The sequence below is a fragment of the Myotis nattereri genome, assembly GCF_964212035.1.
Source record: "Myotis nattereri genome assembly, chromosome: 17".
Taxonomy (NCBI): Eukaryota; Metazoa; Chordata; class Mammalia; order Chiroptera; family Vespertilionidae; genus Myotis; species Myotis nattereri.
Genome location: NC_138092.1, coordinates 45,784,053 through 45,928,231, shown reverse-complemented (window position 1 = coordinate 45,928,231; position 144,179 = coordinate 45,784,053). Strand labels below are relative to the sequence as shown.

General features: G+C 40.5%; 1 protein-coding gene, 1 long non-coding RNA gene and 1 pseudogene across 5 annotated transcripts; 1 reads left to right on the top strand and 2 right to left on the bottom strand.

The window, feature by feature from the left end:
• Positions 1-51,250: 51,250 nt before the first annotated feature.
• On the bottom strand, positions 51,251-66,437 carry CLXN (calaxin). Of its 2 annotated transcripts, XM_081111438.1 has the most exons (6): positions 66,289-66,437; positions 60,983-61,141; positions 60,020-60,124; positions 58,736-58,887; positions 58,357-58,461; positions 51,251-55,121 (listed from the first exon to the last, which is right to left on the bottom strand). In XM_081111438.1, the coding sequence occupies exons 1-6, from the start codon at positions 66,344-66,346 to the stop codon at positions 55,062-55,064; spliced, it is 639 nt and encodes a 212-aa protein (XP_080967564.1). In that variant the 5' UTR covers positions 66,347-66,437; the 3' UTR covers positions 51,251-55,061. The 2 variants fall into 2 exon arrangements, with proteins under 2 accessions (XP_080967564.1, XP_080967565.1); XM_081111439.1 differs by lacking the exon at positions 60,983-61,141.
• Positions 66,438-66,638: 201 nt separating this feature from the next.
• Positions 66,639-94,247, top strand: LOC308533175. Of its 2 annotated transcripts, none has more exons than XR_013997043.1 (3): positions 66,639-66,861; positions 70,213-70,339; positions 93,829-94,247. It is a non-coding gene; the product is annotated as an uncharacterized lncRNA (long non-coding RNA). The 2 variants fall into 2 exon arrangements; XR_013997044.1 differs by lacking the exon at positions 93,829-94,247 and adding an exon at positions 88,564-88,661.
• On the bottom strand, positions 76,652-76,911 carry LOC308533530 (cytochrome c oxidase subunit 6B1-like; annotated as a pseudogene). The gene has a single exon. The product of its transcript is annotated as a cytochrome c oxidase subunit 6B1-like (transcript).
• Positions 94,248-144,179: the final 49,932 nt, after the last annotated feature.

Here is a 144,179-nt window from a genome sequence, read left to right as displayed (position 1 = left end):
AGGACAATAAGTTGTGAAATTAGTATTTTTTCCCAGTGATATATAGTTCTAGAGCCTGACATATTTTTGACTATTTTAGAGATGCTTCTAGATTAACTTCAGTATGAACATTTGTTTATAAAATGTTTTTTCTTAAATATATATATTCCAGAGAGGAAAGGAGAGGGAGAGATGGGGGTAGAAACATCAATGATGAGAGAGAATCATTGATTGACTGCCTCCTGCATGCCTCTACACTGGGAATCGAGCCCACAACCCGGGCATATGCCCTGACCGGGAATCGAACCTTGACCTCTTTCCTGGTTCATAAGTCAACAATCAATTACTGAGCCACACCAGCCGGGCTGTTTATAAAATGTTTTAATGTTATTATTAAAATTTGGGAAGAAGTAATCTTGGTTTCCAAAATTCCCACTGCCTTGCTAAAAATTATATAATATTGCTATATCTGATAGTGCTTTAATGAAGTGGCTATAGCACACACAGGCCATTAGCCCTTCCTAATGTGTAACTATATGATGTTTGACTCATTGTACTTCAAGTTCCAAACAGAGACTTTAGGCAGAATCTTATAACTGGGTGAATATGGGGAGAAATGATCTGATAACACAGTTGAAAAACAAAAAACCTCCTATATTATATACTGAGAAAACATAACAAAAAAGTCATTCTTTTTTGCCAGATAGATATGACTGGCAAAATGGTCACCAGCACCTTTCTCCAAAGAGGATATAGAGATGGCCAATAAGACATGTGAAAAGATGCTAAATATCACTAATAAAGAGGAAAATGCAAATCAAAACCACAGTGAGATACATTATCTTACACCTTTCAAAATGCCTGTTATCAATAAATCAACAAACACGCGTTGGCACGGATGTGGAGAAAAGGCACTGTGCACTGTTGGTAGGATTGTAAATTGGTGCAGGCACTATGGGAAACTGTGTGGAGGTTTCTCAGAGGAAAAAAAAATAGAACTACCATATGACCCAACAATTCTACTTCGGGGTATTTATCCAAAGAAATCCAAAACACTAATTTGAAGATATATGCACCCCTATATTTATTGCAGCATTATTTGCAATAGCCAAGATATAGAAGCAGCCAACATATCCTTCAATAGATGAGTGGTACATATGTAAAATGGAATATTACTCAGTCTTTAAAAAATTAATGAAAACCTGGCCATTTTCAACAACAAGGATGGACCTAGATCAGTGATGGCGAACCTTTTGAGCTCGGCTTGCCAGCATTTTGAAAAACCCTAACTTAACTCTGGTGCTGTGTCACATATAGAAATTTTTTTGATATTTGCAACCATAGTAAAACAAAGATTTATATTTTTGACATTTATTTTATATATTTAAATGCCATTTAACAAAGAAAAATCAACCAAAAAAATGAGTTCGCGTGTCACCTCTGACACGCATGTCATAGGTTTGCCATCACTGGTCTAGACGGTATGCTAACTGAAACAAGTCAGACAGAGAAAGACAAATGCTGTATGAGTTCACTGATCACTGATATGTGGAATCTAAAAAAAAGGTTGAACAAACAAAAAACTCATAAATACATAGAGCAAAGTGATGGTCACCAGATGGAGGAGATGGGTAAAAACATGAAAGGGATTTAGAAGTTCAAATTGGCAGTTATAAACAGTCATGAGGATATAAATTGCAGTCTAGGGAATATCTACACTAATAAAAGAGAAACATGCAAATTGGTGTCACTCCGCTACGCCCACCAGCCAATCGGATGAGTTTATGCAAATTAACCTAATAAAGATGGTGGCTATTTTGCACACACGGGCGTGGAACGAAGACTGAAGGCTGAAGAGGCTTGGCTTCTCCACTCTGGCCAGACTGAAGGCCTGGGTCCCGGGTGCCGGAGGAAAACCAATGCCGGAGGAAAACCAATGCCGGCAGCCAGGGGAAGGGAAGGCCTATTGCATGAATCTCTTTGTGCAATGGGCCCCTAGTAGTCAATAATATGGTAACACTATGTTTGGTGCCAGATAGATACTAGACTTAACAGCATGATTAATTCATGAGGTATATCAGTGTCTAATCACTATGTTGTATAGCTGAAACTAATATAATACTGTATGTCCACTATAATAGAAAAATGCATTTTAAAAAATGTTGAATTTTGAACCTCTGACATCCAGACAGCAATGTCTAGCCCTGGCTGGGTAGCCCAGTTGCTTAAATGCCATCTCATTATGCCAAGATTGCGGGTTTGATTCCTGGTCAGGGCACATACAGACTGTGATCTCTAAATATTATTTCCTAATAAAAGAGACCAGAGCTTCATAGAGAATTGGCTAATTCCAGGTCTGGAGCAGGAAGTGCACAAGATAAGGCCAGAGTATCTTATCATTCAGGAAATCAAGAACACTCTCAAAGTCTACTGCGATTGTGACAAGAGGACTCAGGAATCCAACTTAAAGAGGTCACAGATGGAATCATTTGTGGATATGTATTGAAACATATCAATTATTGCTCAGTCACCTTCCCTGATACCCTTGACTTTCTATAAGTCCTAACTGCTTACATAGCAATTTGAATTTCTTTCACAGTGTCTCTTGCCACCTGCATCTCCAAATTAACCCAAAGAACCTAGAAGGCAGGGAATCCATCTGGCTTATCTGTCATTGGATCCTACATAGTCACTCAGTAAATATTAGTGAATAATAAATGAATAAATGTGAGACAGGCCGATGCATAGGAATGTCCTTCAGTTGCTTCTTGAGCCTCTCCCAGATAGGATGAGGTTTCCCTTTGGGTGTCTCTCAAACCTTGCACCAATTAGTGTGAGTCAATGCCAACCCACAGCAGGAACCTGAAGAGCAAAGAAACTCACTCTGTGCCTGCACTAAGAAGCCCAGCTCTGCACAAGCCAGCCCCAGCAGCAGTCAAGGAGCCAGAAGCGCTGTCAATGTGGGCTCCCTGATGCACCACCCTCCCTCCCTCTCCCTTTGCCTCTTACTGTTTTTACTAAACCTCTTCTCTTCTGAATCTGTTTCACCTCCTCTCTTGACTTCTATCCTGGGTGTGTGTGTGTGGGGGGGGGCGGAGGGGTTGCGAGAATCCCTTTGCCAGTGACAAATGGACAGAATAAAAATACATACTGAAATCGCTATACTGAAAGGAAAGAGTTGAAGGGCTCTTACTATTTTTAAAAGGTCAGGTAACCATTGGAGAGTGTAAAGGAGAATTTTTCTCTGTAGAAAAATTCACATGGGCACATTTAAGACACAAACACAGTTTTCTCTAAAATCACAGAAGATTCAGGCTTACTATTATCTGTCTAGATCATGGTTCCACAAACTCCATTTTCATAAAATATGACTTAATGTGTGTCAGGAACATTCATATCTAATCAGGCTAACAGTGTTGTGATTTTTTAATTGCAGAATGAGAAAGTATGTTTGGAGCTGAATAATTTATGGTATGATTAGATAGCATATCATAGACTGTTATACTTTACCTTATATAGTCCATAAAGTTTATTATACTTTACTTCGATAGATGGTTTAAAACTTGGACTCTATTTTGGGAACCAAAAAACCCAATTATCTAATGTCTTAATTTTTTCAATAAGATTTACTGTAATTAAGCCTAAATTTAAAATCTGAATGATTGTCCAGAAAGTTTTAGCAATTTTTTTTAATCCTCACCCAAGGATATGTGTTTTTTTATTTTTTTGTTTTACATTTATCCAGAGAGAGAGAGAAAGAGAGAAAGAGAGAGAGAGAGAGAGAGAGAGAGAGAGAGACATTGATTAGTTGCTTCCCTTATGTGCCCTGACCTGGAATTGAACCCACAACCCTTTTGGTGTATGGATGATGCTCCAGACAAATGAGCCACCCTGCCATGGCAGTTTTAGCAATCTTTACAGAAATTTTTTTTTAAACCACAAAATGATCATATCTTATGTATATTTGTAGCCAACTTATCAATAAACACTTATAAAAAAGGTGTAGTATGATCCAATAAGCAAAACATATTCATTCAGTCAAAATACACCCCATTCCTATTCTCCCCCCCTACATCTTGCTCAGCTTATTTTTTTCTTTTCTTTTGCATCCTATGTTTATTGCTTAATTTTGATCTTGGAATTTTATCTATATCTGATAGCTGATTCTTTCCATGTACAAAACTGAGTGTATCTCATTGCCAGTTTTGTACTCACATAACTTTATCTACATACTGGTGGCTGTTAACTGCTATGAAAATGACATAGAGAGAATGCACTTTAATTCACATCCCACAGACCCAAAGCTGGATGACCCGTTAGGTGTCTATACAATACCCAGCAGCTGGCGCTCCTTGGGTTTACATTTCATTTACATCAAAGGAACATCAAAACACATAATGATGTTCTCTGCAGTAGACAGTTGTCCTTTGATAAGTGCATGTGTGATGTGTCCTGGTGCTCCCTGGCCTCATGTCCTTGGCTGTTATACATATAACTTAGGATTACAATGTGGTTTTCTGTGAGGAAAATGATATTGGAACATTAAAGAAAGCATTTGGAAATTACATTAGGATATAATAATTTTTGTTTCATTAAAACTGGTAAATGCTTCGGAGTGACCCCTACTCCAAGCAGAAGTGCTGTTTCCATAGCTCTGATTTATTATGTAACAGCATACCTTGATCTACTTATTGTTCAGTTCACTTTTGCTTCTCTATTACAGTGTCAACTTACAATGATTCCCAGGAACATATACACTTAAGACGTCCAATGTGTTGAAGGATAAAATTTAGCAGTGAGCTGTACCAGGATAATGACATTATATTCCCTCTTCTTTTTTCCTTGGGGAAGGGACTATTAAATTAGTAAAGCACACAACCAATTTCTAAGGTTGTTTGGCGGTTACAGATAAGGCAGAAAGCCTATATGTCCTAAGCAATAGGACATTTATTTAAATGACAATTTTTGTTCCCTTGTCCAACAATGGGTCAGATTCTGGGATGGGTTTGAGCTGGCAGAGGTATCTTTGATTAAGCTAACAATACCCAGGAGTTGGAGATGAACCCTTGGTCTGTGATAGCCCCAGCATGCAGATCTTATTGCCTCATCAAATGCATGCTGACCCAGCTGGCTTTCATCACTTGCATAGTGCTCCTTGACAATCAGCAAGACAGTTTCCAGCCAGAAAGCAATCAGTGGTTTTTCTAACAACAGCAAAAGGCAAAGGAGAACCTTCTATTGTTTCACTAATTGCTGTAAATCAGGAACATTCCTGTGTCGAAGCAGGACATACAAAAAAAAATACACAATGATGCCCAGCCTTGCTCCCTACGGGATGGTCTCTCATCACTGCATTTTGTCGCATGGCCCGAGGCAGTCCAGTGACCTCACACTTACTCAGACTCCTTTGGAACAGAGCAACTCTTCTGTCTATGTGAGAATGATGATGGAGTTATTTATGATCTGGAGTTTTGAAAATGGTTACAAATAGCAGATAAGAAGCTAAAGAATTGTTGTTGACTTTTTGCTCTGTTTCCAGGGGTAGGAGGTGGCCCTATAATGTTGCTCCTATCCATATCTGAGTTCGGTGAGATATGAGAATCAATGTGAGGCTGGAACCGGGGACGTTAGATGGCTTCTGCTCTCTATGTCTCCTCCTCTTTTCCTCATTCTTACATCCGTGAAAGCTTTATTCACATCTATTTATGCTATGGCCTTGGCCCCACTATATTTTTTATTCTAGTTTTTTTTTAACTTGTTCTTAAACAAAAGACATAAATACAAGGATGAAGTACTTTCCGACTCCATTATGGGTTTCCTACTGAAATCCAGATGAAGCATATTTTCAGAACGCTGAAATAATAATCAGTGTTAGGCTCCTGAGTTGTTTCCTAAATCATAGTTGGATTTCCATTGTGGCTGGCCCATGATATCCACGTTGCCCACCTCTAATAAGTTTCCTGAAATCCTTTTTGGCAGAGGAGGTGAGTTCCCATCTTCAATGCCTCACAAATCTAACTGGATTTAGGAGTTTATTTTCTTTCCTTTCCTTCCACCTCCCACTGGTTCACTCAGGCTCTTAAAGACAAACGCTGAATGTGATTAATGATGGCAGAGATTAGGAACATAAAGTTCATGTGCCGAATTGTTTATTTGTTTAAGAGAGTTGTTTTCTGGCTGTTTCTTTATGCAGCCACATGCTCGCTTAAGAGCTTTATTCCATTGCAGGGGCTGGAAGAGTAATGCCTAAGAGAGTGCTTCATCCAAAGAGAGGCAGGGGAGAAGTTCACGTTTCTCAGTGAGCCCTTCCCATCTTTGAGATCATTCTTCTTTCATCCTTTAGAGGCAGGAGATGCATCTTTTTTGAATTTTATATTAATTTCGGCAAATCTCCTAGAGTCTGAAATCTGATTGCTGGATTGAAACATAGAATTGGATCAGCAGGGCTTCTGAATGAAGTTAAAAGTAAACGAATGCTTATCGTATCCCAAGATGTATTTGGAAAGGGAAGGCTTAGAGCACTCAGGGTTTACATTCAAGTTGTGTCTTAGTGGGCACCTCATTCCCTGGATTGGAATTATGTGGTCCCCACAAAAGACTTAATGCAATTCTCCAGAAAGAGATTTCAGGTTAGTAGGTCAAAGCTATTCTTTTTCTCACAGAAGAAAAAAAAGTATTTTCTCCATGGATGACTCACCAAATGCCACCTGCCTTCTGACAGAGGCCATTCAGCCGCACTTCCAAGGATCAACTCAGAATTGGAAGAGACTGCACAATGGGAAAGGGAAAACAGGTATCCCCACCTTTCTTTCTGTGTGAGGGATCTCTGTGCCAGGGTAGCATACAGTTCATTGTGGGCCTGGAAGGCAGAGAAGTTCAGCTGTTTCAGCTAGATTTCCACAAGCTTGAGTGGGGTCAGGTCACCCCCGACATTGTTTACTTGGCTCTAGTAAAAACGGGCTTTAGATAATATGTGTTGGGATTGAATATATCCAAAGCTGAAATGAACAGAATTTCATTTGAAGTTTATTTTCAGTTCACTGCTGTCATTTGCCTCATTCTGAGCTTCTGTCTTGGTTGAGATTGTTGAACGGAGTTGGCCCCTACAGAGTAAAGTGCCTGCCCCGGGGAACGGGCAGGCATTCCTGCCTAATTCAGAAGTCTCCTTCATTAGGAGGGCTGAGTCCTTGTAAATAGCACCTCTGTTCTTCATTAGTTCCCTGCCATGTTATGGCAGCATTCTCAGGGGAAAGGAAATAATGTGCTCTACATTATTTTAATTTTTTTCATGTTCAACATGAAAAAACTATATTAGCTTTAGGTTTGCCTTTGAAAGTGACTCTTTCTGTTTTACTTCATTGAAAATGTGTTCCAATTGAATATAAAGTCATTGGTCATGTCACCTTTCTCTTGAGAAGAGGGACTGTGGGATTTTTCATTTATTAATTTTCTTAGGCAACTTTAAATCTTTCCTTTTATCCTTATGTCTTCCACAGTGAATGCTGACAATCTGCAGGAGGAAAAAAATATCTTAAACTTTTAACATTAATTTCTCCGTATTTTCCCTACACTTAAACGTTTTAGGATTTCTATTTCTCACCGGTTGATTGCCAAATAGTTATCTAAAATTACAGCATTTGCTTCCTGTTTTCAAGGGTTATCTGAAACCAGCTACAAAAAACAGGGGTGCTTAATTAGACTGCATGGGGTCACGGTGACAATTCTGCACAGGGAAGGTGTCCTGGCTCATTCATGCAAATGCGGCGACCCTGACCACAGCAGGAGCCAAGGTTGCACAAACATCCATGCCCACTTCCACAGATCCAAGCTTCACCTCCACTTTGTGTCACTGCTGCATGGCTCTGAAATCTCCAGGCGGCCTCCACCTGGTGAGGTCTGGTGTGTTCCTGGAAGGTGGGTGATCTCCCCACTTCTTTTATACTGTTGTCTTGTCCTGGGGCAAAGAAAGAAAAAAAATGATGTTTCCTCTATGTTTCTTTTGATTTAATCTTTGTTTGGGCTGGAGGTATTTATAAACATTCCCTGAATGCTGCATTTTCTGTAGGAGCCACCCAATTGTATGGCTGCATCACTTCTCTTTGCACTGGCAAGGGCAGATTTTGTTTTCATTAAGAGTGGCCTCACTTAGCAGTTTTGGCAATTGCTCCAAATATAATAGCAGAATGAGTTTGTTGGGCTGACAATGCCAGAGATTTGGGGTAAAAAGAAGCAGCAATTCAAAGTGGATACTTGAGTGGATTGTTCTGTGAATAAGAATGAAATTGTTGTGTATTAATCTCTCTTAATAGCTAAACGTTGAAATGCCAGCCAGGTAACTTTCCTTTAGTCAACAATGAAAACATTAATGTGATAGTGATGTTGATGGTGTGCTCATAGCTACGGCCAGTTTCCTTTCGTTTGTTCACAGAGCTGTGGGTCGTGTTGCTCGTCAGCAGTGTCAGCATACAGACGTCACTGATGAGGGACCAGCATTGTGATAGTGTCTGAGCAGATGGAACTTCACCCACTGTGGCGACTTTGGCTGCTTCTTGTTGACTCGTTCCCAAAGCTCTGATGCTGGACTTCAGAGGAGGACCAAGTGAGCCCAGACGGCGCATGCCTCAGACTCTTCACACAAGATGCCACACTCCTTCCTATCAGTACCGTTAGGTGCTCAGGAGGCTGAAGTGCTTGCTGAGGCCTCTTGTGTTTTATATGAGTTAGCTGCGTATCATCTGCTTGGAAACCTTACCCTAGAGCAGAGGTTCTCAACTTGTGGGTCGCGACCCCTTTGGGGGTCGAACGACCCTTTCACAGGGGTCGCCGAAGACCATCGGAAAACACATATATAATTACATATTGTTTTTGTGATGAATCACTATGCTTTCATTATGTTCAATTTGTAACCATGAAATTGGGGGTCACCACAACATGAGGAACTGTGTTAAAGGGTCGCAGCATTAGGAAGGTTGAGAACCACTGCCTTAGAGGAATGTTTGTTGAATGAGTTAGTCTGTATTCCTACACATTCCACAGGGCCATGTAGCCTCATGATGAGCCATCAAAGTGGGGGTCCTCCTCTGACTTTGAGAAGTGACATTTGCCTGGAGAATGTTAGTGTGGTCATGCCTGATAGCCCACCAATCATGTCCCTAAGGGGCCTGATAAGTCAGCTCAATGGCACAACTTCCACTTATTTTCATGACCTAGCAATAGCATTATTGTATAAAAATTTTTGATTCATAGTCCTGATTTATTTCTGGCTAAAAATCTTAGGTCATGAGGCCACCACCAATAAACTCACACCTATATTCTGAGGGCTGGGCCCCAAGGCTGGTGCAGACTTTGTGAGTTATGGATGCACTGGTCTGTATTCCAGCTTGTAGATGTGGCTGTCCGGTGACCTGAGCCACGATGAGCAGCTGTCTTCCACCATATGCCCATCCAAAAGGAAAATGCACTTCCTTTTGTCTGTCTTCTCACCTGCAGGCCATACATGCTATCACACAGATCAATAGTTCAGCGTGACTCTGTGCCCAGACATACAATTACTGGGAGGTTTGCACAGAAGAGTTAGGAAATCCTTGTCATTCCTCATCACTATTAAGCAATCAATTTCCCAGGAAACCTACTTATGTTGGAACAGATAAGCTGTCAGCACTCTGAGTGGCTTTTCAATGATGTGCACTGTCTAGGCCCTTGTTTACTTAGGACTTGCCTAATGGTCAGAATCTGTCAGACCCAGTGGGTCCACAAGTTGTCTCCAACACACCAGTTAGTTCTCCCCCAGGTACATCATTGAAAAAATAATTATAAGAAAAAAACTAATGTGCAGACTAACTAACGCCAACAGCCAAAAGTGAGAGGGGCAGCGCGTGTATTGTAGACACTGTAGTTGTGTGAAGCGCAGTGGGAGAGGTTTGTGGCTTGGCCCTGGGGCTGGCTTTCTTCTCACGGATAGAGATGGAGAGCAATTAGAGTCGAAAAGTATAAGCAAGCCAATCTATGTGTTTATACAGCGAGGTTCCCCTGAAGTGAGGCAAAAGCAGAGACACAGTAATGAATACATGTGTTTGGAAAAAGTAGAAGTTACTTATAAATATTATAGCGGCATCGCTATAGTTAAAGGTCTGGCAGCATTTCCATTATAAACTCTCATTGTCAGGGGTTTAAAACTCTGCCGTAAAAATTCCAGTCTGCAGCTTAGCATCCCACAATATGCTTGGGAACAAAGCTTGTATCCTTGACCTCCTGCAGGTTTGTCATGGTCTTCCCATGCAGCCCTGCTCATGTCTCCGCCCCTGTGGTCCTGTTTGCATCTACAAGGGGGGCCAAGGGGCAGGACGAGAACTCACCTGGCAGGGAAAGGTCTCTGGGCGGTGAGCAAGGGGACATCCGATGAGAAGCTCTCACACAATTTCATTGACTCTTTCTTTGGCATGAAGTTTGGTCTGTACCTCATGCTTTCTCAGTTGCTGAAGTGGCTCCTGTGACCACAATCACGAAGCACCAGGTGGCACTGGATATGCAAATCAGGTTGGGAAAACACAATTAAGGTAAAAATTCTAATATCTGAGAGCTAAGCATTTTGCATAGGCAACTTCTTTAGGGGCCATCAGGGATTTGCAAGGAAATCTCAGTGAGGCTGCGGTCCCAGGAGACTTTGCTCACCAAGAAAGCAGTATGCTTTCTCCAAATGGTTTAGCAAATGTGGCACAAGGTTACATGAACACAACTAAAGCACTATTAGAGAGTTTCCAGAATTAATCTGCAAACACTCTTAGGCTAACAAGACAACTTTTGAGAGAAAACATTTTCTTCTCCCTCATTTAATGGTATCAGCATGTGGGGAATTTACCCAACAAATGCTCTGTCTTAGATAAGCATTAGCTTAAACTGAAGACAAGTCTGACAAGGAGCATATTTGTGGGTCTCCAGTGACCAGCCACGCTCTGGAAGGGGTGGTGCTTGCCTCGCTCTACAGGTGATCTGTGTGGGCTCCTACAGTCACGTGCAGTGCGTTTGAACCTTGCCAATAGTAAGCTAATCCTAACAACTTCTGCTCTTTTATCCTTAAATCATTCCCGTTTGTTACATTCCTGTAGAGCTACAAATAAACTTTTCCTTTAGTGTCAGACTGACATGAGCTATGTCACCAGAGATACCATGAATGGTTAGGAAGAAAAAAGGGTTCTTAAGACAATGCATCAGGAAACTTAACCTAACCCGTGCCAAGAAGCTTGTCAAGCTGAGAACTTTGAAATTTTAAAAAACCCACGATGAGCTGAAGGCCCTGCCAAGCCTGGGTAGATTGGGGAGCTGGGACTTCCTTCCATGAATTTATTGGCCATCAAAGGTGGTCAAAAGCAAGTATGAATCTTAAGAAAAATAGCTTTTTTCAGTTCTCAGTCACAAAATTGTATTTGATTTAAACAAATGCCACTCTCAGAGTCACCATATCGTTTTCACATTGGCAGGATTCATCTTTACCAAAGGGAACATTACTATCAATTGCCATTTGCCATTTATTCAATTTTGTCAAAACCCAGGCTCACCTGATGTACGGGAGACTTACTTAACTCCGTCAGAAAGAAATTCACATCGATCTTTTTGAGCCCCTGGTATAAAAAAGTAAGAAACAAAAGTACAACTACTTGAGCTGCAGTGGCAGAGCTTGGATTTTCAGGCTTACTCTCAAGTGCCTTAGCTTTAGGTTAGATCCTAGGAAATATCGAGTGAGAATTTGGATTCTATTTTCATTTCGGATTTGCCTTTCTTTGAGTGTCCTGGGTAGGGGCTTATACATCAGGCTGAATTCTAAACGTCAGTAGTAAAAATCAAAGCTCCCTCTGGACTAGGCTATAATAGTTATGTACATTAGAATACTTTAAAAGAAAATTATTGCATGCTTCTTATCTAATCAGGCACAATGCTTTTTTGAGCTATGAGTCACTGATTAACTGTATATTTTGTTTTGTTTGGAAGACAAAGTGAACAATCAATGGAGGTCTCAGGTGGCCTGCTGAGCCCTTCCTCCTCCTCAGCAGTGAGAACAAGCCCATAGGGAGATGACAGCACCTTGCCAGGCTGCCTGCAGGGTTCTGTTGGGGTCTTGACAGTTTGCACATTGTGTTCTCCCACAAGCTTGTAGACCTGGGACTTGAATAAACCAAACCACGTCCAAAACCCGGACTACCTGCATTGATTTGAAGCACACACATGGAAATATATGGTTACTATAATTATTTTGTAATTAATCATTGGTTGAGACGTTGTTACCCATTCTTAATGACTTTTCTTCAAGAGGGACATTTGAAATCTATTACTTAATCTTTAAGCCTTGCATATTTATATTAGCTCCTTTGTTACAGCCAATCATAATTTTTCTTCCACATTAAACACAACACACATACACATTAATCTGCAGAGCAGCCATAGAACATAGTTCCTTTTATGAACCTAAATATGAACAGAACTTTCAAATAATACCTGCACTGGCTTTTTCTTTTGTGGAAGTTGCTGCTTAAAAATGGTTTATTTCTGTCGCTATTTGTTTCTTTTTTTAAATTGTTGACACACGTAATAATGACCCTCATTTCCCTCTCCACTTTGCCCACCTCCACCCAGTCCCTGCCTCCCCATCCCTGGCCTTCACCACACCCTTGTCTGTGTCCATGTGCCATGCATATATGTTTTTTGACTATTTGTTTCTTTTTGTAGCCGGCCTCTATCCTGAAGTGCCCCAGGACCTCAGGCCATCAAAAGTGGGAAAGATCCACATAGGGATAATTTCAATATTTTTAATACCTTGTTTTCCATGGTAAATAGCCAACTGGGGATAGGTCAGGGAGTTTTATCACTGGGTAAAGTTTTAGCAGTTACATATGTGTGGATAGTCATGAGTGATAATTTCACTCTAGCTGGCATTATATCTGTGGAAGCAAAAAGCCCACTCTCAAGTGGATCTGACCACCTTTGGGACTGGACAAGATCCCATACTTTTCACATAACAGCAGGGAGGTAGGAAGGAGAGGATGGGCAGGACTTCCCGTGCTTGACCGGAGTGGGTTAGCTAGTATCACATTCCCATATTGTTTTACGTTTCAATAATTCTTAATAAATCAACATTTTACTTTAATAGAAAATTGACCTATAATTCTGTTATAAAGTAGAATTCTTGTTTCCGGAAAGTATGCCTTACTTATTCTGAGCCCTCACAAAGTGCCCAAGGGGCGCCTCACCTGTGTGAGACCCCCATGCTTGTAAGATGGAGGCCCACTACCTGGCTTGCTAGGCGCAGCTCTAGCATAGTTCCTAGCTCCTTTTCATGAAACTGTGCTTCTCTGCTTCAGTGCAGTGCAGCCTGCCAGTGACCCACCAGTACCAACTGTAGTGTGCAAGCCATTATGCTTGGGAGCAGGACCTGAGAGAGCCAAGGTGGTGGTTCCCAAGCCTGTCCTAGCACTTATCATGTCCTGGAGGTAACTGTCTATGTGGCTCTTCACCTAACTTGGGCATTCCTAGGTACACACCTCTCCTCTGTCCTAGCGGCTATGCATGTCCTGTTATTAACTGTACACCTGTATCTCCATCTGCCACATACTGGACCATGCCTCCAGTAATTATGCATTCACTTGAGTTAATTTTTTCACTATTTGTCTCCATCATTGCAACAAATAGTTCTTATTGGCAGCGATCTTATTGCCCTTAAAACTTGCATTCACTATCATTTACATGATGCAATGCATATTTGTCCTGCAGGTGAAGAAAGGAACTTCTGGGCAGGATGGACATGAAGAGTGGCAGGTGCTGTCAGTGTTTGGGGGTAGAGTGCAGACCTAAGAGCTGGGGTTCAGGCATTCATGCCCTGAGGAGTCCCCAGTTCTCTGGTTTCAGGCCTTTGCCACCAATCTGAGCACACCCTGCAAGGAATGAAGAGGGATCCGGCCTGTGTGGTATGGATATTGCTCGATAGCTGTAAGAATTAGTAGTGGATCATTTTAAACCATTCCCATTTTAAGCTCCCAAATTTTAAGGCCTACCAGGTAAAGTAAATATAGGCTCCTTGCAAAACTTTAACATGCATGTGTCTATGTGTATAACAGATCAGAAAGTTACTATTATCTTGATCAATACAACATTTCTAGGATTGAGACAACTGGGTTGGGATTCATGGTTTCTAAAATCACTAGTTCTTCTAGTTAATAGGATAAATGTGGTGTAAAAAGCGATGCCCTTCAATTGAATCCTGCGACCCTATTCGTGTTATTTGATGCAATCAGGTTATTCTGGGCCTGCTTCCATATGTATGTGTTGATTACTTTCCCATGGTAATTTCACATTATTTCTTCAGATACCTGAAAACATTTCCTTGATCTCATGCTCTTATAGTTATGATTTGGTAACATTTTAATTTTAGCTAGAAGATGGATATTTCACTAATTTAAAATGGGTTATTGTGAGCCCAGATCCCAATCAGATCCAAAATTTTAAGTGCTCATAAAAACCTGAAACTCTGCAACACCACCAGATCCCCACATGCAGAGAAAAACAATTTACATTTTTTTTGGCACTTGAAGTGAACTTTCACAGGCGTTTCTGCCTGTATTGTTTGTTAAGCCTTCTACCATATTAATGTAGCTTTGGAAGAAAAGGGCTAAGTTAGGTTGAAATGTCACATTCAAAACACTGTGAGTATAAGGAATATATCCCCAGGGCCAAAAATCACCAATAAAAACAAATTATACGAGTTATGTAAACATTGGCCCTTGGGCAAGGAGGTGATGGGTTTTGGTGCAAAGGAAAATCTATCCCATTAAGTTAGAGACATGCAGTCTCTTACACAAGAGGAAGAGAAGCAGTTGGTAACATGTTAGGAATAGATGATTGGTCTAATAGTTAAGGCTTTTCTCCTACTATTTGAAGAGGTATTAAGTCTTTATTTAGAACTAGAAGCCCGATGTATGAAATTCGTGCAAGAGTAGGCCTTCGCAGCGAGGCGGCTGCCTGGGTCTCTCCCTCGCAGCCGTGGCAGCTGCAGCCCTGGCTTTGTCCCGGAAGGATGTCAGGGAGGACATCCGGTCTAATTAGCATAGTATGCTTTTATTATTATAGATTACGCATAAGGAACATTCTAGAGATGTCATTAACTCTCCAAGCTCATCTTTTACTGTTCTTTGGTACTACTCTTCAGAATTATTGGAATACTGAGCTACTGGCAATGCTTGGGGCCAGTTTTCTTATATATCAGCCTTTATATATGCTGCTGCTTTTCTCTCCAGAGAAAACTTTCCCTCCAGTCTCTCTCCTGCAGACTTGCCAGCCCATCGCATTTAAACCTGAAAGCTATTTCCTTTGGGCCTTTTCGGGACCCTTCAATTCTGGGTCAGTTTTCCTTTTCATGAGCTCCCATATACCTTATACTTAGTCCTAAAACACAATACCAGTTACAAGGCCATAAACCAGCTACAAAGAAAATCTCCCGTTTTGCTATGCCAGCTTTTGTGACTGCCTGGCTCATCTCCATCCAGGATTAATTGTTCCATTATGTTGGCCTTAGGGACATTCTTAAGCACATTTTCAGTATTCCTAGGAAAACTTTCCTGCCACCTGTTTACAAAACTGTTGACAGCAATGAACTGATAATCTATTCAGGGAATGTACAGTTTATTACAATTATGAGTGTATAAATAGCTTAGAATTTAGAATTAATATTTAAATGTGCTAAAAATTGTTGAGGAAAAATGCAGTGTTCTCATTTGGGGTGGTTTCTGTAAGGTAGTAATAGAATGAAACTTTCTTAATAGGCCTGGCAGTGGCCTCTGGTATCAAGCCACTAGGCAGAGGAATTCCCCAATTCTAAGACATGAAAAAATGTAGGTGACTTTTATGCAAGGTCAGTAGGTTACATCCACTGACTCCCCTGTATTTTCTGGTTCTAGAAGATTCTAGAGAGAAACATAAGTGGAGACCAGGGAATGCAGAAACAGGGCAATGATCCATCCAGAGATACTGGGTTTTATCTCTGATGCTCCATTGACTGTCGCTGCTCCTTCCCAGCCTTCTTAAGCTTGTAGTGCAACCAATTCTTCAACTATAGCAGGTGCCTCACAGGCATTACGTAGGAGTCAGTGCGGTAACATAATGTGAATAAACTTTGGGTCTTCAGAGGATAAAAAGCTACAAAAATTCAAGGTATTTCTATAATTACATGGCCTAATGCTAAATTGAGACTCTACAGCTGTCTCTCTGTATTTATTCTTGGGGAATTAATATGTTGTGTTAAACTAAAGAAAGAGGGAAAAGCTAGAGCACTCAGCACATGTTCCTGAGGAGTGACTTATAAAGCATGTAATGCATTTAGAGAAAAACTCACTGTTTAATACAAATATTTTTTTTTATTTAGGCTCAATTAGTTTACAAAATTACCTTTTTGTGGAGGTCTTTGAATAATCCCGTTATGTTTCCTTATTAATTAGTGACCTGAAGTTAAAATGACTGCATAGTTTTTAGGGACAAGTCTATTTTATTATGCTTCCTCCACTTCATTCTTTTCTAAAAGCCAAACTCCTTGAACAGATGTTACTCAGATTTCTCCAAAATCTAAATAAGTGACCCCTGGAGAAAGAGAAAATTATAGCATGGAAAGTTTTCAGGGGAAAAAATACTTTGTTTTCAGAAATTTATACATGAAGAAAAATGAGATAAATGGGAGTTATGATGAAAATATTTATGCAACTTGAACTATAATATTCTCTTCCTAGTAATACTACAGTCATTCTGCTTTATCCATTTGGAAATTTTACTTTTGTAATTTTGGCCATCAGAAACTACAATATGTGCTCATTTGTTTATGACATGAAACTCTGCTTTACTTTGTATTTTAAAAAATTTAAATCTTTCTTCACACTTTATTCCTGTATCCATGACTACATGAGATGATTTTTAAAAAGCACCAGTATTTCTGAAAGCTGTAAAGTGTTTTAAATTACCCACCTAGGGAGAAATTATAATTATTGTTTCAATATGATTTGAAGCTTAAACTACTTAATATTTGGAAGTAGATTTTTAAATCTATCAATTCCTTAAAAGATTTAGGCTTTATTTCCTCAATCCCGAACATTTAATTTTAAACTTTAGTCAAAACCGTATACTCTATAATCTGTGAAAGATAACAGCTTGTAAAAATTTCTAAGGAAAACAGGAATACAGAAGACAAGTAAGTGCTGAGGAAACCTTTGACTAATTTGCACTGAAATGCTTCAGATGATTTGAATTAACATGCTTCTGTCCTGCCTATTATCATTGAATATCAACTCATAAAGAAACAAAGATAGTGGGTGTAATTAAGAAACAGGAGCTCAGAAAAAATATAGCTCCTGAAAACAGGGGTTGGACATTCTATTTCCCTCTGTTTTTCAACATTTGTTCTGGGGCAATTATAAAATATTTGCTGGGATGTAAAGTTGGAGGGACGGTAGGGAAATAAAAGAAAGGGGTATGTATGTATGCAAGAAGGGAGGAACTAGCACACATAAGAAAAATGAGCAAGACAGTTTTAGATCAAGCTGCGTGTTCTGGGTCTCACTGACCTTGGCAATTCTCAAAGGGTCATATTTTATATAGATGAACTGTCTTCAATTTATTCTGCATCTTAGGAACATGCAAATATTTTTTTCTCATGCTTTATCACTACATTCCTTATATCCTCAAAGTTTTATTATATTAAAAATGTTTTTTTGGCGTATTTATTTGAATCCATCTTGACATGGTATTTTTTTTTCTTTTTGCTTAAAGTATTACAAAGGGTATTACATATGTGTCCTTTTTTTACCCCCCACCCTTGACAATCCCCTGGCCTCGCCTACCCCCCAGTGTCTTATGTCCATTGGTTATGCTTATATGCATGCATACAAGTCCTCCGGTTGACATGGTATTTTTCATTCTTAAAAATAATACATTTTGTTGTTTTGCTTGAACTTTTGAACCTCTAGTCTCTAACATGATACTGAAATTTTCCTGACATATTCCCCAACCACACTATATTTTAGAGGTAGAATAACATAATTAATTGAGTTTATGAGACATATGAAGTCATCCTCTTTAAATATCACTATTAACCACGATAGAGCACCCTCAATGCCATTTTATTGGTGAATTCTAATTTGAGGTCATCCTGGTAGATTACTCCACATCTGTACCAGGCAAACATTGCAAGTGATGTCATTTTCTTGACTTCATTTTCCCATTCTTTTAGAGTTTTATTAGTTTAGAAAAATACCTTCAGATGTAGTTAAAGATAAAGCAGGAAGATGGAAACACATCCTGCTTAGAACTTTTCTCAAGTAATTACAGATGAGAGATTGGGCAGCTCTTTAGCAAGTTCAAATGTCCGTAGGCACGCTGATCACTAGCTATATTGCCCCTGGAGCTGTAGGTGATGTGATTTTTCAATGTGTGGGAAATCCTACTTAATTTTCATGCTGCATATGATGGTAACACTTTGTCTCACAGTGAATTCCTCAAGATGTAATATATGTTTTTAGATGAGCTCGGACCACTGCTTTAATATCTTTAAGATCTTTGGCAGTAAGACAAAAATTAGTAAAGACTAATTGAGCTGCAAATACGAGAAAACACCTACAATAAAGAAATTTATGATTTCACAAAAAACAAGTTCAGAAGTAAGGCATGTTTCAGATTGGTTGCTTTAACAGCTTCTGGTGTCTTAAGAACCAGGTGTCCTTTCCTTCTACCTTCTATGTTGGCCTTACCCTCAGGCTCTGAGACCAAGATGGTTGCAGATCTTCCAGGTATTACTTTCAGACCAAGAATGTCCAAAGTGGGAAATGGCCATATATTTCCAGCCTCTTTTCAAGAAGTCTAAAAAACTTTTCTTAGAAGCTTCCCATTATATATTATACTAGTGAGCCAGTGCACAGATTTATACACATCAAAAGGAAATTAATTAGAAGGTGGCTGGAGGGGCAGGACTGGGTGAGACGTGCCGGACATGCCCTGGAGCCAACCTCCTGCAGTCCCTCCCCAGCATCTGCGGAGTGAGCGGGATCCCTCTGGCAGGTGGGGTCCCTCGGCCTGGTCTGTGGGGATCAGGCCGAAACTGGCTCTCCGACATCCCTTGAGGAGTCCCAGAGTGCAAGAGGGCACTCTGCAAAATTGCTGTCGTACAGGGTGTGGAACGTAAATGCAAGTGTGCAGCAAACCAGATTCGGGTCGACAGTGCCCCAGCAACAACATAACTCACGCCAGAAGGTGGAATTGTGCTGCCCCGTGAGGATTGGGCTCCCTCCTCTCTGGTTTCGGGGTGCATCACCTGAGAACCACCGCTGCCAAGTCACTACAGCTCAGCAGCTCCTGCATTGAATGTCTACTGCCTGGTGGTCAGTGCGCATCATAGTGACCAGTCGGATGGTTGGACACTTAGCATATTAGCCATATATATATATATATATAGCTTGGTCAAAAATGGATCACTTGCCTTGCTGAACCACTGGTATGATAAATATGACTGTTATTACTGACTTAAACTGGTCACCATTTATACCTAGATTTGGGTAGAGGGTGAGTAAACATACTCATATTGGTTGACATTTGAACTAAATATGGATGTTGCCTTCTGAGAATAAATGAAAAGGTAGGCAACCAGGAGTGTCTGCTAAACCCTCACACCATTTTGAGGAACATTTCAAAGAGAAATTAGTTTTCTAAATCCCCAAATTAAAACCACAGAAGGACTATCATATTGAAAAATAATAATTATGTCTTGCTTTTTTCTTTCCTTGCTTATATATGATGACTGTTTTTTATAGGTATCCATTGAGATGTCAGCATTTTCATATACAAAATAACTCATCATTAGTTAATAATGACTTATCTGAATAGAAAAGAAGCTACATGCCTCTCATTTACAAAACCATATTTATTTCTCATAAATTTCTCTGACATAGATACTAAGCCATTTTCCATGTAGACAAATCAAAACCTAAAGAGAATAAAGTCTTAAAGAAAGTCAAATGACCAGTCAGTAGGAATTCAAATTCAGTTTCTGGGTATTTTGAAGGCCTTAAATGAAATGAGTTAATGAGATCTTGGGTTTAAGTTTTTCATATAATATACTGCTCTCAAATTGAATTCCAGGAGAAATATTAATCTGCTTTACCAATCAGTTAAGATAGGATATAGTTCTAATTCTATCTTCTTATGGAGCAGTAACTTTTTTCCTTAGAGCTTATGAAGTTGGGCATTAAGCTTTTTCCTGCACATAATGATATGTGTCTATCCTTTTAAATGTGAGCATTTTAGAGTAGCTCTAGAGTAATCCAGAATTTGCTTCAATAATTAGATTAACGAGTGATTTCAGATTTTACTAGTGAAAAAATACTGGTACAAACTAGGCTGGACACTCAACAGATACCTCTGAGGGGTCAAATGGAAGTCATAGCTTTTTTTAGCAATGTAATTAAGACATGTAAAAACAAGAATATGTATAAGAGTTGTCATGCTATGTGCTGAATGCCTAAGTAATAATAGCAAAAACTTACAATGGCATAGAACTTTAGAATTTAAGGTACCTCAATAAACTTCGTTCATCCTCATGGATGTTCTAGGACAGCTGTTATTACTCATTTTCCAGATGAGAGAACTCAGGTTCCAAGAGTGAGTGATTTACATGGCTGCAGAGTTATTTGAAACTGGGACATGAGCCACATCTTCCAGCACCTAGTCCAGAGGTTTTTCCATTCCATCATGCTGCTGAGCCTAGAGTGGGCACAGCTTATAGTTTCAGTGATTCCTGGAGCCACTTGCTGCAGCTCTACAGAACTTAGCTGGAGATCTCTCCCCATTGAATGCTCAGGGACTTCAGCCCCTGTGAGAGTGTTTACACAACAGAAATGGACAGAAATGTGTAGATGCTCCAAACCAGAGACTCACCATTCCTTTGTTCCTCAAAAAATTCTTGTTTTCCTGGCCGGTGTGGCTCAGCTGGCTGGGTGGCATCCCATGCACCGAAAAGTTGCCAATTTGGTTCCGGTGTCGGGGCACATTCGAGGGTTGTAGGCTCGGTCCCCAGTGGGGGGTGTGCAGGAGGCAGGCGATTGGTGTTGCTCTCTCGTGTTGGTGTTTCTCTCTTCTCCCTTTCTCTCTCTCTAAAAATCAATAAACTATTTTTTAAAAACCTTATTGTTAAACATTTACCAGAATACCACTGGTTAAAACTATGTCTGCATATATTTGCTAATTCAACTGGACATAAGTAATCCATTTCCTCTTTACTGATCAATATTATTTTGCAGGGTGAGCTTTGTATGTGTATAGAAGATAAAATTCCCAGTGTTTCCAATTTACCTCTCTTGGCGGTTGTGTTTGCAATTTGCACAAGTGGGCACATAAGCTGTGCACAAAGCATTCATCTTCATTTTAAAAGTAGGTAGTATAAGCATGTTTTATTTAAAGAGCATGTTTCCTCTGAGCAGATCCAAACAATCTCTGGATTTTATTCTTGTGAATATTTTTATAAGTATTACCCTCTTTTCCTTTTTAAAAAAATAAAAAACAAACTTGAAACAACACAACTGCATTGAATTCTTCAGTATTTAACATTCTAGGCCAGTAAACGAAAGGAAAACATAGGCAGCAGAACTGCAGGTGGGATTCTCATGGAGCAAGATGCTAGTGTGGTTGGAATAAGTGGAACTCCTCTGGATTTACTATCTTGAGTCTTTATCACAGTCGAGGCTTCCTCTGTCCAGTTGGGATGGCTACACGATGTAGGTGACACCAAACTTGCCCTCTGTGCCCCTACCACCTGACTGCCTTATTGCAAATCCACACGCTTGCTCGTTAAGGCTCAATAATCTCTTCAAACATGTGCTTTGGAGGGAGTAACCAGTTCAGCCAGTGCCACCACTAGAGCATCTGTGCAAATTCTCAAGACAGGTGCATTTTGGTCGGGAGAACTGGTGCGGATGCCTGGTGCGGAGCTGTAGGTGGCAGCAGAGGAGGCACTGCAGCCCCAGAAACACGGGCCAGGAGAATTGGGCAAGAACTGTGATAAGCATTACTACCCTTTCCTTTTAATAAATGGTAGACAAACAGAAGCAACACACATGTGTTGCGTTCTTGGATATTTCACGTTTTGTAGGCAGCTGAACTGAAGGAGGGATTCTGCTGCCTGTACATCTCTTCTGCTACCTGTTACCCTGTCAACCGCCACGAAATCCCTGTGGACAGAGGCTGGACCTTATTCACTTGTGTGTCTTGATTGTTTAGCATAGAACCTGACCCACTGCAATACCAGTAATAATAATATTATCAATCCTAATAACATTAGAGACAGGAAAAACAACATTCTTGATAGACGCCAAGAACCATGCTAAGCTGTTTTACAACATGACCTCATTTTACTCATCACAGTCACCCTGGGAATTAGGCCTTATTATCCCTGTTGTGTAAATTAGGAAACAGAGGTTCTCAGAGGATATGACACTTGTTCAAGGCTGAGAAATTACTAATGGATGGAGTCTAGCTTAGCACCCAGGCCCTCCTAGTTAGGGACTAGGAGGTCTAAATAAATGCATAGTTTTGCCATGGAAATAATGCTCGTTGAATATCTTTGAGTAACTCTTCCCTTCTCAGTTATTATCTGAACACACAGACTTTATTTATGCAGGCTGTGCATTTTATGCTTCTTCTTTCCTATAAGGTTGATCTTGACACAAAGAATAAAATAAACAAGAGTCCAATATGCCTACTCTCCAAACCCCCTATTGAAGGCAGCATCAAGGGCAAATACCAGACAGAAAGTAAGGGTGTTCTCCCACACTGAAAGCCGCTGGTAATGCCAAACTGGTGACATCCAGGGTCTGTTGAGCTACATTGCTGCCTTTCTGCTACATTTGACTGTATCCACCAGCCCTTCCTTCCTCAGGCTTCAGACTTCTGCAGAAGGCCCGACAGCTTGGCTTTGAAGTCATACGGACTCTTTCCCCACTCCATAACCTGTTACTGGGTATGCAGGGTACCTTTCCCACTCTGAGCCTCGGTCTCCCTACTCAGTGTGAGAAAGCAGTGGGACCTGCTGCCTGGGCTTGCTGCCAGTTCCATGAAGAGATGCTCCCGAGTGTTTAGTACAGTGCAGCGTCAGGTACCACTCACCCATTTCCCATACCAGGGTCACTTGTCAAATAAGAAGCAGGGCATGTTGTAGTCTGAGCTGGCCCTCTAAGGTCTCCTACTGCAGAGGCCCACTAGGGCCATCCTTAGCCTCTCACCTCTGTTCCGAAGCAGCGGGACCCACGTTGTAGTAAAAAAGCAGAAACGTTGGTGGCAGTTGTTGCCTTTGTGAAACCTGAGACTCCGACTGTAGTATCTTGGGAGTAAGCATCTTCTTCAAATTTATTACTAAGTCCCAAGTCTAATATTGAGCATCTACCTTTCTGTCTTTCCAACTAAGACTCCCAGCCAGCCAGGGGTGGGAGGATATCTTATTCATTTCCAATGGCATACAGTAGGCAGTCAGTAAATGTTAGCTGAGCAAATAAGTTATCATGTAATCACTCTTTAGTTCTGTAGAACCATATGAAATGTAGAAACCTCGGAAGAATGCTACCATTGCATTACTTCCTCTGAGACAGGAATCACCAAACTTTTTTTTTAAGGGACAGATAGTACATTTTTAGGATTTGCAGATTATACTCCATTACAAATACTCAACTCTGCCATTGAAGTGCAAAAGCAGCCATGGATACACATAAATGCATAAGCATGGCTGTGTTCCAATAAAACTCAATTTGCAAAAACAGGTGGTGGGTCAGATTGGGTGCAGTAGTTGTAGTTTCCTACTCCTGCTTTAAGGGTTGGCAAAGATCTCACATTCTTTAAATTCAGAGCCATAGCAAATTTGCATAACAAATGTTTTTCAAACATAAAGGCTTCAAGCAACTATGCCTATCCTGGTTGGCAGGCTCAGCATATCATTCATTCATTCATTCATTCATTCATCTCATTATATTGGATTCTACTATGGTGAAGCACTTTTCTAGTTTCAAAAAAGAAACAATTCCAGAAATACAACTTTATTTTCATAATTAGTCCTGAGATACTTGGCCCCAGAAGTATGTTACTCATTTTCCCACTTTGTCTCCTCTGGCTTTGGGAAATTTCTTGAATGGCTTTTGCGCTATTCCTTATCCACCCGGCATCATCTATATCTCATTCTCAATTTAGCATGACTTCAATAATTCTGCTCACTGCAACTTTGTTTCTTTGCTTTGGGAACATGTTATGAGCTTTCTTGGACAAATCTCCTCTAAGATTGGAGCTAGAGCCAGGGATAGGAGCTTGTATTCTTTCACTGCCCCTTTGGGTTGATCTTCAGCTGAGCTCATGAGAAGAAGCTGACCACTAAGGTTGGTGGTGGTCTCTTCTGAAAAAGCAAAGTGTGTGTGTGTGTGTGTGTGTGTGTGATTTTTAAAAATATATGATTAAAGTATTGTAAAAATATTTAAACAATAATTGGAATTATGAGGTATGTATCATCTATATATATAAAAGCCCAGCCATGGGAATGGCGGAACAGCCAGTCGTTATGATACACACTGCGGCAGCTAACTGGCCTGATCCAGCCCCGATTGCCCCCGCCCCTCAACCTCCCTTAGCCCCTCCCCCTGGCCGGCCCCCCTGACCGATGGCCAACCTACGGTCCCTGCCTCCTGATGGCTGGCCCCCCAATAGGCCTTGATTACTGGTTAGCCTGAGGGACCCCACCCAGGCACGAATTCAAGCACTGGGCCTCTAGTCATTATATATTTAGACGAGAATATAATTTAAAATGGATAAACTTGGACTATATTTTTTGATGCACAATGATACTGGAATGGAAGCATATAAATCATTTTTAAGCACTAGCATTTTGGTAAATCATCTTTTGGTAATTATCGCCAAAGAAATTTATTTCTTAATTGGAGTTATTTCTGTAAACAAACCAAAAAAATCCCTTGCCACCTCCTTAGGAAAAATGTTTTGGCAAATATAAGTCTTAAGATTGCCTAGAATTTTCATACACACAGAGGAAAACTAATAAAGACACTTAGTCAATGGTGTAATGGTAAATGTTTAGCAATTAGCTTTCTAGAAAAAATGTTTGCATATATATATTATATATATAATATATATATATATAATTTTATTATCATCCATCCTGTTATATATATGCACACAATTTATAAATAATAAATATGCATTACTCTTTATCATAAATTCCATTTAATTCTCAAGTAATGCTTTTGTTGAGTTTTGCTGAAATCTTATTTCTATAGCCAACCTAGCATTGCAGCAGATGTACAAATGCGATTCTGACATGCCTATGGGTTGATATTTTCATAATGAGGGTAGCAAGTAAGGTGAAAGTGAAACAATGAAAATGGATTCTGGAATTGCACTTGTTCGATGATGGCAGTGACTTCTTTTGCTAAATTGATAATAGAATTTGAGAACTGGAAGAATATTTTCTTTTGTTGTGCTATTTTATAATGTAACAGCTATATATACAACACACTTTTAAATGTAATTTGTATTCTAAATATTTGCTTCATCATTTTCTTCAGCCTGGTCAATCAATAAAACAATAAATCAAGGCCTGGTTTACTGCTGACTTCTGTGGCATAAATACTCCCATTGTGGCCCATTTCATGCTACCAATGATATATGATTAAGCACAGAGTTAGGACTAGATGCACCTTACTTTGCTATTATATAGTACTTCCACCATAAAGATATGATTGATGGAAAAATTCTCAAGAATATAGGACACAATAAAATGAAATAAAATATATAGAAAGTGATGGTATTTGAGTTCTTATTACTTTTGCATTTAGTATAATTTATTAAGTTGTAAGTTTACATAATGTAATATTTCATAATGATAAAGTTTAACAATTCCTAAAAATTTGACAAGTGTTTTTTGTAAGCTAGTATAAATTTTCTGAAAATTTAATATGTTTCTATAGTGAGTCACTATAAGCTTGTTCCAGCTCTTGGCAAAACATATATTTTCCACTGATATTGTTAATTACCCAGTTGAGTTTGGCAAATGACTCAACAATTAAAATTAAATATAAATACAGTTTTTAAAAAGCCCTTTAAGAAGTTATAATGTTTTATTTGTAAAACATTGACAGTGACTCCTAACAAGATCAGTTTCTTACATTCTTTTCATGGAATTACCTTTGAACTCATAATGTATGTGGTGACTTTTATTGAAATATATCAAAATAGGTATACATATTGTAATAGTGAGCCAATTAATTGACCTAATTATTAATAGTAGATATTGTGAAATGAATATTGACATAAAACGCAGATTATAAATTTCATGGGTGTGGGCTGTGCCTAAATTCTTATACAATAACATGAATTATTCTTGGCAATTTGTATCTAAGATCATTATAGTCTATCATTATGATAATGTGTCATCAAGATTTAAACCACTTAATACAGGTAAAGTAATCATGAGATTAATATATTAAGAACTTGGACTCAAGTAGCAATTATTGAGTAAATACCAAAGTCAATGGATAAACATAGATATGAATACAATAAAGAAAATATTATCTTAATGTGAAATCTTTAGGTCCATTGGTTGCTTTCAAATTTTTCTAAGGGATTCTCTAATTATTCAGGTTAAATTAACACAATATATTTCTTTAAATATTCATTTCTTTTTGTGTTACATTCCTATAAGAGATTTGCTACTTAATTAGGATGACTGTGTCTGTATGCAAAAGGCCCAGTTCATGTCACTGCTGGTTTGCACAGGTGTGACTTTCCAGAAATAGGAAGTAATGAGAGAATAAATAGTGTATGAAGGAGATGAACCCCAATAACTATTGAGGGGGGATAGACAAAGGGGAACCCCAACTCTGGGCAGAGACTTCCCCACAAATTGGACAGGCTTTTCACAAAATTCTTCTGGGACCAGGCCAGGTGTGGCGGCCATGGGCGCCACCAGCACGCTGGGGAGCAGTTGAGCAGCTCCTCAGCTTGTGCCTAGAGCAGGGATGGGGGCGTAACTGCTCACAAACTGGCCACATCAGGCAATCTGTACAAGTGTCCTCGGTAGTCATATTTAAATATTTATCTTATGTTTTAAAAAACAAGGATAAATATTCTCTCCCTAATTTAAATCTCATTTTCCATAGGTGACCTATTGGATTTAACCTCACCAGTAGGGTAGAATGCACTGCTTAAGTTTCTCTGGGCTGGTTGGCCTGTCAGGAGGAACTGGGAGCCCAGTAGTTGGGTTCTAACAGAATTCTTCCTGAACCTGAATGAGCAGGAACAACAACTCTGTAGTTGAGGTGCTGTCATTCACACTTTACGATCCCAGGCCTCAAAGACACAGGTAGACTCTATGGACAATAAACATAATTAATGAATTCATAGGGGACCAGGCCCATCCCTTCTTGGCATTGTTAAACCTGCAGCTTCAATCACTGTGAAAAGCTCGATCGCTCAGTTCCCAGGCCATAAGAGCAGTTCCCAGATTTAGTCTACCACAGTGAATCCTGCAGTTTCCTTTAATTGGTCTGTATATATGAATAATACGTATTCCAGTTATTATCATAGGAGGTGTGACGCTTGGAACCTTTTTGTAGGAAGAGGGTCCAATTTCAGAACCAGTGACTGTTGGAAAATGATCCTGATTGCTAACCTCTTTACAACCCCTTCCCCACCAGCGTGAAACAAAACACACCATAAAAACAAAATTATCACACGTAAATGTTGGCCCTGGGGATGCAAGCAGGGTTACTGCAATCTTGGAGTATCCATTTCACAGGGCACTTGCCACATTTCAACAAATTTCATTCAATGACTGACATTATTACTGTTACATGGCTATAATACAAATAATAGCCAATACTAGATACTCTTTTAAGTACTTTTACTCATTTACTCCTCAAAACAACCCTCGCAAGTCAGCACTACCTTCCCAAGTCAGAGATCTGGCTGTCTGTAACCACAGGAAGGGCGAGCTCTGTGCTGTGCTCCAGGGCGTTGTGACACAGAGTTTGGAGATGCAGCATCTCACAGCCTCCGTGGCCGTCTACATGTAACAGAGTAATGAGTGCCAATGCACCTTTCACACGTCGGAAGAGGAGCGAGGAGGAAAGCGCCTTCCAGAGAAAGCAGTGTGAGCAGAGGCCTCAAGTTCTGCAAGACTGCAAAGGAACGCTAGCAGTTGTCACTCCATAGGTTTATCTTTTTCATTATTGTGGTGAGAACAAATAACATGAGATCTACCCTCTTCAACTTTTAGCTGTACCGTACAGTATTGTTAACTATGAGCATAATGCTGTAGGATCTATTCATTTTGCATAACTAAAATTTTATACCCAATAAAAAACTCCCTATTCCCCCTCCCACAACCCAGGGCAACGACCATTCCACTTTCTGTTTCTAAGAGTTTGACTACTTTAGACATCTCATAGAAGTGGACTCAGGCAATATTTTTCATGTTGTGACTGGCTTATTTCACTTAGCATAATGTGCTCAAGAGTCATCCATGTGGTTGCCTAGGGCAGAATCTTCTTTTTTAAGGGTGAATAATATTCCACTGTATACACAACTTCTCTATTTTTTAAAAATATATTTTATTGATTTTTTACAGAGAAGAAGGGAGAGGGATAGAAAGTCAGAAACATCGATGAGAGAGATCGATCAGCTGCCTCCTGCACGCCCCACAGTGGGGATGTGCCTGCAACCAAGGTACATGCCCTTGACCAGAATCGAACCCGGGACCCTTGAATCCGCAGGCCGACGCTCTATCCACTGAGCCAAACTGGTTTGGCTTCTCTATTGATGAATATTTGGTTTGTTTTCACAATTAAAAATAGAATTGCGATGTGATGTAGCAATTCCACTCCTGGTTATTTATTCAGAAGAACTGATATCAGGATCTTGAAAAGATAATGCATCCCTATGTTCACTGCAACTTTTGCACATGCATTTTGGGAAGGTAGATTGGCCTCTTCAGTGTCTTGCAAAGTGCTCAGCCACAAGAGCTGCCACAAATACTTTGGAGGGTGTGTCATTTCAAAGCATCATGCTAGAACTTTGACACACACACACACCAATGTTTGAAAGCCAAGTGGATTTTGCCAAGGTTTTAGAGCTGGGATTTTAGGGAAGGATTATCTACTACATTATTCAAAGGCATCTCTGGTGTCTGGGCCTCACCTGAGGCCATGAGCCTTGCAGGACAGTGTCAGGAGCCAAGGTTACATGTGAATTCCAGCTCTCACGTAGGGCTGCCTCTAACAAATTCTCCTGCATTGTAAACATTAGGAATAGGAACATGAGACATCAACATTCTCTGTAGGGCTCTTCTGAAGAGATGCATGACATGATTGCATTTTGCAGAGGAAAGAAATGCATACGGCAAAACATCTCCCTGAGCTTACCTGGCCTTATATTCCTTTCTTTTGTTATTCTTTTTCTTGGTAAACTGATTTTCATAGAAATGAGAAATTTATCCTCTTGACTTTGAATTTGTCAAATGGGATGTTACATTCATTTGACAGTCCCAAAGGAAAAGAAGTGACATATTTGGTATTGAAACATTGCTTAAACTTCATTATCTGGAGATTTTTCTTCCAGCACCTTTTCCTCAGTTTTTGGGTATATGAAATCCCGATGCTTTGACTGGGAACTGGAACAGATCTTACAAAGGGTTTGCTAGGGTGTAGAAATATTTTGGACTCATGAGAGGAGCAGACTAAACTTCCTGCTATGATCTCCCCCAGAGCAGAAGCCACATCTCTGAGAAGCCACCATTAGGAGCAAACTGGGCTCCCGCCTGCTCTGACAATGTGACAGTGTAATTTGGGCCAGCAGTGGGGAGCGGGGTGGGTGTGCTCCAGGGCCACAAAGGAGGCTCAGGTGGCTGTGGGTCTTCCCTAGTGCCATGAGGAAGTGAGTTCACTCTGTGATTTCTTCTCGGACCTCAGGCTTCCTGGCGATCAGAGCTGCCGGTTAACCTGGGAGAGCTGACTGAATATGAAAATGAGAAACATCACCGCACACCAACCACACTGCTCAAGGCTCCTGTTACAGAGCTGCCGGCGGGAAGTCACCGTATGAGATGGCAGCCTCCTGCTTCCCACAGTGGGTCTGAGGCTTCTCCACAGCCCCCATTTCTTATCTTTCTATATTGGGGGAGGGGTGGGATGGTAGAAGGGTGTGTGTTCCATAGAGTGCGGGGAGTGAAGGCCAGGGCTGGCACTGGGACTAGACCCTATGGCCCAGGGAGAGGGTGGTCGTGGGTGGGGTGGGGTGGGGTGGGCCAGGACATGCCTAGGTCCTGATGGTGGTCATGGGGGCTGAGTGTGGGTGGCAGCTGCCTCCTGGCTCTTCCAGAGAGTCATGTGTCTGGGTCTCTGACTACTGAAAGCAACTAGCAACACGCCCAGACTCGCTTGTGTACTTGCCTCTGAGGATAATGACAGCATTGCTGAAGGTGCCGAGCCCTGCTCTGAACTCAGAGCTCCGCAGGGGCAGGTGAGCAGGTGCACGGGGCTGGGGAAGGTGCGTCTTTGTGACCCTGAGGGTCCAGGAGGCATGTGGCTGCTCTCAGGTTCCATTCAAACTTCTAACTAGCAGCCAGCATGGGCCATTAGACAGCCCTCTGAGGATGTATAAAATAAAATTAAACTTGAGTCCTGAATAGTCTATATCTGTCTGGCTCTGAGAGAATATCCTTGGATTTATTTATTATTTGAGTACCTCATAAGAAAAATGGTATAAAATATAAGCAAATAAAGTGTGAATGTCCTCTAAAACATATGTATCCAATACAATTTATTAAAAATATGATTCTACACAAATATCTTTGTATTTGGAAATCACATGTTAGTTCTTAGCCTGTTCTCTGGCGTTTCAGTATAATGTAGAGTCCAAGGGGTTCACAGCAAACACCCAAGGCCTTTGGTAGTTTGAAATGGACGATCTAGCCCCCAAATCCGACGGGAGCCAGGTGTCCTTCATCCGATCGGCAGACCGAATGGCCTGTGAGAGTCTGCGACTACAAAACCAAATGGCAGAGTACAGGGCCTTTCTTTCCCCATGTACTTTTCATGCCAAAATTCAGATCACTCAAGCTCTGTAATGAGTTTTTAGCCAAAGGGTGTACAGATGCAACATACTTTAATATAATGGCTTTTAAAAATCTTATTTATTTTATTTTGTGTATTTATAACATTTTTATGAGAAGGCAGTTTATAGGCCTCACAGAAGTCAAAGGGTTCACCCACAAAGACAGGCTAAGAGCCCCCAGTCAGGGGGCTGACCAGAACAGACACCAGTCACCACCATTCCTTAGGTCACTACCTCCTCTCAGCCTTCGCCTCCTCCCCCAACCCAGGGAGCCTCAGCCTGGACACCTGGCCCCTCAGAGGACATGCTCTCCCACTTCAGCTCACCCTGCGATTGACAGTGGGAACTGTCCCTTTCTGTTATGGGAATCTGTGTGCATGCAGGAGTGCGGATTGGTCTTTGGTCCTAATGATCACTTGTCTGACTATGTGGGTCACACTTCTCGGAGGCTGAGCAGCCTTTAAAAACAGCACCCGCTGGGCTCACACAGCCAGCCTGGTGGGCTGGGTCTGATGGTGCCGCGTCTTCTTCAGTCCTTCTGTATTGAGGTCCTCAGAAACCTGCAGCCCAGCCTCACCCACTGTGATAGTGCTGCCTGCGGAAGCCTAAGCTGCCCCGTTTCTGTTTTAGTATTTTTTGGGTGTGGAAAGTGCAAAGACGAATGTAAAATACAGTATTTGTTCAAAAAAAATGTGTCAGGAAAATCAAGTATTAATTAACTTTGTGGGGTAGAATCAGGGATTCGAGCTTTTCTTTGCACATGGGGCATCAACCCCCCACCCCCCAAATATAGTGGCCTTTCCCACCCACAGCCCTGCACCTGGGCTCTCAGCTATGCTGTAGGGAACACACCTTGACCGGGATGAGAGAGGAAGGCCGCTTTGCTAGGAGGTGCTTGCAAATGTAGATTCAAGACTCATATAGTTCCATTTGTCCTTCCATTTGTGCATTCAGACCCGAGGCCACTGTTTTACGGAGAAGTTGGAGCAGCAGGTCTGCAGACAGCAAGCTGTGAGTCAGAGATCTTCCGTGCTCTTTATTTGCTGGATTACCCTAGACCCGTTATTGGCCCCCGTTTCTTTATCTATAAAGTGGGGTAATAACAGACATTTCCCTGCAGTCCCTTTTGCATCAGCTGGCTGCGAGGCCTGAGGGTCATCGGGGTCTGGCTTTCCCGTTGACAGGATGAGACTTTAATCTACATGGTCTCCACTCGTCCTGACCTTACAGGATGGCACTTAGTGAGTTCTTGGTGTTTCAGTATTAAAATAGAGATTTAAATGCCGTTTCACGATCCTTTTCAGATGTGTGACATTCTGTTCTTAGTAAAGGGCTATGATGGGCCGTCCTCTGCTTTGGCTGGGACCAAGTCAGTCATGGCAGTTTGCTCACTGCTACATCTCACTGTTAATATTTTGACTGTTATTTAACATGTTAAACTGTTAGCTTATTTTTAATTGGCATTATTCCAGAGCCCTTAAGTTGTGGAGGTCTTTCTGAAATTCATGCTCTTCCTCCTCAGCTAAGAAGCCAGTTCTTTGACTTCATTCTTGTCTGGGTTATCTTCCCCATCTCCACGTGGAAGGAGGAGCAATGTATTGATTCTGGGAAGTCCCTCACCAATCAACATTTTTAACATGTTGCCTTGGAGGGGGCATCCCATAGGAACTTAGCACATGCTCTCTCCCCCTCCCACTCCCTCTGAAGTCTCCTCCTGATGGCAGTTCGTGGCTTTGTTCAAACAGAGTCTGTGCCAGCAGAAGCAAGTGTGGTTTTCCTCATTATTATGGGAGTTTTTTCACTTACTCTTTTTTCAAACGGAGAGCCCTTCAAACTGCAAATATGATGGGTGATAGTCTTTCCGTGGTTTGGTGGAAGTGCAATGAAAAGACAAAGGAAAATGTGATTTAAGAACAAAATAGTGAAAATCTTTGTCACGAGGAGTATTTCCTTACTTCTGTTTTCTTTCCAGGTCTCTTTCCAGGCAGGCTGCTTATGAAAGACGCAGGTGTGTGTGTGTGTGTGTGTGTGTGTGTGTATGTGTGTGTATGTGTGTGTGTATGTGTGTATATGTGTGTGTATGTGTGTGTATGTGTGTGTGTATGTGTGTGTATGTGTGTGTATGTGTGTATGTGTGTGTGTATGTGTGTGTATGTGTGTGTGTATGTGTGTGTGTATGTGTGTGTGTGTGTATGTGTGTGTGTGTATGTGTGTGTGTGTGCATTCACACATGTGCACACATATGCATAGAAAACACAGCAACTGACACTTTGAGGGACTCGGCTTCGAGGAAATCTCTTTGCTACGGTTGATGCAGAGAAAAAAGAACCCCCAGTCGTCTCTCAGCTTAAGTGTGTGTGTTTTTCTTCGTTTACAGAAGTCTAAATATTCAGCAGTTTGTTGGTGATAATGATGCAGTCACTTTTTTAAAAAAAATTCTTTGAACTTTTTAAAGCCCTTTTGTGTTTTCCTGACTGTTACTCATAAGGCTGGGATAGGAAAAATGCAGGCAGGCTGGTGCCTGCTTCTGGGTGCTCAAGTTTGAGCAATAGTATACCACACAAATCCAGCTCGTTTTTTACACCTATGTTTTCCTGGTAGTGGTGGCAAGAAGTGGAACAGGTTTTCTGGGTACATCTTGTTCTCCAGTCAAGTAAATGATGTCCTCGCAGCCTTGTAAGTTGGAATTGAGTTCCTGACACAGGCTCTGTGTCCGGATGGGAGCTTCTTGTCTGTGTGAAAACAGTCAGCAGGACACTGGGCTCCAGGCGGCCCAGATCACCGTTCTAAACGGGCCCAGTCGCTGCCGCATCTACCCGAGAGCTGTGAGAAAGGGCTGCTGCCGCCACAGTGACTCTCTCGCTCCAGACGTCAAATCGACTCTGGGCTCTGATGTCTCACTTAGAACATGTGGTGGGATGCTCCTGGTAGAAGCTGCTGCTGCTTTTGAAGTGTCCTTGTGGCCAGGCCTGGCGGGCAAATGGCCAAGAGATGCTATCTGTCTAACATCTGCTATCATCTCTGCTGTGTGGGAGCTAATTAATGGCTGCGTTGGAATAATTAGGACTTTGCGCCATGGCACAACAGAAGCACACTTCGCTCCATTAAAACAAACATAATTACCGCACTGCACATATTAAAAGCCCCTTTTATCACTTCAGAACCTGCAGCATTTGGGAAGGTTTCCACGCAAAGTGTTTTCTCGGGTTCCACGGAATCAGCCCTCTCCTGGATGAGGGTCCCTCCTGGGGTGGGGACGGCATGCCAGGGAGGCTGGACTTCATATCTTCCTCTGTGCTCCCTGACACTTCCGTCAGACCTCTGTTGTAGCATTCGTTCACTCTTCTACTTGGTCGCACATGGATTCTGTTTATCCTAAGCTGCTGGGTTTCTCGGGGCCAGAATTGTAACCTTGTCCATAGGCATTTCTCTCATGCAGACTCTGGAACCAAAGTCTCCTGACCTCTTTGAGCCTCAGTTTATTTATCCATTAGTTTCCACATCTGCCCCCATCCACTTCCAGGATGGTTGTAAAAGGCAAATGAAGCCATAGATATAAAGTGATTGTAAAATATTAAAATGACACACGAATCATAAAAAGCCTTCAGTGAGCTGGTTAAGGCACGGATACTCTTTAACCAGATCTGCAAATCATTTGGTTCAGTATGTGGCTCCTCATCAAGAAGTGACTGCATCATCACCACCACCAAACTGCTGAATATGTAGACTTCTGTAAACTAAAGATACTTTTGAGAAATACATTTTGTTTTCATGGTAGCCAAGATAGCTCTAAAGAATGACAGGCCTGTTTACTAGAAACTCTAGCCTTCAGCGTCCTGAGAGATTGTTCCTTTAGATCAGTGATCAGTGTGGTCTTTTTATCAATCAAATAGTCAATATTTATAGAACACCTATAACATGCCAGTTGATGCCAAAATATGAATGTGTAAGGGGGGAGTGATGAATACAAGGCTTTCAGGTCTCTTAAATCTACAAAACTGACAAATTGATGTCAAAGACAAAAAAATATTGAGGGTTCAAAAGATGAGGAGATAATTCTTGCATACCTCTCTTATTTTCAATTTTTGGATTTTCTTGAAGAATATAGGGTTGGGGATGTGCCATAAAAGTACAACCTTCAAGAACAGATAAACTCTTAGCTGACAGAGGAAAGATGCATGAACTCATAAGCCAATTCATTGAGAGCACTGATGTGAATCATATTTTGGTATTTGCCTAAATATACCCAACCAGCTATTTCTTTCCCATGTGGCTGTGCACCCCATAGTATGTGTGAAGAGTATTCATGTTAACTGTCATTTGTAGGAATACCCAAGATTAACCATAGATAAAAGTCTTCAAGGAACTGCATTGCACTGTGAGTAAAAGGGGAAATGGGAGATAAATTCTTCACAAATATCATCAGCTCCTCAATGAAGCAGTGTTTTGTTTTCCCATTTAGAATTTTAAAATTGTAGAGAAGGGCCCAGATAGATTTGGTTTTCCTTAGATCTTAGCGGCACTCCTGGTGTGCTCTAACTTCCCAAGGATCCAGGTAACTTTCTTCTTCTTTTATTTTTTTTATTTGGGAGAGAGAAAGATCAATCAGCTGCCTCCTGCTGGGGAATGGATCCTGCAGTCCAGGCGTGTGCCCTGATGGGGAATTAAACTGGACCTTTTAGTGCACAGGACGACGCTCAACCAACTGAGCTGTATCAGCCAGGGCCAGTCAACTTTCTATCCTCTGCAAATTGGATTTACAGACCTTTCCCAGGCTGCCAATAGAATCTTTGCACAAGGGGAGAGGTTAACAGTTATTTATTGACATCGGTTGCTGATGAATAAGGTGTATTTTGTCCCTTAAAGAGCTCATCTTTTGAAGAATGTAGAGATACACTAATAGGAAGTTGTACTATCAAGGACTGTATATAGCAATGGAATGACAGGAGGGTATGCTAACCTCTCACCAATGACCACCAGAGAGAGTTTCTTGAAAGAGATAAGGCCAGAACTAAGTTTGGTGTGTATGAGAGTTACCCATAGGAAAAAAATAAAACAGAGAATGCTAGGAAGAGGGAATAAGGTACTGTCAATTCAAGTTGATAATTTGGGAGAAAAATGTAGGGATTATGGTAGTAGAAGTGTTTATGACATGAAAGATAAAGTGAAACGAGACTGGGGTTTGAGAGGTAGAAATTTACAAGATGGTGTTAAAAGTTTAAAATAATAAAGATGAAGATTTTGGAGGAAAATATGTTCCTGTAATGGCTAGGTCTGTGGTGTGGCATGCTTCTTGAGAGGGTAAGTTACCATGAAACTAGTAAAGGATGGATAGTCTACACAAGCATTTGTTATTCATGAGGGTAGAAGATCTTAATTCTGAGAATGTTTGGGAAAATTTTAGAGTCCATGAGTTTGGTTTGAAAACTACATGTATCTGTCACTTTAATGGGGAATTATTATATGCCAGACAAGGCAATGAAATGAATTATGGTCCCCGGACTCAGTGAAATCAACATTGATAAATGAGTGCAATGCCATATGATGCTATGAGAAGTCTGGACAATGGGCTCTGGGCCAGACTTCTTGGCAGAGAATGGAAAAATTCAGAGTGGAGGTGAATTTGATGTGAAGGGAGAGTAGGAATTTGTCAGGCAGGAAAACGTGAAAGGAAGGCTGAAAGAGGTGTGGAGGTGTGAGAGGCCTTGGGCCAGTCAGGTATGTGAGCGTAATGGCAAAAGTGACTGGAAGAAACTCCAGAAGTCCTTTATCATATTAAGATGTTCTAGTCTGTGCTATGAATCTAGGCAACCTTTCAGAAACACCAAAAGTGCTATAACTTCTAACTGGCATGGACATTGTCCATTTCTAGGAATGTAACAGATACCTGTGGGGAAAGAAAGACTTTTCTCAGTCAGCATAATTTACCAGATAATATTTTATCCTATTGACCTGCACATTCACAGCTTTTAAAAGTTAAAATTTTGTGGCTAGCCATGTGCTAAATACTTATGAGTTTTGAAATCCTCAATATTATTACTTTACCTACAAGCATTATCCTAGTGTAATTCATCAGTTGTCTACTCTTGCAGGGGATCATCTTAGAAAACAGAATATATATAATAAGTTAATTTTTAAGCTTCACAACGTTATTTATTTAACAGATTGTCATAACTTGTTCTAGCATTACCAATATAATAATCTCTCTTTGAATGAAACCAAACTTACTGTACATGTCAATTGGAGTCTACTTTTGTTCCCATTTAGAAGGTGTATTCCATGTAATATACTCACATATATAGAATTCATGTAAAGGCATTGCATCAGCTCTTACTCTTCTGTAAGCAAAGAAATACTTATCACAGTAACTATTCCAGGGTGGAGGTGTCCATGGTTAACTCCTTTTTGTTCTCCAAGAGGCCATTTTCAATTTTGTTTGGTGATCAATGAACAGAATGCTATTGAAGCCCATGAAATGATGGGTAGAATAAAAACATTGACATCTGCACTTGATTTCATATTATATGCCATAGGCCAGTGGTCGGCAAACTCATTAGTCAGCAGAGCCAAATATCAATTGTACAACGATTGAAATTTCTTTTGAGAGCCAAATTTTTTAAACTTCAACTATATAGGTAGGTACATTGTTATTAACTTAATTAGGATACTCCTAAATTGGCCTTTGATAAAAACGTCCTCAATCTGTTTGAGGTATGTTCGCTGAGGTCGACCCCTTCCAACTCTCCCATCCACACTCGTCTTGTATACTTGTTTCAGATAGACGAGTGTGGATGGGAGAGTTGGAAGGGGTCGACCTCAGCGAACATACCTCAAAACAATGTACCTCCCCTGTGCTGCATATCTGGCTGCCCGCCTGAGCCGTGTCTCCCCTCGCCTAACCGACCGACCGACCGACCGACCGACCGACACCCCCCACTTCTTCTAACGCCACTTCTTCAAAATAGACTAGCCCAGGCTGAAAACCGACTTCTGCGCATGGGCCACGAAGTTTCAATCGCACTGTATGTGAGCACCCACACATGGTATTTTGTGGAAGAGCCACACTCAAGGGGCCAAAGAGCTGCATGTGGCTCACGAGCTGAGGTTTGCCGACCACTGCCATAGGCCATTAGGGCTGCATTAGACATTGGAGAATTAACTCAGCCCCTCACTTTATGTTGTTGAGTACTAATGAAGTCACAATAACTTTCTAAAAACATTACCCTGAGTACACAACTCTTTTCAGATCCAACACAAAAAAAGTTTTTCCAATAATACCTTGGGATTCATTCATTTAGAAACTATTTATTAAATGTCTATATGTACAAGGCCAGGGAAGACATTAGGGAGGTCTTATGCATTCATGGATTTGCATTCTGGTAGAAGAAAATAAAAAGCATTAAACGCGTGGGAATTATTTTTAAAAGCATCATGTGGGAGCCAGGGCCAACCCTCCCCCTATGGATAAACATAAAAAAAAAAAACACCCTATCTTCCCTCATTAGCACTGAGATGGTTTAATAGAATAAATTGCAATGATAGTGCTGTTGCATATATCTGCTATAGTTTTGATAGGTTAACTGAGAGCTATGGCTCCCATTTTCTCACAGGAACACTGATAGAAATATTAAATATTCTCTGAGGATTGACACCTTTTGGAGGAAGCAGAGGGTTAGATTAAAGTGTGTGTTAGAGCTCAGCCAGTGTGACTCAGTGGTTGAGTGTCCACTTACGAGCCAGGAGGTCACGGCTGGGTTTGATTCCTGGTCAGGGCACATGCCTGGGTAGCCGGCTAGGTGTGTAGGAGGCAGCCGATCAAAGCAATGATTCTCTCTCATCATTGCTGTTTCTATCTCTCTCTACCTCTTCCTTCCTCTCTGAAATCAAATAGCTACACTAATAAAAGAGAAACATGGTAATTGGCGTACGGCCACTACCCTTCCCATTGGCTAATCCCCCTGTCACTCACAGAGTAGGGCCGAGATATGCAAATTAACTGGCAGCCAAGATGGCGGCCGGCAGCCAGGCAGCTGATGCGAACAGGGAGGCTTGCCTGCTTCAGTGACGGAGGACTCCAACGTTCCCCGCCTGACTTGCCGGCCTCTCAGCTACAACTCTAAGCAACTATGTTGCGAATAAAGAAGCTAAAAAACCCCCAGGAACCTGCTTTACTCAGCGGAGCTTCAGCCAGCCGGACCGCAACATTGTATCAGATACAGACGGTAAACAAAGGCCAGAAACCTGTTTTCAGCAGCCGAGGCCTCAGAGCTAAAGCTGGCCCAGAATAAAAATAGAAAAAAAGAAAAAAAGGAGCGGTTGGGAGCTTCAGTCCCAGCCTGAAAACAGCCCTCAGCCCCTCAGCCAGACTGGCCAGGCACCCCAGTGGGGACCCCCACCCTGATCCAGGACACCCTTCAGGGCAAACCAGCCAGCCCCACCCATGCACCAGGCCTCCACCCTATATAGTAAAAGGGTAATATGCCTCCCAGCACCGGGATCAGCGTGACAGGGGGCAGCGCCCAAACCCCCTGATTGCCCTGCAGCTCTGTGTGTGACAGGGAGCGGGGCCCCAACCCCCCCGCCCCCCACGGGCCCTGCTCTGTGTGTGACGGGGTAGAGCCATAACCTCCCCATTGGCCCTGCCCTGAGTATGAGAGTGGCGGCGCCCCAACCCCCTGATCGGCCCTGCTCAGTGGGTGTTAGAGGGCAGCGCTCTAAGCCTCCCTCCCGCCCCCGGGCCCTGCTCTGTGTGTGATGGGGTAGAGCCATAACCTCCCCATCTGCCCTGCCCTGAGTGTGACAGTGGCGGCGCCCCAACCCCCTGATTGGCCCTGCTCTGTGGGTGATAGAGGGCAGCGCCCCAACTCCCTGATCCACCCTGCCCTGAGTGTGACAGGGGGCGGTGCCCCAACTCCCCTATCGGCCCTACTCTGTGAGTGACAGGGGGGAGCTCCCCAACACCCTGTTTGACCCTGCTCTGTGCATGACAGGGTATGGAGCCCCAACCCCCTGATTGGCCCTGCTCTGTGCGTGACTGGCGGTGGCACCACAACCTCCCCATCAACCCTGCCTTGAGTGTGACAGGGGACGGTGCCCCAACCCCCCAATCGGCCCTACCCTGAGCGTGACTGAGGGTAGCATCACAACCTCCCAATCTGCCCTGCTCTGTGCATGACAGGGGAAGGCGCCTCAACTCCCCAATCGGCCCTGCTCTGAGCCCAACCAGGGGCTGCACCTAGGGATTGGGCCTGCCCTCTGCCACCCGGGAGCAGGCCTAAGCCAGCAGGTCGTTATCTCCCGAGGGGTCCCAGACTGCGAGAGGGCACAGGCCGGTCTGAGGGACCCCCCTTCCCCCGAGTGCACAAATTTTTGTGCACTGGGCCTCTAGTCTATATAATAAAGAGCCAGGGTCATAAGGACCAAAGGCTCGACCAGACCAGAAGTCAGTGCTGGTAGAAGACACTGACTGGGGTGTCTGCAGGCACCCTGACCCAGCACTGACTGCCTAGGGGGCTGCAGATCAGGTCCACAGAGAGGCCTGCAGAGAGAGAGGCAGGGTCTGATCCGTAGCCTCTGTGGCAGAAGTTTATCAGAACTTGCTTCTCTTTCTCTCCCTGTGCCTCCATTTCTCTCCAGGCCTCCACTGGGGCTGTAGCCCTGCCTTTCTGATCAGGCCCCGTTGATAGGCCCAGAGATGCTGACTGACAGAGAAACTGACCAATCAGAACCAAATTGGCCAGCAGAGGAGGGCAGTTGGGGGTGAGATCAGGCCTGCAGGGGAGGGCAGTTGGCAACCAGGCTGGCAGGGGAGGGAAGTTGGGGGTGAGGTTAGGCTGGCAAGGGAGAGCAGTTAGGAGTGATCAGGCAGGTAGAGAGGTTAGGGGCGATCAGGCAGGCAGGAAGAGGGGTTAGGGGAAACCAGGCAGGCAGGCAGGCAGGTGAGTGGTTAGAAGCCAGCAGTCCCAGATTGGCAGTAGGACACCCCCTGAGGGGCCCCTGATTGGAGTGGGTGCAGGCTGGACTGAGGGAACTCCCACTCCATGCATGAATTTTGTGCACTGGGCCTCTAGTATATATTATACTTGTGTGTGTTATAAGTATGGGTCCCAGTCTAACTTTCTGATTTCATGTAAAAATCAGAAGAGAAGAGACACCTCCCAGTGAAGCTGGAAGGTCTTTCAACAAAGAACCTCTGAGCACTGACAGTGTGTATGAAACTGTGGATACTTAAAATTTGCCAAGAGAACTCAAACAGCATTTGGAATGCTGGGGCTTTGAGCACGGAGGTGGAATGCTTACATAATCATTCTGCCCAAGGATGGCTGAAGTAGAAGGAAGCAGATGGCCAGAGTGGGGGACAGGAGGGCAGAGCTGAGTTGGAACCAGCAAACTCCCCGTGTCCACCATGGCCTCTGGAGACAGGAGCGCCCTCCCAGGGGTCCGGGGCCTGCATGGGTGGGGCCGGTGGGGCAAGTCCCACCATCACCACTGCCCTGGCACAGTCTCACCTCCTCTGACTGCACCTCACTTCTGGAGTCAGAGCAGCTCGCATGTGTCATCAAAGCCCCAGAATGGGAGACTCCACCAAACCACGCCCTCTCTCATCCCCTCCTGCTGAAAACTGTAATCTTGCAGGCAGACAATGAAGATAGGACAACTATTCAGAAAAGCTCGTGGCTTTGGAGACTCAGGACATGTCCCAACTGCACCTGCAGGTTTTCTTTTCCTGGGCCGATGGGCACTGGCTGCGCTGCACCTGCCGCAGGCCAGCGCCTTGCCTTTCAGTCACATACCTGGAGCTGGGCGTGCAGGCCCTGGCCTGCTCCACATCCTGCTCTGCCCGTGATGATATCTTCTGCACCCCACTAGCTTCTCAGCAGGCCTGCACAGCCAAGCGGCTGCTCTTACCTCTGCCATTTGATTTTCTGTAATTATGTGGCTATAAAAAGAGAGAGAAGCCCCAGCTTTGCTTCCTCTCGCTCCCTGCTATAGTCCATGATAAGACCTGGCTTTCCTTTATCCAATCTGATGCCTGTCAATTTCTTTCCTTATTTTCCTTACGGTTTTTAAAGAAGCACACAGATCTGGTATATATGGGCTCAAGTTGTGTGACATCTTGGATGAAAATGAAACCAATAATTTATGGAAATAGTGGCTAGTTCTTTTCTACCAAAAGCAACATGAACTTTTCGTAAAAACCAGTGCTATTGACTGTTTTACCTTGAACATTTTAATGATATTTTCCAAGCTCTAAATGACATTTACAGGGATGTTCGCTCCGAAAGACAAGAGAGATACACTAAGAAAGAAGTAGCAGTACAAAACTCATAAGCAGTGAGCACAGATGACAGGAGCAGGGGGTGTCTTCTCATGGTCTGCCTCCTTTGAGCTCTGTCAACAAGGGTTTCATATTGCTACTGTGATCTGTTGTTCAGTGTTGTAACAATGAGAAGATATTGCTATTAATGATGAAGCACTTTAATACCACTAACTTATCTGACCAAAACAGTGATTGAAATACTCAGAGATGAAGTTTAACATCTTACTTCCTGCTTTTTCACTGGAACTTTTTACTTAGGCATTTGTGCTTCAAACTCTGTTTTGTGCAGGCCTGAAGGAAAGCTGTCCCCGCAGGGATGCTTGGCAGTTGGTGACTGTCAGTGGAGGTTGGTGGTGCAGGGAGGGAGTGCACTTCAGGTGAAGGGGGAGGGAGCAGAGCCCATAAGAGCCTGTTTATTCAAATGCCCTTTCTCCTGACAACCTCTCACCCAGGGATCTGTGTGTGTGTGTGTGTGTGTGTGTGTGTGTGTGTGGCTGGGCCACATAACAGGGGCACTGTAGGCTCACCAGGCAAGAAGAGGTGAAAATAAACAAGAAAATGTGTATCTTAGGGGAAGAGATATTTTCTTTAGAGATTAAATCAAGGCATGGGTACACAGCAAGCCACCAATTACTGAGGATGAGGGCCATACTGTTCAGCACCCAAAGGATGCCAGTGATTGTGTGGGTATAATGACATGCCACTGGGGTTTCTGGCATGGCTTCGGTACTCGCCGTGTTGCTCCTGAAGTTTCTGTGACTGTGCCCAAGTATGTGAATGCATGTGTGAATGAGAGGCTGCTAGGAACACTTCATTTTCATGTGAATATTGGGGTAAAATCTCTTTTAAATATTCGATTTACTGTCAGGCCCTTATAACATTATCAGTTCCATTCCTCCCCAGTGTGTAAGCTCATGGTCTCCTCAGCCATGCAGGTCTGCTGCTTCCTTCGGCCATCTTCACATATTCTAATGAGGAAAATGAGGCATCCTATTGGTGGACTTCCAGTCTAGCAAGACCTTTCCTTATTAGGTTTTCCCGATTATTTCACCAAATTATTTCTGGCTGCAATAAAGACCATTTCCAATTTTCAAATTTGTTTTTCCTTTGGGTGTGGCTACATTAGGTTAACGTTTAAATGAAAACAGCTCCCCATTTGTTGTTGTTGATTATTGTTCTTTTAGGACTGAGGCCAATTAAATCAAACCCGAGTTTTCATTTCTTCAGACCAATTAAGCGATTTCTTTAGCAATGTGTGATGTATGTAAAGTTTGTGCTGCTCTCGGAGAGTCCGGGCTGGTTGGTCTGCAGAACGTCTCAAGTCGAATTTCTCACAAACACGTGTCACTGTAGGATCCAGTGAAATGGGGGCTCTGACCCAGCAGGGCTGGTGGGGCTCGAGACTCCGCATTCTAAGCAGCACCCCCTGGGCTGGTACTGCTCTCCAGGCAGGGCAGGGCTGCAGCTGCTCCGCGGCCATCAGTCCGTCTGGGTTTGCCTTCCAGAGAAGGGAACTAATTCTCTGTTGAAGCATGGAGCCTCCACACAGTGTCCCCCTATCCTGAAGATGAGGTGGACACTGTGCTCTCCTATCACGCCTGACCTCCTCCACCAGCTACTTGTCATTGATGTCACAACCCGAAGGAAAGGATGAGCCCCAATCAGGTAAACCCACTCCCGACAGCTTTCTTATCCTCCCCACCCCCAGGTTCATCCAGCTGGGCCATGTGCCATTGGAATGGGATGCCCTGGGACACCACTGTGATTAAAGTGGCCCCTTCCTGCTCCCTACAGAGCCCTAAGCCTGCTTTGTTTATTATTATTCCTGGAGCCTGTGCTTAGCTGTTTCCCACCCCTGTCCATCAGGACTGGTGTTTTCCTAAAATGCATCGCATTGTTGTTTTGCTGTCCTATGCACCTGGCAATTCCTAGGTAAGGGTGAGGCTCATGCTGTTCTGCCTCTTTTCGCACCATTTCATCCTCATCCCTCTTGCTTCTCCTCTTCTTTCCTCTCTTGACCAATTTCCCTCTTTATTTCCCTCACATTCATCCAGCTTGAGGTTGTCCAGGAAAGGACAGCTGTGGGTGCTTCTCTATGGGCTCCTAGAGTGATTACAGTTGTAGTCCCTATCGTAGCAGGACTTTCATTGTTTATTTTTCAAGGTTATGGTTTCTTCTAGAGAAAAAATTAAGGAATCAACCTAGGAGGACCAGGTGGAGTCTGCGTGGCCTAGTCGTCTCAGCTGTTGGCTTGAGCCAGGCAGTTTGCTCACTGCACCTGCAGCCTTCATTATGGGAGAGTTACTTCACCAATGGACCTTAAGGACCCTGTCAGTGTTCAGGAGCAGCCTTTGGCCTGAAAGATGTAGGCAAAGTCCCCAGAGTCATATATCTATTGCCTGTGATCCCCAGACTGTGTCCAGCTCACCTTTATTATCTGAGCCCTAATTGGGGTCTATAGCTTCTGTGAAGTGATTAGAAATGATCAACAAAGCAAGAGATCCTCTCCTTCAGGCAGGAGTAGAAGCTGAAACTATGTGCACGTGTCTAGAGACTCATCTGCAAAACTGCAAGTAAGTGCAAAACAGGTGGGACTGAGGAGTTAAGACAAGAGTGTCAGAGCGGGAAAGTCCCACTGGGTGTAAATTTGAGTTCATGTGGGGACACACACACACACACACACACACACACACACACACACACGCACACACACACTTAAATTAAGACCAGACCAAAAAATGCTTTAAAACTCATGGAGCAATAGATCACCATTGAGTGGATAGGGATAGATCTAGGAAAGGATTCCTTCAAAGTAGCCTGTGCTCTTCCATCACACTTTTTGTAAGGTGAAGGCCCTAGATGCTCAACCAATTGGGATTTCCCTCTGATCAAGAGTCAGCATCCTGTGAAAGTAAAGCATTTCATTCCTAGCTATTCCTCGCTGAGCATTTTTGCAGGGAAGGTGTTTTGCCTGGTCTAATGAGGACTCTGAGTCATCTCCTCCCGGCAGCTGAACTGCACCTGTCTTGGCTCCTTCCAGGCATACCCGCGTAGGACGCTGATCCTTGGAGGCATTCCAGCTCTGCTCAGGAATGGCAGCAGACCGGCCGCCAGTGGCACGGAGTGCTGTCTGAATGCTGCAAGGGAGCACGATATCCCAGCTCCTCTTGAGAAGGCGACACTGAATAAGAAAACAGGTCCAAAATCCAGAAAGGTAGCCAAAACACACAGACCTTTACAGAGTTAATCAGCTGCCTGTCATAATTATAAGAGCTCAGATCCCATTCTATGTGCTTACGATATCTATTCGCTTAAGTCTTCACAACCTTGTGCGGTAGATTTGCTGATGACCCCCACCGTGCAGAGGCACAGAGTGGTCAAGGCACCTGTCTGGCGCCACACAGGCAGGTGGTGAGACCAGAGCACCAGTCCCACCTGGCTGCAGAGCCCACCTTTCACCCTGGCCATGCTGCCTCTCCAGTGCAAAGGCTTATGGGGGTACTGTGTGCGCATGGCTTCTGAGGAAGGGCATCCCTTTCCCGGCATGGTGCTAAGGAGTTCTTGCTCAATAAACTTTCCAGAATATGCATGCACTTGACAGTGATGGGTGTAGCTCTGAGGGCTGGGGTTGGGCAAAGCAAAAGTCTTGGGGGCCCTCCAGCTCAGAAAGGCAGTGGTAGCCTTGCTGAGGCACAGGGGCAAGGGGGACTGGGGGTCAAGGGCTGCCCCTACCCACCTGGAGCTGGGAGACAAAAGAATTTCACCACCACTGGTTTCTTCTGTTCAAGGAACAAAAAGACTCAACACCCCCCTCTCTCTCTGGGTTCTGGGGTCCCGCCTTAAATTGTTCTATATTATGATTTTATACTATAACTTTTGAAACCCCAAACCCCAGCACCCCACAACACAGGGCCCTCCCCTTTCAGTATTTGAAGGGATTTAATATCCTTGCATTCTTCTCCATGAATCAACAGGTCCTGACAGGGCATGTGGTTGGAGCAGCCGCCTGCGTGCCTCGGGCAGACTGAAGCAGGCCAAGAATGAAAGGGGGGGGGGGGGGGCACAGGGCGGCCAGCATCCAGTCACCTGAGAAAGAAGGAATTCAACCTGGAATAATCCCTCACACTCTTCACATGGGTGCATCTGTCGCCACCCCACCCAGATGCTCTCTGCCCTCCAGGAGCTTCCAAGGCCTGAAGGTCAGAGGAAAGATCCAAGCAAACATGTAGAGCCACCCCCAGCAAGTGGCTTCACGGGACATCTGGACCTGGTGATAAGCTTGGACAGCCACCTCTTCTCTCGTCCTGGTAGCTTCCTCTGTCTAGTCCTCAGCTATCCCTCCACACATCCTTTTCCTTTGGCTTCTCACCAGATGTAGTTGTCTGGGCTGTGCCATCACCTCATTGCCTTGGGTTACTGTTTTGAAGGGGTCAGATTATTCTTGCTGTCTTCTTTAATGTTTGTTTTGGACCCTTCTTCATGACCTAGTACTTCCTTTTCTGCCTCACTAGATCTTTTCCTCGTGTCACCATCAGTCATAGCACAGTCCCTCACCCTCAGGTCCCTTCTTCCCTTGACCACAGCCATTGCCCTAGCAACTACTATAACCCTGAGTTAAATTTATAAAATAGAAAATTTCATCGTTCCCATATCCTGATCCCTCCATTCTCTAATAGTCTTTTTCTGAATGAGGGGGTGAGGGAAGGCAGGAAGTCCCCTTGGCCAAGTATTGGGAGCTTGGAAAAGACACATGGGTCTCTTTCTCCTGTTTCTAGCTGAACATGATAGTTGTTTAGTTAAAAACTTCTTCTGATTACAGGTCATGAAAGGGACTAAGAGGCCCTTTATCAAAGAACCTCTGAGCACTGACAGTGTGTATGAAACTGTGGGTACCTAGGATGTGCCAAGAGAACTCAAACAGCATTTGGAATGCTGGGGCTTTGAGCACGGAGGTGGAATGCTTACATAATTATTCTGCCCAAGGATGGCTGAAGTAGAAGGAAGCAGATGGCCAGAATGGGGGGCAGGAGGGCAGAGCTGAGTTGGAACCAGCAAACTCCCCGTGTCCACCATGGCCTCTGGAGACAGGAGCGCCCTCCCAGGGGTCCGGGGCCTGCATGGGTGGGGCCGGTGGGGCAAGTCCCACCATCACCACTGCCCTGGCACAGTCTCACCTCCTCTGACTGCACCTCACTTCTGGAGTCAGAGCAGCTCGCATGTGTCATCAAAGCCCCAGAATGGGAGACTCCACCAAACCACGCCCTCTCTCATCCCCTCCTGCTGAAAACTGTAATCTTGCAGGCAGACAATGAAGATAGGACAACTATTCAGAAAAGCTCGTGGCTTTGGAGACTCAGGACATGTCCCAACTGCACCTGCAGGTTTTCTTTTCCTGGGCCGATGGGCACTGGCTGCGCTGCACCTGCCGCAGGCCAGCGCCTTGCCTTTCAGTCACATACCTGGAGCTGGGCGTGCAGGCCCTGGCCTGCTCCACATCCTGCTCTGCCCGTGATGATATCTTCTGCACCCCACTAGCTTCTCAGCAGGCCTGCACAGCCGGGTGGCTGCTCTTAAATCCGCCATTTGGTTTTCTGTGATTATGTGTAAAGGGAGAGAAAAGCACCCCACCCTTATCTCACCTACTTAGCTGCTTTCTTTTCTTCTTCTTCTTCGTTTTTTTAAGTGTTTTTGCTGATTTTAGAGAGAGAGAGAGAGAGAGAGAGAGAGAGGAAACATAGATGAGAGAGAAATATCAATCCATTGCCTGTTGCCTGCCCCCTACTGGGGATGAAGCCTGAAACCTGGGCATGTGTCCTGACTCGGATTTGAACTGGTGACCTCTAAGGGCATGGGAAGATGCTCAGCTAACTGAGCCACACTGGACAAGGCTTAGCTGTTTTCTTTTTAAAAATTCATGCCATAAAACTTTGCCCCTACTCAGTTAATCTTTTTCTTTATTTCACATCCTCTTGACCTCCTTTTCTCTCCTGGTTCTCCTTTTCCTCCTCTTCTACCCACTTTCCTCCTCCTCCTCCTCCTCCTCCTCCTCCTCCTCCTCCTCCTCCTCCTCCTCCTCTTCCTCCTCCTCCTCTTCCTCCTCCTTCTCTCCTTCCTCCTCCCCACTCAAGACAACAGCACATCTGATATCTTAGATTGTGTGCTCCTTGCATGGAGAGATTATGTCTTCTTTTGCATATTGCTCTTGTCATTTACTGTACAGCCTGCAGATGTTGGATGTATTGGCATGTGCACAACATACATAAATCCACACATGATGATTTTTAGGGTTCTTAGAAATGAAAAGTGTGAGCCCACTTCCTAATGACTGACTAATTCTCAGGGCTGCTGTATTCTTTTCTCCACTTATATGAATCAGAATAGAGTACTGAGTAGTATTTAGAAATCCCAAGAGGCAAGCAGCCTGTTTTGTACTTGGTCAAATTTACACTATCCAATTTAAGAACATAGCAAGTAAACCAAGGTATGAATTTGGTCAGATGGATCTCACATGACTTGGATTCAAGTTAGTTTATTGAATGGGATTTTAGACTTTTATACTTTCTTACAAACCATGCATTTTATTAATTTCTCTTTATTATTTCAGCACCTTAGAGGCAGAATAACAAACACATTGTCTTGAATGTGGTTAATCAGGACCACAGTCATTAGTCCTATGGTTCCAATTGCTTTAGAATTGTTGGTATTTTCACAGGAGAAATTCAAGGAGCTCTAATGTGTCTGTTAAATGGGATAAACTACCATTTGTATGTGACTTTGAGATGACGGGGAAGTGTGTGTGTGTGTGTGTGTGTGTGTGTGTGTGTGTGAATTAATAGAAGTCATTTCACTAACACTAACTCTATAAGAGTGTAATTTTCATGAAAATTCTAGTTATGCTTACATTAGAGTTTTATCCTAGCTTTTTGAGAGTCATTTCTGTTAGGTTATTAAAGATATTTTTGAGATATCCTTCTACTTCCTTTCACTGGCTGAGTAACTTAGGCATTAGCATATATTTGGTCACATGAAAGGGCCCAGAAGCCAGGGTTTTTATTTCCAGGTTGTTGGTGTCCTTATTTAGTCATTACTTAGGAGCTGCTATTGAGAATGCAAGCATATTCCAAGACAGGGCACACATTTCCCTGGCTGTTAAGCTGTGTATTTATATCAGAGTTTACAAAATAGTATCATGGACATTATCTCATTCAATTCTTACAAAAATCCTGTGAGATGAAGGCAGGGAATAGGTGTTATTCCCATTTTACATGAAGTGTAATTTTTGGAATGTTTTATAGACTATAAATAGGGTCACCATACATTATGCTTTTGTCTGGGACAACCCAAGTTATGTTGTTCTCGTGTAATTTTTAGCATCAACTTTCTCTCAGTATTATGTTTGGATGACAGATACTATGGTCCCTAACAATCTATAAATCACTTTTCACTTGTATTAGGCTTTCAAAATTCATGTAGTCTGTGCAAGGCAATATGATAGCTCATGACAATAAGAGACAATCAGAGCTACAACCTGGTTAAGGGCCTGGGCTGCAAGCCCAAGACACAACTCTACTAGTTGTACATCCTTAGGCTAATTACTGTCACCGAGTAAGTGCCAGGTAATCATTTCTTATGTTTGCTGCTTGATCACATGGCTTCTTATCATTGGCATCTTCCTCTTGTTCAGATAGAAGTTTTTCTCTGATACTCCCAGATGTCCAAAGAAACATCCCTTGTCCTTTTTTATGAGGAGTCCAGCCCTTTTCACTCCTTCCTGAAAGACTTCTGCCATCCTCCCCATAAACCAGCAGTGACCTCAGCTTCTGTGGTTGGTTGACACACTTTTGTCCCTGTGCTGACCTTAGAGTCATAGGGTCTGACAGCCTGGCTACTATTCACAAACATCTGGACTCTTGGCAAGGCAAGGTTCCAGTCTAAGTTTCAGATTGATATTGGTACCAAACATGGATGCGTTTACTTCCAAACTGGACACTTCAAGAAAAAAAAATTCCAAAATTCCAAGGTATTTCAGATGACAAGAGTGCCCTGAAGAGAGTTGGCCATGGTCTCACTCACATGCATACACATTACATAGCACCACCAGGTAGTCTTGAAGGTACAATTAGAAGATTCTTCAGGAGCCTGGAGCTTTAAATTACTCTAAACCTCAGGGGGTATGCATAGCAAGAAGAATAAATATTGCTTTAGAAAAAGGTTTCTAACATTAGAACTAGATGAGGTCTGCTCTTGGCTTTGCTCTTTACCAGTGTGGGACATTGAGGAAGTCTCTTAATTTTCCTAAACTCCAATTTTCTCAACCTGTGCATGGAACTGTTAATATTTATGTTTGCCTCTTAGGATAGATGTGATAAATGAGTGAAATAATGAATGTAATATTTAGCATAATCCAAGAACAAAGGTGTTCATTGAATTTTTGTGTAATGTATTGTAGGGATTATGGGGATTGTTTTATTCTACTTTCTGATTCTACTGTTATATCTGAAAGATTCATTAAGGAATACTTGACCAAATGGTTTTAATTAATCTTCTGGATTGGCCTGTGCTATGGGACTAACTCCTTCTACCAGGAGGTAGTGACTCCAATTCTAGATGTCACTTGCAGAGAGAACTTGTAAGTCCTCTGCTGAAGCGCATGCCATTCTCCATCTTTAGGCCCCCTGTCGCCTGGTTTTAAGCTGTGGTGTCCCTTGGGCCACACAAAGACTTTAGAGATGGGGATAGGAGATAGGAAGGAGCAACTCGGGTTAAGGCAAGACAGACTGCGTTTCACACAATTTATTCAATGCCCTTTAAGTTGACAAACTTCTCACCCAGGGAACTCTCTGTGAGTCTGGTTGGACCACATAATAGAGCCAGTGTGGGATGACCAGGCAGGAGAAGGTGAAAATAAACAAGAGGATGTGTGTCTTAGAGGAAGAAATACATTCTTGACAGATTAGGTAGGAGGCATGAGGTACACAGAAAGCCACAAATTACCAGTGAGGGAACTGAGAGCAATGAACTACTGCAGAAGGTAATGGCACTCTGATAAAGACATTTCAAATGTAGGAGCATGCTTTGCTTCACACAGAATATTCCACCGTTAGACTGCTTTCCTCTGTTGCTCCCCCTGTGAAACTGAGCAAGTTTCCTTCAGATACATCTCATGAGAAGGGGGCTTTGATTGGCGTGGCTGTATTCAGGTGGCTCCTCCTTCAATGGTAACTGAGGCTGGAAATACTTCAAGAGATCATTTGCTTTACTCTAACAGAAAGGGTGGCTGCAAAATCAGAAAAGGTAAATATTTTACTTCTACCTCTTTTTGAACTATTACCCACCAACCTTGACAATTTGATGAACTGTAATTAACACATACATGGATTAAAGTTTTATTTTATTGTGTATCTTTCATAGTCTCTCCATGTCAAATGCAATTCCCACCCTTTCTTTGCCATACTTGGTGAGAAATAATCATCAGTTCTGGATGACTATGGGGGAATTAGAGGCTGATTCTGTGAGGAAATGGACCCAGTTAGATAAAATGGACTAGGAAAAATGGACAACCTAAGGAACAGCCCAGAGAAACATCTTATAGACATTACTATCCTTTTAGTTTCACAGTATATTTAATTTCCTTTAATAATATTCTTTAACTACAAATTATATATCTTTGGAGGGGGGAGTAGGGGAGAAGGAGGCAGTAGAGGGACTGTCACAGTGAATCTAAACAGTGATAACTGTCACACAGCATAGAGTCTTATCACATAATATGAACAAGGTGAGGGCAGAGCAACTGACCTAGAATATTTTAACCCTCATGGCTTAGCACAAAGCAGGAACTTAGTGAATGTTTTGGATGATTTTATAATGCAAGCAATTGCTGGTTTGGCTTCTTACAAGTACAATCTTGTACCCAAAGATATTTACAGGTTAAGAATGCAGGACTACCAGAATGCAGTGGCAGTTTTAAAATCCTGTCGTTTAAAAAAAGTACTTGATTGTCTCCCAAACAGAATCTCTCCAAGCTGCTTGCGGGGCGATACTCTGCTCTCCCAGAGGGGCCTGGCCTGCTTTCTGTTCCTCTTTGCAGAGCACGGGGAGGAGACGGGGAAGCCAAAGCGTTGAGAAGTCAGTGAGAGGAAGGGTACACTCAATCTTCCAAACTACACTTGTTCATCCAACGTCCTAATGAGTCGCCCTGAAGGCAGGCAAACATGGGGCTGAGAAACACTGGCTGTACCTCGCAGGATGAGGACTCAGGACAAGACTGGCGGCAGAGCTCAGAGTAAGAGGGAAGAAATCTCGTCTTCAAAGGTCCTTTGTACTCAGGTGACCCTGCTATTAAGTTGAGTAAAATTTCAGTGTTAAAATCACTTATGAGTTCTACAGTAGTGAAATGAAGAGGCTCCAGAAATCTAGATATACTAGCAGAGGAAATGATTTGGGCAGATTATGATGAGGAATAACTGAGGGGTGTGAACAGAGCCTATGAGATCTTACGGTCAAGTACTAACATCATCTTAGGTTTCACTTAAATTATTTAGAATTCTTTTAAGACTTTTTTTTTTAGTTTTAAATAATATGTAATAAAACAGGGTTATTCACTTGGAAATTGATTTTTTTAATCAAACTACAATAAAAAGTTTAGGTACCGCTGTATAAGATTAGTTCTTTAAATGATACATTAAAATCATGGCCAATTATGGTGCACGATGTTAGCAAAGAAGTTCAAAGAATGTGCTCCACATGGAAAGGAATCGGCCTCTCATGCATTGAGCACAGTAGGCCTTTCTGGAGGGTAATCTGGTAACATGTACTACAAATCTCAAGATCACACTGGCCTTTAACTCAACATTCCTCTATTTACAAACTTACCCCAAGTAAGTAACCAATAATGCATGTGAGAAGATTTGTCTATAAGAATAGTTCATTTCAGAAATTATTTATAATAGCAAAAATGTGTGAACCAACACATGTCAGTGGCAGGGAAGTGGTTGAGTGAGTCTGTAGTGATGGGACACCAGGCAGTCATTACAAGTGAGGCTGTAGACAAACATCGAATGACCTGAGAAAATGTTCATGAGATCGTGGTGCACAAAACCAGCAGCTTACAAAAGAGCATTTTCAACGTGATCACCTAAAACATATAGGGTGCCTTAAGAGAACCTGAACGAATCTATCCCAGAATATTAATGAATAATTTAAATTTATTTGTTGAATTTCCTAAACTTCTGAAGTATTCTTCAGTTAATCTCTGTTACTTTATAATCAGAAAAACACAATTACAAAATGAAAAGCATCGTGTATTGCATTATTTATACATACTCAAGATAGAAAAATTGTGTCAAAGTCCATCTCAATAACAATCTAAAATTTTAGGAATATACTTGGACAGTGAAATGTCTTTATTTCTTGGAATTGCTTATTCCACTTATTTGTAATTGTCCATTTTTTAATACAATGTACTCGTTTGCTTCATCTTATATAGTAAAAGGTATTTAATATCCAAAAAGCTTCTAAATATTTACATATTGACAGAAGAGATATTAGCTGCTTGGGCATGTTTACTAAAGAGACAACAACTCAAAGAGCATAACTAAGCCCGTCTTTTCACGCTTCCACCCAACGCCCACAGGCACCTGCTGGAAGTGGGGGGCAGAGGGGAAGTCAGGTCCCCTTATAAGGGAGTATGCAAGGGGAATCCAAGGCAGTGACGGGGACAGAGTAGAGCTGACGTAGGAAGCAGAGGGAGCCAGAACAGGCTTGCCAACTGAGTGCAATGGCAGGGGAAGGGGACAACCAGGATGACTCCAGAAATAAACTGAAAGCTGTGCCCATGCATCATTCACTAAACTCAAGAAACAGCACTTTCCTCTTCCCCTGCTTGCCAAGAGTTTGGATTTATCTTATTGTACTTTGTACTTTTCAACCCACAGTATTTATTGGGAGCCTTTCTGTGCAGAGGACTGTACTGTTATGACAGTACATGGGTATGATGACCCTCAGCCCTCAGATACTTACAATCTAGTCAGGTTGAATGACAAAGCCTCAAACAATAATAAAGATCATATTAAAATATGCAACATGTTTCTTTCATCTCTTTAAATCTCCCCTAGTGCCTAGCAGAATGGTATTTAAATGTTAAATGCCAATGTCTTTCAATACCATCTTAATTATTTACTGTCCCAAAAACATTCAGTAATTTCTATGATTTTTAATTTTATTATATCTAGCATTTTTCTGACATGAAAAATATTTGCCTTAATAATTGCCTTATATAATTCAAGATTATATAATTTGACTATTAATTTCATTAATACAAACTTTTCTGATAGTTACATGCTTCAACATATGTGTAGGTATAAAATACCTCTAGCAATGTTAAACCCAAACCCAACAACATCTAATAAGAAACTTGTCTTACATCCCTTTTACTTGCTTCTTACACCAAAGTTGAATGATATGTGTAAGTGAACAACATTCCCTACCCAAACACACAATTCAATATCATCTTTCTAAGTAGAAAAAATATATATACAATACATATACACCTCCTTTTTTATACTCATTTGAGGCAACACAGACATTTAGTTATTCACATATCAATGAATTCATTTGGATCTTTGAATACGTGGGCTTCAAATTCCATTTGGCTCTGTAAAATAAAAGTGCTAAAATTAGTACAGGCTTACGAAAAAGGCAGAACAAAACAAGATATTCCGTATGTCTCCTTTGAAGAGACACAAGATAACAACATCAAGAACTTGTGATGGTCATGCATTTTCTGTTCACTTACAGATGGTGACAGTACAGATTATATTCCAAGTACAATACTTAGTGTGGGGCTACAAGATGAGCAAGACTACATGACCCAGATCTTCAGGAGCCTCCAGTCTAGTGGCAGAAACCATCCAGAAACTGATGAGCTTAATTCACTGAAGTGAGGGCTGCAATAAAGTAAACACATGGTAGACTCTGGGAGGCCAGGAGGACTAATTATGTCACAGCCAGTTGGTAACAGGTAGCAGACATGCTTCCTAGAGCAAGAGAAGCTGGACAACAGTTGGGCATAGGGAAGGAATGTAGTCTAGTAAGACAAAAACCCAAAAGCTGGATGCTTGGGATTAATAGGGAGAGTGTGGTGTGGTGACCTCAGCAAGAGCAGCTTCAAGTGTGGAGAGGAAGAAGTAATGGTAGTGTAGGTTGCAAATATGGACAATTCTTTCAAGACATTTGACTTTGAAAAACAAAGCCACTGGACAGAAAATAAAAGTAGTTGTGTAATTAAGGTAAGATCTCTCTTTTCCTTTCCTTCCTTGCTTCCTTCCTCTTTCTTTTGCTCCCTCCTTTCCCCCTTCCTCCTTCCTTTCTACTTCTTTTTTTCTATTCCTTTCTTTTCCAAATGGGACAGGTTTAGACCTGTTTAAATCCTGATAAGAAAGTTTTAATAGTGAGGGAAGAGGCTGAAGATATAGGGTAAAAATAAAGCTTAATGATGAAGTAGTTCTTGAGAAGATGTAAGGGTCTAGATAGATCCAAAACTTCCCATCAGGCACTTCTGAGATCTATCCATTCACCCATCCATCCATCCACTGAACATGGTACCTACCATGAACTATGCACAGTATATGGGGAAATATGGTAGAAATAAGGCCAAGTTCCCATCCTCAGGGAGCTTATATCTATATTGTGACACACACAATAAGTATTTGAGTATATATAGTCTATGTAATGATAAGAACTATGAAGTAAGATTACAGAATAAAGGAGGGGGGTAGTTAAGATGGTCGATGGTATTTGAGCATAATGAGGAAATGGCACTTGAATAGAGACTGAATGAGATGACAGAATGAGGCATGTGAAGGTCTGTGGAAAGGATGTTCTAGACCAGTGATGGCGAACCTTTGAGCTCGGCGTGTCAGCATTTTGAAAAACCCTAACTTAACTCTGGTGCCGTGTCACATATAGAAATTTTTTGATATTTGCAACCATAGTAAAACAAAGACTTATATTTTTGATATTTATTTTATATATTTAAATGCCATTTAACAAAGAAAAATCAACCAAAAAAATGAGTTCATGTGTCACCTCTGACACATGTGTCATAGGTTCGCCATCACTGTTCTAGACAGAGGCTACAGTAACTGGAAAAGGAACTAGGGAGGAATAGCAAGGTAGCTGGGGAAGGTCCAGGGGTAAGAAAGATTGAGGGAGAGTGGGAGAAGTGGTTGGAGAGAGAGAAAGGGGCCACTGTATAAGACTTCAGAATCCATTTGTGTTTTTAAATATACTGGATATTGTGAAGAATAGTCAGTACGGGGACAACAGTGGAAGCAAGAAGGCTAATGATCTAGGGTATGTGACAGATACTGGCAACGATTTATGTTTGTGGTCAACAGAGCTGTGGAAAAGAGGTTATATTCAAGGGTGCATTTTTAAGGAACAGCTAAAGGTGCAATTGGAGAAAAATTAAGGATTACTCCTAGGGTTTTGATTGATTAACTGAATGTATGGGGTATCATTTATTGAGACAGAGAAGATGGGGAGGGAAAAATTTTGGGGGAAAACCAATAATTTATTGAGATTATCTATTGGATATGTTGAGTAGGCACCTGGATATACAGACTAGAGACTGGGGGAAGGTGAATTGTAATATTTATATACCAAATCACTCTACCTGCTTAAAATTTTCCAATGAATCCTCAGGCACTCAAGACAAAATCCAAACTCCAAGCTCCCTTGGGATTGGCCCTTCTATGCATCTCCAGCATCATCACTCATCACCAGTTTCATACCACACCAAATACTCTTTGAATACAGATTCATTTCTCTCTCTTGTGCGCGTCATGCCTTCTCTTTGCTTAGATTATTCATTATTCATACCCGTTTTGACCTAGCTGACTATTGTGTCCTTGAAACAAAGCCTTCCTTGTCCCACCAGCCATTTACCAGTCATTTGATACAGCTGGTTTTGATGCACTCTTCGTGAGCACCACAATATTCTATACATATCTCTATGGACTCTAGAACCAGGGGACCCAGGGTATTTTATAACTGTTGCATGAACTTGGACAAGTGGGCTAAACTCTTCAAACCTCAGTTTCCTCATCTGTAAAATGAGAATAATAATACTACCTACTTCATAGGGTTGATAAGGGAATTAAATGAGGTGATGTGGATGATAGTGCTTATAACAGTGGATGGCATAGATGAAACCCGTATAAGTCATTAACTATTATTATAATACTTATCATACTGTTGAGTAATTATTTTCATGTTGACGTTCCTCCTAAAAAATATTAACCCTTGAGCACTTCAATTAAGCCTTTCATATGTGCTTCTGGTCCACATTAAGCTTCAATAATTGTTTCTACATAAATGAATGAGTTAATGAGTTAACAAACAATAGTATTCGGCCACAATAGTACTATAAAATGAACCATCAAGTTCTTCTTCAGTGGGCTTTCTCTATCTATAAGCTATTCTCTGTGGCTGAAGGTTATTTGTTTTATCCATCACTCACCAAACCAAGAAGACCTGGTTGTTGATCTTACATTATATTTTGGTCACTGTTCAGTAAAAAATAATACCTTTCTTCCTTTTTTAAATACCTACCCTAGGATGTGTTTTTTTCATTTTATAGAGAGGAAGAGAAAGAGAGAGAGAGAGAGAGAGAGAGAGAGAGAGAGAGAGAGAGAGAGAGAGAGAGAGAAAGAAAGAGAGAGAGAAGTGATAGAGAAACATTGATCAGTTGCCTCCTTCACATGTTCCAACGAAGGATGGGACCCATAATCCAAGTACGTGCCCTGACTGGGAATCAAACCTGCAGCCTTTTAGTGCACTGAATAGTGCTCCAATCCCCTGGCCAGTGTAACAATATCTTTCTTTACCTTTGGATCAGGTAGACATGGTCCAAAAGCTTCCAGTAGAAGAGTTTCTTCTCTCACAGCTTGTTCATAGTCTGAGAAGGACAGTTTCCCATCATGGTCATGATCCTAGGAGTGACCATCCATATATGCGTAAACATGTAAAATACTTATTGCAAATACAACTGTCTTTTCATGGTCAAGTGTTAATGGAAAAAAGGTATTAGAGAAATGAGACTAGTTAAATTGTAATGAACTATCAATATTATAAAAAAAAGAGCATAATCCAGGTGTTTGATTTCACCAAGCAGAAAACTAATAGTTACTATCATTTGAATTATTATTTTTATCCCACAATTAGCCTTTAAATTTTAATATAAAACTCTACATTATACATATTTACCATTTTCTTAAGTGTTATTTCAACCAAATCTTTGATTCCTTCATCAGGGTCTTCTTCAGATGGCTGTTTAAGAAGGCTGTTCTTCAACATGTGGAACATTTCCTCCTTTGAAATGAATCCATCACCATTCAAATCAAACACTTCAAAGCAATCTTTTAAAAAATAGCCAATTAGGAATTTGATATTATCCTTAAGGTAACATTTGTTCTGATAAAGTTTTCAAGACCAAGGTCTTGATGTTCTTATCAATGCCACAGGCCTTAACACAATCTAATCTCCATAATAAATGCTTAATGCTCACTTGTTGAATATATGCAACAATCCTTAGAAAAAATTTCATTACAATCAGCTATGGAGAAGCATGACAAGAGACAATAAGTTGGCATAATACTCCCCAGGTATTATGTTGAGTGAAATAAGCCAATCAGAAAAAGACAAGTATCACATGATCTCACTTATAGGTGGAATCTAATGAACTGATGAACAAAAAAGATCCAGAGACATAGAAGCAAGTAACAGATTGAAGATCCTCAGAAGGAAGCGAGGGTGGGGGTAGGGTGGGGGGAGGGGGAAGAGTAGGGGGGAGTGATTAATCAAATAACTTATATGCATATTATGCACATATGCATAATACATGGTCACAGACATAGTGTGGTGAATGCCTGGCAGGGGGCGGGGGGGATTGAATTGTGGAGGGGGTCAATGAGGGAAAAACAAGGGACATCTGTAATACTTTCAACAATAAACATAAATTTTAAAAAAGAAAATTAAGGTAAAAAAGAAGCAATAAGTTGAAATTTTTCATCTTGAAACTTGTGGAAAATTGACTGACATATAATTCTTTTATTTTTATTAAAAAATTTTAATGTTGACATAATTCTTAAACAGAGTTCATCAAAATTAAGAATTAACTAAGAATCAGAGCACTAGAATCAATATCCCCTACTTTTATGGTTATAATTCAAGTACTTAAATATGCAAAAACATAATCTTAAGACCTTTAATGTAAATGTATACATACATGATTAGCACCTATAACATGTGCTTATCTAGTCTTGCTTGACATGAATTACTCTTCAAAATCTCTTGATTTTTCTTTTAATTAATTATGTTTCAACCTTTAGCATTGACTTGAATTTGCTCTGTAAAAGAGGCTAATGGGTATTCCAACCAACCAACCAACCGACAACCTACTTCACTGGCTGGGTTGGAAGAAATCGGTTTAAAATGTTTTAGATATGTTAGGCATAATGTGCAAACCAGTAGGATAACCTGAAATCTTACATTTCATTTTTTCTTCCAAAGTTCCTCGAAGAAACAGTGATAATCCATATACCCACTCTGATACACTTACACAACCATCATTGTCTTTATCAAAACCTCGGAATACTAAAAAGAAAAAGAAGGGAAATGTAATACTTGTGCTGCATTTTTATTCTCAGTAATGTATCTACATTGGTACTACTCACTTTTAAAATTTAAACAAAACTTCAGGATCATATGGTCCAACATTCCCACTTGACAAAGGAAGAAACTAACTTTCACATTTCCTCCTCATATTTTGTGGGAACAAAGTAAATTCTGAATATCTAAATATGTTAATAACTAATTATTAACATATAACTTTTGATATATTAAATGTGTTGCTATATTAACATAAAATATATAATTTTGTACTTTTGTTACTCAACAAATGTAATGCTTTATTACATGGTAGTCTGGACTATATCTTGATTCTTACTGAAATACTTTCAATGATGTAAAGAAACTTAAATGTCCTTTTAAAACTATTCTTCTTATTATTATATTAAGTAAAAATAGAAATATTTTAGGTTTTCTGTTATAAACCTAATTATTCAAGCTGACTCTGTCCACTTCTTAAATACATAAAATAGCGTGGATACTATTTCCATCCCTATGATCTTTTTCTTTTAAAAAATTTTAATTTATTGGGGTTACATTGGTTAACACAATTATATAGTTGTAAGGTATATAATTCTGTAATACATTATCTACATATTGTATTGTGTGTTCAAACCCCAACTCATGTCTTTTTCCATCACCATTAATCCCCCCTTAGCCTCCCTCACTCTCATTTCCCTCTCCTATGATATTTTTCTTGAATATAAAGATTTAAATTTTATATTTGAATGAAATTGGGAATATAGAACATCAAGATTTTACAAACAGTAAGTCCAACTCAATACTTTTTTTTTCAGTTATGGCTGGATTTGTATTTCTCCTTACCTCTGTCCATAATCATGTCATCTGTCATTCCAAATGTCACATGCAAGAAGTTTCTAAATGCATTACGATCCAGTCCATTGACCACACCTTGTCGCTCTATTATATCTCCCACCAAGTTATAATAAAGTTTTATAAGACAATTCACTTCAAATTTATTAACTGTGGAAAAATAAAGTTAAGATATAACAAAAATGTGTTTTAATCTTTAATTTCTAACTTAAATTTTGCATTAAAGAATTTATAGACTAACATTTTAAAGCCATCAGATATGTAGCTGTCAGCAATCCTATGGTATTTTTTTAATCCTTATCCGAGGCTATGTTTTTACTGATTTTAGAGGGGGGGGGAAGAGAGAGAGAGAGAGAGAGAGAGAGAGAGAGAGAGAGAGAGAGAGAGAGAGAGAGAGAGAGAGAAATTGCCTCCCCTACACATCCCCATCAGGGATCCAACTGCAACCTAGGTATGTGGTATGTGCCCTGACCTGGAATCATCCCCAACCTTGTAGATTACAGGGAGTTATGGGGATGCTCCAAACAACTGAGCTACCCAGCCAGGGCAGAAGACATGTCTGTTTTGAGATTTATGACACTTAAGTTAACAGAGAATGGCTACTACAGAGGATTCTCCACTAAAATGAGAGAAAAAGCCTTCCCTCCAATATCCAACAGGTGCAAGTTCAGTCACACTTAGGAAAAAAGAAGACAGTATCAGTCAAGTTACCTGAATAATGATCGTGGGGTCCAATTCTAAACTTTAAAAGGCAGTAGGGCTATGATTCAAAGTAAGTACGGTAATGTTTAAGAATGCTAACTTTTCTTGCATTTTGATTACAGGCACTCATGAGACTTGTAATTTAGCATTCCCCTGGAAATAGATACCAGGCTCCTGAAAGTCAGGAGACAATTTTTATTTCATATTAGCCTTAGTAAATCCATAATTGAGATTTTGGAAACTAAAATCACCCATTTTCCAATAAAAAAGTGTTTAAACATATTTTAGCACTCTTGTAGCTCTTATTGCAGATGAAATGAAATTAACATGCAATTATTCAGCAGTACTTTGAATGAAGGCGATTTTTATTGAAAGGATACACACACATTCATATTTGTCAACACACATCATTGTATAAAGGGTGGTGTTTTTAAAGAGTGAGATAATTATTTGTGTTCCAATTCCCATTTCAGATATGTTAAGTGGAAGGGTTATTGCCTAGCATTAACAACAAAAAAGTGAGTCCTAACCAATTTGGCTCAGTGGATAGAGCATCAGCCTGCGGACTTAAGGGTCCCAGGTTTGATTCCGGTCAAGGGCATGAACCTTGGTTGTGGGCACATCCCCAGTGGGGGGGTGTGCAGGAGGCAGCTGATTGATGTTTCTCTCTCATCGATGTTTCTAACTCTCTATCCCTCTCCCTTCCTCTCTGTAAGAAATCAATAAAAATATTTTTTTTAAAAAAAAAGAACAAAAAAGTGAGTTTAAATGTGAATTATAGGTAGAAGATGGGGATGAGTTTATTTCAAAACAAGACAAAGTATTTTTTAAAACAAGGACAAAACCTGCATGCATGTAAAAGAAGACAGAACACAGAAATGGAGAAATCACATCTAATCCTACAGGTCAGGACAGGCCTGAGTATGATTTCTGGTATGGGATACCAAAATGTAAGAGGGATATTAAAAACCTTGAAAAACAAATGATCTAGTAAATAAATTAAATAATAGACAAGAGTATAATGATTATAATTTTTAAAAGAGCTGTTAGTTGCAGTAGAAAATGGTATACTAGTTTGTCAAAAAGTTAAACACAGAAATTCTGTGTAATCCAGTGATTCACTTCTGGGTATATACCCAGAGAACTGAAAGCAGGGGCTCAAATACTTGTACACCAAGCATGTCAAACTCAAAGGCTGCCATGGGCCAAATAAACAAGATTTAAGTTTATGTGGGCAGCAAAAAAAACAAAGCTTCAATTTTCATAGAAACATAGGTTTAATTCAATAGAGACATGCTGAATAAAAAGGGCTGAAATAAATGAGTAATCGTTAACATAAAATAATGGAACATTTTAATAAAAATTAATATTTTTTTCTTGAACATTAACTTAACAGACACTGAATAACTGCACAAATTATTAAACGTAATGCAAATAAACCTATTTTTCTTGTTCTCTGAAAGCGAAATATTTCCTGTTGCGCACATCAAACAAGTCAGTCCAAGACTAATGATGTGGCAATCATCTGCTAAAATATTTGCTGCTAGTATTAGTGGAGAGAATGGTGTGCTTGCGCATAAGGCACATAAGGGAAATAAATGCAACATGATTACAGTAATCAGGCATTAGCGAACGTTGTAGTTCGTTATTAATAACTAGAGGCCCAGTGCATGAAATTCGTGCACTGGTAGAGTCCCTAGCAGCTGCTGGCTGCCGGCCAGGGCCTGACCTCCCTTACCCTGGTTGGCTCTGCCCCCTGGTCGAATTCCCAGACAACTCGTGGTTGAGGGGACAATTTGCATACTATGCTTTTATTATATAGGATTATGTATAACAGAATATTGTAAAAATTAAGTTACAAAATTTTTATTAAAATATTTCTTACATACCATTATATTGGCTGGGGCCACAAAAAATATTCATTGTGGGCCACATGTGGCTCCCAGGCCGCGAGTTTGACATGATTGTTGCACACCAAAGATCATAGTAACATTATTCACAGTAGCCAAAAGTGGAAGCAATCAAGTGTCCACTGGTGAATGAATGGATAAAAAAATATAGTAAATGCATACTATGGGTGATTATTTGGTTTTATAAAGGAAGGAAATTTTGGCACATGCTATAGCATGGATGAAACTTGAAAACTTTATGATGAGTGAAATAAGCCAAACACAAAAGAACAAATACTGTATGATTTCACTTATATGATATACCTAGAGTGATGAAATTAATAGAGACAGAAAGTAGAATGGTAGTTGCCAGGGGTTTGGGGAAGTGGAAAATGGGGAGTTATACTATAATGGGTATAGAGTTTCAGTTGAGAAAGATAAAAATGTTCTGGAGCTTAATGGTGGTAACAGTTGTGCAACAATTTGAATAAATTGAATACACAGAGCTGTACAATTAAAATAGTAAAATTTAACCACAATTTTAAAATATTCTCAAAGTAAAAAGGCTGTTGGCTAGTTGGGAAAGAAAAGACTGCTTAAAGAATGACTATACAACATCCCCTTCACTCAGCATTTTATGTTTCATCTTTTCCATCTTAGCTGAAATAAAGATTAAAGAATATTAGCTTAATTTACTACCCAAGGATACAGGATTAGCCATAAGAAAACTTTTCTTGCTGAAATATTTCTTAAGTTCTAGAATACAATACTAAATACAGTTAAGAAAAATTCAAGGATGGGCTTTCATTTTTTTGGGTTGGTTTGATTGTTCTTCAGATCATATCTGTAAAGTCGCAGATTAACTATATGACCACTGAAGATACTTTCTTCTCTGATTCCACAAAAGTTATCCATTTAATCCTAGTGGGATTATCATCTGCCAACTGAAAGGAAATATAACTTTAGGTGAAAGGTCCTCTGTTTAAAGGAATTTAATGTCAAGGACTTGAAACTCTTTCTATAGAATTTAACTAGTAATCATCCAAGTTTTTCAGGCTCACTTTAAAATGTTTATATAAGTACAAAACGCAAAAGAGTTTATCCTGCCATGTGTTTCTTTATCTTTTAATACACTCACCTCTTAATTATTCACAGAATGTCTGTTTGCAAACGTACTGAACAGGGAGCAAATTAAATTTAGCATTGTATATTGAAATTATTGCATTTTTTATTCAAAGTGTTTACCGGATGTTTTAGAGGGTGTGGTCTTCTCCCAGAAATGGAAGTATTTTAAGAAAAACAACAACAGAACAAACTCTCATCATATTATAATAACCATAATAATGCCTTAAATGACAGGATGACTATTTTTCTAAGAAGTTTAAGATGCTTATACACACTCTAATTTTCATTTACAGCACCACTCCACTAAGAGAGCCTTTCTTACTACTCATTGCATTAGGTACACATACAATTAAAAGAAACGAGATCCTGTAATCTCTAGAACTACATTAAAACACGTTTGTTCCTCCTTCTTTGCACAGTGGGAGTGGTCTTGGGATTATGTCTTCTTCTATTTCCACAGGTGGCCAGTAGTTTTGCAATCAGCATACAATTCATAAGCTTGCTCATTGGACAACACCGTCTTCACCTAAACCATGTCCTTATCTTCCTGGCCCAGGTACAGTTCTGTTTTTCAGTCTGACTACAATTCTAAAGTTACCTAGGAAATTCTAGGACCGCCTTTTAGAATGTACGTTGGAGCAGATACCTTTAATAAGTGCTCATCTTGTCACTGGCAAAATACCCTGCACCCCCACCAGCAACTGGAAAGTGGAAGCCTGGAGCTGGGAACAGATTCTTTACCATGTGTTTAGCTTCGGTGAGCTCTTTGAGCCCACTTCCCTTCCAGCTCTGACATAGGTTTGCTTCCTAAGGGTGTTCAGTCCTTGATAACCGTTTCTCCTTATGGATCTCTTGGTAAGTATCCGGTATTGAACCCTGTCATTTTACTTGCTCTAGAAAGCTAGAATGCAGGTGTACGTTGCTTGTGATACTTTTCTCGACTCCCTGGTTTTTAATAGTCACTTTACACCTCTGACCGAGTCTAAAACCACATGTGTCTCCTGGGTATATAAATCACGTTTCTGTAATGTAAGGGTAAATTAAGAAGAGCGCTTGAGAAGCAAGTAAGTGTACTTGTGGGAGTGCAATCCTAGATGCCTGGACACCTGGATAGCGATCCTTGAGTTGATTGGCAGGCGTGGAGCCTGCTCCGAAAAGCTAACATCCAGGTATTCCCGTCCAGGCTTCTCTCTCTCTCTCTCTCTCTCTCTCTCTCTCTCTCTCTCTCTCTCTTTTTTTAAAAAAATATATTTCATTGACTTTTCACAGAGAGGAAGGGAGAGAGATAGTCAGAAACATCGATGAGAGAGAAACATCGATCAGCTGCCTCCTGCATGCCCGCAACCAAGGTACACGCCCTTGACCGGAATCGAACCCGGGACCCTTCAGTCCACAGGCCGACGCTCCATCCACTGAGCCAAACCGGTTACGGCTAGGCTTCTCTTTAAGGGTGGTGAAGGGGGCTCCAGGGCCCAAAGGCTGGGAGTTAGGAAGCAGGTTGGGCAGAAAATTTTAGCACCCGGTAGGGCAGGAGACCTGGACCAGGAGCCTGTGCTAATCCAGCACTTGATTCCTACTTACAATGCTTGCAATTTTTAGTTAAGGTGTCCGTCAACTTCTGCAACTTCTTGCGGTTCATGCCGCGCGGGCAGAGGCGGGTGTCTAGGGATGCAGCTGCCGGGATCCTCGCTGGGTCTGGGTCTGGGCCGGGGAAAAGCGCTCTGGGTCTCCATCGCCCCACACCTGCTGTGCTCTAACACACAAAGTGGCCATGGCAACGCCCTGGCCGGCCGCTGATTGGTTCCCTGGCGCGCGCAGTGTGCGTGCACCGCGCTAACAAACAACGTGGCCATGGCAACGGCTGGGCCAGCTTCTGATTCGCTCCTGGGGCTGGGGCGCGCCCTCCCACTTGGAGGGTCCTGGCCGGATACATTGCAGACTGTGTTCTGATTGACGTCGGAATTCTGATTTTTCAGCTGTTGCTGTCTTTTGGGTTCACAGCACCTTTGATGGACTGCACGGGGATTCATCAAGGTCTAAAATATCTTGTGCACGCTGTGCGAAGGGTGTTTGGGGTGGTGAGCGTTGTACCCAGGGAAGCTTAAAATCTACTGGGAGATTTGGGGAAGTTGGAGGAGCTTCCAGAATTAGCAGGTGTGTAATCCAGACGGTTGTTTTATGGGGTACAGAAGGGTGGGAAGAACTTGGAATAGATTTTTTTCTCTCCCTCTCTCCCCTCCCCACTTAGTTTTGGGTGTGGGGTGAGGCTGTCAGTAGAATCTGGGAAAAGCCACTAGCAATTTTTAAGGTAGTTAAAGGGGCAGCCTTCCCAATAAACAGACTGACAACTGACACTTATCTGTGGGGTTGAGCCCAATCTTGCTTTTCTGGCAAATACTCCTTTAAGTAAAACTGAAGGAATTTTTTACTTATTTGACAGACAAGTCTGCAAACAAAGAATAGTTCTTACATCTTTAATGTGGGAAGGCTTTCTGCTCTTCTTAACCACAGATGGAACACCATCTTTGAATTAGGACAACAATAAAATGGGTTAGTTCAGCCAGGAGTACAAAACCTACAGTATTGTCTAATGTATCTACTTGTTTAACGTTAGAGGGGGAAATACCTTGGAATACAAATTATTTTATAGTATACATACTGTCATTGTTAGGCTGAAAACAGAAAAATTCTGCCAACCATGAGTAACAATCCAATATAAAATAGTTTCGCCTGACTGGTGTGGCTCAGTGCCTGAACATCGACCCATAAACCAGGAGGTCACAGTTAATGTGAATCTTCCAGGTCAGACACATGCCTGGGTTGTGGGCTCAATCCCCAGTAGGGGGCATGCAGTAGGCACCCAATTGATGTTTCTCTCTTATCGATGTTTCTATCTCTTTATCCCTCTCTTGTCCTCTCTCTCTAAAAAAATCAATTAAAAAATAGTTTCAGTGTTGAGGTCTCTGATTTTTTCCTTGTTTTATTTATTTGTTGAATAAAAAATTGGGATGCTGTTTGACACCAGAGTCAATGATGCTTGGTGAAGGCAGGGACTGTATTATCCTAAAGAAAATTTCCTGCCAACAGTTAACCAATATATAATGATAGTGATTATGAGTTTCCAACAGTTTTCTGGTTAAATAGTATTCCTATAAGTCTTCTTATCTAGCAGCTGTGACATTTCTAATGCGATTACAGACAACAACTGGGGAGGACTGGACATATTCTAATTACACTCACCTGTGAAACCATAGTGGCTTTTGTTAGATTATAAAATTGTAGGAAATATTTAATTCATAGAGGTTATTGTAGTGCTCATTTCAAAAGACATGGAGCCAAAAGAATGGTTGTCGATAGTTACAATAAAAGAAACTGTAGGTCTGTTTCTGCTTGTGTGTCTATTAATAACCTTCCTTCTACTAGGTTTTCTGAAGGGACCCCTACTGGCACATCTTGGGGAGTAGGACTCCTCTGGTGGGGTCACAATGATGGGCCTCTTCAGTATCCCTGAAGATACACTCAGTGCTTGTTGGGGAACACCGATGGATGAATTAAACAGTTCTTAATTCACAAGCTTCAGGCCTAGGACCCATCAACCATGTTCCCTTGAAGTGGAAAAAATGAAGTAAGGACAAAACCACGGAAAGTTGAAATTAAGGATCAAAAATACCCTGGCTGGTGTAGCTCAGTTGGCTGAGCACTGTCCATGCACCAAAGGGCTGCCAGTTCAGTTCCCAGTCAGGTTCAATTCCACAAACCCACGTTATGGGTTCTAACACATGTATCGGGGTGTGTATGGGAGGCAACTGATTGATGTTTCTCTCTCACATCCACTTTAATGTTTCTCTCCCTCTGCCTTCCTCTGTCTCTAAATCAGTAAAAATGTATTTTAAAAAGAAACAAATCTGTTCAAGCAGAATTACTTGCTAATAAAACTTTTGAGGTGTCCTCTTTACATTCTTCCTCCTTCCCATATTCTTTCTTCCATGCTATTCTTTTAGCAGAAAATTTCCAAGCGCATTGTTCTATAAAACTCACTTCTCTGAGAGAGTGGCCTACAGAATTATACTTCCTATGAGGTCTTGAAAACCCTCAGGGAAAACAAGGTATTGATTACGGGCAGTTTTGTCAACATATTCTCACACTTTAGAACTTTCTTCACATTTTTTGTGAAGTTTTTGCACTTAGTATTTGCAGAGTTTAGAAACAAGAGGTAGGCCTGAGAGACTCAACTAATCACATTTCAAGGCAAATTGAAATTTCTGTTCTCGTGTTGATTAGATATAGGATTGCTTTCCCCTCAGGGCTTTTTCAGCGTAAGGCAATTAAGCCAGAACAGTTACCTCATATCAAATCAATTGACAATGGAATAATAAAAAACTGTGTTTAATTTGTACTGTACACAAATTTTACTGTGCATGAAATGATCATAGAACTTTCCAAAATTCAAGCGACTTTGAGATGGATACTTTTGTAAATAAAAAGTACATAAAAGTGACTATTAATGCTATAAATATTTCTAATTCTGTGTGCAAAACAATCTCCCCTTGGACTCACAATTAGTTGGAGTTCTGCCATGATAAATAATTTGGACCTTGAATTGATGAAAGTGTTTTATTTAATGTGAACCCTTTATGATAAAGGCATTTGGAAACTGCTTAGGAAATGACATCATAGAACTGATTTCCAAGTATATTACAAACCTATTATGAAATTACTTCAATAAAAGAAAAATACAAAGGTTAGCTCTCTATCTATGCAATTTCAATTTACTTTTACCAATTTTATTTTGTAGAGATAGTGATGAGAAGTTATGAGGTGATTTTAGGCAATTATTTGGGTGGTTGAATCTCCCCTGCTCTCTTACCACTTTTCCTTTTGGCTGCTCTGCTGAAATGACAGTCTGCTTTCAGTACCTCCAACCACCCAGCTGTCTCACCCCAGGCCTTCTGCATATTCTTCTCCCATCCCCAGAGGAAACGCGAGTTTTTGACTCCCCATATAAAGTGAACCCCTCCATACCTTGTGGTCTTTTCTCTGCCTCTGGACCAGTTTCTTTCCAGTGCTTGTCATAGTGACTGACAGCTTTCTTTCTCTAATCTCTCCTCCCCCCTGGATTGTCAACTACATGACCCCCCCCCCCCCCCCGTCTTCTTTTGTGCTCTCACTCTCACTCACATTTTTTTTTCCTGTGTTTATGTCTATTTGTATCTCTTATCTATCACCTATCCCAGTGGTCGGCAAACTGATTAGTCAACAGAGCCAAATATCAACAGTACAACGATTGAAATTTCTTTTGAGAGCCAAATTTTTTAAACTTAAACTATATAGGTAGGTACATTGTTATTAACTTAATTAGGGTACTCCTAAGGCTCAGGAAGAGCCACACTCAAGGGGCCAAAGAGCCTCATGTGGCTCGCAAGCCGCAGTTTGCCAACCATGGACCTATCCTCCTATACCTCTGAAGCTTGATAACACATTCCACTTTCTATTGTCTGTATTAAGGGAGAGTGATGGGAGAAATCACCTGAGCAGAGATGATCCTCCCCCACCACCACACCCCCGCCCCCCGCCCGCCGCATAGCACCCCTTCATGGAGAGCCCTGTGAATACATACCAGGCCTGTAAAGGGGTAAGTACTAAAGAAGAGCTTGTCTCAAAATATACTGTCAATATTCACTGGTGTTAATACATTTCTACATAAGTTTTTTAAAGTCATAATCAAGAAGTAAGGTAAGTGCCTAAGGCTTATTAGGGATAGGATTCTTATATCTTTTTTGTGGTGTGTTTTTTTAAACCTCACCAGAGGATATTTTTTCCATTGATTTTGAGACAGAGTGGAAGGGAGAGAGGAAGGAGAGACACACATTGATTGGTTGCCTCCAGCAATTGCCATATGGGACTGGGGATCAAACCTGAAACCAAGGTACATGCCCTTGACCTGGAATCGAACCCTAGACCTTTTGGTCCATGGACTGACGCTGTAACTACTGAGCCAAACGGCCAGGGAAGGATTCTTATATCTTACATGTAATTTATGAAGTTGTAAATTAAGATGTGGCATGCGAGAAGTAATTAATGTGATGGCAGTTATGTCAACGGGCTGAGTAAGGAAGCTGCTCCTCCCGGCCTTAAGGAGATGACCAAGAAATCCTGCAGCACCCTCTGGGCTCCTTCCCACTGAGTGCTGGGTCATGGGCACCCAACTGCCCTATCCACATAACCACCACAGGGCCAGGAAGGGCCTGCCTCTTTCCAGGGAGCCCGGAGCTCCTGGTGGCATTCTGACACTACTCATGGCAGCTGTCACATACCTCCTACACAAAACCAGACCAGGCTTATCCTCTCAGACCATGCCTGGCACTGCCTAGACCTCTGAAACAATGCCGACCAGAAAAGCGCATGTACCATCCAAATACTTGAGACCCGGCCCTTGTAACCACATTCCTTGCTTCCATTATTCTTGACCACCCAGAGAACAGGAAGCTCCCATAATTACTTTTCTCCAATGATCTTACCTCATTAGGAGACTTTATTTCTTAGCCTAGATCTGCCTAACCCCTTTCAACTATACCCAACACATTTCTTTTCCATTGTGAACATTTACCTTACACGATCCATCTTTGCACAGGGCCCCTCTACATTGTTCTTCTCTGAAACCTGTTTCTCCCCTAAAAATACTGCTGCTTTTATGATAGTCCATACCTACACACTCCCAGCCAGGAGGAAGTCAAAATTCTTTTGCAGTATCATATTAGTTATGTCTTTTCTTCTCAGCTATCCTCCCAGGAAGTGCAGGCATGCTCACTACCTCCACTGCTGCACCTCCTGTTTTATCCACCCTTTTTGCCCTTGCCTAGCTCCCGCAATAGCCCACTGTCTCCTACCTGATGCTTCTTTAAGCCATCCAAAGGATTGCCAAAGTGATTTAGCTAAAACACAAAGCCAGTCAGTCATATCTTCCTTCTGCTTAATATTGAAATGCCTTCTGGGTGCCTGCAAGATATATCCAAGCCTCTTGGCGTGGTTTCCACAGTTCCCCAGGGCCTGGCCTCCGCCTGGCTTATAAGCCTCTCCTCTCACATGCTCCTGTCTATTTAATGGCTGGAGCTCCAGCAGACATCTTAGATAGACCATGAGGTTCATGGAGGCCAGGAACCCATTCAGAGTGAAGGGGCAGAACTAAAAGGTGCTGTTTCCCTTACAGATCCAGGCACTCCTGGATGGGGATGTGAAATAGGCTTCTATCTCAGTCATCCTATTGATATTTGAGGGTTTTCAGTTACTTTAAAGTATACCTAATCCTACTGAGACAGTCTTTAAAATGAGAAAATTGGACTTATTTTCTTTAAGTCCTTCCAGCTTTGTGATTCTTGAAAACGAAAGTAAAGTTGACATGAGATCCATCTACTCTCATGGTCTCTTTACTAGGTTGAAATTTATGATAATGTCAAGCAGTTGACCATTTTTGACCTACAAAAACCTGCAACCTCATATCAATCTAATGTGTCATGATATCTTTTCATATTGCTCAATATTTCAAATGATTAAAAGCAAAGCCAAGATTTCATCTGCAAATTCAAAGTGGCTTTATTATTCTTCAGTCACTCAAATTTCTATGATTCCCATTCTAGATTTTTGGTCTAGATATTTGGTATGCTATCGAGAGAAGTTTGGGATATTTTTTCTTTCAAGTGTCTCCCATATTGGTGGGGAAATACTAAATGGCTGTCCCCAAACAGTCCACACCTGCTCTGTTCTCACTGCTTGGGGATGACTGACCGAGAAAACCCTGGTGATATGTTCTCTGGCCTTTCATTAAAATTAATATTGCCAACCAGACCACTCAGAGCACACGTTGTCTAGCACTTGAGAAACGTAATCATGTTTAAAGAAAATCTTTCCTGCTCATGTGTCATTGTTAACATGGGGTTACATACTAGTATAGGAGGTTTCAGAGACATTCTCTTTGAAGTATAGAGACACAGGCAAATCATAAAAGATGATTTCACAGTATAAGTTGTAGAAAGGATATGGTCAACATTGTTATCTTTATATTTTCAGATGTGCTTTTATTCTGTTTCAGGGAGGAGGACTTTTAAGATGACATATTCCAGGACAGTCATGGGATCCGTTTCCATGTGGTACACTGATTGCATTAGTTCCTTTACTTAACCGATATTCTGGATGCTGGGTCTATACCAAGTGATTCACATTAGATACTCATGGGTTATGCTCCATTCCTGCTTGCTGGGCTCTAACCACCCCTGGTCATGTGGTGAGTGGTGTATATGCTAGTCCAGTAAGACTGTATTTTGAACTTTGTGGGACCCTACAGGAATTCAGTCCCAGGGACATGCTAGTTCAGGCAATGCTTCCAAAAATCTAGAGTGGGGAGGGCTCAGTTTGTTCACTTATTCAAATACGATGATGAGATAAAATAGGACCTGAATTATTATAAAACAATGGGCTCTCTGCAGAAGTGAGAAGAACAGAGAGGTGACAGGTTCCAGCAATCCTTTCCAGAGGTGTGTTGATAGAATGTCACAGTTAATCTGTGGGGCAGCAGGCCTGGGACACAAGTGCATTCTTTTAGTTTGCATCATATTCCCAATGTTATGCCTCATTGTTTTAAAGGCAGGGAGGAATGATCAATCTTCGGAGAGGATAACAGAAGCGGGATGTGTACTTACTAGTATATGCTATTGACTTGCTCATTCATTCATTCATTCAGTCAACAAGTACATGTTGAGCCCTTACTGTAATCTAAGTGTCAGCTGGGACATTGACATACAATACTGAGTAGACATACATGATCCATCTCAGGACACTTATAACTTAGTGAAAAGACAGATGCTGATTAAATAATTTAAAAAGCAGGTAACTGCAAGCTGTGCAATGTATTGTGAGAGAAAAATTCAAGTAATCTTGAAAGAGGTACTGGTGAGAGGCCATTGTTACTTTTGATTAAGATAATCTGACAAGAATAACATAGTACCCAAAATACAACCACCATCAGTTTAGTGCTTTGCAAGCAGATAGATATGAATACAATATCTGCCCCATCATTAACCAGCCAAGTGATACTGGCAACTTACAAACCTTTCCATGTTCATTTTCCACATTGAACGATGACCAAAGAGATAATGCTCACCTCTAACAGCAGCTGGGAAGATAAACTTCAGCAATAACTGAAGCATTTAGGTCACTATCTGGCAAACAGTAAGCTGCACTCAGTGCCTTGTTAGATGTTATCATTGCCAGTGGTGGTAGGCTATCTGTGGGAGCAACATTATGTTCCCCAAGAAGATTCATGCCCCAATCCCCAGGACTGTGTATTTGTTACCTTAGATGCAAAAGAGGCATTGTAGATGTCATCAAGGTTACTAATAACAGTGTACCTTAAAATAAGGAGATTATATTGGATTATCCAGCTAGGTTCAATGTAATCACATGAGGGAAAGGTAGAAGGGGAAGGCAAGAGATTCACAGCACAAGAAGGACTGCACATGCGATTGCTGGCTTGAAGATGGAGGGGGCTACATATCAGGGAAATGAGAACATCAGTCCTACAACCATAAAGGAATTCATACTGCCAACAACCTGAATGAGTCTGGGAGATCTTCTCCCAGAGCCTCCAGATGGCTGGCATTTTCATTTCTGCCCATTAGGCTCTGAACAGAGAATCCAGTAGAGCCTGGCAGAACTTTGTGCTATTGTTTTAAGCCGCTAAATTTGTGGTATTTTGTAACAGAGCATTAGGAAATGAATACACCATTTCCATTTTTTTGAACTTCAACAGGTATTGTAATAATAAAATCCAAATCTCAAAAAATATTGAAAAATTTTATTGAGATAATTTACATAAAATAAAGATCACAGACTTTAGTCTATAATTTGATGAGTTTTGAAATGAATACATTCATGTGACCATTCACAATAACCATGCTATAGAATGTTCCATCACGACATAGCATCTACTCCTACCCCTTGGCAGAGAACCCCTCCCCTACCACCCTAGCAACACTGATGTACATGTTGTTTCTTTGTTTTTTCCTAGTGTCATATAAATATCATCAAGTAGTTTTGTACCTGGCTTCTTTTACATAGCATAACTTCTTTGGAGACATGTTCATGCTTTTGTATGCATCATTTATTTTATTGCTGAGCAGTGTTCCATTGTATAGATGTATGTATCACATTTATTCACCAATTGGTGCACATGTGCACTATTTTTAATTTTTGACTATTACTAATAAAGCTGCCATGGACATTCAAGTGCAAGTCAGTGAGATCATATGGACTTACTTCTCTTGGGTAAATACTTAGGAACAGGATTTTTGGGTCAAATGATAAATATAGGTTTAACTATGAGGGACTATTAAACTGTTTTTCATGGTGGACATACCATTCTACATTCAAACCAGCAATGTAGAAGAGTCCCATTTGCTTCTACTCCTCACCAGCACTTAATAGTGCCAGTGTTCTTAATTTTTGTCATTCTGTGCAGGTGTATAGTGGTAACTCTTTGTGATTTTAACTTGCATTTCCCTATTGACTAGTGGATTGTATGATTTCAATATTGGGTTGTAAATATTTATATATTATGGATGGAATACTTCTATCAGATACTAGGCTGTAACTTATTTTATTTTCTTACTTGTGGCTTTTGAGAAGAGTTTTGAGTTTTGATAAAGTTTAATTTGTCATATCTTAACTTTACAGTTTATGCTTTTTGTGTCCAATCTAAAAAACTTTACTTGCCTAACCCAAAGCCACAAAAAAATTTTTTCTGTATTTTTTACATGGTTTATGGTTTTATCTCTTACATTTATATTTCTGGTCCCTTCAGTTAATTTCTGTATATGTGTGAGGTAAAGGTTGATGTACATTATTTTTCATACTAGAGGTCCAGTGCACGAAATTTGTGCACTGGGGGTGAGGGTCCCCTAAGCCCAGCCTCTCTAATCCAGGACCCCTTGGGGGATGTCTGGCTGCCGGTAATCCCTCTCACAATTCTGGATTGCTGGCTCCTAATCACTCACCTGCCTGCCTGCCTGGTTTCCCCTAACTGCCCCCCCTGCCAGCCTGGTTGCCCCCAACTGCCCCCCCCTGCTAACCTGGTCACCCCTAACTGTCCCCCTTGCTGGCCTGGTCATCCCACGCAGCCTGCTGTTCAGTTGTTTGGTCGTCCCTCACTAACCCCCCTGCCAGCCTGGTCACCCCATGCAGCCTGCTGTTCAGTCATTTAGTCATCCCTTACTAACCTCCCTGCCTGCCTGATTGTAGGCAGCCATTTTATGAGAGTGTGAGGGTTAATTTGCATATCCTTTCTTTATTATATAGGATAGTTATTCAATTTATATAAAAAACTATCAATTTTCCACTGCATTACTTTGGCATTTTTGGTAAATGATTACATAAATGTTGGTTTATTTTTGGACTCTCTATGCTATTTCATTGATCACTATGTCTATCCTTATGCCAATATCACATTCTGTTGTTTTCTGTAGTTTTATAATTTTCAAAATGGGTAGTGTAAGTTCTTTAATAATGTTCTTTTTCAAAATATTTTTGATTAATTAACATCCTTTTCATTTCATATGAATTTTAAATCAGTTTGCCAACTTCCCAAATAAATTTTGCTGAGATTTTTAATTGGGATTGTATCATACTTATATAGCAATTTGGGTAGAATTTACATCTTAACAATATTAATTTTTTTATTCATGGACATAATATATCTCTCCATTTATTTAATTTTTCATTAGTTTCTCTCAGCATTGACAAGGTTTTAAGTGTATACTTCAGAGCTTTTTTTTTACATTTTCCCAACAAGTATTTTTAAGCCATGATTCAGGATTCTAGGGGGGGATGTACCCAGGACCCCTTCACCTCCCTAGGAGAAGGATGGAGGACAGAGGACAGGTGGGGTGCACTCAGTTCAGATCTTTTCAGGAAATGTGCCTTCTGCCCTGTGGTCAACCCAGGCCGAAACCCAGGATATGGGCACAGGGATTGTACACATGCCGGTACCATTCACACACAGAGACAATCACCCCCTTTAGCAGTCATTGCCTTCTCACAGCAGTGGAAATTCAGGTAGTTCTGTGAACAGTTCCTGGTCTGGTTCTGGTTGGGGAAGCCGCTGTCAAAAGGAGAAGTCTGGTAGTTCTTGATTTTTGTCTTGATGTCTTCTGCCATGTTGCTGATTTCTAAAGACGTTCCTGAAGCCGCTCACAACTCAATGTGACCTCAGCAAAGAGCTAAAGCATCTTTTATTATATGTATTCATAAGTATTTTCAATGCTAATATGAATGCAATGTTTAGTATTACAATTGTTTTTTGATAGTACATAAAATATAATTGATATTTGTATATTGATATAGTATCCTGAAACTGTCTAAACCCATATATTATTTTTATTATTTTGTTTGTAGATTACTTAAAGTTTTTCACATTGATGATTATATTGTCTACAAATAAAGGAAGTTTGACTTCTTTTCCAATGTGTATACCATTTTTCTTTTTCTTTCTTTACTGGTGAAACACATTCTAATACAGGCCATGAACCAAGGATTTCTATTTTTTACTCCTTTCAGTGTAATGTAGAAGAGAAGTGCTAAAAGTAGAAATCCAGTCTTCCTATGTTGGAGAGAATGGGCTCAAAATTTCACTACTAAATATGATGTTGGCTGTAGATATTTTTATAGATGTCCTATGTCAGATTAAGAAGTTGTCTTCTGTTCTAAATTTCCTAAGAGTGTTTATCATCAGTGAGTTGTTGATTATTTTTCATCTTTTTGCTCATCTACTGTTGCTGGAAGTGGCATAGATATTTATCAGATGAGGGCTACGTATCACAGAAAAATTCAACAAATCAAGAATGCTTTTCTTTTAGTAAAAGAAATGATTTGCAGGTCATTCTGAAATTTGACAGCTTTTGTACACTGTGCCACACCCTGATCAGTAAATATCAGTGTGGTACAGAAGGTTCAAATCACTCTCCCCACTCATTATGCATTATTATCAAGGTTTCATGATAAACATTTGATGTTTTTATAAAACCAATCCCATTACTAGCTTTATTCACTTTGAATCTAACTTCCTTATACAAGTACTTTGCCTATGAACTATGTAATAGATTCAGTAAAGGACCCATGTCACAGACCATGTTCTAAATGTACGTTTCCCAGGAAACTGGTAAGAAAACATGGCTAAACCTCCCAAGAACTCTGCTGTGGCTGCTAAGTGGCCAGAAAGGGTTCTTGTAGATTATTTTTATTATTTAAAGTATTACAGATGTTGCCCCTTTTCAACTTTTCCCCCCCACTGTTCCCTTCCACCCAGTTCTCGCCCCACCACAGGCCTTCACCTCCCCATTGTGTGTGTCCATGGGCAATGCATATATGCCTAGAAGTTCTTTGGTTAATCTCTTCAAACCTCCCCGCGCTGAGATTAATCAGTCTATTCTATGCTTCCATATCTCTGGATCTATTTTGTTCATCTATGTATTGTGTTCATTAGATTCCACATATAAGTGAGATCATGTGAAACTTGCCTTTCTCTGGCGGATTTATTTCAATTAGTATAAGTAGCAGGACACAAAATTAACATCCAAAAATTGATGGCATTTTTATACACCAATAGTGAACTCTCAGAAAGAGAAACTAAAAAAAAAAAATTCCCATTAACCATTGCAACAAAAAAATAAGATACCTCAGAATAAACTTAACCAAGGAGGTAAAAGACCTGTACTCAGAAAACTACAGGACATTGAAAAAAGAAATAGAGAAAAACAAACAAAAGGAAGAACGTATCGTGTTCATGGATTGGAAGAATTAATACCATTAAAATGTCCATACTACCCAAAGAAATCTATAGCTTCAATGCATTCCTTATTAAAATACCAGCAGTATATTTCACAGATCTAGAACAAATACTCCAAAAATGTATATGAATCCAAAAAAGACCTCGAATAGCCTCAGCAATCTTGAAAAAGAACAAAGAAGGAGGGATCACAACACTGGAAATCAAATTTATTACAAAACCATTGTAATCAAAACAGCCAGTTACTGGTACAAGAACAGACACATAGATCAATGGAACAGAACAGAGAACCCAGAAATTGTCATCTGCTTTTTAGGCCTCGGTGGCAAGTCCACCTCAGTTTAGCAAGACCTTCACTTTCTCTTTTACATTGCATACTTTTTTAATGAATACAAGTTATCTTCTGTTTCCATACGTAGTTTAGCTACACTTGAAGAGGTAGAACCAAGTGATTCTTTATTTTAGTAAATTATCAATTTTACACATTTGACTTTATTTTATTGAGAGAGCTTTAGGAGAATCAAATATATTTTGCTTCTTCTTAATTCATCCTTGGTGAAATCAGTTTCTGACTTAGGTCAAGTTTTTCCTTTGGCAAATCTAAGAGTCTCTTATTAAAGCTGTGATTGCATACACATGACTGTTCAAGAAAATAGGTCAAGGTACACAGGCTGATGTTGTTTCTGCCTTTCCCCAAAGTATCCAGCATGTTAGAAATTGTGTCATTTGACTCTGTGTCAGTGAAACGTCATAATTTATATATATTTATCTTGGATTCCCCTGAAGCAAAATTATTCAGTTCAGACCTAGGGATCTATGAAACAAAGTATGATGAATACTGATTTTAGAGAACATGGTTAACAAGACAATTGCTATCAATGATCTGGAGGAGAAAGACTAAATTACTGACTAAGCAGCATTTTATAATCACTATGTATTAACTGATTGGTTTTCTGAAGATGGCAATGATGCATTTGAGAAAGTGGCTGTTGTGGCTGGGAATGTGAGTGTTGCTAGGATTAAGAAGTGTAATGGGACTAGCAGGTATTTGGGACATTAGAAGACACCAGTGAATCTCAGTAGAGTGATTCAACTTAAGGTGTACTTGAAATAACCAATGGCTAATCAGAAAAGTGGTTCAGTGATAAGCCCATGCTGCATTAAGTCAATGGGGGATCCTGTAATTCCAAATTCAATGCATGAACTTAAATATTGCCCCTTTTAGTGGTCAGAGAACCTTACATTTAAAGAAAATGTAGCCAAGTGTTGTAGAGCCTTTTATGTTGATCAATTCTGAAGTGTTTCTTCTTGTTCCAGATTTCAAGTTTTTAAATGTCTGTTTCAGAGTCTTTTGTTTGAACTGTTTACATCATCATGCACATGTTAAAACATAGTTTATCATTGTTTGTTTATATACCAACCTAAGCAAGTAATAGATAGCCCAGTCATTTCTTATTTAGATTAAAACATGGTTCATTTCAATGTTTCCATTTTTACCAGCAAAACGCTGGACAATGGACAAGTGCAATACAAAGGGTGACTTATAAAAAAGCCCCTCTGATGCCAGGAACAACAGCACAGAGGGAACGTTCTCCCATTTCCCACTCTGGCTTTGCATACGATCTTCTGTAAGGCTTCACTTTAAAAAATAAGGCCGGCCTTAGTAGTAGATTTGGGAGTTTCAGATCAACAAGTACATTTTGAAGCACTTTCAGGATTATTCTCCCAACAGTTGCTGAGAAGTTGTTATTTAATGCGAACCTCCAAGGGCAATGTAAACTTCCATGAAGGGATCTCCCCTCCAGCTGGCTTCGTCCTGTGCCATCTCTGATTTGTTGGACCTTCTTTTAGACAGAACTGCTTGGATAGAGTCCTTGCTCCTACGCATGCCGGCCTTCCTGAGTGCATCAAATACATGCAGTGCCCATGTTTACATTTACAGAAGTATCAGACAGAACTCAGCTGCAAATAACCAAACGTTACCTCTAAGATGGTCACAAAATGCCCCTCCCCCCTGTATTTTCCTTCTTACCACCAACTAGTAAGAGGTATGATTGTCACCATCAGAAGAGAATTTGCTAATTTAGAGAGCTACAAATTTCCCAAATACCAAATACACCCCCAAGCTGGTTGCATGGTGCCTCCCTTCATCTGGTCCAGCTCATACCCAACATTTCTACAGCCTTCTGGTCTCCAGTCTGCTTTCATACTCACTATTTTATTTCATACCCAAACATACCTTCTCAAAGCATTTCCTGATTTCCTAGGGCAAGAAGCTGGTGATCAGAATGATGAATTGTTTAGTGTCCAAACCAGCCAATCATAGGTAGAGTTGGACTTGAACCAGGAATGATGGTGGCTTCACATCCGTTGCACACTCCCCAGAATCATAGTTCTCTGTCATCCTGATTTCCTGCTTAGTGTGAGATTGAATGGTTTTATCTCTCTGCTGACTTTCTGCTAGCCCTTGTAGCGTGGATCCCACCAGCTAATCCATCATATCTCTCAGGTGAGCACAAGGATCTTGTAATGTATTTCTTGTGGGGTTTTTTTTATTATTAATTTCAACATTAGTTATTTTGATACAAGTTCCTTAAGAACAATTCCTGGGAAAGCTGTCCAGTTCTGATGGAATGGTGGCCAAGTCTATTACTGGTACTCAAAGTCTATTATTTACCTCCACAGGGTCATAGATTTGTAGTTGGGCACAAGGCTGCCCAGACAGACCATAGCTTCCACGTCCCATATGGGTAGGAATGGCGGTACAAGCAAAAGAGATTTGTACCACCTTGGGCTCTATGACTTAAGATACCCAAGCAAGGTTACTTCTCCCTTCCCTTGAGTTGGGATAGAGAGCTTTCCTGCCATCTGTACTCAATTATGCAAGGGATGGTAGAGAACTCAAATCTCGTCTCTGTAGGGTCTCATGGGACAGAGCCACCTGCTGGCCTAGAAAGCTCACCTAGGATCTGAGAGAAATCACTTACCTGTTTTAAGTCACTAGATTATTATTGGATCTCTCTTATTATAGCAGCCAAACTTAGCCAAGCTAATGTAGCTTGCTGTGCTAGGTGGTGTTCTAGGACCAAACCAATGAAAACCACCCTCACGAAGCTCTCCTTCTACTGCAGGAGAAAGACAGCACGCATACTCTATTAGACAGTTTGTGTGCCATGGGCGCCAAAGGGGTAAGGACGGCAGAGAAAAGCATCAGGGAAAGGGTGAAATTTTAGATAGGGGGCAGGGAAGGTCTCAGGTAAAAGAGACTGATTAATAGACATCTAAAGACTATGTGAGAGCTAGCCATACGCAGAAGACATTTTTGGAGAAAGCACCGCAGGGAGAGGGAACAGCCGGCGCAAAGGTCCCAGGATAGGACCAAACCTGGCCGCTTGAGAAAGTGGAAGGAGGTCACCAGCTGTTTGTTTCTATGGACTAAATCACTGCAAATCTTAGTGGCTTAAAAGCACAGTCAGTTATTAGCTCTCACTTCTGTGGGTTAGCAGCGGTGGTTTGGCTTAGCTGAATAGCCCTTTCACTGGTCTTATGGGAACTGATGGCTCAAAAGGAAGGAGATAGTCTGAAGTGGCTCCACTCTGGGCTTGGTGCTGGCTGTTGGCTGGATTTCTATCTCACCAGGTGGTCTCTCACCTTCAAGGAAGCTAGCTCATTTTTTTTTTTTTTTTTGCACAGACATTAATAGCAGAAAGAGCTAGTGTGGTTGCTGCCAGCTACCTGGAGCTATGACTCTGCAGTCCCTCACCTGCTCTTTTGCCACTTTCTACTTATCAAAGCAAGTCACAAGGCCAGTATGAACCCAAGGGGTGGAGCAGTAAGTTGCACCTCTTATTGGGAGTAATGGCCAAGTCACACTGAAAGGAGCGTTTTGGAAAGGTTGGATGAACCCCTGTGGCCATCTTTCCACTTTCCACTGCAAGGGTAAGTGAGGAAGGCAAGCAGGTTAAAAGTAAATGGGGCTTGAGCACATGGATCTTCTGGTTCCAGTGACTTTGTCAAGATAATACACTTCAGATTTTGGCCAGTTATATTAGGATTTCTCTAAAAATCATTGGAAATAGATTGCCTAAATGAATATTGTGACTATTATGTAACAGAAAGGTATCTGACTATTAGCCAGGCAGAACAGTATCACTATGACATTACTATGACTAAATATATGCATGTAGCCTGTATTTGGGGTTTACTGGCATTGGGCTTAAATCTTTTATCCCTTATGTCACTTAATTCAGAACAGCAGTGCATGGTGTTCACCAATTCCCAGAAAGGATAAGTTTCTTTCCTAAGAAGGCATACGTGGGCAGAGCTGGGATCTCTACCTACACCCATCAAAACATAAAGCCTGAGCCTTCCGCCCTGATCCGCTGTGGCCACTGAGATCCGGGCATGGCTCAGAGCTACCAGAAGTGGTGAAGTCAGAGGCATCACCCTGGGAATAGTGTCCACTTCCTCACTTTGCACAGTTTGCTAGCAGAGAAAGGAACTACAAAAATAACTAGCAGAGAGATTCTAGAGGAAGAGCCAGAGAGGCACTTGCCCATTGTTTTTTTTTTTTTTTTTTTTTTACTAATAAGGACTTTCTTGGTCTTGAGGAAGTACTTTGTTTCAAAAATAGCTGATTCTTTTCCAAGAGGAGACCTGGAGCTGTTAGCCATTCGCCTCATGCCTAAGATGCATTGCTCCTGCAGGCATGGAGAGAGGCGGGCCACCATCCCAGAGCCTGCAGGAGGCAGATAGCCCGCTGGTCTCCGGAACTGCCAGGACAGGGTTTCCTCATTCCTGCTGGTGCCCAGATATTTCTGCCTAGGGGTAGAGGGGACAAAGAGATCAATAGGAAGGGAGGGTTTTCCCCTCTTTGTTCCCTTAAGTTGGAATTGCTAGTGTTGAGCAAGCATCTGAAAACACAGCTGAGGTGACTGAACAAGTTGGTTACGGATAAAGATTTGTCCTCAGAACAACTTTTGAGCTTTCCTAATTGGAATTTACCAGCATTTATAACCAGAGGTGCTTGTTTAAACAGGTAAAATTTGAAGGTGGGGGGTAGATGCCGGAAAGGTGGCAATGAAAAATCTACATCTAGTTTTATATGAATAAAGTTACCATGTGCTGCTAGACACTGCTCTTACAAGTTACATGTATTAAAGCATGTGATCCCTATGAATTAGGCAATATTATTTTCTCTCTTTTATATTTGAGGAAACTGAGGCTCAACGAGGCTAAATGAATTGCTCAGTGTTGTAAGCAAAAGGCAGAGTTCAACTTTCAAGAGGCTTCAGTTTCCTTTCCAAATGGCCTGTTGATTGTTTCTGTGCCACCTGTGTGTGCATGTGTACATGCATGCTTGTATGAATATGCCTGCACGTGTGTGTGTGTGTGTGTGTGTGAGAGAGAGAGAGAGAGAGAGAGAGAGAGAGAGAGAGAGAGAGATGTGTTTGGCAGGTATGCATTTGCCTGCATAACTCTTGTCAAAATGTAACTGGCTTCCCAACCTCAGGGGGCCCTTTATCCTCTGACATTAGTGCTTCATTTATCACTTGCCATGTCTTATCAGCCTGCAGTCCCTGGAAAGCCATTTCTTCTGGAAGATGGATGTGGACAGTGCTTTTTGGGGAAAGAGAATGTTCTGTTTTCACAGGCCCCACTGCTGAGTGTTTTCAGCAGACATGGGTATGCTGTGATTTAAGGGCCAGGTCCTGCTCAGAGTCTGCTTTGTAGACTGCTCTGACTTCTTGTCTCAGGGGCGGATTTAGTTTATATTATTACATGCGCTAGAAAGCAGACTTCTTTCTGCAAAGAGAAGTTAAAAGTGAAGAGCAGAATCTTGGTACCTGATAAGTAAACCTATCTTTATGCACAGGAGTGTATATGAGCTTACTTAAATACTGTGTATACTTCAGCATATTATATTATGCACTAGAATTGACCTCATTTGGTAGCAAGAAAGCATCTTTTGTAAAACAGATCAAAAGTCATTTGTGTTTATAGCAAAACCTTAAGTCAGACTCCACCATATCAAATGTCTTAGCTTGACTCCAATTTAAATTTGTAATATATATGAAGAACCATTTGCCTAAAATTAGTAATACAAGTGGGGTTTGAGGCTTACATAGAGTATATTCAAGATTATGTCTCTGGATCTTCAGTACATAACTTATATGTAAATTGATGTTAATTACAATATAGAACTGGTTATTCATTAATATCTTCCAATGTTTTAACAGTTCAAATTACTAGATGTGAAATGACTCAAAAGAACTGACAGTAAAGTTGTTTAAAATTTATTACAATCCAAAATATTTCTTATTCCAGAACTTATCCCTACCTGCTGTGTCCTCATTAGTATCATTTATGTTCTTTGAAATGCTTATCAGATTCTATATTACTTAGATTTTTCTGTGTCTGGCTTCTTTTTTAACTGAGATGAGTTTCAGTTATTCAAAAGGCCTAGCTAGCTAGTGCTTCTGGCTGTGAGACTCAGAAAAGAACTGTGTCTCCATGGCTCCTGGCATTCCTTCAAACTGTACAGTTCCTTCTGCCTGGGGGTCACTTGGAGCTTCTGTGTTCTAGAATAGATTTTATACAATTAGTGTTAATTGTTCTTTAGAGGTTTGGTAGCATTCTCCATGGAAACAATCTGTGCCTGGAGATGATCTTTTTCAGATGAGTTAGTTACAAATTGGATTTCCTTTAATAGTTAAAAGGCTATTCAAAATACATATTTTATAATGGGTAAGTTGTGGTTTTTATGCTATTCAGTGACTTGTTCAATTTCAACTAAGTTGTCAAATTTATGTGTGTATACCTGTCCGTTTTATTCCCCTAATATCACTTTGATATCTGCAGGACCTACGGTAATATCTATAGTAATATCCCCTGTTTCATTCCTGATATTGGTAATTTGTATCCTTTCTCTTTTTTTCTTTTAAGTCTTGATAGAAGTTTGATAGTTTACTTGGTATTTTCAAAGAAAAAGCTTTTTGTCTCACTTATTTTTCTCTATTGCTTTTGTAATTTTAACCTCAATGATTTCTATTATTTTATATTATTTTTCTTCCATGGGTTCCTTTGTCTTTACTTTTCTAGTTTCTCAAGAAATACTGAGATCTCTGACTGAACACTTCTCGAATCTTTTCTGATAGAAGCATTAAGTGCTATAAGTTTCCCTCTGAGCACTTTAGGCAGGCCCCACAAATTTTTATAAGTTGTATTTTCATTTTTATGAGGTTCAATGTATATTATTTTATTATCTTGAGACTTCCTCTTTGGCCAATGGAATATTTAAAAGTGCATTGGTTAGTTTCCAACTGTTTGGAGATATATTTCTGTTTTTGATTTCTAGTTTGATTCCATTAAGGACACTGTTACTACTCTCTCTAACTGAAGTCTACTTTATCACCTGTTAATATGGCTTTGCTTCCTCTTTTAATTAATGTTTTAATGATATACCTTTTCCTATTTTTTTTTCTTTCTACTTACCTATTGAGGAGATAGAAGAAGAGGACTAGGTAGAGAGGGATGGGATCACGGGAGCTGGGAACTGGAGCAGTGCAGACGCAGGCAGAATGCAGTTTGCTGGCTGCACCACAAAGACAAACAAAATAACCTAGAACTAGACTCAGTTGGGCAGGGAAGACTAGACCCAGCTAAGCAGAATTGCTAAGGCAGCCCAGCTGAGTGGGGAAAGAAGGGTGTGCACAGAAAACATAAACTTTAAAATGCATGGATATTGCTAAGACAGGCAACTTGCAGACAACCAATCACAAGGCAGCGAGACATATAACCAATCCCAAGAATGTTGCTAAGGCAGAATTCTTTGAAAGAACCAAAAAGAACCAATCCGAAGCTAGCAAGCATGTATCTACCCCTAGACAAAGAAGCACACACACATTCATTCTCTCTCTCTCTCTCTCTCTCTCTCTCTCTCTCTCTCTCTCTCTCTCCCCTAAGTTCCTGAGGCGGATCCTGCACCCACGTGGCTTATGGCCACGTGGGACCCCACACATGCACTAATAGACTTTAATTAGCTTGGAGACTGATCTACAGCTGGCTACAACATGGAAGAGAAGCTCTGGACACTGACCTACTTTTGGAATCCCCACTGCACCTTTTCCAGGACTGGCTTCTCTCAATAAAATTTGCTTCTGCTAAACATTTTTGCCCACAAATTCATCCAGTGATTTTTTTTCTTTTGAGATAACGAACTCAGACCAGAGACACCTCATTTTGGCTTTACCATGTCATCACGTTTGAAATGAGTTTGTTATAGACAATATATACTTGCATCATGATAGTCAATCAACTTTGCCAATCTTTGTCTTTTAAGTAATCTATTTAGACCATTTAATATACATAATTTTGAATTGTTAAGGCTTAAGTGTACCATTTTATTTTTCTTTTCTAATTAATCCCTGTTTTTCATTTCTCTGTCTTTTTTTCATGGCTTTCTGTGGGTTACTTGAAATTTTTAAATTTCATTTTTATTTATCTCTGTGTTTTTTAACCTCTTAAAATCACAGTCTATTGGTGTAAATATATTCTGGTTTGACTAAAGGTTGGAAACTTTACCTTCCTTTACATTCTAATTTTGACTTTGTTCAAAATGCAATTGTCTTAAATATTTCCTCTATAAACTTTTGGAGTTGCATCAGAAGGTGTTATCATTTTTATTTTAACCATCAAGGGTAATTTGGAAAACTCAATAGAAGAAAAATATATTATCTATATATGTATTTTTACCTCTTCCATTGTTTGTTCTTATTTCCTGATGTTCCAAGTTTCCTGCTTTTATCATTTCCTTTCTGTTTAGAGAACTTATTTAGTCATTCGTTTGGTTTGCTCTTTTGGCAGCAAATTCTTGCTGTTGTTGTTTTAATCTGAGATGTATTGAGTTCTCTTCATTAAAGAGTATTTCATAAATTAGGATTCTGGTTTGATAGTTTTTTTTCTTTCACCACTTAAAAAACATTGTGAACACTAATTTCTGAAGATAATTTCACTCTCATTCAAATTGTCTTTCCCTTGAGAAAAGGTATTCTTTTTCAATTGCTATTTTCAAGATACTTTTTTTTTGTCCTTCCATTTTATTAGTGGGACTATAAATCTTTTGGTATGATTTCTTTGGGTTTATCCTGTTTGGAATTTGTCTATCTCCTTGCATCTTTAGGATTATGTCTTTTGCTAAACCTGGTGATTTTTCAGCCATTATTTCATTGACTGGTTTTTCAAACTCAGTCTAATTCTCCCTCCATTCAGGGATTCACACCACAAATGCTAGATGTTTTTGTTTGTTGTCTGAAACTGATTCATTTTGTTTGTTTGATTTCTTTTTTCTATATTTTTCTTTGTACTATTAAGATTAGGTAATTTCTGTTTTTCTTTTTTTTAAAAATATATTTTATTGATTTTTTTACAGAGAGGGAAAAAGAGGGACAGAGAGTCGGAAACATCGATGAGAGAGAAACATTGATCAGCTGCCTCCTGCACACTCCCTACTGGGTATGTGCCCTCAACCAAGGCACATGCCCCTGACTGGAATCGAACCCGGGACCCTTGAGTCCACAGGCTGAGCCAAACCGGCTAGGGCTAATTTCTGTTTTTCTATTATCTAGTTCACCTATTTGTCTTCTGTATTCTTCATGTTGTTGTTGAGTCCATCTGTTTAAAGTTTCTTTAAAATTTCAGTTATTGTGTTTTTCTGTTCTAAAATATTTTTGTTTTACTTCATATATTCTATTTGCTAATATTGTATCTTCTTTAATTTGGTTTGTCAACTGATAATCATTGGTGCTAACAACACCAATAAGCATCAACAATTTGGGGTGTGATGAAGAAGAGAGCTATTCAGTGCAAAACAGCTCACTTGTGGCACAGCACAGGCAGCATGGCTGTGGAACAGCTCAGTGGCCACACAGGATGGCTGTGGAAAAAGAATGGCTGTAGAACCATTCTGGGACCAGGCAACCCTGGGGCCAAGCCCCTTTCCAGCTAGACAGCTTTGCTCCCTACAGGTGTGCTTTCTGCTGGGCTGCCGTGCTCCACTCCACACTCCATGATGGTCTGCATGAATCTGCTCCACTCGGTGCTGGACTGCTTCATTCTGCTCTGGGTAAATATCTGTGCACTCCTCATCCAGAGGGAAGTTGGCTTATATGGACAGTGGTCCCTACTCCTCGTCTCTGATTGGTCTGTCCTCATTCAAATGAGGGTTCCAAATTCATGCAGTTTGATTGGCCCAAAAAGCACTCTCCTGAATGATCAGAATAGAGCCACTCAGCTCTGATTAGATAGGGAAAGCTTCAATCCTATTAGCCCAAATAGGATTCCAGGAAACCTTTATAAGGGCTGGCTCAGATGGCAGAAACACAGTACAGGCAGCAGTTCAGCACTGGCCAATCACAAGGCAGCGAGACATATAACCAATGAAGTGCAGTTTGTGTGAGAGCCACCTGTGCAGAAATAGAAGCTAGGGTCTGTTTTTTTAAATTTGAGCCCAGTTAGCCACCATGAGCTTTTCTTTTCTTTTTTTAAAGTTGTAACATTTTGCTAAGGGAAATAAGCCAGTCAATGAAGGAAAAATACCACATGATCTCACTCATTCATGGATAATAAAGACCATTATAAACTTATGAACAATAATAGATACAGAGGCAGAGCTGCCTCAAACTGATTGTCAAACTGCAGCGGGAAGGCCGGGGAGGGTTGGGGGGCAAGAGGGAGGGGGGTAAGAGATCAACCGAAGGACTTGTATGCATGCATACAAGCATAACCAATGGACATAAGACACTGGGGGGTAGGGGAGGCCAGGGTATTGTCAAGGGCGGGGAAAAAAAAGGACACATATGTAATACCCTTTGTAATACTTTAAGCAATAAAACAAAAACAACAACAAAGCAAAACAAAAAAAAAATAAAGTTGTAACATTTATTTTTTTTCTTTTTTTTTCTTATATATTTGTATTAATTTCAGGTAAGAAGGGAGAGGGAGAGAGAGATAGAAACATCAATGATGAGAGAGAATCATTGATTGGCTGCCTCCGGCATGCCCCACACTGGGGATCGAGCTGGCAACCCAGGCATATGCTATTGATCAGAATCAAACCTGGGACTCTTCAGTCTGCAGGCCGACACTCTATCCACTGAGCCAAACCACCTAGGGCATGAGCTTTTCTTAATAGGTGTCTTTTTTCCCACCCTCATGGATCACAGCTTTAAGTTTGTAATTGCTCATTGAAGCATGTTCGTGATGGCTGCTTTAAAATCTTTTTCAGATAATTGTGACATCTTGGTATTGCATGTCTGTTGATTGTCTTTTTATTTAATTCAGGTTAAGGTTTTCTTGATTCTTGGTATGATGAGTAATTTTCCATTGAAATTTGGGCGTTTGGGGTACTAAGTTATGAGAATCCGCATTTTTTTAAAAGAATCTTCTAATTTAGCCGACTTCCTCTGCCATAATTCCAGCAGGAGAAAGGAGCCCTTGCCTCATTCCTGCCAGCAGCGGGTAGAAGAATAGGTCCCCTATTTGGCTTCATAGACGTCCATGGGAAGATGGGCTCCTTGCTCCTTGTTGGTTGGGAGTCCGAGCTCTGACCTCCCACTAGGCCCCCACTGATACCACCCTGTTCAAGATGGTGAAGACTACCTTGTTAAGCTCACCATGTGACCTACACTGACGCTCATTAAGGTAGGTGAAGGTCCTGACTCTCCATTAGGCCATCAGTGGGGAATCGAAGGGGCTTCTCATTCCTACTGCGTTAGGATGAGTGTCTATCCTCTGACACTGAGGGGTAGAGTTGTCATATCCTACTTGGTGATGCAATTCTCAGCCCATTGCTCAGCCTTTAGTGACATACCCTGGCAGGGCAGTTAGGTATCTCATTACAGCTTAGAGAGAATGGGGAGTATGATCCTCACTTAGCCTTTGCTAATGGGAAGAGATTGGGGCCACGGTTTTGCTCTTGTTTTTGGCTAGAGTAGAGCAGTTATTTTATAAAAGGTTTCTTTTTGTTATTGGCTGGTTGGTTGGTTTTTGTATTGGTAGGCTCCCCATTTCCTGGTCCTTTGCCTAGAGATCCCAGGCTTTTCTTAGGGCTTTTGTAGTCTGTATCTGTTAACACATCTGGGCTGCAGCTATGTGTCTGGGACATACAAGGCTGAAAGAGAACCCAAGGAATTCATCACCATTTTTCCGTGTACCCTGAGTTCTCTAGCTTTCTGCCTTCCTCTTTCTACCTTTAAGAGTCTTCTTATGTTTGTGTTAAATATACAGTCTATTGTTTTTATTTGTACTTAGGAGAAAAGGGGGTAAAAACATGTCTATTACATCTTACTGGAAGCAGAAGTTCAAGGGGAGGCTTCTACACTTTTATAGTTTTGATTTTAAATATTTTACAATCATCTTACTTATAGCAAGTTTTAGAACTCACTAAATTTTTGTGGTTTTCATAAAACAGCAACTCTTTTTACACATGTATTTATTCTGTGTATATAATATTTAATATATTACATAGTTATAAAGAAAATTGTATTATTCTATGTATTTATATAATACAATGTGTTAGATACATAATAATAATATATTAGTATGTAATATAATTATAATAATTACATCTTATACATTATACTATACAGTATATTAATGCATTAGTTTATGTAATTCTTGTATATTATATATAATTTATATCTTATTCTATCCTATATAATATCCTATATAATAAAAGGCTAACATGCAAATTGACTGAATGGTGGAATGACCGTTTGCTATGATGCACACTGACCACCAGGGGGCAGACTCTCAATGCAGGAGCTGCCCCTTGGTGGTCAGTGCGCTCCCACAGGGGGAGCACTGCTCAGCCAGAAGCCAGGCTCATGACTGGTGAGCACAGTGGCAGTGGCGGGAGCCTCTCCAGCCTCCGCAGCAGCCCTAAGGATGTCCGATTGCTGGTTTAGGCCCACTCTCCACAGTCCTAAGCTGGCAGTCAGACATCCCCTGAAGGCTCCTGGACTGTGAGAGGGCACAGGCCGGGCTGAGAGGATCCCCTCCTCCAGGGCATAAATTTTGTACACTGGGCTTCTAGTATTATATATGTTGCAAACTGATACACCAACAAATAAGTGTTGTCACTTAAGCAATAGACATTGAATTTCTCTTTGTTCTAGAGGCTGGAAGTCTGAAATAAAGGTGTTGGCAGTGTTGGTTTCTCCTGAGGCTTCTTTCGTTGACTTTTAGATGGCAATCTTATCTGTGTCTTCATATGATCTTTCCTCTTATATGTGTGTGTCTGTATCCTAATCCCTTCTCATAAGAGCACATTTATATTGTGTTAAGGCCCTCCCCAATGACCTCATTTTACCTTAATTACCTCTTTAAAGACCCTATCTCCTTGGCCGGAGCTCCAGTGGTGCAATCGGTTAGCGCGCGGTACTTATAAAGACCCTATCTCCAAATATAGTCACATTCTAGGCACCGGGAAGGTCAAAATATGAATTTTTAGGGGACTCAATTCAGCCCATAATAGAAGCCAAAGGCATGATCATTGTTGTTGGTATGCTTGAAGTTCAGTGAGAGGGTGGAGTAGGCCATGTTAACAGAAAGAAGAGCACTTGCATTAGCCTGTTTGCTCCTGGATTCAGAGGAGGCAGCCAGGCCTGGGCTGCACCAACAGAGGCTCACTAACAGAAGTCGATGTTCTGCTGGGTGTTCAAGGAAGGTTAGGTCCAACTTCAGGAAGGGACACTCTTATTCTTGCTTTGTTCTCCTCCTGCTATAAACTAATAAAGAATTCTTATTTGCACAAGGGGAACTGAGACCAGGAATGTATCTCCTTGTATACTCTGATAACTGTACGCTCTTATAGGCTAGAGTTGCCCAACAGTACTTGCAAAGATATGTCATAATTTTTTAAAAGATCAATTTATTTACACATTTTGAAGGAAACTGATTCTTATAGTTGCACAAAACAGAAAACAAAAGACACATTTTAACAGAACTTTTCGTTAAGAATTCATGCCCTAGCCAGTTTGTCTCAGTGGCTAGAGCATCGCCCTGCAGACTAAATGGCCCCAGGTTGGATTCTGATCAAGGTCACATGCCTTGGTTGCAGGTTCCCTGGCCCTGGTTGGGGTGCATGCAGGAGGCAACCAATCGATGTGTCTCTCTCACATTGATGTTTCTCTCTGTCTCTCCTTCTCCCTTCCACTCTCTCTAAAAATCAATGGAAAAAATATCCTCGGGTGAGGATTAACAAAACAAAACAAACAAAACAAAAAGAATTCACATGCCCTGGAAATATACACTTTATCATTTATTTTACCCAGTATAACAAATGCACTTAAATATATCAACCGGATTTTCTTTTACTTCAAAAACCCATGTGAACTAAAGGTCCAAGGATGAACTGGATTGTTTGTCTATGTATTTATTTATTTATGCATTGCCTCCCACCTCAAACAAATACACATTTTGTATTGGATTCAAAGAGCCTAGTGCAGCCTCTAAGCAGCAGTTGGAAGAGGGGGAAATGGCAGCCTCCTTACAGACATGGTTAGCCAATGCTTTCTTATTTTAATCTTTCATTAAGATTTATTGAAGTATTCAAAGTTTGTCCCAGCAACCCCAGCCTATGGAGATAAATATCCTTGCTGACTCTTAGCTGCATTTGGCAATTTATTCATGGCTAATTTTTACTGCACCCCTAAGGAAATAAGAGCACTGTGTATTCTAGGGAAAAAAAACATTCCTTTCAAATACTTCATTTTCCGTGGCTGTGTGCGCGCGCTGTGTGAGCGTTATTTGGTGGCAGGGAACAGAGTGGCTTTCTGTGGAGCTGCTGCTCCTGTCTCGGGCAGCAGACACCCTGTCTGTGTGGGGAATTCCTGCTCCTGGCCCAAGCCCACAGGCCTCGCTCAGGACCAGCCAGGGCGGCTGTGGCACACACCTCTCTTTTTCTTGCTTGGATAAGGATCTGTGCTCTGGAGACTCTTCCACAGAGCCCAGAAAGAAAGGAAAAAAAAGAAAGAAAGAAAGGAGCTTTCATTCTCATCCCTGACTGAGAAATTGAAATTGATCTTTTTAAATCAAACTTTCTATTCGATCTTTCAAGGGGTGGGGGGTGGGGGGTAAGGGGGGCGGGCAATGCAGATAAAACAGTCATCTACAAGCGCCCACATTTCTTTGACTCTGAGGTAGCTATGGAAACCATAATTCAAAATTCATGTTGCCAGTTCTGCGAGGGCTGTTCTTACCCCATGTTTCACCCTTTCTCTTCTCCTCAGGGTCTTATTTGAGTGGCTGGACTGAGTAACTCTGTTCTCTACACTGACCAAGACTCTACGTTCTACAGCTAAGGGGACTCCATCACTTCAGATTTAAACCAGTCCACCCAGGAAACTTCTTAGGGTTTCCAGAGCTGTGTATTTATGTCACAAAAATATGTTACTCTACAAATTTATGGGCTTTGAACCTGACTGCATGCTTACATCTGTTGCTTGTCTATAAAACACCTCCGTTTCCCGCTACAGATAAGAGATCTCTGGGATATGATCGTTAACCTCCTAAAGGCTGTGTGTTCTGAGCCCTAGCGACAAGGTGTACATTGAAAAGAACACTGGCCCGGAGTCTGTGTTTCTGTTTGTAGGCTTTGTTGGTAGCTTGATATGAAAGATAAAAGAATAAAGTGAGACCTGTGGCTCCAAACCTCTCGGCTCATGAGAATCATTGGGGAACTTTTGAAAAATAAGGTTCCCCAGGCCCTGCCCTAAGGAGAGTCTGACTCACAAACATGTTTGGGAAGCCTTCCTGGGAAGTGCATTTCTGAAACAGCCCAGATGTGCCTCTGACTGAGGCGAGATTGCGAACCATTTATTCTGATGAATCCGGATGTGCTGTGTAATTCCAGAGGACAGGTGACTGGGAAGGAAAGACCCGAAGACGAAGCCTTGTGACTCCAGCCTGAACCTCCAGGCCTCTGCCCAATTGTGATGCACCATGGCTGGCATCAGAGAGTGTACAATCTAAGAAGCTGAGGGGCTGTCATTTTCAAAGGGACATTTTCTGACTGCCTGTCTCTGGAGCTCAGATCCTACCCAATGGGGCCAGGAGGAGGAGCTGGGAGGGGCTGTTCTTTCTGGGAGGCACTTGCGCTTTCTTTAGCCCAAGGACACTGGGGACTCAGTAAACATATAACCCCTTTAGAGATGTTATCCTGGTAACCAGAGGAATGTATGAATTCCTACCTACATTTTCAGATTACAATTGAAAATTTCAAGGAGTCCACACAAAAAAACTCTTAGAAGGAAGCAAATTCAACAAGTTCACAGATTACAAGATCAACATACAAAAGTTAATTGCATTTCTTTATACTAACAATGACCAGAGACAACAACAATATAAATAAAAAACTACTTACAAAGTATATACTGTATACTGAAACCTATAAACTCTTAAGAAAGAAATAAAAGGTCTAAATAAATGAACAGGCATATCTGATCTGCTTCATGAATTGCAAGGCTCGACATACGAAAGAAACTAATTCTCCCCAAATTGGTATACAAGCTTAACACACTTCCTATCAAAATACGAACAAGATTATTTTTTATTGTTGACACTATTACAAATGTTCCCCAATTTCTCCCAGCCCCTGTCCCCCCCACCCTATGCCCACCTTCATCACATTGTTGTCTGTGTCCATGGGTTATGCATATATGCATATATATTATTTTGGTTTTTCAAAATTGATTTTTAGAGAGAGAGGCAGGGAGAGGGAGAGAGAGAAACCTCAATGTGAAAGGGAAACATCGATCGCTGCCTCCTGCAAGCCCCCACCAGGTATTGAGCCCACAACCTGGAACATGGGCCCTGAATAAATTACATTGCAAAGGGCGTGTACTAGTAGATGGTAAATAAACACATAAAAAGATGTTATCAATATCACTAGCCATCAGGGGAATGCAAATTAAAGCCATAAGAAAATATACCGCTATTTACCTATCAGAATGGTTAAAATTAAAAAATAATGACAATACCAACTTCTGGCAAGGATGCAAATAAACTGAGTCACTAATATATTGCAAATAACAATTTCCAATGGCAAAGAGTTGGGCAGTTTCTTAAGAGAACAAAACAAAACAAGAAACAAACAAACAAAAACCCTAAACTACCATCCAATTGAGCAATTGTTACCCTGAGCATGTATCCAAGATACATGAGACCTGTGTTCACACAAAAATCTGTCCACAAATATTCATAGAAGCTTTCATAGACAAAAAAAATCTAGAAACAGCCCAGATGTCCTTTACCACATGAATGGCTAACAAACTCTGGCATATGTGTACCATAGAATTGTACTTAGCAGTCAAAAGGAATGAATTACTGATACCAGCAGCAACTTGCATTGAATATACAGGGAAATACGCTGAGTAAAGAAAAAGCCAATTCCAAAGGGCATGCACTGTATGATTCCATTTACATGACATTCTTGAAATGAAAGAACTGCAGTGATGGAGTATAGATGAGTGCTTGCCAGGAGTCAGGATGGGATCAGGAGGGAGGACGGAGGATCTAATTAAAGAGCTGCAGCAAGGGGAACTTTACCTTGAGAGAAATGTTCTCTCTCTTGACCCTGTCCGTGTCACTACCCTGGTTGTTATATTGTACTCTGGCTTTGCACGATGTTCCCATTGGAGGAACTAAATAAAGGTTAATGAAATCTCTCAGTATTTTTTTATAACAGCAGGTGAATCTACACATATTTAAAAAATAAATATTTCATTTAATTTTAAAAACTGTATTCTGACCAAGTGCAAATCTTTCAAACTCTTCTTTGTGGAGAATGCCTGCAACTCCTCCACCCAGCGCCGAGGGAACCTTTGCTAAGGATGCCCACCTTTTGTAGTTGAGCACAGCGTCAGGCTACACAGTACTGTGACAGCTTAAAGTGTTAAGTATCTCCAGCAACAGGAGTTCTTAGAGGAAGGAGTTCTTTGTTGCGCTAGTTTAGGAACCTACTTACCTGACCTTCAGATACTCTGAGTTGATCCCATTCTGCTGAATGAAGCCTTTATAACCCTTAAGACAGTGGAACCACATTTTCTCTACATTCTCCCCGACTCTAACATTAGACATTTTCTGAGTCATTTAGAGTCCTTTTGCCCACCAGTTCATGGAACCCTGGATGCTATACACCAAGATTCGGGTTCTTTCTTCTGCTCCGTCTTTCTTAGTCTTCATGTAACAACATTCATCCTCAGTTGTCAAATCCAGGCCCAACTCCCAGAGGGAGGCAAAGGAAGATGCATCCTTCCCTTTGTCTTTATCTTAAGAGGCAGACTCCAGTTTCCAGAAGCTGTCCCCACCCTCCCGCCTCCAGCAAATTTTCCCTCTTCACCTAATTGGTCGGAATCAGGTCATATGCCCATTGCTCACTAGGCCAGCTCCCCTGAGATGGGTGGTTGAGTGAGGGAGGATGGATGTCTGAAATATTACCTGTGAGGGAGTACAAATGAGGTGTTTGATGCTGAGAAGGCACCACTCCCTACTATGTACGAGGCACATGGTAAGTACTTTGCATTTGCTCTTACGACAACTTCGTGAACTTAGTAGGTGGGGTGCCCAGTTTACAGAGGAAAGTGAGTTCCACAGTGGCTCACTCATACAGCATCACTGAAGTAGTAAGTGACCAGGCTAGGACCTGAAGAGAGTTTAAAAACAGAACTGTCTTCATTCTTAATAAAAGCCTCACTTTTTGTTGTTGTTAATCCTCACCTGAGGATATTTTTTTCCCGTTTTTTTTTTTTTAAATATGTTTTATTGATTTTTTACAGAGAGGAAGGGAGAGAGATAGAGAGTTAGAAACATTGATGAGAGAGAAACATCGATCAGCTGCCTCCAGCACGCCCCCCATGGGGGATGTGCCCGCAACCCAGGTACATGCCCTTGACCGGAATCGAACCTGGGACCCTTCAGTCCGCAGGCCGACGCTCTAGCCACTGAGCCAAACCGGTTTCGGCTTTCCCATTGTTTTTTAGAGAGAGTGGAAAGGGGCTAAGTCGGGGAGCGAGAGAGACAAACCCTAATGTGAGAGAGACACATTGATTGGTTGCCTCCCACACATGCCCTGGCTGGGCCAGGGATCAAACCTGCAACCCAGGTACGTGCCCTTGACGGGAATCAAATCGGCTACCCTTCAGTGCTGCGGCTGATGCTCTAACCACTGAGGAGAACACCGGCCAGGGCAAAAGCCTCTCTTTTGACAGTGGTTATTTTGTGGATTTACATGGTCTCAATAACTTTTATTATATTAATCTGTTCATTAATTATTTTTGACAAAAGTAAAGCTATCAGCGAGGGTGACTACCTGATCTGGATGTTGGAGGATGGAATTCAAATGCCTGGCAGAGGTTTGGGACTGCTCAGGCTCCTTCCATTCTGGGGTTCATCCTTTTGAGTAGTGGGGGCAGGATTCACACAAATGTAGAGGGAGTCTGGACATGAACATTGTTACATTCTGGCCAAAGTTACCCAATTTTATGCTGACTTTTCATTTCTCTTAATGGGTACTAGAGAGGTATACTTTCCAGTTCCATCTATTGATCGTTCGTTGTCTTTAAGGTTTGTGGATGGGGGTATGGGGCACTGACCATCCACGGATTCCTACACAAGGTCCTTCATGGGCAAATCGCTAATTATTTAAAACTGTTGTCACAGATTTCTCAAAGAAGTATGCCAAGCTTTAGGACCTCTTTCTGTGGGAGAGAAAGAAAACTTGCAAGCAAGGAAAATTTCCAGTTCCTTATATTGGCATTTGTTTTACTTAAGCGGAATACTGCATCTTCTTCTCACCATCATCCCAAACAATCTTGCCTTAGAGCTCCCCAAGGCGTGGCTTGTTGTTCTGTTTGTTTATGGTGTATAGTAGGCATTCAGTGAGTGTGTGCTGACTAGCTTTCAGGGGGCCTGGCATCTCTCTTACAGCACCTAGCTATTATAATGATATTTTAGATTAACGATCACTTAAAAGAAACAAAACCCAAAGTTAACCCTTTTTTTTTCCTTCTCATTATGATCTTCAAAGCAATTTTGGCTTGGCTTAAGCATCTGTTATTGGAAACGGTTTGTATCAAGTTGTAGTTTATCTGTAATTCTTCCTCATCTTAGGTTATGAGGCGGTGCCCTCCATCCTTCTGGGTCTCCCTTCCAACCCAGACTAAATAGAGCTGATTGTATATATAAAACATGTGTCGAAGTTTAATAAGCAAGAGAAGCAGGAGAGATACTTTTCAATTCTCATCAACGCTCAAAAATGTTCAAGTTTCTTAAAAATAAATATAATGTGTGTTGAGGATCCACCTTAGCTACGTTACAGAAGCGCTCGTGTGTGTGCCCTTGTGTGCTTGCGCTTGAGGTGGGGGTGGGAAGGAATAGCCCAGGAGACTCCGTAATTGGATTTAGTCGCCATTCCGTGTAACTGCTTGTTAAAATATTATAGCACTAGCCATAGGGTGAACGCTCACCTGAGGTTCACAGTCGTTCCTTTCTGAAAGGTTTCATACCAGAGAAGGTTTTTAAAGACTGAGCCAGCTTGCTCAGCAATAGCATGTATTTATTTAATGTTATTTATTTATTGTTTATTTAATAGCTCCTGGGACCTTAGGCATTGGGACTAATTCATAAAACGGCTCACTGTGTTTCTCTGAAGTTTATTTTACAGTGAGAGAATATTTTCAACAAATTATGAACTCTGTGAAATGTGTACGCTGTATATGGACCCTGAATAACATATTCACTCTCCTTGGATGATTCTTGTATCAAAATGTGTTTTTCAAATTTAAAAGTACAGGTCAGTCACTATTATTAATTCTATCATGTTTTTTCTTCTTCTAATCTTTAAGTAACAAATGGTTGCCTTTATCCTTTGCTCTATTTGTTCTTATCAACATCCTAATTATTTAAATGAGAGTTAGCATTGTTATCAGGAAGGGACTTGTTAGAGGATAATTCTTAAGGCAGATCAAAGAAACGACAAAATAAACACTTCAGAATGGTGGCCTAAACTAATTTTATACCAAAAAAAAATTTCTATTCAAATAACAGGAAAATTATGTATATTTTTTTCAGACACCAAACGTTTTTAAGATATGAAAAATAATTTTAATTAATCTAACATTCGATAGTTATTCCATTTTACAAATAGAGAATATGATCAGTATAATATTATGTAACTTGTATAAGATCACCTATGAAACTAAGGTTTTAGTTGTAAGGGGCTGCCATCTATAAACATGCAGACCCTCACTGAACTTCATACATAGGTCCCGTCGCTTAGAGTCATGGCTCCCTTATGCTTGCTACTTGCTGTGCAAAATAGTAACTGCTTCCTTTTGTCCTGAGAAGGATCATTTTCACCATAGCAGTATTTTATGAAATGGTCCATATTGAACCCATAACGCAGAGGTAAACGCCAGAATAACTCGTGCTGCGGATCCTGTCAAGTCCGGGTGACAGGCCTCTGACATAGGCACCCTGGCGTGGACGGCCCACTCATGTTCTGCAGACCAAAGCGTCGTCCTTGGACCCAGCCTGGTTGGTGGCTTTCACCCTTCGATCTATTTTGCCTTGTTTTTCTGTTGTGACACCAACGGATGTGTGATTTATGCCTGAATCATCGTGCAGACTCACCTGTGATATCCAGCCGGCTGTGACTCTACACCTTTCTTTTCCACTCAGGGAGCCACTGGCACACACAAGCGTGATTTCACTATGGGGAGTTGGATACTTTCCAGTCTACAAACCTTGATCATTTATTGCTAGTTAACAGCTCATGTTTGCCACCCTCTGAGATGATGTGACAGTCACTCGGCTCCGACTGTGGCTACAGTCAGAGCCCCTGAGGAAGGCACAGCTCATGGGGTGGTAGGCAGACTTCATAGGGCTGCTGAGGCTCACAGGCCTCCTGGATGAGCCTTCCAAACCTCAGTTTCTCATCTGTAAAGCTGGGAAACGAATCATCCTCACCTCATCAGACTTCTGTGATTATTCAATAAAATAACCAGCAAACGGAATTGAACACAGTGCCTGAAACTAGGAAATAATTGATACACGTTAGCTCCATTATTACCTAGTTGTTATTTGCTTACCTTCCCAAAGAAATGCCTTTAGTAAATGACATTTTATTCCAGGAACATCATACAACTTCAAGTTGTTCAGCTATAATATAAAGAGGGTCTGCAGATCTAATGTATAATACGGTGACTACAGTTGATAACACTATATTGTATAATTGAAATTTGCTAAGAGAGTAGAACTTAACTATTTTCACCAAAAATAAAAAAAGATAAAAATCTGAGGTGATGGATATGTTAAGGTGTGTGTTGTGTGTGGGGGGGAATCCTTACACATATATCAAATTACTTCATCTACTTAAAATAAAAACAAATTACGATGTACACTTTAAGTGTCTTATTATTTTATTTGTCAGTGATTACTTAATAAAGCTGAAATTAAAAAACAAGTTTAAACATGAAAAAGAGAGATGAGCAATAGTGAGAATTTTTCAAAGAATCTATATTCTAGATGAAATCAGCGCTTTACAGAATGGCTTATAAACATGAGCCAAAGAATGAAGGCATCTTTCAATTATTCTAAGAAATGTCTTCTTTATTGTATTTTCTCTTTCTTTTGAAGTTTTGTTTTCCGTGGACAGAGCCAAAATAACAAGCACTAAGGAACAGACCAGCCTGGAGAACCCTGGCCAGGGAAGGCCCTTCTAGGCCACCACTCCGTCTGACATGAGCAGAAAACTTTTGTTCCCTTGCCACTCCTCCCCTCTCCCTGTTTTCAAGCTCTGTGTTAAACCCTTTTTGTCCAATGTTCTTTCTTCTTCAATCCGAGACATTTTCAGCACTTGTTACCTTCTGCACTTCTGTCTCTACTGACCTTCGTCTGCTGGACTCGGCAATAAGAGTATAGAAAATAGCCCTAACCAGTTTGGCTCAGTGGATAGAGCATCGGTCTGAGGACTGAAGGGTTCCAGGTTCGATTCTGGTCAAGGGCATGTACCTTGGTTGTGGGCACATCCCCAGGGGGGTGTGCAAGGGGCAGCTGATTGATGTTTCTCTCTCATCGATGTTTCTAACTCTCTATCCCTCTCCCTTCCTCTCTGTAAAAAATCAATTAAATATATGTTAAAAAAAGAGTATAAAAAATAGCAGAAAGAGCACAGATGGGTTATTTTGCCATCACTTACTTAAAAAAACAAACCCTCAAATAAATGAACTACACTGCTGTTACTTTAAAAGGCTGTTTCTGATGCAGTCAGTTAACAATTTAATTTATATAATTTTAATTAATAAATGCATTATTTTTTCAAAACTCCACCCCTCTCAATGGCATATGGGGTTATGGGAGATTGCTCAAGAAAATAGTCATAGTTTATCCTTAAAATACTATGTAATGTCTTTTGGTAACAGCTAAGTCATTGCCGCTAGGCATGAAATCCTTGGGTGGTGTTTAAATGCCTGTGCACTCAAATATACATTTTCTACTCTGCAGCAGAAGAAACACTGGAAAATTCACATTTGGGTTTTTTTTTTGGAGGGGGGTGGCGGGTGGGGGAAGACTACACCTATAAAATGGAAATTATTTATAACCGCTGCTCTTATTCAACCACAAAGGGTGTGGATCACCATTTCATAAAGGTCTATTTGTTGGGCCCAAAATCCAGACTCCGGTAAGGGAAACATAAAATAAAAACCATCATGCATAGTCATAGAGTTGATGTGTTTATTTTTTGTGTAATACAATCAGTTCAACAAGAATGTTGAACCATTTAGTAAAATGCGGCCAGTATTTACCTATCCTCCCAATCTGAACTTTACGGGATGGACTTCTTCCTCCGCTGGTAGTTTTATGTTCGGGAAGACTTTTGGTGAGCAGTCACATATTCTTTGGAGTGTTCTCCTAAGTCACTCGGACTTTTACTGATTTGCTCATGTGTTTGTGTACGTTTGTGTGCTTAATTGCGTAGCCAGAAGGCAGGGAGAGGCCGTGTTCCCTAGTACCAGGAAAGAACTTTCTTATCACCCAGGACGCTTTGTGAGCATGGTGTCATCACAGTTGCTTGCTCACCCCAAATTAGAAAGGCTCTCCACACCCTAATCCCTGCGCTGCCGCCTCTGGCTTCCCCTGTAGAAACCCGTAGGCCCTGCCCAGCCTCAATCTCCGTGAGCTGGGTTGCTTCCCCTGGACACACTCTGCCTGACAGCCTGCTAGTAGGTTCATCTACAGCCACAGTCTTCCTCACAGAGTGTGGCCTCCCACACAAAGCTGCTGCCCTGAAAGATGCAGGGAGCATCGCCCTGACAGTCGGAGGGGGCAGGCTTACAGGATATGTGGTCTGACCATCTCTTTCCTTAAAATGAAAAGACCCACTTTGAATATTCAGATAGCATGCCTTCTTGCTGCGATTAGATCCAGTAAGGTGATAGAAGCTCTCAGTACAGAGATTTGATTTTCAAGGCGGGCTGATGAGGAGACAGAGGAGCTGTGCCATCTAGGCATTGGGGAAAGGACAGCCCCAGGTACTGGCAGCCCTGAGGGCTGGGCTCTAAGGGCCTGAGACCCGGGAAGAGAAGGCAGTCAAGCAGTTCCCTGTGGCTTGAACACACATGGGATAGCTAGGATGTGTCTCTAGGTCTCCAGGTGACAGTTCTCCAGGTTCTTGTGCTTTATCTCCAGTGGATTCCCCTCCCTAGAGCCCAGATGACAGGTAACATAATGAGCTCTAGTAAGAACTCAATCAATGTTTGCATTTGTGGGCGGAATTGAACTTAAGCCTTTCCCAAGCCATGGTTTGTCCTTCAAAGGCGAAACAGCAAAAAGAACCTGTGGCATGAAGAGAATGCAGCACTGCTTCGCAGAGACTGCGGAATCCAAAGGATTTGCCAAGGCGAGGGGGAAAATAGTTTAGCTAAAGGGGAAATGTACAATTAAAATTTGCCCATTGAGCTTTGTTACAGTGGGGAAGCAAATTTATTTCATGCTGTGATTTCTCATTGTATTGTCCAAGGTTCCTCCCACCTGCCCCATGGTGATATGAGATAGCCATAGTAATGTTTTCTTAGTATATCTGGGCCTGGGGTGAAATTGCACATAGTATAACTTAGGGACTTATTCATTGAACTCCAGATTTTTCATTTGACAAACTTCCACTTATAAGAAATACTATTCTTTTGCCAAAAGGGCCAGGTAATTCTTGAAATACTGTATTTTTCTGTCTTAATCAGGGGTGTCTGGTCTTCAGAAAGATGCAAGGGATGCTAATAAAGTCTTATTTACCAGATATAGACAACATATTTAAGGCTTAGCAGTATTCAATGATTTAATTTCTTGGCAGCTATATTTCTATCTTAAGTCTGCATAAATCTTGCATTGCTTTTCATGCCACAGCTCTTTTCCAATTCCTTGTTGTTATGAACCTCATCCGACTTTATATTGTGCTGTTAATTTAAAGCAACGCCCACTTTGGACATAATGCACTTGGAAATTTAAAAATCAAAAGAAATATGCAAAGGAGAAAGCAGCTGATTTGGATTATCCTAAGTAAAACAGCATATTCTGGTGATGAGTGTATCCAGTGTTATAATCATGTCATAGACAAAGACTAAGAGCTCTGTATTTAAAATGTAAGCTGCATATTCTATACTACGCAGCTGCAAAAAAGGAAGAACTCTTATCATTTACAACAGCATGGATGGACCTAGAGAGCATTATGCTAAGCGAAATAAGCCAGTCAGAGAAAGATAAGTATCGCTGATCTACCTCATATGTGGAATCTAATGAGCAACATAAACTGATGAACAAAAATAGACCCAGAGACATAGAAACATTGAACAGACTGTCAAACCTCAGAGGGAAGGCAGGGGAGCGGGGAGGGAAGAGACCAACCAATGAACTCATATGTCTATATGCATAACCCATAGATGCAGACGGAGGGTGGGGAAGGCTTGGGGGGGGGATGGAGACAATGGGGGGGGGGAAAGGGGACATATGTAATACTTTCAACAATAAAGATTTATTTAAAAAAATAAGCCTAATAGCTAACATTCAATCTGAGTTTAGATTCTTGTGTAATGGGCCAACAACTCCATGTCTAAGTTTGATATTGTCAGTACATTATCCTGTATTTCAAGAGACATGTGTGCCTGTGTTCTTCTTATCAGCAGAAACTATAAAATGAGTTTTCTTTTTGTTGGAAATTTACAAATAAAAAAGGAAAATTTCTCTCCTTGTCACAGAAAAACACTGCCAACATGTGACCTTTGGAACTAGGGTTCGGGGCAATTAACATAGGTAAGAGGAATGAAACTGATTTTCTGACCTTTATACCACCTGAGCAATTACACAAACATTTTTCTAGTTATTAACAAATAACCCACTAACTTCAGGAAAGTTCAACCAGTTATAGATTTATGGTGTTGCTAGAAAACAAATGCATCATATCATTTCCTCAGTGTTATCTCATTTCCAGGGTCTCTTTTTATTTGTTTTCCTTTCAAAGGTGACTTCTGGGTGACCCATACAAAAATGTTTGCACTTTGCTACATTGTAAGCCATCTCTTATCCAGCTCTGTAGCCTTGGGGAGCATTTTAACTAGCTTTCAAATGCAATACATGATAATTTCCCCCTTAATTAAAACTTTATGAACTTTTTGCAATCTTATTCTGTTATGCCTCTGATATTTCTAGCATTTCTCAAATGAACACTTTTAGAAAAAAAAGCATGCATGCAAACTTATTTAATATCACAGTGTTATATTTCTACTCCAAATGAAATGCTTATCCATTGGAATATCTCTTTCTCCTTTGGAAAGGAAACCTGAAAAATCGATAGGTCTGCATAAAATAGGTTAGGAAATCCAGGACTAAACATTTAAGTATGATACTTCAAGAGTCTCTCCGAGCACTTTATAACTTATTGCGAGAATCATTTCTTTAAGTCACTAAGGCAAATTGTGTTCAACGCATCTCATAACTTTACTGGACAAGAAAATCTCTTTAATAGCGATGGAGAGAAGTTCACAGAAAGGACTGATTTGGAGAGAATCAATAAAGGATTGACTTGGCATAGACCTGGGACTCTGGTTATATGGTAGAATCCAGAGGGGAATCTTGATGTATCCTGTATGCCCACTTTGTCTCTAGACCTTTCATTATCTATGTGTATGCACTACTTTTTTGTTTAATAATATTCTTTTTTGTTACTCTACAGGGAGTAACAAAAGTACTGAGGAAGACTTAAGAGCCATTACAGTAAACCAGGTACAGAGGGTTCTGCAGGCTGGCTGTCTATGCTCAGTTACATATCGCTTCTGGGTCCTTGTATGACTGGACTCTTGGCTGAAGTCATGATAAGGACAGAAACATAATGAAGTCACAATGACAGTGATGGTGACTGGAAACCAAGACCCTCTACCCCCAGCCTCCACCAGCACCCGCAGTAGAATCAGAACTCAGAGTTGATTGTTAGGCCTGCTACTGTTTCCCACCCACAGAACCAGTGAACACAGGCTGAGAGAAAAGTGTGATCAACATTTATTTTGCTTTTTCCCCACAATGGTTTTTCTTCTTTTTTAGCATTGTGTATTTAATTCAGGGGAAGTATACATAAAACTTTTGTGAGGTAATTTATTATATAACAGGCCAATAAATCTTATATTCCTTTTTTATTAAAGTGCTTGCATATCTCATTCGGTGAAAATCCTACACAGTATAATAATTATCTTAAGATTTTACAACTAATATATTTATAACTATATAGTTTTATATATGTGTATATGCAAATATAGTTAACATATGTGTATATATAATTTCAAAGAAAAAATTTCAATCACATTTGTAAATTGAAGGCAGTAAAAGAAAGTAACCTAGTTAGCAAAGAGTATCTGGATCACAATATAGAGACCACTCAAGAAGTATTTGTTGAATATATTTATTCATTGGTGGGGATGTGACTAAGTATAAGCATTTCTGTTCTCAATTGGAATTATTTTCTGGTGTTTATTAGATAACACGGGAAAGCTTTTATACTAGAATAAACATTTAAGGGGTATATTTGAAAAAAGAAAAAACATTCCACTTATTAAAGTGATTTTCAAAAGTCTGGAATTTCACAGTATCTCAGAGGGTAAAAAAAATACAGAGACTACCAATATGCCCATTTGCTGAATAGCTTTTTTTTATGTTAAAACAAAACAAAGCAAAAACATTTCTAACAAAAGAACTCTGAAAAGCAGAGAACAAAAAACTTAAGAAACTGTTTCTGTGTATTCATTTTAGTGTACTTCCACTGAGATTTGACTGCCTATAACAAAAATTAGATAGAGGCAATTTAACTGCCTTTCTGGTGTAACTATTACAAATGTACTATTTTTATTGGAGTCTAAAGATTTTGCATAAAAAGAAATCTAAAATGTGAAAGAAAAGGTTTGACATTGGAGGCATGTCTGGCAAAGTGCTTAATGCCTTCAAGCATGAATTAAATATTTCCCAAGTGAAGGAATGAAGGAAAGGCCACATTACTCTGCTTTTTTCCCCATTCATAGACACCATTACTGCCTGTTGCCAGCCCATTGCATTTTAACGTGTAGGGTGCTGTCCACCCACAGTACACTTCTTAAAAACTAAAAGTCGTTTTTTTAATCTTCACCTGAGAATATGTTTTTATTGATTTTAGAAATAAAGGAAGACGGAGAGAAAGAGAAGAGAGAAAGAGAGAGAGAGAGAGAGAGAGAGAGAGAGAGAGAGAGAGAGATTGATCAGTTACCTCCTATACCCACACCAACTGGTGATCAGACCTGCAACCTAGGTATGTGCCCTGACTTGGAATCAACTCTCAACTTTTTGGTGCGTGGGACAACACTCCAACCCACTGAGCTACCCGGCTAGGGCCCTAGCAGTCATTTTTGACACCTTCTAGGTCTTCACACCCTCTGCCCAATATGCCCCTTTGTAAATTCCTCCAGCATTTTCCTCTCTTCAGATCACCTAGCTTAGATCAGGAGCTCCTATTGTGCTTTCATGAAACACTTTGCTTTTCCTTCATAGCACAGATCACATTTTATAATTATATAATAATTTTTATTTTGTTTGAATAATGGCATTTTACTAGAGTGTAAGTTCCATGAAAGTGTCAAAAAAATAATAAATGGAGCCCTTTAAAGTGAAGCCTGAGCTGCCATGTAAGAGGAAGTGCCTTGCATATCCCATGCTTCAAACCTTTGGAATGTAATGATCCCCAAATAGCTATTCTTATGGATCTCACTAGATGCTTGCTGCCTCCCACTTTGAAAGGCCTTTTACTTCTTAGGTTAGCAAAGGCAGGGTGACTTGCTCCCTGTTGTATCTCTAGCCCTTGTGCTAAATACACATCTTAAAATGAGTGAATGAATAAATCATTGTAACATTAATGGTCAAATTACTGTGGCCCTTAGCTCTGACCTCCTCAGGCCCTTACAGAGCTGCCTCAGGTGGAAGGCCTGCCTCGCTGGTTCCTCAGCCCTGCAGTCGGCACAAACAGCCCTGCACCTCCCAGGGCTGCCCTCCCTTCCTCGTCTTCTCATCGTGGCTGCAGGAGGGCACGCCAGCTTTTCCCTGTGTGTAGGGCCGTTGGTGAAAAAACACGCCTGATGTCAGGACGGTGCTCCAGGATGCTCCTGAGGCTACCGGTAGGCACTCATGCAGGGCTCCTCTCCCTGCTCTGTGCACACCCTGCACTTACTTTTGGCCCAGAAAGAAATCTTCTTGCAAACAATCTATTTGCTGGTTAGCTGTCAACCCAGTATCATGGTCATGATCATCCCATCTCTTTTTATTTTTCTGTTATCAGGTCAAAATAATCACAGTAAAAAATACCTTCCTTCTACTATGACAAAATAAAATAATAATCCCACATTCATGTCAATGCATATAAGCAGACCCCAGAGAATCTGTTTCTCATTCATTCTAGTTCTTTAAACCATCACATAAGTGACATGGCACACTGAGTCTCCGTGCAGGCTCAGCTGCAGCGTGCTGTAGCACCGTCAGGATAGGCAAACCCCATCCCGGTTTTCCAATGTTAACTCTGCTCCCACATTCTCTAACAAGTGCTAAATGATGTGGCTGAAGCTAAGCCTTGGCTGAAGATGCTCTGCATACTTCCTTATGTGCTATATGGTGAATGCTGTTCATGTAATTCCCCTGTCTGTGAATGGCAACATATTTCTAGCTTGGTCCTGATATTCATTGTAAAAGGAGAGTAAAGGAGACATTAAAGCTATAATTGTTTCTGCTAGAATTCTGACTCTACACCTTCTAATATTGACACCTTGATACTGCTATTTAGAACATGTTGCCCTCCATTTCTTTCTTTTTTTGTTGTTTTTTATCTTCACCCGAGGATATGTTTTTATTGATTTTAGAGAGGAGGGGAGGGAGGGAGGGAGAGAAAGACAGAGAGAGAGAGATCAATTGGTTGCCCACCAGATGAAGGCTAAGCAGCAATGGTCCAATCTGGATGGGATACACCTCAAGCTGTGGCCCCAGATTCCCTCATGGCCCCAGCCTAGCCGTGGGAAAACTACGGCCCTTTGAAATGAATAAAACTAAAAAAAACAAAAGACCGTACCCTTTTATGTAATGATGTTTACTTTGAATTTACATTAGTTCACACAAACACTCCATCCATGCTTTTGTTCCGGCCCTCCGGTCCAGTTTAAGAACCCATTGTGGCCCTCGAGTCAAAAAGTTTGCCCACCCCTGCCCCAGCCAGTCCTGGGAGCCCAACTTGACCCCAACCTGCATGGCTGTCGGGCCTACACGAGGTTCTTCATTGATTCTGCCAATCTGGAGACCCACTTCTGATTCAAAGACCACAGAAAAGGCTAAAGCACCTGAGCGTGGAGCCCTACACTCAGGAAGAGGCTGAGAGGGCAGTGGGTACGGGCTTCCTCTGTGCTCCTCCAGCAGCTGGTAGTGCCCACAGAAGTACCCTGAGATACTTCTGTATCTGAGGTCCCTGAGATGGACACATCCACCTGGCATGGCCTAAGGATGCAAGGCAGAACAGCTGCCCATGCACAGTGATGCAGGGCTCGGCTGGGAGAGACTGTGCCAAGCTTTTGTAACCCTGGGTTTGTTAAGTGGATGGCCTCATCCGGGTGCCCTCCCCCTCAAATAAAGGAACTGGATAAAGACAAAAAGGAAAAGAAAAAAAGAACATGCAAACACAAGCCACAGACTGGAAGAAAATGATTTACAGTATATATTTCTGACAAAAGACTTTATCCAAATGACAAATAGTTCATTAAAAATGGACAAAAAGACTTGAATAATCTATATCAGTCTTATTTACTACTTTTCTTCTAGTACCTGGAACAGAGTCTGACACATAGAAAGTTGTGACCAGCTCCTTCCCACATGTACTCATTCATTCACTCTCTTCTTTATTCCCTAAAAGTCTTTATTGCATCTCCACTATATGAAGACTGAGAAATATCAATACACACCATCTATACCCACATGGACCTACCTTCCTAGGCAGAGTTAATTGCTCCTGCCTTTATATCCACATCACACAGTCATTATTTGCTTACCTGTGTGTATGTATTTTCCCTTTGTAGAGCCTAAGTTTTCTGAGAATCGTCTGAGACTTGATTATTTTTTGTTGGAAAGGCACAATGCCAGCACAGTGTAAACACTCAACACATATTCACTGAAGAAAAGAAGAAAGAAGAGGAGGAAGGACAATTGAACTCACCAGAAGCCAATAGCAGTGACTTTTAGAAAAGTCTGGTGTCTGTGTGTAAGATGTGTGTGTGTTTTGCAGAGGGTGCTTGTCCTTCTTTTGCATCTGTTAGAGTCAGAACTTTACTCTTTTGGGAGGATGGGGATTCACCAACACACATCACTTTCTCCTGGGAGAACGGCATGGTGCCCCTCTCTCAGGGGAGCTGGTGTTCCCTGCCGGCTCAGGGAACATGGGAGTGGGCTGAGCTGGGACTTAGCAGGAGGTTGGTCTCTTACACCTGAAGCGTGCCAGTAGGTCTGATATGACTTTCCCCATTCTCACAAGATGTAGGGCCGTTCCAGAGCTCCTCTGGAGACAGTAGCAGACTCTAGGGCAGGGGTGGGCAACCCCTGGCACGCGTGCCAAACATGGCACGCCAGTAACTTTTGCTGCCACGCAAAACCCTCTCTTATAATCTTCCATTTACAATTTTTTTCTTAATATTGACTTTTTTATTTTTCAGATAAATTCAGTGTAGGTGCATCTTAGATAAATAAATAATTTTACATAACGAGTTATCTTAAAGACTATAGACATGGATTGTCAAGATAGGGAAAGAGAAATTTCTATGCTTCTGCCTTAACTCTCCCTGCCTTCCTAGATCCGACCAGTGTTTTGGTTTCATCCACATACGCTTGTGAATCTTTGTTCTCAGTGATGAATTTTGTTAAGTCTCGTAATAGGATTAGCCTGATAGATGAAAGTAGTAGCTCGTGCATATCTCTGAAGGTCACGAAATATAAGCCTGATGTAAAATCTCTGTCATCAGCGATGCAGCAGCAAAAGTCCCACTGATAATATCAAACGGAGTCATAAAGTTTCTGTCGGACTATCAGTGTACATGTATACATGAAAAAATAAATGTATTTTTCATCATCATATACTGTGTTTTTGTCGCTCGAATGAATTTTATTATTTCTTCAAGGTTCTTCACATACCTTAAGAGATATCAAGTAGGCATAACATGTTCTCAAAAAATTAGGGTTGGCACGCAGAAGAATTTTGAGTCAGAGATTTTGCTGGTTTTGGCACGCACTCACAAAAAGGTTGCCCACCCCTGCTCTAGGGTAAGCCCATAAGCCCAGTATGATGTGAACGCTACCTAGAAGTAAATGCTAACTGTGTGGGTAACCTTGGGACCAGCTTGGCATCGTGAGTGGAGAGAAAGGCAGTGCTGGTCACCAACCGCCTTCTGGGCAGCAAGGGAGCCGTTGATGGGGGTTGACTAGGTGAAAAAGAGGCTGGCGGACACTTGGTAGAAAGTCATGAGATGCCAATGAAGCCTTTGGAAAAAATTAGCAATTTTTGAAGAAGTTTTGATGACTGCGTCATGTAGTCTATTATACTGGGCCGCATGAAATGAGGCTATTTGCCCATTTTTGACTTACCAGAATATGCAGTTTAGAGAGTATCTGATCTGTTTTAAGGTTTAAGGAGTATGTCTTCCTTCACCTTACACAGAAAGAAAGCAACAGAAAGAATAAAAAGAAATGAAGATGCCCTAGCTGGTTTGGCTCAGTGGATAGAGCATTGGCCTGCAGACTGAAGGGTCTTGGGTTCAATTCTGGTCAAAGGCACATGCCCAGGTTGCGGGCTTGATCCCCAGTAGGGGGTGTGCAGGAGGCAGCCGATCAATGATTCTCTCTCATCATTGATGTTTCTATCTCTCTTGCCCTCGCTCTTCCTCTCTGAAATCAATAAAAATATATTTAAAAGAAAAGAAAAAAATGAAGAAAGAGGTAAAGTGTAAAAACAAAAAGTGAGCTTTGTTTCTTTTGTTTCTTACATGTGCTTAGGAGAGAGTTATAAGCATGAACTATAAAGCATTTCTGACGGATAAATTAAAACATAGACTCAAAGATTTCTGAGTGCACGTGGATCTCCATCCTCTTTTCTTGCTCCTTCCTGGCACTCGAGCAGGTCCTAACTTTATATCTAAGTTGCTTCTCATCTATTTCTAAATTATTTCCTTGAGTCTTACTGATCCCCGTGGCATGGAGGCTGGGAGTGGTCAGCAGTGAGAGACTCAGCCAGGAAAAGTCTCTTAGTCACTGCGTGTTGGAAGAAGCCTGGAGCATGCCTGGAGTGTTCATCTGACTGATTTCCAAGACAAAGGTGGGCAGCTGCGTGGCATACAGGCCTGGTCACAGCAGGTTACAATGAACTGTGTCATCCCAGCTCACCAGGCAATTTCCTTTTTGAGTCACTTTTTAGCTCCGGAATGAAACTCCACCCTCTTTTTTTTCTGTGGCCCAAGTGAGAGGAAGAAACTTTCTCTCTGCAGAGAGCATTTCAGTAAGGAGCCTCCTGTGTGTGCATTCTCTGCCTCGGTGGGCGAGGGTCTGCAGGAGAATTCCATCCCCGTGTAATGTGACTCCAGCAGGAGCAGGGCAGGTCCTGGTGCCTACAGGCGGTGCATGGGAAAGGAGAGGCCCAGCAAGTCCATTTGCTAACAGAGTAATGCATTTTCCTTCTCGGCGTGGGCTTTTCTCTTAACTTGAAAAACCAGGAGCTCATCATTTGAGCTTTCATGAGAGGAGGGATTTTAGTGTTACTGTGCTCCGTGGTCCTTGACTTTGTGCTCTATCACCAGAAAAGAATCCCAGCTGGTGTTGCTCAGTGGTTGAGTGTCAACCTATGAAGCAGGAGGTCACAGTTCGATTCCCAGCCAGCGCACATGCCCCAGGTTACAGGCTCGATCCCGAGTAGGAGGTATGCAGGAGGCAGCCGATCAATGATTCTCTCTCATCATTGATGTTTTTATCTCTCTCTCTTTCTCTCTCTGAAATTAATAAAAATATTTTTTAAAGAGAAGATATACCTAAAACCACTCTGGTCAATGTATTTCACTATAGGAATTTCTGAAAGGTTTTTCCATTTTCTCATAGTTTTAAAAAGCATGTACTTACCAAGAATTTGGCTTTGAATCTTGTTGTTTTCAGCTTCCATCCTCTTTCTCTCTTTTTCTTTTATTTTTTAAACTATGGACACTGGTAAAAAATTCAATCATTATTTATACAATGTAATTGAAAACAAGAATGTGAGCAACAGACCTAGGAGCACAGAGGGCCTCATTTCTCTCCCAAGAAAAGGACCTGAGGGTGGTGTGAGGAGGTGGTGGCAGATGGTCCTCACTCATCCCCCTGCTTTCTGAGGCCTGGGAGCCCCTACATCAGAATGGGCATCTGCTACTCTACTCCTGCAGCCCGCCTTCCCAAACTGAGCCTTGCTAGGAGCAGAGACGCTGCAGCCTCCAGCCTGAGGAAAAGATGTGACTAATCATTGGACTTAAAAGCTGGTGCATGTACCTTGCTTTCAGGCCATTTGAAGTGCTTTCTGAGTCAGTGCCGAAAAGGAAGCCTTTCCCTGCTTCCATTCTCCTTTGCTTTCTCCTCCAAGTCACTGCATCTGCACCCAGAGGTGGCAGCCCTCCAGTGCAGCTTCTCTCTGTGGCGTTCTGGAGGGAGCAGGCAGGGTCCACAGGGAATACGTCTTCAGTGCTCCACCCATCCTTCCTCCCACAGCAGAAGCATTCTTTTGCATCTTGATGATTCTTGTTGTTTTATTTAAGAGTCTGCAATTTACAGTAACTTTGAGGAAGGTCAATATCCTACTTCAGGAAGGGCCGTGTGTGCTAGAGTGGGGAGGGCTACAGTGAATGGAGGAGTAAGGGATCGAGTGGGCTGAAAGTTGAGGTTGAAAGCCCAGTGGCAAAATATTCTGGATCTCAGGGACTCCTGTTCACCCAGCCACACTGCTAAATCTCCTTTCCACTCAGAGTCCAGAATTATCTTGAGCTTCCCACTCCCTTGCTCAGATTTCTCCAGTGACTTGCCATTGCCAGAAGAACAAAGTCCAAACTCATTAGCTTGGTGGCTGAGATGTCCACAACCTGCCTTCATTCTGCTTTTACAAACTATAGCTCACTGCATTCCTTGTGCCCCAGTGAACCTGGTCTTCAACCTGCTCCGCTATGTTCAGAACACAGCCTGCACATGCTCACTTCTTCTCCTTTGCTGACTTCGTTCTTTTAGCCTATGAACTTCTTTCTAGTTATTTCCATTCTCCCTCTCCTTTTACCCATTTTTGAAATTCTAACCATTTTTTCAAAGACAGTCTACTTGATATAACTGTCCCCAATCACTTAAGTCAATATAAATCTCACATTTATTTATTTCTCTGGTTTTTCCATTGTAATATCTTATACTTGCCTTACAGTCACAGATATTTGAGGGTAGGCCCTGATGTAGTTATCTTTGTATAATACCTGGAACATTATTAGACCTCAGTAAGTGAGCATGGAGATATTGGTTCAGGTTTCAATATTCCCAAAGGCTGATCTAAGAAATGACCAGATTTTAATTGTTGAACAGAAGCTCAGAGGCAAAATGGACCTCAGGGCACTAATAGGATGGCCCAACGTGGGTTACAGCAGTATTGCCACATCTTCCCCCTGGCCAGATGAGGGCTTGGATTCAAGAAAAAGAAAGGGATTCATAGGTGAGCCCATACATGACTGTTCTGAGCTGCTTTTGCTAAAAATGAAGAAGCTGTAGCCATTATTCAGGTGGAATTCAGTGCACCAGCATTAGAGAAAGTCTGCTTAGTGATCTCATGCATGGACCTAGGGACACCACTTGGCTAATCCAACTTTACTTGCTTTTAGAGTAGCAGAACTTTAATAGTTGGAGAGGACTGTGGAGATCATCTTGTTCATGCTCCTAGCCAATTCAGGAATCTCCTCATCCCACTCCTTCCTCCAGAGTCCATGCTCTGATCTTTGCAGTCATGCCTTTTCTAGGGCGAGGCCCATTTACATAAAAGGCAACAAGACTACTGCCCTCATCAGCCCTTGCAATATGGGCCTTGCGGGGAATGTGAAGGGAGCTTTCACATGTGAAATCCTACGAGAGGCATGAAAAAACTTATGCAATTTGGTAAAGACACTCTAACACCATCCCTGCACCAGTCAGCATACTTGTTCTTAAGAAATGTCTCAACTGCTGGGAACCATCCATCAAGACTCAAAAATTAGTGAAAAAGAAAAGCAACCTTAATTTCTGTCATCATTCGATAAAATGTTGATATCTAGCAATCTGGTCATAAAGAGCCTTTGGTTAATAATCTCAGCCTAGCGGTTACCACATTCAGTTAACCATCAGTAGTGGTTTATGCCAAATGCAAGGATATTGAGAATTAATTTAATGCTGATTCCATGTGTGACTGAGGGGGATTGATAAACAAAGATCTTCACAATGGGAGGGTGAAGACAGCTCAGCCTATATAATCCTTTGAAGCTGAATATATACATTTGAGTAAGTGTTGTAAGTGGAGTTTTCATAGAATTTGAGACATTTTTCACATATTCTTTTCTTAGGAGGTCCGAATGCTATTTATAATTCCTTAGGAAGGAATAAAGGAAGTTATTGTGATTAACTTTTGAATTGTGAATCCTTATTCTATCTTCCCTACATCCTGGAACCAGATACCAGAGCAGACACCTTGCATCTGTGACTCTTTGCAGACTCCTTCAAGCCCTTGAGCCTAACTGTTAATTGCTACTTCAACCAGGTTTCCAGAACTCTCATGATAAATCTCTCTCTCTCTCTCTCTCTCTCTCTCTCTCTCTCTCTCTCTCTCTCATACACACACACACACACACACACACACTGATGTGTATATGCACACGACTACTAAGCCTCTTTGATTCTGAAGTGAGGCAGGCAGGGATGTGTTTGTGTGGGGAGGCACAAATGTTGAGCGGATCAACTTCTGTATATGATCTGTGATCTGCCATTTGTCTTGAAAGGGACGGTGAGAATGAGGCTTGAATCCCTGAACTTTTAGAAGACCCCAAACAGCAGGGGCACCTGGTGGAACAAAGAGCCTCCTGGCATATGTGAGGGCTGTGTTTCAACTAGGTATCATGTTCCGGCCACAGCCTGATAGACAAACGCCAGACCAGATGAAGAGATACAATCTGCTCAACTTGACGAGTCTGTACCTGGATCATGTGATGGGAACAGATGCTGATTCAATACGGATACAGGTGCAGAAAAAAAAGGTGGGAGCACCTAGACATGGAAGCAAAGTGCTACAAAAGTTTAGAGCCTCCAGTGGAGGCGGACTCTTTACATGAATGATTCGAACGTTTATGTAACATGAATTGTCGCAGTGCTGTGCTGAGGCTTTCTGGCAGAGGACGCCTGAGAGCATCTCTGACAGCTGGACATAAAGGCTCCTGTGGGAACACTAGTGTTCCTACTCTTCTCCTTATGACATGGAACGGCAGTTTCTCCCTTCATGTGTGGGTGCCATTTTCACCCTTGATGATGGAACTGTCTTGATACAGCTACCTGGGCCTGGAAAAATCACAGGGGCAGGGCTGCTGAGCTTGTTACTCCTTGTCTGTCTCACAAGCACAGAAAACTTGATATTGAGTAGTAGAGGAGCCCCTGTCTGTGTCACATAGCGGTTTAGTGCTCTACCATGATCACTGAGAAAGCTCAATGTTGACAATACTGAATAATCACTGAAATCACAGTTCAAAATTTCTGATTATTTCTCTAGATGTTTTTTTAATCAAAAATGATTTGTTTAGCATCCTCTGCTACTCAGTGTCCCATATGCTCAGAAAAAAAAATGCTTGCATCTGCCTACTAAAATCTATACCAATGCAATCACTGGAAATAAAGAAGCTGTTTGATCGCAAGGTAAATATTGGCCTCCACCCTGGAAAACAGAGGCTGCTTCTAACCCTCCAAAGGGGATATTTCTGGCTTCCTAAAAATGTTGACAGGTTACCAATGGGGGCCCTACTATTTTTCTTTCTACATCTCTTAGTCCGTATTTTTTCCTATTATTATTGTTGTTGTTGACATTGTCATTGCCTACTTTTAGAAGTTACCCTTATCCTATTTTGAATATTCTGTAATTCACATAGAGGCTGCATTTAGAAGCATGAGAATGTTCAGTTTTCCCTTTCTTGCTGCTTCTGAAGACATGATTTTAGGTACTATTTAACTTTTTATGTGGCTTTAAATGTAATTTTTCAATTACAGTTTACATTCAATATTAATTTGTATTAGTTTCAGGTGTATATTACAGTGGTGATAAAGTTATATACTTTACAAAGTGATCTGATACTTCTAGTACTTGTCTGGCAAAATACATAGTTGTTACAATACTAGAGGCCCAGTGCATGCAATTCGTGCACGTGTGTGTGTGTGTGTGTGTGTGTGTGTGTGTGTGTGTCCCTCAGCCCAGCCCGCACCCTCTCCAATCTGGGACCCCTCAAGGGATGTCTGACTGCCCGTTTAGGCCTGATCCTGGTGAGACTGGGCCTAAACAGACAGTCGGACATCCCTCTCACTATCCAGGACTCCTGGCTCCCAACTGCTTGCCTGCCTGATTGCCCTTAACCGCTTCTGCCTGCCAGCCAGATCACCCCCTAAGCATTCCCCTGCTGGCTCAGTCACCCCTAACTGCCTCCCTGCTGGCCTGGTCACTCCTAACTTCCCTCCCTTGCCAGCCTGGTCGCCCTTATCTGCTCTACCCTGCTGGCCTGGTTCCCCCTAATTGCCCTCCCCTACTGACCTGGTCCCTCCCAACTGCCCTACCCTACAGGCCTGGTCCCCCCCAAGTGCCCTCCCCTACAGGCCTGGTCCCTCCCAACTGCCTTGCCCTACAGATCTGGTCCCCCTAACTGCTCTCTCCTTCAGGCCTAGTCCCCCCCAACTGCCCTCCCCTGCTGGCCTGATTGCCCACAACTACCCTCCCCTGCCGGCCATCTTGTGGCATCCATCTTGTGTCCACATGGGGGTGGCCATCTTTGACCACATGGGGGTGGCCATCTTGTGTGTTGGAGTGATGGTCAATTTGCATATTGCCTCTTTATTATATAGGATTATTGACTATATTCCCTATGCTGTACTTTATATCCCTGTGACATTTGTAACTACCAATTTGTACTTAATCCCTTCACCGTTTACCCATCTGGCAGCCATCAAAATGTTCTCTGCATGTATGGGCTAGTTTCTGTTTTGTTTGTTTGTTTTATTTTTTAGACTCCACATATAAGTGAGATTATGGCATTTGTCTTTCTCTGTCTGACTTATTTTATTAGCATAATAACCTTTAGGTTCATTCATGCTGTCACAAATGATAAGATTTCATTAGCTTGACTATGGAAAATAACACTGTAATGAACATAGGGTGCATATGTTCTTTCTAATTAGTATTTTGGGTTTCTTTGGATATGTACCCACTGGAACCACTGGGCTATAAGGCAGTTTTGTAGTGGCTGCATCTGCATACCCACCAACAGTGCCTGAAGGTTCACTTTTCTCCACATCCTGACTAACACTTGCTTGTTGATCTGCTGTTGATAGCCATTCTGACAAGTGTGAGGTGATATCTCATTGTGATTTTAATTTGCATTTCTCTGATGATTAGTGACATTGAACATCTTTTCATATGTCTGTTGACCATCTGTATGTTCTCTTTGGAGAAGCGTCTATTCAGGTCCTCTGCTCATTTTTTAAATGAATTGCTTGCTTTTTTCGTATTGAGTAGTAGGAGTTTTTTATAAATTTTGGGTATTAACCCCTTATCAGATATATCATTAACAGATATCTTCTCCCATTTTGTAGGTTGTCTTTTCATTTAATTAATGGTTTCCTTTGTTGTGCAAAAACATTTTAATTTAATGTATGCCCATCTGTTTATTTTTTCTTTTGTTTTCCTTGCCTGAGAAGATATGTCAAAAAACTATTGCCAAGAGAAATGTTAGAGATTTGCTGCCTATGTTTGCTTCTAGAAGTTTTATGGTTTTGAGTTTTACAGTTAAGTCTTCAATCCATTTTGAATTTATTTTTATGTATAGTGTAAGAAGGTAGTCTAGTTTTATTTTTTCATGTATCTTTCCAATTTTCTCATCAACATTTATTGAATAGACTGTCTTTACCTGACTGTATGTTCTTGCATTTTTGTCATATATTAATTGACCACAAACTTGGATTTATTTCTGGGCTCTCTCTGTTGCATTGATCTACCAGTATGTGTCTGTTTTTATGCCAGAATCATGCTGGTTTGATTACTATAGACTTTTAATATAGTTTGGGGTCCGGTAGCATGATACCTCAAACTTTGGCCTTCTTTCTCAACGTGGTTGTGGCTATTTGGGGTCTTTTGTGGTTCCATATAAATTTGAGGATTATTTGTTCTAGCTCTTTGAAAAATGCCATCAATAGTTTGGCAGGGATTGCATTGAATCTATAGATTGCTTTAATGATGTTAATTCTTCCAATTCATGAGCACCGTATATGCTTTCATGTATTTGTATCATCTTTAGTTTCTTTATTTAATGTCTTATAATTTTATGAGTTCAGGTTGTTTACCTTCTTGGTTAAATTTATTCCTGACTTTTTAAAAAAATTTTTTTTTATTGATTTCAGAGAAGTAGGGAAAGGAAAAGAGAGAAAAACATCAATGACGAGAGACAATCATTGATTGGCTGCCTCCTGCATGCCCCTTGCTGGGGATCAAGTCCACAATTCAGACATGTGCCCCTGATTGGAATCACACTTGCTTTCAGTCTGCAGGCCTATGCTCCATCTACTGAGCCAAACCAGCTAGGGCTATTCCTAGACTTTTTAAATTCAGTTGTAAATAGGAATTTTTTTAAAGTTTTTCTTTCTGATAGTTTATTATCTATAATAATAAAAGCATAATATGCTAATTAGACCAGATGTCCTTCCAGACAACCTTACAGACAAAAGCTAGGACTGCAAGGGAAGCCCAGGTCCCAGGTGCTTGCCAGAGGCTGGAGGGAAGCCAGTGCCAGCAGCCTGGGAAAGGAAGGACTACTCTTGCACAAATTTCATGCATCAGGCCTCTAGTTGGTGTATAAAAATGCAACTGATTTCTGAATATTTATTTTGTATCCTGCTATTTTACTGAATTCATTGATCAGTTTTAGTAGGTTTTTTGTTTTTATAAATATCATGTCATCTGCAAGTAATCACAGTTTTACTTCTTCCTTTACAATTTGGATGTCTTTATTTCTTCTTTCTGCCTAATTGCTGTGGATAAGACTTCATTCTGTTGTAGTCAGAGAAGATAATTTGATATCTAGCTTTTAAAATCTGTTAAAACTTAATTGTTGGCCTAACATATGGTCTACACTAGAAAATGTTTTGTGTGCACTTGAGAAGAATATGTATTCTGCTGTTGTTTTACGTAGTGTTTTATATATATCTACTATATCTAGATGATGTAAGTCCTCTATTTTGTTAGTCATCTTCTGTCTGGTTGTTCTATCCATCACTGTGAATGGAGTATTGAAATCTCCAATTATTGTAAACCTGTTTCTCCTTGCAAGACTGTCAGTTTTTGATTAATATATTTGGATGGTCTGTCCTTAGGTACATATGTGTTTGTGATCGTTATATCTTCTTGTGTATTTAACCTATTATTAACATGTAATGTCCTTTTTGTCTCTTGTAAACTTTATTGACGTAAGACTATGTTGTCTGATATTAGTATAGCCACTCCTGTTCTCTTATTTTACTTATCACATAGAATAACTTTTCTCATTCTTTCCCTTTCAACCAGTTTATGTCTTTGGATCTCAAGCGAGTCTCCTGTACACAGCATATATTTGAATCATGTGTTGTTATTCATCCTGTCCATCTCCGAATTTTAATTAAAGAGTGCAATGTATTTACATTTAAAATAGCTACTGATATTTGGGACTTACTTATGACATTGCACTATTTGTTTTTCATATGCCTTATAGTTGTTTTTTGAAGTTCATTTCCTGCATTACTGTCTTCTTTTATGTTTAATTAACTCTTTTTAATAAAGTGTTCAAATTATTTCTCATTTCCTTTTGCATATATATTTTAAAGCTCTTCTTGTGGTCATCATGGGATTACACTTGGCATTTTAAAGTTATAACATTCTAATTTTATTTTATACCAACTTAACTTCCATAACATATAAAAATGCATCCCCACCTCATTGCCCATTTTTAATGGAATTGCTTATTTCTTATCTTTGAGTTTTAAGAGTATATTTTGGATAACAGTTTTTCATCAGTTAAATAAATATCCCTATCCATGGCTTGTCTTTTCATTCTCTTGACATTGTCTTTCACAAAGAAAAATAATTTCATCTTAATAAATTCCAGCTTATCAATGACTTATTTTATGAATCATATCTTTGCTGTTGCATTTAAAAAGTAATCACCTAACCCAATGTCATCTTGGTCTTCTCCTATATTACCTTCTATGAGTTTCATGATTTTGTGTCTTACATTTAGGTCTTGATTCATTTCAGTTAATTTTTGTAGTGGATATATGACTCTTGGTCTAGACTAGAGTCTTTTTTTATGAGTATATCTAGTTGGCCCAGCATCATTTGTTGAAAATACTTTCTTTTTCGGTGAAGTGTCTCTGCTCCTTTTTCAAAGACCAGTTAACTATTTTTACGAGAGGTTATTTCTGTGTTCCCTATTCTGTTCTATTGATCCATTCTTTCACCAGTACCACACTGCCTTGAAGATTGTGTTTTTATTGTTAGGTGGTGTCAGTTCCCAGACTTTGTTCTCCTTGAATATTGAGTTAGCTATTCTGGATCTTTTGCCTCTTTATACAAGTTTAGAATCAGTTTGTCAAAATCCACAAAATAACTTTCTGTAACTTTGTTTGGGATTGTATTTTGCATAGCCTTCTTCAAATGTTAAAGGAAAAGAACTGTAATAAACAAATTCTATATCCAACTATTCTCTAAGAATGAAAAGAAATCAAGACATATTCAGAATAAGTAAAACTAGAAGATTATGTTTTCAAAACATAGTGGAAAACAGAATGGGGATTCCTTGAAAATATTTTTAAAAATAGAACTGCCATATGATCCAGCAGTTTAACTTCTGGATTATTACTTAAAAGAAACAGAAATAGTATATCAAAGAGATATATACACTTCTATGTTTATTATAGCATTTATTCACAATAGCCAAGATACGGAAACAACCTAAGTAGATGCGACATACACACATACACACACACGCACACGCACATGCACACACACACACACACACACACACACACCACAATACATACATCACACACATGCACTGGAATATTATTCAGCAATGAAAAAAAAGAAAATCCTGCCATTGTGACAACATGGATGGAACTTGAAGGCATTATGCCAAGTAAAATAAGTGAGACAGAAAAATAAAAATATTTTATGATATTACCTCTCTCTAGAATCTAAGAAATTTAACTCATGGAAACATATATTAGAATGGTGGTTACCAGAGCATGGGGGCTGGGGTTAAGGGAAGATCTTGGTAAATAAAACATTATAAAATCTAATTTTTATTTTCATTTCTTAAAAATACTTTTATTGATTTTTAGAGAGAGAGGAAAGGAGAGGGAGAGAGAGAAACATTGATATGAGAACAAAACATTGATCGGTTGTCTTCTGCATACCCATACCAGTGGTTGAGCTCACAGCCCGAGCATGTGCCCTGACCAGGAATCCAACCAGCAACCTTTTGATGCACAGGATGATGCCCACCCAACTGAGCCGGGGAACAAACTTCCAGTTTTTTGGTTAATAAGTTCTGGGGATCTAATATACACCATGGCAATTATATTAAAACTTGTAGAATATACTTGAAAGTTGATGAGAGTAAATCTTAAATGTCCTCACCACACAAAAAAGAGAAATGATAGTTATGTAATGTGAGGGAGGTATTAGGTAACCTTATGATGATGATCATTTGTAGTGTATGTTCTATAAGCATAATGAAATTAAAAAGTCAATAACAAAAACAAAACAGGAAAAATTTAAACACTTAAAAACTAAACATAATTCTATATAACTTACAGGTCTCAAAAGAAGTCTTAAAGAAAATAAAAAGTACATTGAACTTAGTAAAAATAAAAGTACAACATAATATTTGTGGGATAGAGTTAAAGCAGTGGTGAGAGGTAAATTTATAGCACTATATGCTTACATTAGAAACGTCTCAAATTAATAACCCAAGGTGCCATCTCAATAAACTAGAAAAAGAAGGGAAAAATAAAGTCAAAGTAAGGAGAAAGAATGGCATAATAGAGGTAAGAACAGAAAACAAAAAATAAAACAGGAAAAACAATATAAAGTGAATTGAAAGATGACTCAGAAATATCAATAAACTTGAAAAATCTCTAGCAAGACTGACAAATAAATAAAAAAGGCAGTAGACATCAATTACCATTAGTGGCATTTATTCTTAAGAATGAAACGGGATGTTGCTGTAGAGCCTGCAATCATCAACAGGCTAAGGGGATACTATGAACAATTCTATACACACAAATTTGACAATTTACTAGTAAATAAAATGGACTAATTACTTCAAAAGCACAAACTCTCTACTGACAAAAGGCTTTTAGCATCAATTCAATTTATAGTTAAAAATCTTCCCCCAAAATAAATCTCTAGGCACAGATAGCTTCATCTGAGAATTTTACTCAGAATTCTACCAAAAGTATAATTAACACCAATTCTACACATTCTTTTTCTTGAAAATAAAAGAATAAACACTTCCCAATTTATTTTATGAATGTAATGTTACCCTGATACCAAAACAGACAAAAGCAGTGCAAAAGAGAAAACTACAAACCAATACACTCTAGGTAATATTACTCTGTGTATCATAATGATAAGGAATAATAAGGAATGAGAGTGGTTCTCAGAGGATTTGCTATTACTTTGCTGAACAAGGGCTTAAATTCATGACCTCTGAACTGTGATGACTAACAGCTGCTAGGGATCATGTGTGCTTCCTTTCTTACCTCCTACTAGTGTTCTTTCCTCTACATATTCTTCTGTCTACATCAAACACGAATCACAGTACCATCACTTATTGAAGAAACATTAGCAAGTCACTTGTTTTCTAGAGCCTACGTTTTCTCATTTGTCCGATGTGGGTATGATGGTACTAATCTCATGAGACTGTTGTAAAAAGTAAGTACACAATTGTTTGTAAGGTGCTTCATATAGTGCCTAGGGAGAGTGATTCATCAACATCATCACCACTTTTTATTAAATTCTCTAACTTGACATTTACTACTGTTCTACAGTAAATCTATCTATTCAAATTCATTCCTCAATAGCATTGAAAAGTTTATGACTTTGGTAGATTTTACTTGGTGGTAGGAAAAAAAAAAAGCTTCAGATCATAAATGTAGCTATGGGCTAAAGAATCCGTCCGGCCTTCATGGTTATGTGAATTAACAAGGCATGTGGGTGCATTTTTATGTTAGTGGGCTGGAGCATATTCTTCTATAAGGTATTCCCTCGGAACCTGGCCTTTAAACATTTTACTAGTCTGAAATTAATGTGGTATATAGAAAAGAAGAGGAATGAGGAAGAAAGAGGAGGGAGAGAAGGGGGCAAAGCGGAAGAAAATGGGAGACAAATGTTATGCAAAACCTTAGGGAGTATTTATACTATTTGGGATAAAATCCAGACGTCAGATAAAGTTGGAGAAACCTAAAATTCATGTTTGAGTTTGAATTCAGGCCATAGGGGGAAATTTCAAGCAAGAGGCCTTTGTTGATTGCAATAAAATGAGCACAAACTGTTTGATAGAATCAATTTGGTGCTCTCAAGCTTTTTGGTCAGTGAGTGGATGAATCTGTCTTTGATTTAAATATCCTAGCATTCCTTATTCTTGTTTGTTACAAAATCTTTCAAATCATTAATTCTTGGCAGCAAATGCCTATAGTTTAATCCAGTTGCATTATTTCAGCTCTTTCGTTGTCTTGAGTAGTATCAGACGGAATACTGTCTCATCTCTACTGTATAGAAGCAGGGGATATAACTTTTGGGGTCCTTTAATTTCATGGAATAATATATGTCAGTTTTTAGGTGTGTGGCACAACCGAAGCAGCACTGGTTACTGCAGCTCTGCAGGGTTTGTGGCTAGTCAGTTCACTTACTTTTTGTTGTTGTTGTTGTTAATTCTCACCCAAGGATATTTTTCCATTGATTTTTAGAGAGTGGAAGGGAAGGGGAGAGACAAAAAGATAGAAACATCGAAGTGAGGGAGACCAGGGCCAGAGATCGAGCCTGCAACTGAAGTACATGCCCTTGAGAGGAATCAAACCTGTAACCCTTCAGTCTGCAGGCCTACGCTCTAGCCACTGAGCCAAACCAGCTAGGGCTCAATTCACTTTCTTGAGCTTCAGGTTCTCAATCCGAAAAGGAGATGGTGAAAACCTTTCCACCTACATCGCAAGTTTTGAGTTGTTCAGATGTTATTGAATGGGACAATACACAGAAAATGCTTTGTCAATTGTTCAGCAATTTACACTGTTGCTCATATCGTTTGATATAGACAATAAAGAGCAGTCATGAGATACATTCGGACTTTTGTTTTCAGTTTCACTGCAGTAGTGCTAATAATCACACAGTATGTTTTCTTGTTGAAGAGAATTGAATCCATTATTTTCTTCTATGGAAGTCTAGGCACAAGTCCATTTTTTTATAAAAAGAATTCTAATAATTAGACTTAATGATCTTTATATATTTAGTGAGTTTAGATAATTTGGAGCTCTGGTTTTACATCTTCAGGAAATGATATTGATTTTTTAGACTTGCATTTTTGTATATGATACTTGTGTTACTTCAATTCTGTTGAAATTGCACATGTGGATATGTGGACACAGTATATATACACACACCAAAACACGCATATTGGAGAATTATTTGAATTCCATAGGTTATTACCAAGATTCAAGTTCTAGATCACACAGGTTCTATATTTTGTTGGTCAAATGTACAGCTGGCACTGACAGTCTGAAGATTAACTTTTAAATAACAAAATACTTAGTCTTGGCCGGTGGCTTAGTTGTTTGGAGCACCATCCTGGTAAGCCAAGGTTGTGAGTTTGATCCCTTGTCAGGAAACATACAGAAAAAAACAACAATCAGTGAATTAATGGATGAGTGGAACAACAAATTGATGTTTCTCTCTTTCTATCTCTCTCTTAACAAATTTTTAAAGAGAGAAATATTTCACAGCATATATGGCCTTTTTATTCAAAACTAGAGGCCTGATGCATGAAATTTGTACAAGACTAGGCCTTCATTCTCCCACTTCCCTGCACTGGCTTCCCTCTGGCACCCGGGACCTGGGCTTCGCTTGCAGCCCCAGTTTTGTCTGGTCTAATTAGCATATTATGTTATTTATTATAGGTTATTATAGATCTATTGAATATTGTTATTGGACAAGGGATAAATGGAAAAATATTTAAGGATTGATTTATTTTCAGAGTCTACCTAGAAAAAGAGATATTTAGACCATATATTAATTGAAATTATTCCAAATTCCACTCACAAAACCCACTTATCAGCACACACACAAACACACACACATTTTTCTCATTGTAACAAAGTTTTATATTCTATGGAATTTTTATCAAACAATTTATCTTTCCAGACTTTATAATTATTAATTTGTGTAAGCTATAGTAGATCAGATTCTTGTAATAGATTGCTTATTCATGGCAAGGTTGGATTAGGATGACTTGATAAAGAATTGAAACTTGACTCTACTTTTGTATTGTAATCAATAAAAAAAGAAGCATTAAGAAAAATTTTGATACATGATGTCACTGCAATTTTAGATAACTTCTAAAAGTCATTAATAACTTCATAGGTTGGCATGACAATGACATTTCTATTTTCATTAAAAACCATCAAACTTCTTTGTTATAGAATTGTCATACTATTGCCGTTTATTATTATTATTACTAAAAATTAGGAGATAAATACACTTCTCCAAAGAGAACATACGGATGGCCAACAGACAAATGAAAAGATGCCAAGTGTCACTAATCATCAGAGAAATGCAAATTAAAATTGTAATGAGGTGTCACCTCACACCTATCAGAATGGCTATCATCATTAAATCAACAAACAAGTGATGGTGGGAATGTGGAGAAAAGGGAACCCTCATGCACTGTTGGTGAGAATGCAGACTGGTGCAGTGATTTGGGAAAACAGTATGGAGGTTCCTCAAAAAAGTAAAAATGGAACTGCTTATTGACCCAGTGATTCCACTTCTAGATCTATATCTGAAGAAATTCAAAACACTAATTCAAAAGAATAAACGCACCCTTATATTCATTGCAGCTTTACTTACAATAGAAGCAACCCATCGATAGACAAGTAGATAAAAAAAGCCCTGACACATCTATACAATGGAATCTTTCTCAGCCATAACAAGAACAAAATCTTACCATTCGGGACAGCATGGGGAGACCTGGGGTATGCTAAGTGAAATAAGTCAGAGAAAGACAAAGACTATATGATTTCCCTTATATGTGGAATCTAGAGATTGATATAAATGAACAAACGAAACAGAATCAGACTCATAGGGACAGAGAACAGACAGATGAATGCCAGAGAGGAGAAGGGTCGGGGGACTGGGTGGAAAAGGTGAAGTGATTGTGAAGTACAGAGTGGTGATTGCAAATAGTTGTGGGATGTAAAGTACGGCATAGGAAATATAGTTTAAAATTGTAATAACTGTGTGTGGTGCTAGTTGGCTACTGGAAATATCAGTGGGTGCACTTTTGTACAGTATATGATCATCTAACCACTATGCATCCACCTGAAACTAATACAAAATAATATTGAATGTAAACTGAAATTGAAAAAAAAAAAGTTAAAAAAAGAGGGGCAACAAAAGTGAAAAGAATATCTCTTCTTCCATGCTTTGAGGAGGAGATATTAAATTGTAGTCTAGCGCTAATGTTAAAGGTGAATGAACCATATTCAAGAACGGCCTTCCTCATTTACTAGCTGAGTGACCTTGTTCCAGTTACCAGACTCTATAAGTTTCAAATAATATGACTAGAATGTGTGAAAGGATTGAGACTAGGCTAAAAGACTGTGTGGCAGCCATTGTTGTCATCGCTACTGTTATCACTTTGAGATGTGAGAAAACTGGTTTGCCTTTTGCTTTTATACCAAAACAAAAAATCTTATTTGTGTTTTTGTTTCAGTTATGTTACTAATCTTTTTTTTAATATATTTTATTGATTTTTTACAGAGAGGAAGGGAGAGAGATAGAGAGTTAGAAACATCGATGAGAGAGAAACATCGATCAGCTGCCTCCTGCACATCTCCCACTGGGGATGTGCCCGCAACCTAGGTACATGCCCTTGACCGGAATCGAACCTGGGACCTTTCAGTATGCAAGCCTATGCTCTATCAACTGAGCCAAACCGGTTTCGGCATGCTACTAATCTTGATGTTTCAGCCTTTTTACCTAACTCATGGCCAGTTTAACCTGAGTTTATTCCATCTTTCTGCATATTTGTAATATTTATTTTAAATATTGTTTGCATATTCTTGCCCTTTTAAGCTTAGCTTTGTATTTAATTGCCATTTTATTGAAAATGGAAAAATTAGCGAGGGAATGGCTAAGTATATTGGTCAAACAATTTAGAGACTGACTTTCTACTGCATTACCCTGGTATAATTTCATATTTTCTCAAGACACATAATACTTCCATTTTATAGACTATTAAAAAGAAAAAATATGCTTTCCACTCAGCTAGTTTCATGTATTCTCTTGTGCAAACTTATAGTTTATGGGCATATAGAGCTGTCTATCATTTCTCTGTAAAGTTTCACAGATGGAAATTGAGATTTGTCGCCATTCAGGGAAAATTCATCAGGCACATCAAGGGGTGATAAATGGGTGGGGAAGATGAGGATCTGAAATCCTCTATTTTTATAACAAAATGTAATTTCTCATGGTGCATGACAATACATATCCACCCTGGAATTAATTTAAATGTTGCTATTTGTGGAAAAGAGGAACGATAATTGTGGCAAGTCTGTAATGTTTTCCTGTTCTTCAGACAACTCTGAGATTGCTGGCTCTGGCTGGAATGTGGTTTATTTTTTCCCTTTAATGACGTTCTTAAGGAAACAATCAAGAATGTAGTGTGCACTGTAGTCACACTCTATCATTCGCGACTGTAATGGGAATTTTCTTCATTCTACCATTTCTATAGAGATGGTGCAAGAAGAAATTCTAACCAGTCAGCTGCCAGTTTGCAAGGCTTGCGTGATCAGAACTGGTGATGGAGAGTGACACACCTCTCTGAAATAGCCTGAATGAATGTATGAACAATAAAACTCCTAGGCCCAGAACCATACGTGATGCACATGGGTCGATGACCTATATTTGTTCTGTGGATGAATATATATACTGAGTGTTAAGCACTGGGTATAGTGCTAAACGCCGGTTGTAGAAAAAGTGCAGAAGACGTGTGTCCTTCCTATATTTCCTCAAGAAATATAAATGGATTCGAGTGAAATTGGATTCCAGGGACCAATGCCATGCTAATCCTTTCCAAGAAGCTTATCCATTTATTAGAAATATGGTGCTAATGTGATTTGTTTAGAGTATAATTACTGAACAATAGTTTGGGATCTTTGAATTTTAAAACCTTAAATCCTTAGCACAGACTAATGAGTTGCACGGAGTTGAGTTGCTGATTGGCCAACTCAACTCCATGCAAACACCCATCTCCTTAGGTACCTTCCCTGAGCAGAGGCTCCAGGAAAACATGTGGCTTCCTGAGAAAAACAGGGCATCGTGGGCTGGATGGCCCACAACCCTTTATCCATTTCTGCGACCCCCTTTACTTGCCTGGAAGAACGAAGTGGTGCCTGGGGATGCAGAAGGCATCACGATACCACAGGAAAGAGGTTAATAGGCCACGGCCAGCAGAGTGAACAAAGCATGGAGTGACGGCATCGTTCAGCCAGCCCTGGGTAGCCTAACCCAGGTCGTTTTTACGTGATAAACAAGTTCCTATTTGTGTAGCCTCCTTTTCTTGATATTCTCTTCCTTGCAGCTAAACACACTTCCAAGGGATGCAAAGATCCCGCATAATCTGCTCCTTGCCTTCTTGCTCATTTTGTTCTTACTCAACTCGAATCTGCTTCATGAAGCTGTGCAGGACACCATTCCCAGTGTAGACAATGTGGGTTGTGCAAAGCCCCTGACCCACGGTGCCTGGTGGTCCTGCCAGCCCCACTGACCTTTGTCCTTTGCTTGTTTGCAGGCCCATATCTGGGTCTTTATAATGTCCCTCTGTCCTCTTGAAAAGTTTTCTTCCTTCCACCTCACCCTCGACTCCAGACAGCACTTCCTTGCTGGCTGACGCCTCCTCATCCTGAGTCTTAGCTTGAATGTCACTGTCCAGGGAAGCCTTTCACAGACCTTCCAATGCCAAGTGTGGACCCTCTGGTTTATACTCTCAGAAAAACCTTTATTTTTCTTCAAAATATTCATCAGAGTTTAAGGAAGTGATTATTTGGGTCATGAAGAAGTGATTTCCCTCCCCTCCCCCTCCCCCCAACTTGATTGCAAAGACCAGGTCTATCAGGACCTGGCAAAGTGCATGGCAAGTGATAGAAACTCAATAAATGCTTGTTAAATAAATACACAAAAGAAAGAGTGAAATAACTCATTTTTAATGAACTCAGCTGTATATTTCTTACATGAAGAGGACTGTTAGGTAGACCTAAGAGCAGGAAGTCACAGTGATTTATTAAAGCTGTGGAATTCTCCGTCTGCCCACCAACAATGGGCAGCTGACCTCGCCAAGAAGCCAGCAGCCTGGGTGTGACCAGACGGTGGGACTCTAGCCAACAGGCCAGGACAGGATGAGCACTGAGCAAAGGAGGCCCATCAGTGCAATCGAGGAAGTGGGAGGCTCCCTAAAGCCACACACAGACATTCTACTTCTGAGATAGTCAGGTCTTACTTCTCATGTGCTGTCACTGCTTCCCCACCATGAGCCTCACTTCCTTCCCAGCTGCCTTCGAGAAGAGGAGTGAAAGCCCCATCACAAGCTGGGGCTGCTGGTCTACGTCAACAGCTTGGAGAGGAGAACTCCAGGGCTGCTCAAAGCTGACAGGCATGATTTACCTCTGCAGTGCCATTTGTTTTAATCTTTGGGGGAAAATGGGATATGATGAGACATAACGAAACATTACTTCTCAAAGGGGGGATTCCATTTCTTTTACCATTTATAAATCTCAAAAATAAATTATGACTATTTTGGGATTGATATTATATTTCAATGACTTTTGCAGCTGTTGTCCTCATGTGTACATTCTGGAGCATTCTTTCACCCAGCTAAAAGCTTGCTACACACACGCGGCAGCGGCGATAGAGCCGGAGTTGGTGGATTCTGTGAGGAGTTTGGACAGCGTGGGCAAGCAAATGCAGAGTGAGTGTCAGGACTCACTGCACAGGGGTTCGGAAAACCAATCATATTCCCCTTGTTCTTGTGATTGATTAAATTTGCCTTTTGTGAGCCCTTACAAAGCTAGGCAGTAAGGTGACTGTGCTCCCTGCTAATGTGAGCAAGTGTTGGCAGGTGCTCTCACTCCTGAGAAATATTAGGCTCATTTTGTGTAGGGACATCTCTGGGATTTCCTCAGTGCAGCGTTTCTTTATAACATTCCTGTCCTGGGCGGCAGTGACGAAGAAGGGAGCAACCGGGGGTGTCCAAACAAGCATGGGGCAGCCACTGCAAGTCCTCCACTTGTCCACATAAAATCATACGTTTACCTTTATTAAAGGTTCCCAGAGGCTATAGCTACTGCGTGTAATTTTAACTAAAATATAGACGTATCATTTAGCATTATTATATGGGCTTATTCAAAGTTTTTTCACATTTTCTGCTCTAAATTACATTGGAAATGGGAAATCTTCTATAATTTGTTAGTGTTGCTTTAAAATAATTATATGCCCCATATTTAATCCCCTCTATCTAGCTATCTCTCTTCCCTCTCACTATGGCTCTTTACATGCCCCCTGTCATCGCTTCTTTCTTTTAGCCCTTCCCTTTCCTTTCTCTACGGAGCATCAAACCAGGTGCTCCTTCCTCCATCAGCCACACAGGCTGGGGGTCCTCAGGGGCACGTTCTGAGTGAACACAGCACAGCACAGACCCTGCTTTGGAAGCTCTGAGGATTGTGGCATGCAAAGGGAGATTATTGTCATAAAACTCTAAAAGTTCTACATTTTATCTTGTTTTCACAAAACATTAAATGTCACATGGTTTTGAATTTGGGTGTGAGCCACAGCCTTGATGTAAGACAATAGGGAGAAAAATCTAATTGGGAACAGATTCAGGGTTTCTAAGCAGATGGAGCAAACAGCTGACTGGGAAGTTCAAGCCTGAAGCAGGTGGCAGGATCCTCCAAACAGCACGGAATCCTTATGTCTGGGGACACAGTGAGAGCAGCGGCAGGGGCGAAGAAGTGGAGTGGGCATGAGCCAGGACAGCATCCATGGGTGGAAGTAACATCTCAGTGGAGCCGAGCCAGGGCAGAGGACTGCCAGAAAGCGAGGCTGATGAGTCAGCCCGAAAACGATCCTGGTCATGACCTAGTGGGAGAGGAAAGAACAGAAGGGACAGTCAAGAACCAACAGGTGGGCCCGCCCACAGGAAGGGGTCACAGACTCACAGCAGGTGGCACAGCAGATGGAGGAGGAATATGGACATGGGCAGGTGGGCAGGGCACCATCTGAGGAGGAGCAAAGAGGATAAGTTGTGGGGGGAGGATGGGCAGGTGGGCAGGGCCCAGCAGGGGGCTGGGCCCGTGGGACAGGCTGGCTGGAATCTGCTGATCTTCTCTGACAGCAGGTGCTGTTCCTAGAATGTGAAGGCCAGGGGTGCCAAAGTACAGCTTGCTAACTCAGATTATTGATCTGTTTCTAAAAGCAATGGCTCGGGGTGACTGGAACAATATTCAGTTTTACATGAACAGAGTAGGACTTTGTCTTTGTGTGATTTTCCAAGTGCCAAAGGGAACTGAAGAGGACCAGATTATTCTGAAGCATTCCAGTAGGACAGTGTTGTGAAAGGTAAAATGAATGGAAAGAAGCGCTCCACCTACCATTTAATGAGATGGTGGTGGTATAAACACTGCAAGATCAGGGCTGGAGCTAGAAGACCTGACAGTGACCCAGCCCTGCAATGGCATAGAGTACTCCTGCAGCAGGTGAGTCACCTGCCCCCCCCCCCCCAGTCTAGTTCCCAAATCTGTGTTGGGACAGTGCTGGTTCTACCATGATCACTATTTTTTTTTTAAAAAAAATAACATCTTTTAACTTATGACTCTTTGTCAATAAACCTGTGAAAGGGGGGTAAATGGAATAAATCTTTGTGTTTTGGAGGTTTACACACCTTTCTCTCACTTTCGACCCTTTTCTCTCTCATTTCATTTTCTAGATCTTTTTTTTTTCCTTCATAAAATCTCTCTCCCTCTTTCTGCTTTCAAAGGGTTTTCTAAGTCCAGCATGTTTCAACAATTCATTTTTTGTTTTCTAGGTCTTAGAAAGCACGATGATGAAATATTCAAAAGAGAATTCAGAGAGAACGGTGCTAGTAAAAAGGAGGCGGTTATTGGGCAGAATTCCTAAACCTGACTCTCAGAGGGCCTATTGCAGGACAGTGAAGGGCAAGCACTTAAGGTGTGCCGCAGCACACATGGGAGTATCTGATCTGAGAGTCTTGTCTGATTCTTTTTACATCATCTATTCAACCTTGCATGTGGGTGGAAAGAGGAGGTTAATATTCTCATTTGCTTCTACCATCAACTCTAGGTCTGTCTTTAATTTCAAGAAAATATTAAGCAGATAAAGCATATCATGTAATGATTCTCGTGGGAGAAAATCCTACAACTTGATTTTTTAAATGCATTTTCCAGAAGCTTAATTATAAGGAGTGTTAGCTCTGCAAGAAAATGCTTAGAAAATGTTTTTAATAAAATGAATTTGCTCCTAAAGCCCAGATGGAAGAGGCACCCAATGCCCACCCATAGCACCAATGTCAGTTCATACCCAGTTACCTCACCTGAGGTGCTTGTACCAGAATGCTCAGTGCTCAGCTGAGCAACCCAATGAGTGCAGAAGCATTGATAGACCAAGTTTAAAAATATGGATCCACTTCATTGATCAATGAATTTAACTTCCATAGATGAGGATTTCCTGATAACCTGTGCCAAGGGTTTCAAACTGTGTTTTACGTGTCAGGTGGAGAATGTAGTAGATGATGATTCTATGGGCACATGATCATGGTGACCCAGGATGACAGCAGGATGTGTTATTCATTCTGCAGAAATACCAGTGGGTCAATCTGAAGAGAAGGTTGGTAGAACCCCATTTTCAAAAAACAAAGCAAAAAGTGGACTAAGACCAACACTAAGTAAGGATGTTGTGACAATACCTCGGAGTAAAGTCCAGAGTTTACATCTGGCCTTCTATGTGAACTTCAGATTGGAGCTGGAAGCTAAGCATCGTCAGCTTATCCCTAAAGGTGGGCAAGCTTTATATAGACCATTCCTGGCAACTAGACCCAGTGATGAACAGCAAAAAGCTGCTCCTCACACAGGTTGGACAGACATGAATCCTGAGATAAGGCACTTTGTCACCACTGATCACTGGGAAACTGGGTTGGCCAACTGGTCTCCTAATTGATTCTAGCAATTATGGCACAGTGATTTCTTGGGTCAATCCTGAGTTCAGGAATTATAAAAATAAATGGGTCTAGAAGAGTCAGAATTTGATAATAAAACTTGAAAATAAGTGAAGAGCAATGAGAATGGATCTTGATGCTATCTGGACAATTTTCATTGGCTTCCCACATTTCATTTTTAAAATAAATAAGCTTATATCACCAGTGCTGTTCAATAATTTTACATTGAAGTATTAAGTATATTTTGTGTAGCATAGTGCACACAAAAGATATTGTAACAAAAGAAAATAAACCTAGTTGAGGATTCTTAAAGAGAGAGAGAGAGAGAGAGAGAGAGAGAGAGAGAGAGAGAGACGCTACTCAGACATCTCTGATAATAAAAAAATGACAATATCATCTCACCTAAGGCAGAAATTGTGGCTGCTGCTGCCACCCTGACATGGAAAAGCACTGGGCAGTCAGGCTGAATCCCATCCCCCACCTGTGAGGGGCCCAGGTTGGGAAGTCATCCCCCATTAGCCGAAGGTGCACTGAATCTCCACACAGGGCAGAGAAAGGGCCCAGTGTGACTTACTGACCCAGGAGCACCTACCTGCAGAATGATGAAGTTGTCCTGCGTGGCATTCTAGTAAAATAAAGCCTTTTCAGATGCAAGTCACCACATTATCTTTCTGAGCCTGTTGGCTGATTAAGGAGCTAATGGTTCAGGTGGGGAGTATAAGAAACAATGTTAATACCACCTTGTTTTATGTTTTAAAAAGTCATCTCAAGCCCATCTGACTCACATTGCCACTCTCAGACATGAGAAGAACAATGCTGCCTGCTTTACCTGGGTCAGGCAGGAACATGCATTGATTGAAACGCAGTGAGGAAATATGTAAGGGAAAATTATTATTTTTTTGTTTTATTTTATTGTTTAAAGTATTACATATGTCGCCTTTCTTCCCCACTGACCTTCCCCCCGGCCACCCCCACCCTCCAGCATATGCCCTCACCCCCCTAGTGTCTGTGTCCATTTGTTATGCTTATATGCATGCATACAAGCCCTTTGGTTGATCGCATCCTCCCACTCCCCACCCCTCCCCTGCCTTCCCACTGAAGTTTGACAGTCTGTTTGATGCTTCTTTGTCTCTGTATCTATTTTTGTTCATCAGTTTATAATGTTCATTATATTACACAAATGAGTGAGATCATGTGTTATTTATCTTTCTCTGACTGGCTTATTTCACTTGTGAATGGTAAAAGTTCTTTCTTTTCTATAGCAGCGTAGTATTCCATTGTGTAGATGTACCACAGTTTTTTAATTCACTCATCTGCTGATGGGCACTTAGGCTGTTTCCAAATCTTAGCTATGAATTGTGCTGCTATAAACATAAAGGTGCATATGTCCTTTCTGATTGGTGTTTATGGTTTCTTGGGATATAGTCCTAGAAGTGGATTACTGGGTCAAAAGGGAGTTCCATTTTTAATTTTTTGAGGAAACTCCATACTGTTTTCCACAGTGGCTGCACCAGTCTGCATTCCCACCAGCAGTGCACAAGGGTTCCTTTTTCTACGCATCCTCTCCAGCACTTGACATTTGTTGATTAGTTGATGATAGTCATTCTGACAGTACATGTGAGATGGTACTTCATTGTCGTTTTGATTTGCATCTCTCAGATGATTAGCAATTTAGAGCATGTTTTCATATGTCTCTCCGGCCTTCTGTATGTCGACTTTCAAAAGGTGTCTATTTAAGTCCTTTGCCCATTTTTTTTTTTGATTGAATTGTTTATCTTCCTTTTGTTAAGTTGTATGGGTTCCCTATAAATGTTGGAGATTAAACCCTTATCAGAGATAACATTGGCAAATATGTTCTCCCATGCAGTGGGCTTTCTTGTTGTTTTGTTGATGGTTTCTTTTGCTGTGCAGAAGCGTTTTATTTTGATGTAGTCCCATTTATTCATTTTCTCCTTAGTTTCCATTTCCCTAGGAGCTGTATTGGTAAGGATATTTCTACGACATGTGTCTGATATTTTGCTGTCTATGGATTCTTCTAAGATTTTTATGGTCTCCCGTCTTACGTTTAAAGATGGAACTATTGGTCAAAAGGGGAATTTGACAACAGGAAGGGGGATTTTGATTTTGCACTCTCTAGAGACATAAAAGAAGTGACATAAGCCCTGGCCGGTGTGGCTCCATTGGTCCGAGCACTATACCTTGCACCAAAAGGTTCTATTCCAGGTCAGGGCACATACCCAGGTTGTGGGTTCAATCTCAAGTTGGGGTGAATGCGAGCGATAGGTGATAGATGTTTCAATCTCAGATCAATGTTTTTCTCTCTTTCCTCCCTTCTTCTCTCTCTCCAAAATCTATAAAAGAGCATATCCCTGGGTGAAAAGAACTGGCATGGGTAGGCTAGGGAGAGTGTCTCTAGGTAAAGGCTATTTTGAGAAAGTATTATCACCTCCTTTCTTTTTAAAATCACAGATGTGCCAGCTGGGGATCAGAGTAGTGCTGCAGCAGGTCCCCAGGCAGGTATGACTAGACCAGCATTGCAGCTTGCAAACTGGTATGCATTTTCACTATGACCGCTGACATTTTCCATCCAAGATTGGGCTTTAAAATGTATTTTTACATAATATGATCCAAATTACTAGAGTCTTAATTATGCAGCATTGAATAATACCAAAGGCTATACAATTTATAGCATGGGATTGAAAACATGCAAATATACTTGTAACACTATTAATTGCTGTTTTTCATTTCTCACAGAAGAATGTGAGTTTCATGGGATTTTGAGATTAAACCTAGGAACAATCTAAGCAAAAAAACTGACCTCAAGGGAAACTAGATTTTCTTTCTTTTCTTTACTTTTTGTTGTTGCTCATCCTCATTCGTGGATATTTTTTCCATTGATTTTTAGACTGTGGAAGAGGAGGAGGGGGAAGAAAGAGAGGAGAGAAACATTGATTGATTACCTCCCACATACACCCCAAAAAGGGCTGAGGATCAGACTTGCAACGTAGGTATGTGCTTTGACCAGGAATCAAACTCACCACCCTCCAGTACATAGTTTGATGCTCTAACCACTTAGCAACACCAGCCATGCTTTTTTTTTAAGGGAAACTGGATTTTCTTGATAACCAGAAATATTGAAACTTGGATCTTGAACTAATTATTTGACCTTAGGAAATTGTTATGTTGATTCCTTATCTGAAGATGAATGCATACTCCTGTTTCTAACCTCCCCTGGCAGTGGTTTTGTGGGGGCATATATTTTAAGCACCTTTGGGTAAACGCTAAAGAGCATGGCTACTGTATCATGTGGTAAGAGTGTTTACTTTTGTAAGAAACTACCTAACTGACTTCCCAAGTGGCTGTGCCATTTTGCATTTCTCCAGTGAAAATAAGTTCCTGTTGTTTTACGTTCTTGCCAGTATTTGGTTTTTTGATGTCCTGGATTTGGCCTCTCTAATAGAGGTGCAGTGGTATCTCACTGTTGGTTCTAATTACGATTTCCTAATGACATGATGTTGGACATCCATTCAGATGCTCATTTGCCATCTCTATACCTTCTTTTTTAATTGAGTTGATTTTGTTTTGTTTTATTGAATTTCAAGAATTTTTGCACAGTTTGGATAATAATCTTTTACCAAATGTATCTTTTGCAAATGTTTTCTCCCAGTCTGTAGCTTATCAACTCTTCCTCTATACCAGTGGTTCTCAACCTCCCTACTGCCGAGACCCTTCAATACAGTTCCTCATGTTGTGGTGACCCCCAACCATAAAATTATTTTTGTGGCTACTTCATAACTGTAATTTTGCTACTGTTATGAAAAGTAATGTAAATATCTGGTATGCAGGATGTACTTTCATTGTTACAAATTGAACATAATTAAAGCATAGTGATTAATCACAAAAACAATATAGAATTATATATGTGTCTTAGGCGACCCCTGTGAAAGGGTCGTTCGACCCCCAAAGGGGTTGCGACCCACAGGTTGAGAACCACTGATCTATACACTATATTTTGCAGAGCAGAGTTTGTAATTTTACTAAAGTGCGGATTATCCATTATTTCTTTCATGAATCATGCCTTTGGCATTGCATCTAAAAAGCCTTTGCCATACCTAAGATCCTCTACATTTTCTCTAATGTTATCTTGTAGGAGTTTTATAGTTTAGTGTTTTACATTTAGCTCTGTGATTCATTTAGAGTTAATTTTTGTGAATCATGTACAATCTATGTCTAGATCATTATTCTTTGCATGTGGATATCCAGTTATTGCAGCACCATTTGTTGAAAAGACTATCTTTGCTCTATTGTATCACATTAGCTCTTTTGTCAAAGATGAGATGACTATATTTATGTGGGTCCATTTCTGTGTTCTCTAGTCTGTTCCACTGTTTTATTTGACTATTTTTTCACTAATACCATACTGTTTTGATTACTGTAGCTTTACAGTAAGTTTTGAAGTTGGATAGTGTCAGCCCTCTAACTTGGTTCTTCTCCTTCAATATTATATTAGCTATTCTGAATCTTCTGCTTCTCTATATAAACCTCAGATTTAGTTTGTCAATATCCACAAAATAACTTGCTGGGATTTTTTTTTGGAATTACAATGAGTCTATATATTCAGTTTGGAAGTACAGGCAACTTGAGAATACTGAGTCTTCTATTAGTGATCAAGGAATATCTCTTCATTCATTTAGTTCTTTTTAAAATGGCTTTTATCAGAGTTTGGTATTCTTTCTCATGTAGATTTTCTACAAATTTAGTTAGATTTATACATAAAGCAAAACCTTTTAAATTTTGATGTGGTCTAATTTATCATTTTTTCTTTTTATGGATAATGCTTTTGTGTCATTCTAATACTTTTTTTGGTAAAGTTTTATACTTTTACATTTAATTTTCCATTCCATTACCCATTTTTGGCTGATTTTTGTATAAAGGTGATCTCTCAATGATGGTTTATGGTTTTTATACATGGATCCCCAATTACTTCAGCACCATTTGTTAAAAAGAAGCTGTCTTTCTGCCATTGAATTACTTTTGCACTTTTGTAAAAAATCAATCCATCATATTGTGTGTACCACCTTTGGATTCCTATACATTCCCTCTGTCCATGTCTCTATCCTCTGGCAATGCCCTAATGTCTTGATTATTGTGCTACACTATAAGCCTTAATATTGGGCAAAATGATTTCTCTTATTTTTGTTCTTCATTGTCTATAAAAATCCCTGCTGAGATTTAATAAGAATTACATGGAATCATATTAAACCTATGCATTTGTGTGTATTTGTATTTATGGAATATTTTGTAGTATGTAAATATGTAAAATGTATAAATAACATTTATGTATTCATATATATATATATATATATATATATATATATATATATCTTTAAGGATAATTGACAACTTTAGTGTGTTGAGTCTTTTCAATCTGTGAATATGATATGTCTCACTCACCACATGTTTCGGCGTTCTTTAATTTCTTTCATCAGTATTTTAGCACACAGATCTGGTACATGTTCCACTAAGGACATGACAAGTATTTCCTTTTCTTTGGAGCAATTTTAAATAGAATTGTGTTTTTAATTTTGTTCATTTTTATTATATACAGGTAAGATTTACTTTTGTGTATTGATTTTGAATTCTGTGACCTTCTTGAACTCACTTCTGAGTTGAAAAAAAGTTTGCTTTGTTAAAAAGTCAGTGGGATTCTCTCCGTAGACAATAATAACATCTCCAATTAGGCACAGTGTAAATTTTTTTGTTCCCAATCTGCATAACTTTTATTTATTTTTATTGACTTATTATTGCAGTAGTTAGACATATGACTTGAGTACAAGTGATAAAAGCAGGCAATCTTGCCTTGTTCCTCATCTCAAAGAAATAAATAAGTTTTCCTCTATTAAGTATAATGATAAATATAAGCTTCCCCCCTTAAATGCTCTTTATTAAAATTGATATCATTAACCTGTATTCCTAACCTGTTGAGAATTTTATCATAATGGAGTTAGAAATGAAATTGGATTCCATTACTATAATAAATCAAATAGAGACATTTATCTAAATAGAATTCATTATAAATGGGATTTTAAATAAAATTGAATGTTACTTTTGTTAATCTTGCTAAAGATTTATCAATTTTATTGATTTATAAATGGAATTTGTGAGATACTCTTCCTTTATTAATTAATATTATTGTGTGATATTTCTTGTTTATCCTCTTAATAGGGTAAATTACATTGATTTATTTTCAAATGTTGAACCAACCTTAAATACCTGGAATAAATCCCACTTGGTCATGGTGTATAATTGTTTTTATAAATTTCTGGAATTTGTTTGCTAATATTTTGTTAAAGTTTTTTTTCCATTGGTTATGCATATCATCCTATATAATAAAGAGCTAATATGCTAATTAGACCAAACAGCCGAATGATCTTCTGGATGAAGCCAGGGCTGCTAGGGCCGGCCGAGGCTGTGAGGGGCTGTGAGGGCTGAGCCCCTTGCATGAATTTCGTGCATCGGGCCTCTAGTATGTGTACAAGTTCTTTGGTTAATCTCTTTCAGTCTCCCTACCCCCTCCCTTCTGAGATGTGTCAGTCTGTTCCATGTTTCCATGCCTATTTTGTTCTCAGTTTATTATGCTTATTAGATTCTACATATAAGTGAGATCATGTAATATGCGTTTTTCTCTGACTGGTTTATTTCACGCAGCATAATATTCTCCAGGTCCATTCACACTGCATAGTGTTTGATTGTATAAATGTAGTACAGCATTTGTATCCACTCAGCTACTGATGGGCGTTGGGCTGTTTCCTGATCTTAGCTGTTGTAATTAGTACTGCTATGAAATAGGGGTGCATATTTTCTTTCTGATTGGTATTTTGTGATTCTTATATATTCCCAGAAGTGGGATCTCTGGGTCAAATGGTAGTTCCATTTCTATTTTTTTTTTTTTTTACTAAATTTTATACAGTTTTCCATGATGGCTGCCCCAATCTGCATTCCCCACCAGCAGTGTACTAGGGTTCCCTTTTCTCCACATCCTCACCAGTACTTGTTTGTTGATTTATTGATAGTAACCATTCTGGCAGGTGTGAGGTGATACCTCATTGTAGTTTTAATTTGCATCTCTCTAATGATTAGTGGGATTGTATACTCCAAGCAAAATGGAATCTGTGAAGAGGCAAATCTATGTATCAGAGTCGACCACTGGGCATGACAAGTTTCTTTACTCAGCAATACTCACTGAGCTTCATTGCACAGTGAAAATTAGAAAGAAAAGATACATGTCTTTGTCTAATGATATTTTTTAAACCTCATCTGTGGATATTTATTTGAGAGAGAGAGGAAGAGAGAGAGAGAGAGAGAGAGAGAGAGAGAGAGAGAGAAAGAGAGAGAGAGAGATATGTCAATTGATTGCCTCCTGACTGGGGATCAAACCTACAACCTGAGTATGTGCCCTGACTGGGAATTGAACCCATGACCCTTACAGTGCATGGGACCATGCTCCAACCAATTGAGCCACATCAGCCAGGCCAGGGTTGTCTAATGATATTTCTAATGACTAAGTTGACTTTAAGCATGTTTTACAGTCATATCCTTCAAATATACATAAAGTTAGGTTACTTACTTGCCACTTCACATAAATTATGCACAGTTGTCAAATATGCTAGTTGTTATTAGAGACATAGCTAAAAAATGTAATAAAAGAAAATAAGTTCCCCTCATTCAGGAAGTTCAATGATAAACTTAAGCTGCTTTGCTCACAGTTAAGTCAGAGAACACGGATTTGGATTTCCTCTGCTATGTCACTTAAATATTTCTTTTATCTATGAAAATATTCAGGAAAATCACTACAGCAAATCATTTAGGGCACTTGTTGGTGGTTTGTGTTAATATAATCAAGAACTTGATTGGTAAACTTTGGCTTGGATACTGCTTTTAAAAATTGAGATAAAATCTACCTCTTTTAGGAGTTCAGCAGTAGCAGCAGCTTTTATGACCCTTTATGTTCATCCTGACATCCTGACATTGTGCCACATGTAGGACTTGCAGTTTTTGTGGGTTTGGGAGGCCCAAGAGGACTGTAGTAAGAAGGACTTGGCCCTGGTCTCATGATAATCCTCACACAGATCCAGGCTAGTAACTTGACACAGGGGTGACTTTTGGCCATCCATGACCTCATCCAACCCCGTCCTCTCATTTGTAAGTTGAGTGTAGTAAATATGACTCTCACATATGTCCTAAACATTGAACAGGGCAGCTTATCTCAAGTTCCTGATACAGATCGGAAGTCAGAACCTGATAAGTAAGCAGAAGTTACAGACACAAAAACAGTAGGCATCTGGCAATGTCTCTTGTATAGATTCAGGAATGTCTTCCTTCAGTTTGAGTGGGATTTGCAGAGCCAGAATCTCTTCCGGGTTGAGAAGCCCTTCCTTTGGGTAAATTTGTTTACAGACAAGAAATACGCAGCCTTTTCTTCTATTTCCTCTCCTCGCCATGCAGCACTCTGTTATTTTTCTCTTTAAAGATATGAACAATTAAACACAGAAGTTACTGTTTCGGAAGTGCTGAAAATACTGCTGAAAGACTATTTCAATCCTAGTTTTTAAAAATAATAATAAATATGGCATTGCTTGACTCATATTTAAGGAAGTTACTTAATTTTTTCTATTAATTTTTCCATTAGATTTTTATTAGATGTGAATAATTAATAAGTACAGCTACTGTGTTTTATATAGTCTTTAAAGTGTAATAGAGAGCTTTTTTTAGTCCCTCAAGCATAAATTTTATTATGAAGCATCTGACATTATCTTGCCATTAAACAGGAAATGAGCAATAGTATTCAAGCCACTATAGTTACAAAACTTGGAACAATTTAAGATTCACAGTGGGGAGGGAATAGTTACAGAACAGCTAGTTTCCGCAGAGGACTTCCTGTGCTGATGAACTTACACTAAGGGTAAATCCGTGCATTTACTGTAGACATGACATGCAAACATGGTGGATGAGTCCTCAATTCAAATCAGTGAGTATTCACTGACTATCGTACATTCTATGTGACAATTGGCTATAATAATGTCATATTTTTCAGAGGTAGTTCATTTCTGCTTAGTACTACATAATCAGATATTGGAGTATAAACTCATTCATTCAATGTTCATTAAGTACCTATTATGTACGAGGCAAATACAACTACATGTTGTTATACTGAATGCATTTTA

Coding starts and splice junctions, on each gene's coding strand:
- CLXN (XM_081111438.1), bottom strand. CDS start 66,346: ATGAACCGCAAGAAGTTGCAGAAGTTGACGGACACCTTAACTAAAAAT. Junction 58,462..58,735: donor AAATAACACTTAAGAAAATG/GTAAATATGTAT, acceptor GGTCACTCCTAG/GATCATGACCATGATGGGAA. Junction 55,122..58,356: donor CATGTCTACCTGATCCAAAG/GTAAAGAAAGAT, acceptor TTTATTTTACAG/AGCCAAATGGAATTTGAAGC.